We start from the raw sequence: 144,179 nt of genomic DNA, 5'->3' as shown, positions 1-144,179 counted from the left end.
TATGTACATTGTACATGATGTCAATCTTAATAGCCGCAAAGTAAATCACTTATATTTTTATATCAGGATGGATTGTTTAATATAAATGAAAGCAATATTGGAAAACAAAATTATGCTCACATCAGTTTATAGTGCCAGGATGTCCTCTTTTTAATCAAAATTTTGAATCATAAACTAATGTTAGTAGTTTTGATATCTAAGACTGACTCATGAATTTAACAAAATTATTTGTCCGCATCAACCAAAACTGACAATATTTGACAGCATCAACCAAAACTGACCATATTTACACTTTGTTATGTTAATCTTAATATATATATATAGCCGCATACTAAATCATTTATAGTAATACATATTACGATGGATCAGTCAGGGGTACTACTTATTCAAGTAATTTTTATTTACTTGAAGAAGTAAAAAAATATATACACATATAAGTAAACTTGTAGGATACTTATACAAGTGAATTTTATTTACTTACAAGTATAGGTAAAAAAAATTGGCTTAGTTATGTCCCGTAGACTGTATAAGTAAAAAAGTCATCCTTTCTTCTTTTCTTGAATTCTTAAGATTTCTTTGCTCTAATAGAATTTTGAATTGTGTACCCTTTGCAGATGTCTTTACTAATCATTTAATTCTAGGGTAGAACTGTCTAAATCACGTCACTTTCATGGACAATCAAAATCCCATTTGTCTGTTATCTTCATAACAAGATATACAAGATCTTTGCTCAATTAGTTTCTCTGTTAAATTAATGAGATGAAACATTGAACTTTATTAAAAAAAATTGAGCAAACCTGGGATATATCATTAAAGGCATGATTTTACATCTCAAAACTTGAGGATTTTTGTGGGATTGTAAGAAAAATTTACTTGTACAAGTAAATTTTTGAGAAAATTAAGGAGAGATTATTCAAACATTATTTATTTACTTATATGTATTTTTTTTTTACTTCTTCAAGTAAATAAAATTAACTTGTACAAGTAGTACCCCTGTGGATTGTATAATTCAAATGACAGCAAAATCAATGAATTTTGGAACACATTGGCTATAAAAAAATTTCCACATCAATTTAGAGTATTGATCAGCAAGTCCTCTTTTTATTCAAAATATTGAATTGTAAACAAATTTTAGTAGTTTCGATATAAGAGACTGAGTCCATACCTGCCAACTTTTTAAAATGGCCTTGGGGTTTTTACGTGCAAGAGGACTCTTGTGATCCTAAATACCTTCAAGGGGGCCTTTAAATACACTTTAATGTTGATTTTAGGCTTCTTCATACTTTTGACAGCTTGCAGCATTTATAAAACTAACTGTTTTGGTTAAGATTGTGGACAAAATTGCTCTTTCAAAATTTCCATTTGGGAGCTTTCATAGGGTAAATCCCCCGCAAATAATGACAGTTAGTCGTTTTAACAAAATTATTTGACCGCATCCACCAAAACTGAACTTATTTACACTTTATCATGTAAATATATATGGCCTCATTGTAAACCAATAATATTTCTATGTGAGGACGGATGGTATGATAAAAATGACACCAACTTTGAAACACAATACACCTTATCGCTAATCCTGGCTGACCCCGCCTCTTGAACTATACAACAATCACTTTTCCATTGTGGCGTCAGATATTTTGTTTTATGACGTCAAAATATTACGGGAACCTGTGTGATATCCAGTAATGGCAGACAAATAGCGACAAAGTGTATTAAAACCATATCTAAGAATTCTTTGAATTTGCCGCGCCATTATTTCCTCTCTGTATCCATAATAATGAACCTAAAGTGACTTTTTAACATGTTTAAGTCAGTAGTTTCACTTTGTGATGGCTTTTTTTTAAACAAAACTATTTAACGGCATCATCCAACACTCACATGACTGATTTATATACTTTATTTTAAAAATAAAATAAAAAGTACATGTATGGGAAGTTCTCTTCTTGGAATAGTAAACTGTGAATGTAATTTGAAGAAGACAAAGAAAAATGCATGATTTTGTGTGTAGCCGAACGTCCAGGGGCAAATGTTTCATTCATGTTCAGATCGAGTATATTTTTCTGAGTTCCAGACTCACAGATATCATTTATAATCGTTATGGATAAGTCTGGCTAAATTGACGAGATGGTGCAAATGTATATTTGTAAATCCAAGGCAAACAAGGTAAATTACGATTAAAATTCCATGAATTAAATGCAGAGTTATATTTAGGAAGAGACTGTTAAAAACGGGGAACGAAGAAACGTAAAACAATGATGTTTCCGTACATGCAATCTTATAATAATATTTCTCCGATGAGTTGGATAACCTTCTATTCACTTCGATATTTGTACATATAACGTTTGATCAGTAAAAAATATAGAAAATCTGCTATTATATAGCAAAGTAATTGGAAGTGATTTATTTCTTCTAAATTCTAAAGTGCCCTTACTGCAGTGACGTGATTTAGACAGTTCTACCCTAGAACTGATCCTGACAGTTCTACCTAGAACTAATTTAGTCAGTTCTACCTAGAACTGATTCTGACAGTTCTAATTAGAACAGTTTAAGGGTAGAACTGTTCTAGGACAGGTTAGAACAGTTATATGACAGAATATTCTGACAGTTCTAATGAGAGGTTAGAAGTGATCTCCACTGTACGAGTTAAAGGAGATGTGGCATATACATCAATGAGACAACAATCCAACAACATAAAAAAAACAATAGACATCTAGTGAACAACATACAACGTACAAGTAAAAGGAGATGTGGGATATACGTCAATGAGACAACGATACAACAAAACAAATAACCAATAGACATCTCGTGGACAACAAACAACGTACGAGTAAAAGGAGGTGTGGGATATATGTCAATGAGACAACAATCCAACAACAGAAATAACCAATAGACATCTGGTGGACAACACACAACGTACGAGTAAAATGAGGTGTGGGATATACGTCAATGAGACAACAATCCAACAACATAAATAATCAATAGACATCTAGTGGACAACACACAACGTACGACTAAAAGGAGGTGTGGGATATACGTCAATGAGACAACAATCCAACAACAGAAATAATCAATATACATCTAGTGGGAAACACACAACGTACGAGTAAAAGGAGGTGTGGGATATACGTCAATGAGACAACTATCCAACAACACAAACAACCAATAGATGTATTGGACAACACACAACGTACGACTAAAAGGAGGTGTGCGATATACGTCAATGAGACAACAATCCAACAACACAAATAACCAATAGACGTCTAGTGGACAACACAAAAGGTACGAGGAAAAGGAGGCGTGGGATATACGTCAATGAGACAACAATCCAACAACACAAATAACCAATAGACATCTAGTGGACAACACACAACGTACGACTAAAAAGAGGTGTGGGATATACGTCAATGAGACAACGATCCAACAACACAAATAACCAATAGATGTCTAGTGGACAACACACAACGTACGAGTAAAAGGAGATGTAGGATATACGTCAATGAGACAACGATCCAACAACACAAATAACCAATAGATGTCTAGTGGACAACACAAAACGTACGAGTAAAAGGAGGTGTGGGATATACGTCAATGAGACATAGACATCAAGTGGACAACACACAACGTACGAGTAAAAGGAGATGTGGGATATACGTCAAAGAGACAACAATCAAACAATACAAATAACCAATACACATCTAGTGGACAACACAAAACGTACGAGTAAAAGGAGATGTGGGATATATGTCAATGAGACAACAATCCAACAATACAAATAACCAATATACATATGGTGGACAACACAAAACGTACGAGTAAAAGGAGGCGTGGGATATACGTCAATGAGACAACAATTCAACAACACAAATAACCAAAAGACATCAAGTGGACAACACACAACGTACGAGTAAAAGGAGGTGTGAGATAAACGTCAATGAAACAACAATCCAACAACAAAAACAACAAGTAGACATCAAGTGGACAACACACAACGTACGAGTAAAAGGAGATGTGGGATATATGTCAATGAGACAACAATCCAATAACACAAATAACCAATAGACATTTAGTGGACAACAAACAACGTACATGTACGAGTAAAAGGAGGTGTGGGGTATACGTCAATGAGACAACGATCCAACAACACAAATGATCAATAGACATCTAGTGGACAACACACAACGTACGAGTAAAAGGAGATGTCGGATCAACGTCAATGAGACAACAATCCAACAACACAAATAACCGATATACATCTAGTGGACAACATACAACGTAAGAGTAAAAGGAGGTATTGGATATACGTCAATGACAAAACAATCCAACATCACAAATAACCGATATACATCTAGTGGACAACACAAAACGTATGAGTAAAAGGAGGTGTGGGATATACGTCAATGAGACAACAATCCAACAACACAAATAATCAATAGATGTCTAGTGGACAACACACAACGTACGAGTAAAATTTTGATAAACGATTCGCGAAATTTATGATTTAACACAATGAGAGTGTTGATCATAAAAGAAATAGGTTTAACAACTTGTGAGAATTGGATATCGCTTGATATCCCATTCTCGCTCGTTATAAAACCTATAAATATTGAAACGATTATGATAAAATGGTTTTTAAGTTATTTTGTAATAGCCTAATCAGACATTTTGAAAAGAAATTGAATAATTGCAACAACAAAACAACAATAATTCTGCTCGTGAAAGATTGGGTTCCGCTTTTTGGTGTTCGTAAAACAAATATGGTGAATGATCTTGTTCAGCCTATTTTTTTTATTGCAAAAATCTAACAACAACGTTTATTGTTTTCTTTTATGACGAGACATCGTACATTTGCAATTGGCATGGCAAAAGACTGGATTTACATGACTTATTCCGATTCCAATTGTTGGCAAGTAGAACAACGATGTCCAATTCCATTAGATCTGATTATTTTATCGTTAAACTTTAAATGTAAACAAACAGCTATCCGTTTCTTTCTAGTATTAAATGATAATAAGTGCTTCCTACATAAATGGTATCCATATAGCACAGACGTTAACATTGTAGTATTAAATGATACTAAGTGCTTTCTACATAAATGTATCTATATAGCACAGACGTTAACATTGTAGTATTAAATGACAATAAGTGCTTCCTACATAAATGTATCTATATAGCACAGACGTTAACATTGTAGTATTAAATGATAATAAGTGCTTCCTACATAAATGTATCTATATAGCACAGACGTTAACATTGTAGTATTAAATGATAATAAGTGCTTCCTACATAAATGTATCTATATAGCACAGACGTTAACATTGTAGTATTAAATGATAATAAGTGCTTCCTACATAAATGTATCTATATAGCACAGACGTTAACATTGTAGTATTAAATGATAATAAGTGCTTCCTACATAAATGGTATCTATATAGCACAGACGTTAACATTGTAGTATAAAATGATAATAAGTGCTTCCTACATAAATGTTTTTATATAGCACAGACGTTAACATTGTAGTATATAAAATGATAATAAGTGTTTCCTACATAAATGTATCTATATAGCACAGACGTTAACATTGTAGTATAAATGATAGTAAGTGCTTCCTACATAAATGTATCTATATAGCACAGACGTTAACATTGTAGTATTAAATGATAGTAAGTGCTTCCTACATAAATGTATCTATATAGCACAGACGTTAACATTGTAGTATTAAATGATAATAAGTGCTTCCTACATAAATGTATCTATATAGCACAGACGTTAACATTGTAGTATTAAATGATAATAAGTGCTTCCTACATAAATGTATCTATATAGCACAGACGTTAACATTGTAGTATAAATGATAATAAGTGCTTCCTACATGAATGTATCTATATAGCACAGACGTTAACATTGTAGTATTAAATGATAATAAGTGCTTCCTACATAAATGTATCCATATAGCACAGACGTTAACATTGTAGTATAAATGATAATAAGTGCTTCCTACATAAATGTATCTATATAGCACAGACGTAAACATTGTAGTATAAATGATAATAAGTGCTTCCTACATAAATGTATCTATATAGCACAGACGTTACCATTGTAGTATAAATGATAATAAGTGCTTCCTACATAAATGTATCTATATAGCACAGACGTTAACATTGTAGTATAAAAAATGATAATAAGTGTTTCCTACATAAATGTATCTATATAGCACAGACGTTAACATTGTAGTATAAATGATAATAAGTGCTTCCTACATAAATGGTATCTATATAGCACAGACGTTAACATTGTAGTATAAATGATAATAAGTGCTTCCTACATAAATGTATCTATATAGCACAGACGTTAACATTGTAGTATAAATGATAATAAGTGCTTCCTACATAAATGTATCTATATAGCACAGACGTTAACATTGTAGTATAAATGATAATAAGTGCTTCCTACATAAATGTATCTATATAGCACAGACGTTAACATTGTAGTATTAAATGATAATAAGTGCTTCCTACATAAATGTATCTATATAGCACAGACGTTAACATTGTAGCATAAATGATAATAAGTGCTTCCTACATAAATGTATCTATATAGCACAGACGTTAACATTGTAGTATAAATGATAATAAGTGCTTCCTACATAAATGTATCTATATAGCACAGACGTTAACATTGTAGTATAAATGATAATAAGTGTTTCCTACATAAATGTATCTATATAGCATAGACGTTAACATTGTAGTATAAATTATTGTAAGTGCTTCTAACATAAATGGTATCTATATAGCACAGACGTTAACATTGTAGTATTAAATGATAATAAGTGCTTCCTACATAAATGTATCTATATAGCACAGACGTTAACACTGTAGTATTAAATGATAATAAATGCTTCCTACATAAATGCATCTGTATAGCACATACGTTAACACTGTAGTATTAAATGATAATAAGTGCTTCCTACATAAATGTATCCATATAGCAAAGACGTTAACATTGTAGTATAAATGATAATAAGTGCTTCCTAAATAAATGTATCCATATAGCACAGACGTTAACATTGTAGTATAAAATGATAATAAGTGATTCCTACATAAATGTTTCTATATAGCACAGACGTTAACATTGTAGTATAAATGATAATAAGTGCTTCCTACATAAATGTATCCATTTAGCACAGACGTTAACATTGTAGTATAAAATGATAATAAGTGCTTCCTACATAAATGTATCCATATAGCACAGACGTTAACATTGTAGTATAAAATGATAATAAGTGCTTCCTACATAAATGTATCCATATAGCACAGACGTTAACATTGTAGTATTAAATGATAATAAGTGTTTCCTACATAAATGTATCTATATAGCACAAACGTTAACATTGTAGTATAAATGATAATAAGTGCTTCCTACATAAATGTATCTATCTAGCACAGACGTTAACACTGATAACTAGTTAATGTTTTGTTTTGGAGTGAAGGCTTTTGCATTTAATTTGATTTAAAAAAAACATGAAATAGAGAAGGAAAGCTATGTGTAAAGAGTTGAATGCTATTCTTTTTGTAAATTTATTTAGATATAAAAGCGTTGACCGAAGTACATTTTGTGTGAAACGCGGAATCGCGTCATTCTAAAAATGTTCGCACAGTAAACTATGGCAAGCCGTTCTCGTCAAAACTATGTTTAAACCATTTTTCGAGAAATTTACACACTGAGAATTATAAAAAAAACACACTGAGATTTAAAAACTTCAAAACACACACTGAGAATTAAAAATTACACACTGAGATTTCATAACGACGCACTGAGATTACAAAAATGAAAAACACACACTGAGATTACAAAAATGAAAAACACACACTGAGAATTGAAAATTACACACTGAGAATTGAAATTTACACACTGAGAATTGAAAATTACACACTGAGAATTGAAAATAACACACTGAGATTTCAAAAAGACACACTGAGAATAAATAAATTGAAAACACACACTGAGAATTTGAAATTACACACTGAGAATTTAAAATGACACACTGAGATTTGTGCGCACTTTTTATGCGCACATATCTAATTAGCATACTTAATCTGAATCTATCACAAGCTTAAAGCAACTAGGGGACAGAACTCGTTAGTCCTTCGATTTGGTTCCAAATTATTCATAAAAAAAACTTTATAAATACAAGGACAAGAAAAATACCCGCTTATTCTTATTACAAAATATTTATACCAAATGGTGAAAACTTTATATTAAAATTATAAGAAAACTTGGAACAATTTGCACTGAAAAACAAATAATGCAGTGAAGTTTTTACTCAAGTGTCTATAATAGCATATTAACGTAACAAAAATATAAAAGATTAACTTGCGAAATCAGGGTAACAGATGGAAGACTTTTTAAAAGGGACCCATGCTAAAACGGTTTTAAGTCCCGATACACTGGTAGTAATGATATGAATTATAGGCAACAAACTTGTGAATATGAGCGATGTGAAGTCATGAAATTTATTACGAATGTTAATTGGTTGAAGGAATCGCATTTCACTATAATGAAAAGAGTTTTTGAGATCAAGATATTAATCTGTTGAATTATTCATCTCATGAATATTCATTAGTAATTTGCATATTAATCTCAGTGTGTATTTTTGAAATCTCAGTGTGTAATTAACAATTCTCAGTGTGTGTTTTTCAGTTTATTTATTCTCAGTGTGTCTTTTTGAAATCTCAGTGTGTTATTTTCAATTCTCAGTGTGTAATTTTCAATTCTCAGTGTGTGTTTTTCATTTTTGTAATCTCAGTGCGTCTTTATGCAATCTCAGTGTGTAATTTTTAATTCTCAGTGTGTAATTTTTAATTCTCAGTGTGTAATTTTTAATTCTCAGTGTGTGTTTTTAAGTTTTTAAATCTCAGTGTGTTTTTTTGTAATTCTCAGTGTGAAAATTTCTCGAAAAATGGTTTAAACATAGTTTTGACGAGAACGGCTTGCCATAGTAAACGCTTTCACAACCCTATACAATTGCTAAAAAAAGTATTCAATACTTATAATGACATTTTTTTAGCTAAGACTACGATAAAAAACCACATTTTTTTCTTTTATTTACCTAAATGCACTTAATTGTGGAAGCTCGTGTCATCATGAAAGTTACACTTTATTTTGAAATGAAGGTTGATTTCTAAATGACGCGAGATTAATGTTAGCCAATCTAAATAACGTATTAAAATGAAACATACATGTAATGTAATTTTTTATATTTGAACTTTCTGAAGTGGAGTTTCATTGGTAATCATACCACATATCCTTATTTCTTATATTCCAACAAAAAAGTGTAATGCTCATAATATCCCATGTATCATTTTACACTCATAATATCCCATGTATCATTTATGCTCATAATATCCCATGTATCATTTATGCTCATAATATCCCATGTATCATTTATGCTCATAATATCCCATGTATCATTTTACACTCATAATATCCCATGCATCATTTATGCTCATAATATCCCATGTATCATTTATGCTCATAATATCCCATGCATCATTTATGCTCATAATATCCCATGTATCATTTATGCTCATAATATCCCATGTATCATTTATGCTCATAATATCCCATGCATCATTTATGCTCATAATATCCCATGTATCATTTATGCTCATAATATCCCATGTATCATTTATGCTCATAATATCCCATGTATCATTTATGCTCATAATATCCCATGTATCATTTTACACTCAATCTTTGTGAAATGATAAAGATCAATTAAGATTGATGGTGTTAAATGTCAGATAAAGAATAGATGTATATCATTTTATAATATGTTCATATCCTGCCGAAACAAACCTTGTTTCCACTCATATGCTAATATTGTAATTTTATCTTTAAAAGAAATGAAAAAAAGAAAGTACTTCATTGGATTTGAAATGTTTATCTATTACAACAATTTGGTGTACGAAGAAAACAGATTGGAAATCATTTTTTATATGTTTTAAATATCGAATAGGATGAAGAATTTTGTCTTGCATTTTTTTAAGTTGTAATATCTGTGTCCTGTCTGTTTTCATTGGTTAATTCTGAAATTTGTATTTACATAAATTGTCATCCTGCCTTTTTTTCCCCTCAAAACTCCTGGCCTGCCTTTAAAAAAAATCAAATTGCATCCTACTGACTAGTTGTCCGCCTCAGAATGTAATACAATTTGATCAAAAAGATTTCAATGTGCCAAATGAAATGCTTGTTTGCTTATTATTGTAGAAATTACATCTTTATACATTCCGGATTTCAATATGTCGTTACAAATAGATAGATAGAGAATTATAGTGTAACTATCTTGTAGGCTTTAACCATAAAGTTTGACTACGTTATATGCATGGAAATGCAGTACTGTCAGATCTGTTCCTAGCGTCTTTTTGTTGTTAGGATGTACAAGTACCCGGCCACGTCCACTTGTATTTTTGTCTATCTGATGAGTCAAGCCTTTTTCAACTGATTTTTATAGTTAGTTCTTATGTTGTACTGTTATACCACTGTCCCAGGTTAGGGGAGGGTTAGGATCCCGCTAACATGTTTAACCCCGCCACATTATGTTTGTATGTGCCTGTCCCAAGTCAGGATACTGTAATTTAGTGGTGGTCGGTTTATGTGTTACATATTGTTTTTCGTTCATTTTTTATACAAATAAGGCCGTTTGTTTTCTCGTTTGAATTGTTTTACATTGTCATTTCGGGGTCTTTTATAGCTGACTTTACGATATGGGCTATGCTCATTGTTGAAGGCCGTACGGTGACCTATAGTTGTTAATTTCTGTGTCATTTAGGTCTCTTGTGGACAGTTGCCTCATTGGCAATCAAACTACATATTCTTTTTTTTATATGTAATGATAACAGTGTTTAATTGATTTTGTTTATAAAAAAAACCTTGTAATATTCAACGAATAAACCTCGATAAAGACAGCTCCAATGTTACCGGCCATTATCAAATAATTTAGTTTGAATGATTCGTTTCGAGACAAAGGACGGTTTATAAAGCTTGACCTCCTGTATCAGCATCTGTCTATTGTATAAGAGTGTATATATTAGGACTTATATATGTCTCGGTTTTCTGTGTCGATGGGTTGCTGTCTCATTTAAGTATACTCCATATCTCCTTGAACTCAAACCATAATGATACATTAAGACATACAAAAAGGCAATTCCTAGACTTTTCCAGCCTGACAGTAAAATCTTCCGAAAATTGTGTGTCCGTTGAGCGGTGTGGGATGTACAAATATATATGCAGCTACGTCCGGTCGAAACATAGAAGTTAAGTTCGATACCTCGTGGAGGGAGTGTCACGCTCTCAGCAATTAAAAGAACCCCCGCAGCACTTCATTTAGAGAAGCATAGCTGGTCTGTTGCAAGGTCACATTTATGTCCCTATCCAAGTAACATTTACGCCGCTTTACTTCCCAGTGGTAATCAAAATCTGTCACCATTTATCCCGGTCGACCTGGCGAGCATGTAATATTTTTCACAGGCTTTATAAGCAATCAATAAATCCTTTTATTTATATATCATATTGTGCTAATTTAAACATACCCATAAAACAAAACAGTATGCAATATGTTTTACTCTTGTGAATGAACGAATGAATCGTGCAAGAAGATTGTGTTTTCATGTTCTCTTTCTCCCTTACCACTTCTGTACACTCGTTGATCGATTTTTTCATGGATCTTTATTAATACAATCAATGCTTTTGAATAAGATTGCACTGTGTTTTTTTCCGTACACCGGATATTAATGGTGGTGTTCCGTAAATACAGGAAGATGTATTGTAAATTTGATTATCTAAGCGATTAACAAAAATAACCAAATAGAGGTCAGAAGTGTTCTTACGTTTTCAATTTAGACTCAGACAGTTCTTGATATATAATTGTTTGTATCAACATATTTATTTCAGAAAGCTTCGAATATCTTTCTTTCTTTGTACAATCTGAAAGATACAATTACTTTAATTCGTTTAATACTTAAGACACTGTGACATTTTGTAACGTTATCCCATTAAATGTGTATTGTTGTTATAACACTTGTTTTGATAGTAAGGCTCTACATTTATGGTGACTTAAGTAACACCGGTATCACTCAGATAACAATTCTACCTTGACAGGTAAGTTTGTATTTAGCCTATAAAATACTTATTTAGCCTTGAAAATTGAAAGGTCAGTTTATCCCATTCATACAATAGGAGTTGATAAATTTGGCTTCATGCCATTTACCTTGTCCAAAATTAAGGTCACTTTATTTTTATTGTGATATTGTTAAAGTACAAAAGAACCCTATATTCTGACCAATACTTCAATTTTGTGCATCTTGATTTAATTGTTCATAATCTGTTAATGTTTAATTTTTGGGGTTACTTTCGGCTTTTTTTTATTTCTTTACATGGAATTTTTTTTCAGATATATAAAAAAAATATCAGCTTGACTTTATAGAATGAGACTATGCTTGCAGGTTCTCTTGTTTTTTGTTTACACCAAAATCTGAAGGATTATTATTTAGTTGCAAAATATTTTAAATGAGAGCTGAAATTTTTTCTATCTTTAAATGTGCATTGAAGGTAATGTGAACAAGAATGAAGAAAACATCTTGGTCCCAATAAACATCATCAATCAGCATATAACATTCCAATTATTAATTTATTATACTTATATCAGTTCATATAGAATAAACTTTTAGAGATTTTCATTGATTCCTATTAAATTGAAATCTCAAGCCACTGCTTTGCATGTTTAGGTCATGCCCCTACGGAAAATCAATAAATATGACAGTACAATGTACTCTAAGCACAAACACATAAGGTCACTGTAAAATAGACATATAGGGCAGGAGCAAACAGTCCGTTATACCAAACCAGTTTGACTAGATCTCTAGTTTAAAACCAGTTCGACTAGATGTCTAGATTATTCTTGGAATAACAATAGGGTGTCCTATATTTTGACAATGTAAATGACATGAGGATCTGGATGGCTTTTTTTATATCTGTATTCTTTAAATTTTTAGGGCATTTTTCTTTTAATAGCCTTAAAAATAACTCTCATTCTGTAAAATTCTCATGAAATTGATTTTTCTACATAGTCCTTCTGTTACAAGATTATTTATCAATTCTGTACATTGATCATTATATTATCAGTATTGCATTACGGTTACCTAAAGTTACCTTTTATTTTGCAGTTATTCTTTATACTTTGCACCCCATTATTCTCTATTCTTTATTTTGTTGTTCATTTTCTCTATTCTCTATTTTTTGTTCCTATTACATGTATTCTCTATTCTGGAAACTCCTTTCAGACCCTCATAGGTAAACTTCTATAGTATGAATGTGATAAACTGACCTTTCAATTCTCAAGGATAAATAAGTATTTTATAGGCTAAATACAAACTTACCTGTCAAGGTAGAATTGTAATCTGAGTGATACCGGTGTTACTAAAGTCACCATAACTGTATGAAAGTTTATGTAAAATATTGCGATTGAATGGATAGATTTGTAAAAGGTCCAGTTGCAGGATGAATTAATTTCAATTATTGTGAAATTTGAAGAGAAGCATGCACATTCGGAGTACTGTTTATCGAGGTTGAAGCTCAAGGTGTCATGCAGGTCGTGATGATGTGCGACAATTTGTCTTAAGAGCAAACGGTATTTTATGCTATTTTTCGAGACGTCAAAATGTGACATATTGAGTTTTTTTACTCATTATTAATTTGAGCTTAATAACGAGTGCATTGGTCCCTTTTTTAAAATGACATTTGACTTGATTTTATATGAAGATTATTTGTACCAATTTGTATGAACACATCACCGATGGAATTTTTAAAAAATTAGAATGATTGATTGTTGGTTGCTAAACGTCCAGCGTCAATATATTTCATGCATGTTTTAAATTATATAAATATGCAGGTAAATATATATGTCAATAAGTATGCCACAAAAAAATCTCTTCTTTATCTAAAATTATGAAAAGTTAATGAAAATGAATTATTTCCAAAGAATATTGTTGCACAAATGTAGAATATACTTATGTAAATAAAATATTCCAACTGTTTTTACAAAAATCGTTTTGCGTTTATCTTTTGAAACATAACAGTAAGGTATGTCTATCCTAATGATAGAAATATCCGAGAAACCGAAACTTTTAGTAAATGTCTAAAATTTTGACTCTATCACCTCGAAAGTAGCATATTAAGGTATATGTTTTATTACATATTTGAATTCACTAGTTAAAAAAAACCGTGTATGCAAATGTTCGTAAAAAAACCTCCGTGGGATCAAAACGGTATTGTATGCCCTTAAGTTAAGGTACTGCAAATTCAGGCCAAACATCATGAACCAATATCAATAGAAAACAACATATGGACCAGAAATGGTTGTACGAATGAACTGCTAAAAGAAAAAAACACAATTTAAGCAAAATGAACTTATAATGAACATATAATGAACATAATGAAGAGCAAAGATAAAAAAAATGCTAACAAATCTAACCTGAAACCACTAAATCGTCCTAATATGAATGACATATTTGCTACTGTACCTGAGTCAAACATCAATCAATCGACCAAATCATTTCAAGCTGATTGGTGAGTAAATTAATTTCGTTAATGGTCTACATCATATACGTTCGGAGATCTTCGTTGACTTTATAGTGTGTCGTTGATTCGAAAAGAAACACTGGAGTAGTAACACTGGAGTAAAAACACTGGAGTAGAAACTCTTGAGTAGAAATACTGTAGTGGAAACACTGGCAACACTAGTATTCAAGTAGAAACACTGGAGTAGAAAAACTGGAGAAGAAACACTGGAGAAGAACGATTGGAAACTCCGGAGTAGGAACAATGAAATAGAAAAACTGGAGTAGAAACACCGGAGAAAAACTAATGGAGTAGAAACACTGGAGTAGAATCTATCATGTCTATATAAATATCCGTAACTACAATATCAATTTGCCTTTAGCTACATTTCTGATCTGATACACCTTGTTGATATAACTTGTAAATCTGATGTAATCTTACTCCATTCATACTTACTGTTTACCCATATAAGGTAAAGAGGTTGTTTCGATACATAATTATCACAAGGAGCTTTATTTTATTAATTGGTTATTTTCTGACTCAGTTTTATATATGTACAAACAGTAGGCTAAGCATACTTGAACTTAAGTGCGTTTGAATCAACATTCTATTTGATTAGAACTCAAATACGGAGAAATACTTGGCTACTTCGCCTATATCAATGCGACAACGACCCTCGAACACAGTAGCCAAGACCGGCATCTCAAACTCTGCATACGATCTTGTGTTGGTACTCATTACAGCCACTAGATAGGTTTTCTATGCGACGGACAAATGTTGTGAGTTCAATCCTCAATTGTTGTTTGGCATCTCTATTGCTAGAATAGCAAAAGATACACGAGGTCTAATTCGGTATTCTTTAATTTGTAGGGCATTGACTACGGTTACATGGAAATGTAACAATAATAAAAATATTATTGTTACATTGGAGACTAATTGCCGGAATACAAAGTTGGGTGAGGAACCGATTAATTACAAATGTAACAATAATTACTGAGGCTGCGGTTACATTACGCTATTGTTACATGAAAAACAGCAATGTACGCTAGATTGATTAAACTTAAATCTTCTATAGTTATATTGCTTCATTCTTTCATATGTACTAAACAATACTTGTAATTTAATACTGATAAATAATGAAATATTATTATTCAACAAATGGTGTACAACTTAAATAGTTTTACTACGTATTAATGGTGTTGATGTTCTTAAAGATACTACTCAAGATTAGGAGTGTGACTGTCAAAGGCGAAACATATAGTTCAACGGTGTCACTTTTTAAAAGTATTTAACTGCACACCTACTCTTATTACTGTCATTATAGTTTGGACCAATTTTGTTTATGGTGAAAAAAATAAAACTTGGGATGCGTTTTAAACGAAACTGAAACAATATCAAGACATACATTTCATACAGCTTTATAACTTGACGCAAATTGATAATCAAAAGCAAAGTTTGTTAACTGTAACTTAAATACTAAGAAATTCTGTATGTACACGTATCCGTGGAGGACGTAAATTCGTTCATCAAAAATGTGTTGGACTTTAAAAACAACTTACTGGATTTGTAGAAATTGTCATTGTTAATAAAAAAATCACAGTAAATAAATTGTATGTTATAAATGTATGTAATAAATGTCCTCAACTTTTATTATTTAGTACATATTACTAGTCCCATCGTACATTGCTTTTTTTCATGTAACAATAACGCAATGTAACCGTAGCCTCAATAATTATTGTTACATTCGTAATTAAACAGGTCCTTACCCAACTATGCATTCCGGCATTTAGTCTCCAATGTAACAATAATATTTTTATTATAGTTACATTTCCATGTAACCGTAGCCAGTGCCTTTTATTTATTCTGTATATGTATGCCTATTATTCTCGAATCTTTATATTTTAGCACCCATTAATGTTTCTTCTTTAATTGTTAGGCCATAAGTCATTATTTTGTAAACCCAATTGATATACATGTATGTATGCTTTGTTATTTGTAAAATGTTGTGTACAGTTTTATATGTTGCCCTCTAAATGTCTTTAGTAGTTTTTTTTGTCATTGGATTGCGGTCTCACTGATGCAAATATACACTGAATCTGCTTAAATATTGAATATTATTTTTCATCTGTTACTACGAATGATTATTTTTCGTCTCTTTTGTACACAAATTATACTTGCATTTTGTGTTGTGAAATGATCAAGTTCAACCTGTAATATTACACAAGAAGAAATCCTGAATGACTAGTTTTTTTCTTTCAACCTAGTCTTTCTTACTATATTTCATAAACAAATTACACAACTGTCGCTACAAACAGTGCTGTCTTGCTAGATCTACTAAGTGCGTAAAACCATCAAGTTTTATCCCTAACCCCAGTCCAGTTAATGTACGAGCCATAGGAATCAGATGTAAAGACTAACCTTTTTAAGAGATATCAGTAAATACAAATTATATGTCTCTTTCTTAGTGTTATTTCATTAACGCATTTGATATCTCTACCCTTTACCAAATATATCACACTATTACCAAAATGAAAAGAAAATAGGTCCAACCTTGTTTCATAAAACAAATGGTCACGGAAGGGATACCATTGGATTCAACTTTTTTCATTCAACATGTTTAAACAGAACTACCACGGAAGGCATCAATAAAACGTTTGTTAAAATTAGATGTGTCGGAACGACAAAAAATTGCCCCTCGTAGAAAAGGCTTGACTACATTTTTAGGAGTGGAAATTTGAGAATGTAAGTCTGTATAACCGTTATTTTCTCGTAATTTCAGAATGTCAAAATCCCATAAATTTCAGCATAAATCAGTGCAGAAAACTACACGTAAACTCAATCTGAAACTCATCATAGTAGACTCACATATTGTAAATCAGCTTAATATGTAAAGACGTTTAGAACAAAGGTGCTTATAACCATGATCACTATTTGTTACGGAATGACAGAATGATGGATATGGCTTATAACCATGATCAATATTTGTTATGGAATGACAGAATGATGGATAAGGCTTATAACCATGATCACTATTTGTTACGGAATGACAGAACGATGGATAAGGCTTATAACCATGATCACTATTTGTTACGGAATGACAGAATGATGGATATGACTTATAACCATGATCACTATTTGTTACGGAATGATAGAATGATGGATAAGGCTTATAACCATGATCACTATTTGTTACGGAATGACAGAATGATGGATATGGGAAAAAACTTTATGGCCCTGACAATTTGTTTGCGTGCCATACAAAAGTTTCAACTTATCGGATATCATCATCATGCCTGTATTCCTAAATATGAGCTCATCCGTTTTTGGTAGAGTTGTTGTTTGTCAGTCTCAGCCTTTTTATGTAGAATTGTGTATACTGTTCTTTTTTTTTGCCATTGCATTGTATGCTTTTCGTTGACACAATTTTTCAATGCACCCTCTGTATCTTCTGCAACTTTTTCAGTTTAAGAATTATTTGTCTACTTTTGGTAATGTCATTTAGTTCATTATTGTTACACCGGTATATTCAGATTAAAAGGTTTGCAAATAAATATTTGTAATCCTCTTACTTTAATACAATATAATACAAATGTATCCTCAAGCAACTATGGTTTTGTAACAAACATACTTATGTATTATTTATGACATCTAATGTAAAGAATAAAATGTTCAAAATTTTTGATAATTTTAATATATTTATAATAATATACATGATAAATATAACATACAAAGAATCATACACTGAAAACAGTAAAAATAGCTTGTTTAAGAATTGTATGTGTTTAAATTATGGTGAAAATATACAAATTACATTATTAATACAATATGTTCTTATTGATGTTGTCCTATACAAAGGGAGACACTTACTCAAAACAAGTAACTCATTTCTTTTATAATCTGAATCTCTGCAGACAGCTAAACCAAACTTTTAAATATGCATTTTTGCAAAAATAATTGTTTTGTTTAAAGTTAAATCCGACCGTGCTGTACCCTCATAGGATGTCCAGGTTGTTTAACAACCCTTGTAGTTTGATTTGTTGATTATTTATCATGAATAAGATTAAATTGTTTCACTAAAAAACGCCGGGAGCGCCCGGGAAAAGAAAAAGCGCCCGGAGAAGGAAAATTAGCGCCCGGAGAAGGAAAAATAGCGCCCGGAGAAGGAAAAATAGCGCCGGGAGAAAAATTTTTTTTTTTTATAACAATATTTGTTTTCCTTAAAAAATAACTAATCATTGCTCGTTAATTTTGTCCTTAATATAAATGGGGATATGTACGATGTTACATCTGAAGTGTTGTTGTACTTTTACATTTTAGATTTCAAAATTGTATATAAGTAAGTAAATAGATATAAATAAGAGTATATAGAGAATCATGACTGGCCGTGAAGACATTGTCCTCGATCAAAATGTATATTTTGTTACTAAAACTAATCGGTGCCTGAGGTCTAATATTTTCGCAACTGCATGGTGAACACTTTTTTTTATACAGATGCTGAGATAGATTTATTATATCTTTTTATAAAACTAAAACTGTAAAATTTGAGTTGTCTTATATATTTTTCATTTTGATACCGTTTTTGAAAAACATGCCTTTTGATGTCTTACATGTTATAAATCTTCCGCATAAACTGTGATCCATTATTATCAGTCTTTCTAAATAGTATTCATATACTATTGTTAAATTTGAAATATTCATATTGGTTTTGTGCTTAATTACAAATGTCTATTATCTGAATTTGTAAACTACTTGTCTAAAAAAAAATCAATGTCCGTAACTTAAAAAAGTTGTCTCATGCCAATAAAATATCTATATATTTTCCCCGGGCGCTTTTTCTGTTCCCCGGGCGCTATATATTTTCTTCTCCGGGCGCTTTTTCTTTTCCCCGGGCGCTTTTTCTTCACCCGGGCGCTCCCGGGCGCATTTTAGTAGGACCCTTTATTTTATGCAAGGGCTTTTTCTAGCTAACAATAAATCAATTTTGCTTTTTGATGAATTTGATGCAGTAGGCTTTAGTTGTTAAAATTCACATTATTCTACTAGTGTATGGATAGTTTTCTCATTGAATCACACATTATCGCCTTATTTTTCATTCTCAGATCAGTGATTATTACACAAACAGGTCTCTCTATCTTTGGAAATATAGAATTTTACGACTCAGTCCGGCATGCTACAACTGTTTTAACTAAATATGAAATATATGTACACCATATTCCTTCTCTTTAAATATTGAGATCATTACCGAGTCCAAATAAATAATCCATGCTTCAGGAAGAGGAAAATAGATATAGGAATGTGGTATGAGTGCCAATGAGACAACTCTCCATCCAAGTAACAATGTATAAAAGTACACCATTATAGGTCACGGTACGGCCTTCAACACAGAGCCTTGGCTCACACTGAACAGCAAGCTATAAAGGGCCCATAGTGTAAAACCATTAAAACGGGAAAACCAACAGTCTAATCTATATAAATACGAGAAACGAGAAACATGTATGAACTACCTAAACAGACGACAACTACTGTACATCAGATTCCTGACTTAGGACAGGTGCAAACATTTGCAGCGGGATTAAACGTTTTAATGGTATCAAACCTTCTTCCTTTTATGAAACAATAGTATAAAATCACAACATAGAACAATATACTATAAAATATCAATTGGAAGGCTTAACTCAATCAAAAAACTCAAATTAGCACACAATGAACGAATTAATTGGATATGTGATATCTGACTGCAATACATAATTAACAAGTGAAACTGCGAGCTATTGCTCACTGATGATACCCCCGCTGCAACTGGATAATATTAATTGTGTAAAAATATGCAAGTGTTCGGTAAACAGGAAGTTGTCGAGTGATGAATCTGAAAACACATCACAAGGTATAGAATTTGAACATTCTGTCTTGGAGTTATTTCAATATTGCAGAATAGAAAAAACATTGATCTCTTTCATTTATGGAATCTGTGAAAAAATTACAGTACAGAATATACGCAAATATATTTTCCAATATTGACAAGTATATAGAATGGAAGATACAAAATACAAGATACCTTTCAGTGTTTTACTGTGGAAAACAGTCTCAGACGACTTGAGTCTATTCTGTCAATGTGCTATACTATATCGACTACTCTATAATTGAATTTTTCATTGAAAATCTCTGAGATAATTTAACCAAAGTGATCACATAAGCTTCCCGCTAGTATCACGATGTCAAACCAAAAAAATAAAATAATTTGAAAAATAATTTGAAAAATATCTTTTATCAATCCCAAAATAATGTAACGTTTTTCGAAAATAAAAATATCTGGAGTACAAATGCAACTGCGTGATATGTTAAAATGTCTCAAATCTAAAGATTAAAGCTCCGTAACTCAGGAACAAGAGAGTCAAAAGTTTTCAAAATATACTGGCTATCATGCAATTTGATTGGTTACCTTGACAGGGGATGGATGAATAACAAAGATCAGAATGGTAGTTAATGTTGAAATCAGGACTCTCCTGTATAATTGTTGTTCATGCTTCTCAAGAGATAAGGGCTCATATTTCCTACCTCTATTTTATCTCCCTGAGAGGATTGATGACATAATTTATTATGTTCATCATTCGTCGCACACATAATTTCCAGAAACTTCTGTGTTATCTCATGGGACAGTCTTTTTATCTAATGAATCAGTTAACTGCTATTGTATAAATAATCACAATAAACATGCTGTCATCCTATAGTTATAGTAAGTCAACAACTCGTAATCACAATTAGTCCTACCAAGTAAATCTTCTGGCAAACAGTCTCAGACGACTTGAGATCTATATTCTGTTAATGTGCTATACGTTAAAACAAGAGGGTATCAACTACTTTACTAATCATAATTGAATTTTTATTGAAAATCTCTGAGTTAATTTAACAAAAGCGATCCAAAGCTTTACACTAGTATCAAGATCCATACATAAAAGGTCAATGTCAAATGGACCTCACCAGAAACACGTGCACACATAAAAAGCATTCCATATATAAATTATCTATTGCTAATAGTAACGAGAAAGGAAACTAACCACAACTAGAGGCTCTCAAGAGCCTGTGTTGCTCACCTTGGTCTATGTGCATATTAAACAATGGACACAGATAAATTCATGACAAAATTGTGTTTTGGTGATCATGATGTGTACATTCTTCTTGCTACAATTATCTCTATCTATAATGAACTTGGCCCAGTAATTACAGTGGAAAATATATTCTAAAAATTTACAAAAATTTATGAAAATTGTTAAAAAATGACTATAAAGGGCAATAACTCCTTAAGGGGTAAACTGACAATTTTGGTCATGTTGACTTATTTGTAGATTTTACTTTGCTGAACATTATTGCAGTTGACAGTTTATCTCTATCTATTATAATATTCAAGATAATAACCAACCAGGTGCTCCGCAGGGCGCAGTTTTACACGACCCCAGTGGTTGAACCCTGAACAGTTGGGGCAAATTTGGTCACAATATTCAAGTTTGATTCTGTCTGAATTTGGATTGTGATAAAATTTTTGACATAATATAGGTTTTTGTCACAAAATTAATGTGGTCAAAGATCAAACAAATCTATTGCACAATACTGTGCAATTGAAGTTTTCTTCTTGAAACTTTTCAAAATTTCTAAATTTGAAAATTTTTGAAAACTAGAGGCTCTCAAGAGCCTGTGTCGCTCACCTTGGTTTATGTGCATATTATCAATGGATACAGATAAATTCATGACAAAATGGTGTTTTTGTGATGGTGATGTGTTTGTAGATCTTTCTTTACTGAACATTCTTGTTGCTACAATTATCTCTATCTATAATGAACTTGGACCAGTAATTACAGTGGAAAATATTTCCTAAAAATTTACAAAAATTTACAAAAATTTATGAAAATTGTTAACAATTGACTACAAAGGGTAAAAACTCCTTAAGGGGGCAATTGACAATTTTGATCATGTTGACATATTTGTAGATCTTATTTTGCTGAACATTATTGCTGTTTACAGTTTATCTCTATCTATAATAATATTCAAGATAATAACTAAAATTTGCAAAATTTCGTTAAAATTACTAATTCGGGGGCAGCAACCCAACAATAGGTTGTCTGATTTGTCTGAAAATTTCAGGGCAGATAGATCTTGACCTGATAAACAATTTTACCCAGTCAGATTTGCTCTAAATGCTTTGGTTTTAGAGATATAAGACAAAATCTACATTTCCCCTCTATGTTCTATTTTTAGCCATGGCAGCCATCTTGGTTGGTTGGGCGGGTCACGCCACACATTTTTAAAACTGGATACCCCAATAATGATTGTGGCCAAGTTTGGTTAAATTTGGCCCAGGAGTTTCAGAGGAGAAGAATTTTGTAAAAGATTACAAAAAATTTGTCAAAATTGACTATAAAGGGCAATAACTCCTAAAGGGGTCAACTGACCATTTCAGTCATGTTGACTTATTTGTAAATCTTACTTTGCTGAACATTATTGCTGTTTACTGTTTATCTCTATCTATAATAATATTCAAGATAATAACCAAAAACAGCAAAATTTCCTTAAAATTAATTATTCAGGGGCAGCAACCCAACAACGAGTTATCCGATTCATCTGAAAATTTCAGGGCATGTAGATCTTCACCTGTTTAACAATTCATCCCATGTCAGATTTGCTCTAAATGCTTTGGTTTTTGAGTTATAAGCCAAAAACTGCATTTTACCCCTATGTTCTATTTTTAGCCATGGCGGCCATCTTGGATGGTTGGCTGGGTCACCGGACACATTTTTTAAACTAGATACCTAAATGATGATTGTGGCCAAGTTTGGTTTAATTTGACCCAGTAGTTTCAGAGGAGAAGATTTTTGTAAAAGTTAACGACGACGCCGGACGCCAAGTGATGAGAAATGCTCACTTGGCCTTTTAGGCCTGGTGAGCTAAAAAGGAAGCCCTTCAAAAATCGTTAACGCAACCCCCTTTGAGCAATAACCCTTAAACTCAATCCCATGCTTTCCATTGCAGTATTGAACCTTGTAGTACAATTTCAGAGAGATCCATACAGTTACACAAGTTATTGATTTGAAACTAGAACCAGATGCTCCGCAGGGCGTAGCTTTATACAACCGCAGAGGTTGAACCCTGAACGGTTGGGGCAAGTATGGACACAACATTCAAGCTGGATTCAGGTCTAAATTTGGATTGTGATTAAATAGTTGACACAGCATAGGTTTCTGACACAGAATGAATGTGTTCTAATGAACTTAAAATTTTTGTTTTCTCTTAGAGCAATTCACTATGCTGTTGAATATTAATCCTCTCAAAAAAATGTTTGAAGAAATTTTCTTTTTTATTTATGAAATTTCAAATGAGAAAAATTGAACCCAATTTTTTTAATCACATCCCCCTTTCCCTTATTCCAAAACTAATCTCAATTAAAATTTCTAATGGAGTTTGCAACAATAACTACTCATTTAAATACATCATAAAATATTAAGATGTAAAAAAACTGCTTGTTATCACTGAATGGTAAAGATTATTTTAATTTATCAGTTGGTAGTAAAAAGTGAATATACATTGTATATTGTATATAACAAAGATTTAAGTTGATTCTGGACAAAGAAAGATAACTCCAATTAAAAAAAAATCTTGCTATTGCACAATATTTTGCAATTAGATATTTCTTGCTTACTATTCTGGACAAAGAAAGATAACTCTAATTAAAAAAAAATTTGCTATTTCACAATACTGTGCAATTGAAAAGACTTGCTATTGCACAATACTTAATATAATAATTTTAGATCCTGATTTGGACCAACTTGAAAACTGGGCCCATAATAAAAAATCTAAGTACATTTTTGGATTCAGCATATCAAAGAACCCCAAGATTTCAATTTTTGTTAAAATCAGACTAAGTTTAATTTTGGACCCTTTGGACTTTAGTGTAGACCAATTTGAAAACAGGACCAAAAATGAAGAATCTACATACACAGTTAGATTCGGCATATCAAAGAACCCCAATTATTCAATTTTGATGAAATCAAACAAAGTTTAATTTTGGACCCTTTGGGCCCCTTATTCTGTTGGGACCAAAACTCCCAAAATCAATACCAACCTTCCTTTTATGGTCATAAACCTTGTGTTTAAATATCATAGATTTCTATTTACTTATACTAACGTTATGGTGCGAAAACCAAGAAAAATGCTTATTTGGGTCCCTTTTTGGCCCCTAATTCCTAAACTATTGGGACCTAAACTCCCAAAATCAATACCAACCTTCCTTTTGTAGTAATTAACATTGTGTTTAAATTTCATTGATTTCTATTTACTTAAACTAAAGTTATTGTGCGAAAACCATGAATAATGCTTATTTGGGCCCTTTTTTGGTCCCTAATTCCTAAACTGTTGAAACCAAAACTCCCAAAATCAATCCCAACCGTTCTTTTGTGGTCATAAAACCTTGTGTCAAAATTTCATAGATTTCTACTAACTTAAACTAAAGTTATAGTGCGAAAACCAAGAAAATGCTTATTTGGGCCCTTTTTGGCCCCTAATTCCAAAAATGTTGGGACCAAAACTCCCAAAATCAATACCAACCTTCCTTTTGTGGTCATAAACCTTGCGTTAAAATTTCATAGATTTCCATTCACTTTTACTAAAGTTAGAGTGCGAAAACTAAAAGTATTCGGACGACGACGACGACGACGACGACGACGCCAACGTGATAGCAACATACGACGAAATTTTTTTCAAATTTTGCGGTCGTATAAAAATGCTTGTTTTGACCCCTTTTTGGCCCTTAATTCCTAAACTTTGGCCCCATAACCGTAAAATGAATCCAAACCTTCTACTTGTGGTTTTACACATTGCGATATGATTTCAGAGCAATTGAAATACTTCTACACAAGTTATTATCCTGCAACTAGAAATAGAGGCTCTCAAGAGCCTGTGTCGCTCACCTTGGTCTATGTGCATATTAAACAATGGACACAGATAAATTCATGACATAATTGTGTTTTGGTGATGGTGATGTGTTTGTAGATCTTACTTTACTGAACATTCTTGTTGCTACAATTATCTCTATCTATAATGAACAATGATGAACTTGGCCCAGTAATTATAGTGGAAAATATTTTCTAAAAATTTACAAAAATTTATGAAAAATGCTAAAGATTAACTATAAAGGGCAATAAATCCTTAAGGGGTCAATTGACTATTTTGGTCATGTAAACTTATTTGTAGATCTTGTTTTGCTTAACATTATTGCTCTTTACAATTTATCTCTATCTATAATAATATTTAAGATAATAAAAAAAACCGGCAAAATTTCCTTAAAATTTCCAATTCAGGGCAGTAACCTAACAACGGGTTGTCCGATCCATGTGAAAATATCAGGGCAAATAGATCTTGACCTAACAGACAATTTAACTCAATAACCCTGTCAGATTTTCTCTAAATGCTTCGGTTTTTGAGTTATAAGCCAAAAACTGCATTTTACCCCTATGTTCTATTTTTAGTTGTGGCAGTCATTTTGGTTGGATGGCCGGGTGACCGGACACATTTTTTAAAATTATATACCCCAAAGATGATTGTGGCCAAGTTTGGATTAATTAAGCCCAGTAGTTTTTGGGGAGAAGATTTTTGTAAAAGATTACTAAAATTTACGAAAAATGGTTAAAAATTTACTATAAAGGGCAATAACTCCCAAAGGGGTCAACTGACCATTTCGGTCGTGCTGACTTATTTGTAAATCTTACTTCACTGAACATTATTGCTGTTTACAGTTTATCTCTATCTATAATAATATTGAAGATAATAACCAAAAACAGCAAAATTTCCTTAAAATTACCAATTCAGGGGCAGCAACCCAACAACGGGTTGTCCGATTCATCTGAAAATTTCAGGGCAGATAGATCTTGACCTGATAAACAATTTTACCCATATCAGCTTTGCTCTAAATGCTTTGGTTTTTGAATGATAAGCCAAACACTGCATTTTACCCCTATTTTTTGTTGGTTTGGCGGGTCACCGGACACAATTTTTAAACAAGATACCCTAATGATAATTTAGGCCAAGTTAAATTAAATTTGGCCCAGTAGTTTCAGAGGAGAAGATTTTTGTAAAAGAATACTAAAATTTATGAAAAATGGTTAAAAATTGACTATAAAGGGCAATAACTCCTAAAGGGGTCAACTGACCAATTCAGTCATGCAGACTTATTTGTAAATCTTACTCTGCTGAACATTATTGCTGTTTACAGTTTATCTCTATATATAACAATATTCAAGATAATAACCAAAAACCGGAAAATTTCCTTAAAATGACTAATTTAGGGGCAGCAACCCAATAACTGGTTGTCCAATTCATCTGAAAATTTCAGGGCAGATAAATCTTGACCTAATAGATAATTTAATCCCAATCAGATTTGCTCTAAATGCTTTGATTTTAGAGTTATAAGCCAAAATCTACCCCTATGTTCTATATTTAGCCATGGCGGCCATCTTGGTTGGTTGGCAGTGTCACGCCACACAATTTAAAAAAAATATACCCAAATGATGAATGTGGCCAAGTTTGGTTAAATTTGGCCCAGTAGTTTCAGAGGAGAAGATTTTTTAAAAGAATACTTAAATTTTATAAAAATGGTTAAAAATTGACTATAAAGGGCAATAACTCCTAAAGGGGTCAACTGGCCATTTCGGTCATGTTGACTTATTTGTAAATCTTACTTTGCTGAACATAATTGCTGCAAACAGTTTATCTCTATCTATAATAATATTCAAGATAATAACCAACAAGAATCGCACTATCATTTTTCATGTTCAATGGACCGTGAAATTGGGTTATAAATCTAATTTGGCATTAAAATTATAAAGATCATATCATATGGAACATGTGTTCTAAGTTTCAAGTTGATTGGACTTCAACTTCATCAAAAACTACCTTGACCAAAAACTTTAACCTGAAACTCCCACTTTCATTTATTATGTTCAGTGGACCGTGAAATTGGGGTCAAAAGACTAATTTGGCTTTAAAATTAAAAAGATGATATCATAAGCATCAAGTGTACTAAGTTTCAAGTTGATTGGACTTCAGCTTCATCAAAAACTACCTCGACCAAAAACTTTAACCTGAAACTCCTTATTTGGACCGTGAAATTGGGGTCAAAAGTCTAATTTGGCTTTAAAATTAGAAAGATCATATCATAAGCAACAAAGTTTCAAGTTGATAGGACTTCAGCTTCATCAAAAACTACCTTGACCAAAACATTTAACTGAACGGACGGACGGACGCACAGAGGAACGGAGGCACAGACCAGAAAACATAATGCCCCTCTACTATCGTAGGTGGGGCATAAAAACAATAAAATTTCCTTAAAATTACCAATTTAGGGGCAGCAACCCAACAACGGGTTGTCCGATTCATCTGAAAATTTCAGGGCAGATAGATCTTGATCTGATAAACAATTTTACCCCCATGTCAGATTTGCTCTACATGCTTTGGTTTTTGAGTTAAAAGCCAAAAACTGCATTTTACCCCTATGCTCTATTTTTAGCCATGACGGCCATTTTTGTTGGTTTGGCAAAATTTCCTTAAAATTACCAATTTAGGGGCAGCAACCCAACAACTGGATGTCCGATTCATCTGAAAATTTCAGGGCAGATAGATCTTCACCTGATAAACCATTTTACCCCAATGTCAGATTTGCTCTAAATGCTTTGGTTTATGAGTTATAAGCCAAAAACTGCATTTTACCCCTATGTTCTATTTATAGCCATGGCGGCCATCTTGGTTGGTTTGGTGGGTCACCGTACACAATTTTTAAACAAGATACCCCAATGGTGATTGTGGCCAAGTTTGGTTAAATGGGGTTCAGTAGTTTCAGAGGAGAAGATTTTTGTAAAGTTAACAACGACGGACGACGACGGAGGCCAAGTGATGAGAAAAGCTCACTTGGCCCTTTGGGCCAGGTGAGCTAAAATGTATTGTTGGCAAAAACCATGAAAATGAGGTCAAGGTGAGATTAAAACTGCAAGCAGATACGTCCTCCTAACAAATATTCCATACACCAGATGAAGTTTATCTCTTATTATATCTGTGATTCAGACTTGATCACCGATTCATAAACCATATAAAAGCTTGCTGCCAAACGGTGTCATTGTGTATATTACAATAGTAAATAAAAAGAAACGTTCCAATGTCTTTTACACATTTAACTTGTCCAAGCGCAATATTTCCAAACAGTTCCTAAAAGCACTAAAACCTTAAAAAAGTGAAAATGTCCAGGAGATAAAATTATTAGTAAATACCTTAAAGCCCTCTGTTTATGATTGTTTCGGACAAATGCAGACTATAAGTGTATCCCCTGTAGATCGCTGCTGGGTAAAATTAGGATTAAACAAAGTTAAAAAATTCAGACATTACACATATACATATAAGAAATAATGATTCTTGTTTCACCTCTGTTTTACCATTAAATAATTCTCCGGATTAGAAAGCAATTGGATTAATATTCTGTAGTGCCAACATTCAAGATATTTGACATTTCTTTGACTTCTTCTGTGTACGTGGTTGTTTCTGGTCTGATTTTGTCTGATGTTTCTTTGGAATGGCTCCTTCTCCCCTTCCTTCAAAGCGTCTAAGGGTATTTGGATCCACATTCTCAATAATTTCCTGTAAACAATGTGCTCCCCTCCCAACGTTAACTAATGCCTGTACAAGTACCCTTATTGTAGGTTTCACTGATCTGTCTTTTCTCCATTGGAACAAGACTTCCTTGTTCTGAGCTTCTAAGTCTCTTGGAATATTGGCTTGAATATGCTCTAGGGTTGGAATTGCCAGTCCAACCTCAGCACCAAGTTGAAAATATACCTGACCAATTCGTGATGCTAATGCATCCAAAATCTCATCTGTTGGAATACAATCTTGGTATTCCAAAGGAATGTCTGAAATATCAGTATATATAATAGTTACAAAATTATGTCATTAGATAGTATTCCAAAGGAATGTCTGAAATATGAGTATATATAATAATTACAGAATGAGTTCACTAGATAGTATTAGACATGTTCACCATAAGCTGATACCGAAACCGAAACCATAACCAAAAAATAGTAGTGAGGTAAATGGTAAATGTTTATAATATTCAATTAACTCAACTCTTTTACTCTGTTGTATTGTTTGAAATTTGAATACACTAGATGGAGTATTGCTTTAATTCAATTAAAAAAAAAGCAAAGAGTATTTAATACACTAATGCACGTGATATACAATTAAGATGTGGATAAACATTTATGTATGATGTTCATTAATCATGAAGCAAGTTTCGTCGAAGGGAACGAACTGGTCAACATAGAACTTTTAATTTACAAATGCCGAAAACGAATACTTATAAAGTCAAACATTTTATTTAAGAAATAATTCATGGAAGCCATAGATTGTTGGAAATTTACACATGACCTGGTCCGTGATATTCGAATTTTATCCTGAGCGTTAGTACATGTATCAGAAAATGTTCAACTCACAGTACTGTTTTCTTATGTATGACGTCATGTTTTGAAAGGATTTACATGCGTCAAAAACATTAAAAGACTTTCGCGGAATTTTAATTTATTTTTATTTTGTTGATTTCTCCGAGCTCGTGTGCATAACTTCTTTTTATTATGCATCCGAATAAGAATAAAAGTTATTTTGTCTTTTTTTAACTGCAATTTTTAAAACAATAAAATCGGCAGAAGGTTTGCAAATAGGTTCCAATACATGTGGATTTACGTGGGAAGAACAGCCATTATCATGTATATCTCTGAGTCTGCGCTAAGTAAAGATATATGGAGAATTTTATCACGGAGTTGTTTACAAAGCAAAAGAAGCACGTCATATTAGAATTAAGTATAATTGTGTGACTACTATTTATCTGTATCCAAAGAGAAGGATCCAAAAAGTGTGTGTGTTTTCGGCAAAACTATTTTCAACTGTTTGTTAAACCTGTTTAAATTCTTTCTACATTTTCTTTTCTTTTCTCTTCCTGGATGCCCGTTTGATGGTCCCTCTTGATGAGCTAGGTTGATTGTAACGTACTTGGCGATACCATATATCCATCTGAACATTATATTGCAACACCATAAACTGGAAGGCAGCAATAATCTGCGATCAGCGCAAATTGTCAATAAAATATTCGTGCAAGAATAGTTTATTTAGAATTTTCAATAAGACGACTAAAAATGTATATAGGGATATGTTCTCTTTATAAAAATAGTCGAAACGATATTGCAGCTATTGTAGAACTATTGCAGCTCTTTCGCTTTGACGAAACCTGCTTCGTGATTAATGTTCATAATAAATAAATTGTATCAACTTCTTAGATTGTATAAAACTTGCATAAGTGTATCTAATAGTTTTGCTTTTTTGGTATATTCATGTGAATTTATGAATTGAAGCAATTCTCCATCTTGTGTATTCATATTTCAAATAATATAATGAAGTAAAAGGGTTGAGTTAATTACAATTATAAAAAATATCCATTTACCTCACTACTATTTTTGGTTTCGGTATCTGCTTATGGTGAACATGTCTATTCTAAAGTAATGTCTGAAATATCAGTATATATAATAGTTACACAATGATGTCATTAGATAGTATTCCATGTGAATTTCAGGAAGCCAAAAACTTCAGGGACCCCTTACCAGAAAAATTAGTGAATGCAACAACAAAACGTATTTGTTCTGTAAACAGTTTTACACAATTGTGAATATTTTTTCAAGTCAATAGCTAAAAGAACTCCAAATGGAAAAATGTACAATGTATTCATATAAAAGCGGTGATTGATGGTTGTAGTCACTTTTGAAACTTGATTTGCTGAGAATGACACTTACATTTCTCCTTTGATGTTTAGATAAGGAGATATGTAATGACTGCCAATGACACAACTATTCACACTTTAACAAAAACCCATTGACCTATGTAAGGCATATAGAGAATGTGACAGGATAACATGTTAGTGAGCCCTCAACTCTCCCTTGAATAGTGATAACATCACAATATAAGAACTAACTGATAATTCAGTCACAAATCAAATGACAAATGACACATAACTCGAGAGATCAGTACAAAGCACAAAACAAAACCAAAAACTATTTTAAGGGAGCTCGCTTCTCGGTTTCAAAGTAATTAACTTTTCAAAACACTAGTTTATATTGATAGGGGACTAATAAAGGAATCCAAAAAGCAAAAAAAATATATAGGTCACTGTGCTTGTTTTCGATATATTAGCCATTGAAATTTTGGCGGGAAAATATGAATTTTGACTTTCCATAGCTTAATCATTGACAAGTTTAAGTTCTCAAAAACTATTAAAAAATAATTAAAATTTTATAAGACTTTTACAGATGACTTATCATTATACATGTAAAAGATTTACAAAAAGAAAAATGGGGGTCACCAGGCAAATTTTTTCAAGGCATTCAAATGGATAAAACCAGAGGATTCCGAAATTCTGACGAAAAATCCAAAACATGACAAGCCAGCTTCCGTAAACAATAGACACAAAGCATTTATAATCATATAATAGTAACTGTTAGCTTCTTCAAATTTCTGAAATGTTTGAAAAATTGTCTTTTATTGGTTCCATTCTCAAAAAAGAGTCTGACACTGGAAATTTCAGTCATGCTGGTAAAATTTTCAGCATTATTTACTAGATTTTGATGGTCAGTTTTTATTGGTAGAGGCAGTTGGAGCGCATGCTGAGATCCACCAACTGTTGGCATGACAACTTACAATCCTAGTTTAAGTTGATATGGATTGGAGTTAAAAGCAAATACTAGGTATAGGGTTCCAACTCACAACCTCAGTATTGACAGGAAAGTGACACTCCTCAAAGTAGTCAACTGACAATTTTGGAAGTAGTATGACAGCCAAGTATTGTACATATATATCTTTTGTTTGCTTATCATTTTTTACAGTTTATCTTGTTCTATAAAGAATATAGTTTAAGTGATAATAACTTATATCCTCAAGGGCAATATACATATACAGGGTCATTTTATAATTTTGTTAATTTAACATATTTGTAGAAATCATACTGCTGATTATCTTAGGTTTTCACACCTGCTGTCTATCTATTATGATGTTTACCTATTATGTTTGTTTGTTTTGTTTACACATCGTTTTTAATATAATGGAAATTGAAGCTACTGTCATATAAAGGAGGAGCGAGAGATACCAGAGGGACATTCAAACTCATAGATCGAAAATAAACCGACAACAGCATGGCCAAAAAAGAAAAAGACAAATGAAAAATAATAGTACAAACAACACAACATAGTGAGAGGTTAAGCTAGCTTGAATCCAGATTTAAACTACCATTTTATACATAAGAACATGCTTGTACCAAGTCAGGAATATGGCATTTGTTATCCATTCGTTTGATGTGTTTGAGCTTGTTATGAGATTTTAATGAAATATTTAGAAGACCTAAATCATTGATTTTTCTATCTGAAACGCTATAAAATCGCCCCTCATATATTTTCAGGATACCATGTTATCTGTATATATTGTACATAGATTGATTGATTGTTGGTTGCTTAACGTCCAGTGGGAAATATTTCATGCATATTCAGGAGGAGAACAAGTTCACAATAAATACAACAGGTAGGTTGTTGTAATAGAGGCCATCTAGGATGATGGTCGGGGAAATTTGGACTGCCACTGGAAAATGAGGGTATATTGGATAGGGACAGAAATTTTTCCTTGCAACAGGCCACCTACGGACCCCTCAAAGAGTTGTTGCAAGGGTTCTTAACGTGCAAAGAGCGTGGCACTCTCTTTACACGAGGCATCGGATTTAATGTCCCCTTCTGACGGACGTGACTGCGAACTTGATACATCCCGCACAGCCAAACGTACGCCCCACTTCAGCAAGCGTTTTACTGCCGGTCGGGAGAAGACCAAGCGACCATATTTCTATACCCCAGTCACCCTTGGGGTGAATTGTACATAGAAAGTTAGTCTCAAAAGTAATGTGTATCAATATGTTGAACTTTGCTTAGGTTTCAGATTGCTTTTGTTTGTTTTTTGTCATAGTTTTGTCATAGATTTGAACATATACTTACCACTTTCTACAACTTTTATTCTTTTAACCTGCAAATAATAATCATAAATAAGGACATTAAAACAATAATACTGCACATTTATATCAGCAGATAAAGTAATACATTTTTTTCATATTCTGCTTAATAAACAATTGACCTATTAAAGGTATATTACATTTAATATTTCCAAAATAACCTGTTAAATTTGTGAATTGATAGTAAAATACATTCATATGTATATAATATTACTTCTTTATTTGGTCACACATGCAGCAATAAACTGAAGTAGTCCTATCCTTTATGGTATATATAACAGGAATCAACAAGGGTAGATAATTAGCAATAGACTCAAGTAGTCATATCTCTTATGGTATATAGAACTGGAATCAAAAAGGGGAGATAATTAGCAATATACTGAAGTAGTCATATCCTTTATGATATATTGAACTGGAATCAATAAGGGGAGATAATTGGCAATAGACTGAAGCAGTCATATCCTTTATGGTATATAGAACTGGAATCAATAAGGGGAAATAATTGGCAATAGACTGAAGTAGTCATATCCTTTATGATATATAGAACTGGAATCAATAAGGGAGATAATTGGCAATAGACTGAAGCAGTCATATCCTTTATGGTATATAGAACTGGAATCAAAAAGGGGAAATAATTAGCAATAGACTGAAGTAGTTATATCCTTTATGGTATATAGAAATGGAATCAATAAGGGGAGATAATTGGCAATAGACTAAAGGCCTCAGATCACAATTAATTCCCTTTGTTCGTGGTCTAGGAATATAGTTCCCAATTATTATATAGGGTATTTCTTCCCAAGTAATCTGTCTACTATTTTCTTTGAAATGTTTACTATTTAAGTGGTCCTATCAGTTGCATATATATTGAAATAAGTAAAACATGTGGAAAAAAAATATTGTTGAAAGTGAAAGTAGTGATTAGGCCAAACTGAAAGTAGGGTAGAAATTAGCCTTCGTCATTTATTCAAGATTCAAATCCTACCATTGGCATGCTAATAGGGCCCTCAAAAGAAAAAGCACTGATGGATTGTCCTGGGACAAGCATATTTTATTAGAATAATAATGGTCTATAAGCAGTTAAATTTATTTCATGTTTGTGGCGGTGCAAATTTTTTAATTCACTTTGACTTTAACTAAAAAATGCATTGTAGCCAAGGGAAAGAATAATTGTGTTCTGAGGCCTAAAGTAGTCATATCCTTTTTGGTATATTTAACTGGAATCAACAAGGGAGATCATCAGCAATAAACTGAAGAAGTCATATCCTTTATGGTATATAGAACCGGTATCAATAAGGGGAGATAATTAGCAATAGATTGAGGTAGTCATATCTTTTATGGTATATAGAACCGGAATTAATAAGGGAGATCATCAGCAATAGACTGAAGTAGTCATATCCTTTATGGTATATAGAACTGGAATCAATCAGGGGAGACAATTTGCAATAGACTGAAGAAGTCATATTTTATGGTATATAGAACTGGAGTCAATAAGAGAGAAAATTATCAATAGACTGAAGAAGTCATATCCTTAATAGTATATAAAACTGGAATCAATAAGGGGAGATAATTGGCAATAGACTGTAGCAGCCATATCCTTTATGATATATAGAACTGGAATCAATAAGGGGAGATAATTGGCAATAGACTGAAGTAGTCATATCCTTTATGATATATAGAACTGGAATCAATAAGGGGAGATAATTGGCAATAGACTGAAGTAGTCATATCCTTTATGATATATAGAACTGGAATCAAAAAGTGGAAATAATTAGCAATAGACTGAAGTAGTTATATCCTTTATGGTATATAGAACTGGAATCAATAAGGGAGATAATTATCAATAGACTGAAGTAGTCATATCCTTTATGGTACATAGAAATATAGAACCAGAATTAATAAGGGAGATAATTATCAATAAACTGAAGTAGTCATATCCTTAATGATATATAGAACTGGAATCAATAAGGGGAGATAATTGGCAATAGACTGTAGCAGCCATATCCTTTATGATATATAGAACTGGAATCAATAAGGGGAGATAATTGGCAATATACTGAAGTAGTCATATCCTTTATGATATATAGAACTGGAATCAATAAGGGGAGATAATTGGCAATAGACTGAAGTAGTCATATCCTTTATGATATATAGAACTGGAATCAATAAGGGGAGATAATTGGCATTCTAATATGACGTGCTTCTTTTGCTTTGTAAACAACACCGTGATAAAATTCTCGATATATCTATACTTAGCGCAGACTCCAAGATGTACACAAATGGCTGTTTAAATATGCCTCCCACGTAAATCCACATGTATCGTAACCTATGTGTAAACGGTTGTGGATTTCGCTGTGTTAACAATTACAATTGAATAAAACCATATAGAACATTTATTCTGATTCTGACGCACATAACAAAAAGAATTTACACATTAGAGAACGGAAAAATTTACAAAAACAATATAAATTAAAATTCCGCGAAATTCCAGTAATGATTTTGGCGCATTAACGTCATTTCAAAACATGACGTCATACGAATGAAAACGTCAAAGCTGAAGGTTTTTCTATTGCGTTTACCTTCTAAACTCGGATACAATTGCATTAAAATAAAGTATTGAGGTAGGTGTTGCTTGTTTTCTGTTCTATTGCATTATTCGCACATTTACTGATTTCAGCAAGTCAACATGGCGGCTCCTTGGTTACAACATGTCAACAGTGAATTTGACGGTAGCTTACGATAAAAAATGTAAATTTCAAATTGCAAATGTTGGGTTTACTGAAAAGTAAACAAAGTAATCACATTTTTTTTCTAGCGGTTAGTTAAGAAATCATTCATGCATGTTTATTAGATTTGTTTTACATTTATCGAACAGTGGGTAAAATAGAACAGCCACACACACCGTATACCCATCATCACTTCAGTTTTCTAATGATCGTATTTGTCCTATTAGAATCGAAATAATTCATGGAAGCCATAGATTTGTTGTAAATTTACACATGGCCTGGGCCGTGATATTCGTTAATTTTATCCCTCGCTAACGCTCAGGATAAAATTCGAATATCACGGCCCCGGTCATGTGTAAATTTCCAACAAATCTATGGCTTCCATGAATTATTTCTTAAATAGACTAAAGCAGTCATATTCCTTATGGTAAATAGAACTGGAATCAATAAGGGAGATCATCAGCAATAGACTGAAGTAGTTATATCCTTTATGGTATATAGAACTGGAATCAATAAGGGAGATCATCAGCAATTAACTGAAGAAGTCATATCCTTTATGGTATATAAAACCGGAATCAATAAGGGGAGATAATTAGCAATAGATTGAGGTAGTCATATCCTTTATGATATATAGAACCGGAATTAATAAGGGTAGATAATTAGCAATTGACTGAGGTAGTCATATCCTTTATGGTATATATAACTGGAATCATTAAAGGGAAATAATAAGCAATAGACTGAAGTAGTCATATCCTTTATGGTATATAGAACTGGAATTAATGAGGGGAAATAATTAGCAATAGACTGAGGTAGTCATATCTTTTATGGTATATATAACTGGAATCAATAAAGGGAGATAAATAGCAATAGACTGAAGAAGTCATATCCTTAATGGTATATAGAACTGGAATCAATAAGGGGAGATAATTAACAATAGACTGAAGTAGTCATATCCTTTATGGTATATAGAACTTGAATTAATAAGGGAGATAATTATAGAACTGGAATCACTAAGGGGAGATAATTATAGAACTGGAACCAATAAGGGGAGATAATTATCAAAAGACTGAAGTAGTCATATCCTTTATGGTATATAGAACTCGAATTAATAAGGGGAGATAATTAGCAATAGACTGAGGTAGTCATATCCTTAACCCTTAGACTGCTACGCGCGACTATTGTCGTTCCGATAAAGCAGTCTGCTACTGCTACGCGCGACTATAGTCGTTTTCCGTAACTCGTTTGTTTACACAGTTACCATGGAATGGGCGGATTCAATATTCATGAGATTGCGGCAGTTTCGACTTGTATGTATTCTGATTGGTTAAAAGTCTGCGTTCTTTCGAGTGTCTCTTGACTTTAAATCAGGTATAAGCGATAAAACCGAAAGTGAAAATTTTTGATGAAAAAAGTGACAAAATGGCGGATATTATTTGGAGAAATGGCCAACAAGTATTTCAATGATAACAATTTAACAGCGGCGGCCCATAAAAAGGATTTGGACGAGAACAGAAGATATAATAGATGGAAATAGAAATATTCTATCAAAACTGCGAACAGAAGACTTTTAAAGCGAGAACCACCGGGATTCCCAGACCTTGTCCAAAATGGATGACATGAAACATGATTTTCGATGTTTATCATTTCGCCTTTCAAATGTGAATCAATATTGACTGACATCGATAGATCAGAACTTTAAGTTTGTCAAGATTATTTATTGATGAAAGCTATAACAATGAACTTGTCGTATAAATATATTTGTACATGGAAGTAAAAGTTGGCGCAGTGAAAGTCGGAGGAAAATACCGGAAAATATTTGCATCAAAAAGGCTGTTGGTTCAAGAAGAAACTTTTTTTTTTTTTGATAAACACAATGGAACTAGTTCTTTAAAGAGATTTTTGTATATTGGTTCAATTCTGAAGTCATGGATACTTTTACATTGATGGATTCGTTAATAAAACATGAAAAAAAAAGTTTACCTTTGTTTACCTCTATTTGCACCTGTACAGGTAAAAAATTACCAGAGACTCACACAAAAATAAAATAAATAAAAAATACAGAATCTAACAATACTTTTTTAGATAACTTTTATCGATGAATATTCAATATTTACAAAGATACAGCAATTGTAAGTGAACATGTTTATTTCATCAGTGATTAAAATTTTATTCAGCAATACACAAAAGTACAATAGAAATGAATGCAGCAGTCTAAGGGTTTTAATGGTATATTTAACTGGAATCAACAAGGGGAGATAATTAGCAATAGACTGAAGCAGTCATATCCTTTATGATAATATAGAACTGGAATCAATAAGGGGAGATAATTGGCAATAGACTGAAGTTGTCATATCCTTTATGGTATTTAGAAGTGGAATCAATAAGGGGAGATAATTAACAATAGACTGAAGAAGTCATATCCTTAATAGTATATAGAACTGGAATCAATAAGGGAGATAATTAGCAATAGACTGAGGTAGTCATATCCTTTATGATATATAGAACCTGAATTAATAAGGGAAATAATTAGCAATAGACTGAAGAAGTCATATCCTTTATGGTATATAGAACTGGAATCAATAAGGGGAGATAATTAGCAATAGATTGAGGTAGTCATATCCTTTATGATATATAGAACCTGAATTAATAAGGGAAATAATTAGCAATAGACTGAAGAAGTCATATCCTTTATGGTATATAGAACTGGAATCAATAAGGGGAGATAATTAGCAATAGATTGAGGTAGTCATATCCTTTATGATATATAGAACCAGAATTAATAAGGGAGATAATTAGCAATAGACTGAAGTAGTCATATTCTTTATGGTATATAGAACTGGAATCAATAAGAGAGATAATTAACAATGGACTGAGGTAGTCATATCCTTAATGGTATATAGAACTTGAATCAATAAGGGAGATAATTATTTATTTGGTAACACATGCAGCAATAAGGCCTAAAAAAACAAGTGAAACTGCGAGCTACTGCTCACTGATGATACCCCCGCCGCAAGTGGATAATATTAATAGTGTAAAAATATGCAAGTGTTCGGTAAACAGGAAGTTGTCGAGTGATGAATCTGAAAACGCATCACACGGTATAGCTGACTTATATAAATCCTGAAACCAAATTTCAGAAATCCTTGTATTGTAGTTCCTGAGAAAAATGTGACGAAATTTTCAACTTGGCTGTCATGTGTAAAATCATACAAGTGTTCGGTAAACAGGAAGTTGTCTAGTGATGAATCTGAAAACGCATCACACGGTATGGCTGACATATATAAATGTTGATACCAAATTACAGAAAGGGTGGATGTGTAGTTCCTGAGAAAAATGTGACGAAAATTTTCAACTTGGCTATCATGTGTAAAATCATACAAGTGTTCGGTAAACAGGAAGTTGTCAAGTGATCAATCTGAAAACGCATCACACGGTATAGCTGACTTAGATAAACCCTGAAACCAAATTTCAGAAATCCTTGTATTGTAGTTCCTGAGAAAAATGTGACGAAAATTTTCAACTTGGCTATCATGTGTAAAATCATACAAGTGTTCGGTAAACAGGAAGTTGTCAAGTGATGAATCTGAAAACGCATCACACGGTATGGCTGACATATATAAATGTTGATACCAAATTACAGAAAGGGTGGATGTGTAGTTCCTGAGAAAAATGTGACGAAAGTTTCATGGGACGGACTGACGGACGGACGGACAGACAGAGGTAAAACAGTATACCCCCCCTTTTTTAAAGCGGGGGTATAAAAAGATATGTGTTTCCGGTAACATCATTTTGAAAAATAGGGTTGGTAGGTCGGAATTCTTTTTTTTTTTTTTTTTTTTTTTTTTTTGACATCGTAAATGAAATCCGGAAAATTATCATGGTTTTTCCAAGTCTGGATCCGTAATTAGTTTCAAAAACCGGAAGTGTGCCATTTGCAATGTTTTTGAAGCACCTGCTGTGCAAATTTCTTGGATTTTAACCTATTTGGAATACCTTTTGACATTAATAAAATGTTTTACTGGCTTTCTATGCAAGTAGAAGCAAGAGAGAAAAAATATTATATCATCTATCAGAAGCCTGTGTCAAAAACGGGGTCGGTTGATACAATTTTTTTTTTTTTTTTTGAAGATCCAATAAAAAAGTTAGGGTCGGGGCTAAAAAAACAGGGTCGGTCGGGTTACCGGAAACATCGATCTTTTTTTTCTCGGCCTAAACGGAAGTACTCATATCCTTACACAGATAGTGGTTTAATTTGAATACTTTAGCATGGATATCATAATAATGTCTCCACGTTACGGGACTTAATTTGGGAAAAGAAGAACAATTAATCTGCATGTATCTGGCCAATATCATACCAGACCTGCCAACTTTTGAAAATCTCCATGGGGGATTTAGCGCGCGACAAGATTTTTAAGGGTTACAATTTTAGCGACTTTTCTGTGAGCATTGTTTTTTTCTCCTAAAATAGTCTAAGTTCTCTTCTTTTTTCTTTTGGCATACTAATGATGAGCTTGTAGGCCTTTGTTACTTTTATTTGCATGATTCTTGTAAGATTAAATTATAAAATTGACAAAATAACTGAGGAATAGAGAAAATGGCATTAAAAATAAAGGATTCAAAGTAGAGACCTCCCCCTTTCCCCCCTTCAAAGACCTTCTCATCTATGAACCTTGACTCAAAACACCTAAAACTACATTGCTTAAAGTAAGAAGGATGAAGACAGATTTTGATTTATTCTTACTCATGGTCTTTATATCAGTATCAATGAGAAAATGGATTAAATTTGAGTTATCTTTCTTTGTATTCAGAGGTGCTCTTACCTGCGGAGGCTTATACAGTAACACAGTAGAAGTGTATACAAAATGGCGTCGATTTTAGATCAACAGACACACGATGTCTGGTTTCAAAAATTATACAAATTTCAAGATAAACGATGTTTTATTGAGAGTTCTTTACAGTTCTCATCTTTCAATTAATTATGATTTTGCTGTGGAACTACAGCAAATGTTGCAAATTGTGCTTGTATGATAAATTGATTAAAATTGAAAGGATGTTTGACCAAATTTATACAAATTAATTTTGAGGATTGTTACGACCCATTAGGTAATCTGATTACATACAACCATTAATTATGACACCTGTTGTGACTGTTGATTAGCGTAGGGTCATTAACTTGTCATAATATGTCCCCAGGTAAAATGATCGATTTCTTAAAATTGATCAGAAAAACTTCAAAATTGGTAATCATTAATTTTTTCGGGTATATTTGTTGAAAATCGGGATTTTGGCTAATTTTACAATCCCGATATCGGGATTCGGGTTGAGGGGTAGAAATCGGGATGATACCGCGAAAATCGGGATAGTTGGCAGGTCTGTCATACACAAACACAGAATTTGTCTTTTTTTTAAATATCCTCCCTTCCTTAATGTGGATAAATGTGAAGTAGTTGGTTCCTATTTATTCTGCCAGCATCTGTTAGCAAGTTTAACTTTGAATAAACATGAAGGTTCAGTTACTCATAACTTGAACAACCTGAACATGAATGAATGATGTGATGTTCATTGTTTGTTTATTGTTTTTAACACAGCAACCATACTATACTACTACACATATAAAATGCATAACAAAATGCATTACAAAATGCATTACAAAATGCATAACAAAATGCATAACAAAATGCATACAAGAGGACATAAGTTTTGCAGAACAGAAAAGTGTCTATATATATCAAGCATGACAACTTCCAATCCATGCAATGTAAGTAGGAGACATGATAATGAAAAAAATCGACAATTTCCATATACACATCTTTATATGGCTATTTATTTTAGGTATTGTTGACATATAGCTCTTCTATGGTTTCGGTACTTATACATCTTCGGATTTCAAATGTTTGGTTTTGAGGGTTCCTGATGAAGGTAAATACAGAAAAGTGCTTCGGATGTAAGAAATTACAAAACGTGTTGTTTCAATTTTTTTTAAACAGTTTTGATTGTTCAAAGTTTAAAATCTTGAAAAATTTGTTATAAAAACTTACTTGACACAAAACATGAGTTGATATATCCATGTTTGTCAGAGCTTCTGCCAATGCTTTGAAATTGCTCTCAACTTTCATCTCTTTCCATTTTGATAAAATCAAAAACTTTGCTACCTCTATATTTTCTCTATAATTGTATGTGATATCATCCCATTTTTCATACATTCCGAGATATGTCACTAATTGATACATTTGGTTTGATGGACATTTGATTGACAAACGTAATAGTTCAATATCACTTGGTCTTTGTTTTAAAGCATCATCACTTAAACCTGAAAATAAAAATTGCCATGAAAAGATCATTTGCCTTACAATAAGCATAAAGCCTTGATCCAGAGACCACCTTCCAATGATTCCCTTCATACAAATGTGGACACAGTGATATATCTCGACTGTATGTTATTTTGATAGTATAATGGAAATATTCAAATTAAAATGGCATAACTTTAACATGTAATCTATGCAAATGTGGACACAGTGATATATCTTGACTATGTTTTTTTGATAGTATAATGGAAATATTCAAATTAAAATGGCATACATTTAATATGTAATCTATGCAAAGCCAATCAATGTGCCAATGGACAGTGACAGAACTGCATTCCAAATGCCATCGTCTTATCCAAAGTGGTTCCCTTTAACAAGTTGAAACTGACTTAAACACAAACTTAAACATGTAAAATATGCAAAAGTTTCAGTAATATTGGTAACTTTAATGTTATTATTTATATTGTAACTGTGATTTCAAAAAAATTATTAATTTCCATATTCAGTTTTATTAAGTTTAATCTGATCACGGAAAGTAAAATAACAAAAATATCGAAAATCAAAGGAAAGTTCAAAACCAAAAGTCCCTTATCAAATGGCAAAATCAAAAGTTTAAACACATTTGTAGCAAACTTATATAGATATGCAACTTATCTTAACTTTAACTTTTTAACTTATAACCAGATGCTCCGCAGGGCGCAGCTTTATACGACCGCAGAGGTTGAACCCTGAACGGTTGGGGCAAGTATGGACACAACATTCAAGCTGGATTCAGCTCTAAATTTGGATTGTGATTAAATAGTTGACACAGCATAGGTTTCTGACACAGAATGAATGTGGTCTAATGAACTTAAAAAAATTTGTTTGCCTTTGAGCAATTCACTATGCTGTTGAATATTAATCCTCTCAAAAAAATGTTTGAAGAAATTTTCTTTTTATTTATGAAATCTGAAATGAAAAAAATTGACCCCCCAATTTTTTTTTCACATCCCCCTTTCCCTTATTTCAAAACTGATCTCAATTCAAATTTCTAATGAAGTTTGCAACAATAACTACTCATTTAAATACATCATAAAATATTAAAATGTAAAAAAAAGTGCTTGCTATCACTGAATGGTAAAGATTGTTTTAATCTATCAGTTGGTAGTAAAAGTGAATATACATTGTATATTGTATAAAACAATGATTTAAGTTGATTCAACTACTATTCTGGACAAAGAAAGATAACTCCAATTGAAATCCAATTGGAATTTCTTGCTATTGCACAATATTGTGCAATTATATATTTCTTGCTATTGTGCAATACTGTGCAATTGAAAATATTTGCTATTGCACAATACTGTGCAATTGAAGATTTCTTGCTATTGCACAATACTGTGCAATTGAAGATTTCTTGCTATTGCTGAATACTGTGTAATTGAAAATTTCTTGCTATTGCACAATACTTAATATAATAATTTTGGATCCTGATTTGGACCAACTTGAAAACTGGGCCCATAATCAAAAATCTAAGTACATGTTTAGATTCAGCATATCAAAGAGGCCCAAGAATTCAATTTTTGTTAAAATCAAACTTAGTTTAATTTTAACCCTTTGGACTTTAATGTAGACCAATTTTAAAACGGGACCAAAAATTAAGAATCTACATACACAGTTAGATTTGGCATATCAAAGAACCCCAATTATTCAATTTTTGATGAAATCAAACAAAGTTTAATTTTGGACCCCGATTTGGACCAACTTGAAAACTGGGCCAATAATCAAAAATCTAAGTACATTTTTAGATTCAGCATATCAAAGAACCCCAAGGATTCAATTTTTGTTAAAATCAAACTAAGTTTAATTTTGGACCCTTTAAACCTTAATGTAGACCAATTTGAAAACGGGACCAAAAATTAAGAATCTACATACACAGTTAGATTCGGCATATCAAAGAACCCCAATTATTCAATTTTTGAAGAAATCAAACAAAGTTTAATTTTGGACCCTTTGGGCCCTTTATTCCTAAACTGTTGGGACCAAAACTCCCAAAATCAATACCAACCTTCCTTTTATGGTCATAAATCTTGTGTTTAAATTTCATATATTTCTATTTACTAATACTAAAGTTATGGTGCGAAAACCAAGAAAAATGCTTATTTGGGTCCCTTTTTGGCCCCTAATTCCTAAACTGTTGGGACCTAAACTCCCAAAATCAATACCAACCTTCCTTTTGTGGTCATAAACATTGTGTTTAAATTTCATTGATTTCTATATACTTAAACTAAAGTTATTGTGCGAAAACCAAGAATAATGCTTATTTGGGCCCTTTTTTGGCCTCTAATTCCTAAACTGTAGGAACCAAAACTCCCAAAATCAATCCCAACCTTTCTTTTGTGGTCATAAACCTTGTGTCAAAATTTCATAGATTTCTATTGACTTAAACTAAAGTTATAGTGCGAAAACCAAGAAAATGCTTATTTGGGCCCTTTTTGTCCCCTAATTCCTAAAATGTTGGGACCAAAACTCCCAAAATCAATCCCAACCTTCCTTTTGTGATCATTAACCTTGTGTTAAAATTTCATAGATTTCTATTCACTTTTACTAAAGTTAGAGTGCGAAAACTAAAAGTATTCGGACGACGACGACGACGACGCCAACGTGATAGCAATATACGACGAAAATTTTTTCAAATTTTGCGGTCGTATAAAAATAGATTATTATCTAATGAATTTGCAAGTCTTGAACCCCAAACAGGATAATGTAACAAGAGGCTCTCAAGAGCCTGAATCGCTCACCTTAATTCTTTTGGTTAAATCTCTCATCAATGATTATTTTGGCTTTTTATCTAAATGTTTTTTGGATCGTCCTATTTTCTTCAAAAGCCAAAAAAAATAATCATTTTCTCCTATGTTCTATTTTAGCCATAGGAGCTATGTTTCTTGACATACAAGGAAATAAAATATAAAATTTATACTAGATACTCTGAAACTCATTTAGCCTAAGTTTGGCTGAAATTGATATAGCAGTTTCAAAGGAGAAGATTTTTTAAAGTAAGTCAACATGATGAACAAATTGTGAAAAAAGTCTTTAAAGGGCAATAACTCCTTAAGGGGTCAATTGACAATTTTGGTCAAATTGACTTAATTGAAGATCTTACTTTGCTGAACATTATTGCTGTTTACAGTTTATTTCTATCTATAATTATATTCAAGATAATAAACAAAAAACAGCAAAATTTCCTTAAAATTATCAATTCAGGGGCAGCAACCCAACAACAGGTTGTCTGATTCATCTGAAAATTTCAGGGCATATAGATCTTGACCTGATAAACAATATTACCCACGTCAGATTTGCTCTAAATGCTTTGGTTTTTGAGTTATAAGCCAAAAACTGCATTTGACCCCTATGTTCTATTTTTAGCAATGGCGACCATGTTTGTTGATAGATCACAACTTCTGATACAATTTACAAACTAGATACCCTAAGGAACATTCAGTTAAAGTTTGGAAGTATTTGGCCAAGTAGTTTCAGAGGAGAAGATTTTTGTAAAAGATTACTAAGATTTACGAAAAATGGTTAAAAATTGACTATAAAGGGCAATAACTCCTAAAGGGGTCAACTGACCATTTCTGTCATGTTGACTTATTTGTAAATCTTACTTTGCTGAACATTATTCCTGTTTACAGTTTATCTCTATCTATAATAATATTCAAGATAATAACCAAAAACAGCAAAATTTCCTTAAAATTACCAATTCAGGGGCAGCAACCCAACAACAGGTTGTCTGATTCATCTGAAAATTTCAGGGCAGATAGATCTTGACCTGATTAACAATATTACCCATGTCAGATTTGCTCTAAATGCTTTGGTTTTTGAGTTATAAGCCAAAAACTGCATTTGACCCCTATGTTCTATTTTTAGCAATGGCGACCATGTTTGTTGATAGATCAAAACTTCGGATACAATTTATAAATAAGATACCCTAAGGAACATTCAGTTAAAGTTTGAAAGTATTTGGCCCAGTAGGTTCAGAGGAGAAGATTCTTGAAATAGTTTACGACGACAGACGACGGACGCCAAGTGATGGCATAAGCTCACTTGTCCCTTCGGGACAGGTGAGCTAAAAATCTAAATTAACACACAACAACAAAAATTATATGTATAGCAGGCAGAAAAATTATTTATACAGAATAAACAAACACACCTACATTTGTACCACAAAATTCTTCAAACAATTTACCAAAGAAAATAAAAATAAAACTTATCCGTTATTATCTTCAAAATGTCTTATAATGAACAGTAAATTTCTGACTATATTTATACAACTCCTATATTGCTTGTTATTCATCAACACTTTTTCAACAAAATTTTCAAATAAAACTGTCATTCTAATTATCATAAGACATTAACAATATGGCTTAGTGTAATAAAATTTTATGTATATAATTAACCATTTCTGAACAAAGAGAAATAACTCAATCACATTATAAATACCACTTTTGGATATTAAAAAGGGTGATAACTCAACAACGAGAACAGCTAAAATCATTAAAAATTGAACTTGACCTTAATAGTTATCAAAGGTACCAGGATTATAATTAAGTACGCCAGACGCGCATATAGTTGCCGGACACAACATTTAAATTTGATGTTATTGAAGAGACACTGTTTGGCAGCCGCCCGCCCGTCCGCCGTACATCCCCAAATTAATAACTGATTTTACTTCAGAAATCCTGTTTATTACTTTAACAATGACATCATTGACATTTTTAGAACAAATATCAGATTCCTGCACCTTGCACAAGTTATGTAATTTTCTTGACAAGTATAAAATCATTTTGTAACTTGAATATCTTAGCATATATTTCATTTATAAAATTCTGGAAATGATACATTGATAGGTTAAACTAGGCAGCTACCTGAATTTAAAGAACCCTTTTGTTGACTGATTCTTTTCATATGAAATCATTTAATTACAGATATTTTCGATGATTTATATATTATTGTTATCTTAACATGAAATCAAATAGACCTAGTAAAATCATTATCCTACAATTTGATAAAGTGTTGCATATTTTCATCTATATATAGTTTACATGAGGACATTATGCCCTACGAAACTCATCGGAGATCATCCCGATGGTTAATTAGATGGTATCTAGTCTAAAATTTACTTGAAATGTTGATACATTATAAGATTTCAGCATTGCAAATTGTTTCTTTATACGATTGTTTTGTAATTGGGAAAGCAATTTATAACTTCCATTTATAAATTTTGGAATATTTCATTTGGAATTTCCAAGCTGAACTGGGAACTTCTAAGTACAGGAAGTTTGAATATGTTACATGTAATAATACAATACGAGATTTTGAGTCGAATTGGTGAACATTAATCTCACAGCTACATAAATCTTACCTGAACAATTCTGATCACAATGATCTTTCTTCTGTAGAAAAATAAATATATACAGATAATTACATGACACAGTCGTATTATATTTTCATACTTTAAATATACAAAGAGTAAAAGTAAAACCATAAGCTGAAAAAAAGACCTACTTTACCATGGAAAACAAAAAAAAAGCCAAACAGAAATACAGCAATCCACCAAAAACATGACCAGCAAACATCCTTAAGAACATCAAGCAACAAGAAACAACCAGAGCATGAATAGAGCAGCTAAACCATCTATGATTACAACATATAATTCAACAAGAGTGCACACACTGAAATGTCTCGCCTTCTTAACTAATCATTGATATTATGTTGATAGTCCTAAGTATAAAGCTTTATTACAACTGTCACATAAACTTAACATTAACCAAGATAGCTAAACAAAGACCAATGAACCATGAAAATGAGGTCAAGATCAGATGAACCATGCCAGGCAGACATGTACAGCTAACAAAGCTTACACACAACAAATATAGTTGACCTATTACTTATAGTTTAAGAAAAATAGACCAAAACACAAAAACTTAACACTGTGCAATGAACCGTGCAATTGAGGTCATGGTCAAATAAAACCTGCGGGACTGACATATAGATCATAATATATTTCCATACACCAAATATAGTTGACCTTTGGCATATAATATTAGATAAAAAGACCAAAACTTAAAAACTCAACTTTGACCACTGAACCATGAAAATGAGGTCAAGGTCAGATGACATCTGCCCACTAGACATGTACACCTTACAATCATTCCATACAACAAATATAGTAGACCTATTGCATAAAGTATGAGAAAAACAGACCAAAACACAAAAACTTAACTATAACCACTGAACCATGCAAATGAGGTCAAGGCCAGTTGACACCTGCAAGTTTGACATGTACACCTTCCAGTCCTTCCATACACCAAATATACTAGCCCTATTGCTTATAGTATCTGAGATATGGACTTGACCACCAAAACTTAACCTTGTTCACTGATCCATGAAATGAGGTCGAGGTCAAGTGAAAACTGTCTGACAGGCATGAGGACCTTGCAAGGTACGCAAATACCAAATATAGTTATCCTATTACTTATAATAAGAGAGAATTCAACATTACAAAAATTCTGAACTTTTTTTTCAAGTGGTCACTGAACCATGAAAATGAGGTCAAGGACATTGGACATGTGACTGACGGGAACTTCGTAACATGAGGCATCTATATATAAAGTATGAAGCATCCAGGTCTTTCACCTTCTAAAATATAAACCTTTTAAGAAGTTAGCTAACGATGTCGCCGCCAGATCACTATCCCTATGTCGAGCTTTCTGCAACAAAAGTTGCAGGCTCGACAAAAACACAGATTCTCATTTCCTGTTTCGCAGTCCTTACTGTTTGTTTTTAAAACAGCACGAACACAAACAAAGACTCATTCATGTGGTGCCAAATTTTAAAACATATTAATTATAAAACTAACTATTTTTTCCTCTTTTTATAAATGTGTTCACTTCTTTAGAAAATGATTAAAAACTGTTACATGTAATTAGGTCTTTACACTTTCTGCAGAATGTCATTTTAATTTTGTTCTGATATTTTTTCCCGCCAAATTTATTTTTTGTGCTGTTTTTTTTTTTTTTTTTGCAAGATGTCATATATATGTTTGGGATATGATATCAAATATTTTTCATTGTAAGAGTATTCTAATGACCACTTTCTAGGTATGTCTACTCATTTGCAACCGTAAAAGAAACCAACATTTGTTTTTGGTAAATTGCTCGTTATATCTTCAGGATATTTTGAGAAACTTTGACCTAAGTGATACAGGGATTTAATATTAGAGTAATTCCCCCTTCTGTATTTCATATAAGTAAAATAAACTGGCAACTCATAAGAGACAGAAATAGGTATTTCAATAAGCTTAACTTTGACCTTTGCTATTAAAGAAGTAAAACGGAAAAAAAAACTGATTTCCAAGGCATTTAAACCAGAAAATAAAAACCCCTTTTTAGGATAAGTCATCATGAAAGAGGAATAACTCTATTAAGAGACTACTGACAATTTGACAACTTTGTGGATCTTATTCTGCTGATGATTTATTTTTTAAAAGTTCTTATTTATATATCATAGTTTTCAAGATAATCATAAGAGGCAAAAAATGCCAAAAAATGTAAAACATTATCATCAAAATGCATAAAACAAGGCATCCTCAGACTTATAAATGCCATTTTGGCTTATTCGTGATCTTGTCTTGGTGATCAGTTATTCTATTAACATTTAAAGTTTATATCTATCTATTACCCTATTCAAGATATAAAGCAAAAATTGAGAAAAAAAAGGCTATAACTCCAAAAATGATTCGACTTAAGATTTTGGTCATTTATAAGCTTATTTGAAGGTCTTGTCTTGCTGATCATTTTTGCTATCTACTGTTTCTATTTATCTAATATACCTTTTAAGAAATTGGGCTAACATGCAAAACAATTGTTAACAATCGTTATTATAGGTCAATAACACTAATAGGGAGTCAACTGAAGATATCATGTAGACTTAATAGTAGATCTTGTCTTGTTGATATTTTTTTTCTATTTTAAGTTACTGTCTATTTATTATAATTTTCAAGATAAAAGGCAAACATTTTTATAAATGATAAGATTCATCTTTTAAAGCAATAACTCCTATAAGAAGTGTTTTGACAGTTCTAACGCGAAGAACAATAGGTAGAGGTCAACATTCTGAACTTTTTGCTTGTGCCAGATTTTCTCTATGTATAGCGGGTTCTAAATAATAGGCAAAACTTGCATTTACGAGATATGAAAATAGGTAAACTAATGTCACCTTAATTCACATACCTTATCTTGGTTCCAAACCAGCCAGTCTCCGGCTCTGTGTGTTAGTTTATGTTTGTCACAAACCCATTCATTGGTCTGCAAAGCTTCCTCTTCACTGATGAAGCATTTCAACTTGGAGCATGAATAATCAAGATGGAAAGGTAATTGTGGACTGCGTTTGACATTGATTGTGGACTGATAAAAATCTGAAATTCTCACCATTGTTGTAACCAAGCATTCCTTTACTCCAGTGGCAATATCTGGTACTATAAGTCCAGCAGAGGTTTTATGGACTACATATAGAATAATCTTGTTGCCTTCAACACATACTACAATATCATGTGCCTTGTCAAATGATACTACAATGAATCCTGAAAAGATGAGTTTTCTCCCTTCATACTGCTTCAGAGTCCACATGCTCAGACATGCACTGATCAGACGATTGGGCAAAGCTGGTGGTATGACAGTCCCTTTAAAAACAAATGCTAAACATATTGCTCTCTCTGGTGTACATTCTTTGTCCATGAAGCTGGTGGTATTTCGTTCTTTGACCATACAGGGAACAAAGAAGTTATCTACTGGTAACCGACTTCCTGTTGCTGTATCATATCTACGTTGCTCTGCCAGGATGTCTAAATGGATGAGGATGTTGAATATAAACTCTTTGTATGGTATAATTGCCTGGAAGTCCTTTTGTTCCCAAATGTTGTACATGTCTTCTCTGCATATCATCCCACTATCTGACATTCTTCTGAATATTTCCTGCATTTTTCTCATCTTTGGCCAAAATAATTTGTCTGAAAATATAATATACAGAGGTAAAACACTTTCTGAGAAAACATGAATTGTTCTTTTTCCATTTTCATTACTGATTGTTTCAAGTGATACATGGACTTACATATAATACGATTGCCTGCATGCTGTCCACAAAAGTAGTTTAAGCACATGACCTATCAAATTACTAATTTATACAATTTAGGCAGTCAAATTGCATTGACCGTATATTTATTTGTGATCTACAGTTACTGACAATATATCGCCTTGTCTATGTCATTGATAATATGTTTCTGATAAGGGGTATTTATGTCGTCAATTACATAATACAGGTTCACAGAATTTGTATGTCGTCTGCTTCAAATTAAACAGATGATGGTTTTAATCAACATAGTTCATTTGAAGCAGTAGTAAGAGTGCATGGTAGATATACATTTTTCTTGAAATACAATTTATTTTTTGTACTTTGCTCAAAACAGAATATGATGCTAAGCAACCTCTGAAATAAAAAAAAAATCCAGGACTTGACCTGCATGTACACCTGCATTCAGGAAGAAAATGTCTGGACATTTATCATGTTTATAACGTGTACACACTTTTTTCAGTTTAATTTCAGTATTTAGAATTATATATACTATAACATATACCAGTTTCCTACAAATATTAACAATTGTATTTGTTCATTATATAAATATTTATCTTTAAATAAAAATCTACCAAAAGCAATGCCCTCTAATTGTTTTATTCACACTTTTTTTTTTTTTTAAATTACATAAATTCAGCTATAAGTTGAAATTAGTTATGGCTAATGTGCTCCTTTACACTTGAGAAAGATGTTTTAAAATTTGTTTTAAAGCTTTTACATTTAAGTGATAACAAAATTGATTGGTTTACAATAGTTTATCAGGAACTTGTATTTCTCCAACAGAAACGTATAAAGATGTTCAAATTGTTTTATAAGGATTTTTTAATATTTCATATTTGCAATGGCAAATCTGTAATCAGGATATAAAATTGTATGTCAAGCTTGACTGGTTTCATTTTTCTGGGGTACAATTAACGAGATAATTAGCAAATTGTTACTTTTCAATCACAGGAGTGTCTAAATATGTGTTGATAGCTGTATTCGTCCAAATAAGAGAATAAAGGATACAATATTGGTGAAGACAGATCATTTTCTGAATTCCTATAATTTGAAAATAATCAATCGGCACTGATTTTTGAACTTGTCAAGACATGGCTGATGAAGACCTATGCTACGAGTTTAATCAAAGAGCTGAATAGCTCTGAGGGGAAAGACGGCCCTTGTTTCTATTTAATTTTTTTTTTGGAAAAGGGGGGGGGGGTATCTTTTGATAGTCTTCATATAAAGAATGATAAAGGAGAACAGCTAGAACATGCAGAAAGGTTGACAATATTGAAATCAATTGTTGTTTATGTAATTTCATTTCCTTAGTTTAGGATTCAATTTGGACCAATGGAAGAGATCTGCATCTTCTAAATCTAAACATCATTTCATTTCACAACAACTACAATATTTTTTGAAATCTTGATTGTTTACCACTGAACTGCAGGTTAGGGCCATTTTCCATTTTTTGTGACAGTACTCTTGGATTTTTATTTTTTTTCTTAAGAAAGTGTGGACTGAAACATCTATTCAGTTTAAATTTCCATTGATAAAGTTCCCAGTTACAACTCTCATCACAGGGAAACAGGTACTAATAAAAAACAATATGATTGATGTAAACTGTGTGAAGCTTGTTTCCAAATCCTAAATTTGAAATATTTGTAAATTTCATGAATAAATAGGTTGAAACTACAAAATGCAACATTTTTAATTTTTTTTTTTTTTTTTTACCATTACAATGATTATGTTGGTACACAAAAATTTAGTTTTAATGGAAGACTACTAATCCAATGAAATGTCACATTTTAAGTGTTTAAATACATTAACTTTTATTTTATTGGATAATTACTCATCAGTTGAGGTGCTCCTGAATTGGAGGAAGATTCTCAAAACAGAATTTTTACAGAAAAAATCAATAAAATCGTTTCTCTCCCCTATCTCATGTAACCCTTTGTTGAAAGTTGCTGACCTACAAATCAAAGTATTGCATGTTGATGTTTGAATCATCTACAGCAAACAATATTATGTTTAGATTTAGCAAATACCAATTTGTAATTAGTGCACGATCTCTGGGAATGATTTAAATAACCAGTGAAGGATATCCCTGCTTCTGGTGGCATTCCAAGAATGACGTCACTATAAAATACAATGTAGGTTGGATATATTTAGAATATCTCGTCATACTGATTTTTCCGGATTGTAAAAGAAACGTAAATAGTGTAAAGGAGAGCTCAAGATACGATAATTTCGTTAGAAACAGAAGGGAAATGTGTAAAAAAGTGTTTAAAGTCAAACTATTCATTTCTGGGTCTCCTTCTCTTCAATCTAAGTGAGATTTGTTGGGGGGTTTTCCACACTATAAAAACAAAATGAATGATGTGAGGGAATGTCACTCTGGTCAATCCCATAGGGGATTGACGGCTTGAAGCCGTCTTTCCCCAATAAAAACCAGGCAGGATGTACAGATGAGAGCTTACAATGAAATTTACCGTATATTTAGTATTATCAAGGGGCATAACTCATTTCAAAATAATTCATCAGCACTGTTTTTCAAACCTGTCCGAGACATTTAAGTTTAATAAAAAATCTTTAAAAAAATGTACATATGAAAGCGCTAATAAGACAAGAAGGACGGACCGAAGCCGACCCATATTTCTAGATACCCCAGAATGGTTCATGCTAGAGACAATAAATATCAGGACTGACATGGTATAATCTTCTTTTATTTCACTTTTGTTCAAGATTTTAAAAATCAATGATTTTACATGTTTTAGGAGATATCAATTTATATTTGCATTTTTTCCCTGAAATAACAAGGTCTAATCTGATGGGCACCAACAACAGAATTATATTCTGATTCTCCAATATTTTTAAAACGTCTATACTTAATGTATAGTTTGGAAGGGAAAAGAATTGACATAAATACCTCTCTCAAAGGATCTCATAACCCTTATAATAAGTATTGACATAAACACCTGTTACAAAGGACCTCATAAACTCCATATCAAGTATTGACATACATACTTGTCACAAAGGACCTCATAACCTCCATAATAAGTTTTGAAATAAATACCTGTTACAAAGGATCTCATAACCTCCATAATAAGTATTGACATAAATACCTGTCAAAAAGGATCTCATAACCTCCATAATAAGTATTGACATCTAGATACCTGTCACAAAGGATCTCATAACCTGCATACTAAGTAGTGACATAAATACCTGTCACAAAGGATCTCATAACCTCCATAATAAATTCTGACATGCATACCTGCCACAAAGGACCTCATAACCTCCATAATAAGTATTTTTAAAAATACCTGTCACAAAGAATCTTATAACTTCCATAATAAGGATTGACATAAATACCTGCCACAAAGGACCTCATAACCTCCGTAATAATTATTTATATAAAAACCTGTCTCAAAGGACATTATAACCTCCATGAAAAGAATTGACATAAATACCTGTCACAAAGGACCTTATAACCTCCATAGTAAGTATTGATATAAATACCTGTCATAAAGGATCTCATAATCTCCATTATAAGAATTGACATATTTTTGAACCAACGGATCTCATAATCTCCATAATAAGTATTAACATAAATACCTGTCACAAAGGACCTCATAACCTCAACCATGAGAAGGGGGTTGATTATGACATACTCTCTGAGCTGCTGGGTATCAAAGTAGACTATTTTCCCTAGCGAGTGCTGGAAATTAAGGAAGTCATGAAGTTGTTCTAAATCCAGAACTGATACTGTGCCGATTGCATTTAACTCTTCAACTTCATCCAATGACAGGATTTGTTTTCCCGCAGCAACCAACTCAGCTATCTCCAGTTCAAGTGGGACCCAAGCGTTTGGCATCCTCTCCCCCCAACACGGATGGTCGAACGTTAGCTCTGTGATGGCTTTCTTCAGGAATTCAATTTCTTGGTCAGCTTTATCAGTTGCATTGACAAATATTTGTTTGTCAAGGACAAGATGATTTCTTCCTTCATGGTCCTTAAATAATTCCTCTACTTCGCTGTACAATAGGGCACGTCTGGTTTCTACATCATCCTGTCAACAAAATAAATTAGAGTTAAAATGAAGAAATAATCATTGCATGGAATGGCACACCATAATCTTTATCCAAATGCAGTAAGTACATTTTGAGACGCATATACAACTTACAAGGACTACATACATAAACACTAAGCTGTTATTTTTATCATGACCTATATGTTACCATCTTTCTAACGAACACAGACTACTTTGTATTTGGTAACCAAAGCATGACTGTAGCAGCCCCTTCTTATGGTAGACGGTGGGCCCATATACAAATCCGCCACTGGTAAAAATTCAAAGGAGATCACTTACATGAAGTTTAATACCAAATCGAAATATCATGGAAAAATGGAATTATGGCCAAATGTAAAGAAGTCTACCACCTCTTTTGACCTATTACGTTATATACCATTGATAATTATCCAGATCTCTGAAGGAATGCTTTGTATAAAAGACCTATTTAAATGTTTTTTTCACTTACCACTGGTATCTTGTCTAATGGGTGGTAACACACAAGATCCTAGGAATGTATATAGACAAGACCTATTTATATCTTTTTCACTATTCACTGGTACCTTGTTTTAATGGGTGGTAACACACAAGATCTTAGGAATGCCTGTATTCAAGTTCTATTTATATCTTTTTTTCACTTGCCACTGGCCTCTTGTAATTATGGGTGGCAACAAAAAAGATCTAGGGAATGCCTGTATACAAGTTTTATCTTTTTTCACTTGTCACTGGTGTCTTTTAATTACGGGAGGCAACACAAATGATCTTTGGAATGCATGTATACAAGTCCTATTTATATATGTTTCACTTACCACTGGTGCCTTGTCTGAATGGATAGTAACAAATAAGGTCTATGGATTGCCCTTTATAAAAGACCTATGTATATATTTGTCACTTACCACTGGTATCTTGTCCTTATGTGTGGCAACAAACAAGATCTTAGGGATGCCAGCATACACCACTTTACAATAGGTCAGGATTGAGTTTACCCAGTGCAGTAAGAAGACTGAAAGTAGAATAAAACTAAATTACAATATGTGATATAAGTTGTATACCTGTTATATAATAATGTTAATTACTTGTAACATGTGCTCAGTTTTGAAAAAAAGGTGGCAATCAAAATATAGAAGTTCAATAAGAGAATACAAATATCACGTTCCAAAACAAGTGAAACTGCGAGCTACTGGTCCGAGACCACAATTAATTCGTAGTGCATTTCTTTTAGAACATAGATAAAAATTAAAAAAATCCCACCTGTGCTTTCTCAATGAAATTTTTACAGTGTGTTGTAATACTTTTGGGACAAAATATATCAAAATTATAGAAAACTTCATCGGCTCTAACTCAAAATATGGACAATTTTGTGTTTAGGGTGCCTTGAAATCTTTTGACAGCTTCCAAAGTCCTAATTTTTAACCTTTTTCAGCTGGACCAAATCACTACTTTCCTGTAAAATTCTAGACCCAAATTTTTTTACAGTGTAATTTCACCCCCCCTACTTACAATTTGAGGCATTAAACATTGAGAAATAAATTTGGAAGGGGTATAAAAATTAATGGCAAGTAACCCACTGTTAACACTAGGGACTATATTCGTGAACAACGAAAATCAAGGGACGACAATTGTGGTCTCGGACCTAATAGGACAGAAAGAGTTGACAAATCTTAAAAAAACTTGGTATGACCAAAGCTTGATAAATTTTAACACTGCTTGCAAAGTTTCATAACAATAGGATATATATTAAAGACAATATGTTAAATTCTATACTTATCTTTGCGTGTTAAATTTTGACTTTAAAATTGAAAAATTTCAACTATCAACATTTTGGGCTTTAAAAATTAAAATATTGCAAAAAACTATTTTTTAAATGCCTTAATATATCATTTATTATGTACTAAAAGCAATAGAGTACTCATTTGGTTTATCAGACTTAGCATAATTATTCAAAAGTCAAATTTATATCAGCCTGGGCCTAAAAATTGAGGTTTTTCAATGAAAGGGGGCCTTACATGAAGATGTAATATTTTCCAGCAATTTTAAATTTGTGAAGCTTTTTGGTTATGAATAATCCTTACATATGTATTGAATGTACTTTAAATGGAAAGAAAAGTTACCAATAACATATCATATTAGTTTAAAAGGGTCTTAAGCCAAGTAAGACTGGAAAAAAATAAGGGTCAATTTAGGCCGTTCCACATATTTACATTCAAAAATGCATATTGAGGCTATAAGAAATAAAAAAAATGTGTCTTTTTATCATTTCTATACTCATGTGACATGATACAACAAATATGAGCACAAAAAGACTCTTGCAATTAATTTTTCTTGCAGACAGTATGGTCTGATACAAAGATTTTTGCCTTTTTAGTGAAAAACTTGAATGCAATTTTAGTCTCTGAACAGGCTTATATTTAAAACACTTGCTATCCTACAGAAGAAAAGAAAGATATTATGTGAAATGGAACAGGTACAATAGACATTGTAAAGTGCTTTTGATACAAATTTAGTGAGGTCTTTATTGTGGACTTCAAATTTTATGTACCAAGAACCCCACTTTTGACTTCATCCAAACAGGGCGTTAGACAAGGGTCATTTATACAACACATTTTGCACATATTGTCTGAGATAATCTTCTTTTCTGTAGATTCTGAGTTCATAAACAAGTACTTAAAAGAACTAGATAAAAGCATAAAAACACATGTATTGACACATGAAAACCTGTCGGATAGAAAGTCAGGATGCCATGTATGCATCAATACTGAAAAAGCCTTAAAATGCCTATTTTGACCATAAAATGCCAAAATTGGTCATTTTTGCAGAAATTCCATAAAATTAAAGTTTAAATCCTTTAGTTTCATGCTATTTGACAAATTGACACCACCAAATCATTTAGGGAAGTTGCCAAAGTACAGATTCTATATTTACAGACTTCACCTCTTAGGTCCGAGACCACAATTAATTCGTAATGCATTTCTTTTAGAACATAAATAAAAAATTTTAAAATCCCACCTGCGCTTTCTCAATGAAATTTTTACAGTTTGTTGTACTACTTTTGGGACAAATTATATCAAAATTATAGAAAACTTCATCAGCTCTAACTCAAAATATGAACAATTTTGTGTTTAGAGTGTCTTGAAATCTTTTGACAGTTTCCGAAGTCCAAATTTTAACCTTTTTCAGCTGGACCAAATCACTACTTTCCTGTAAAATTCTGGACCCAAATTTTTTTACAGGGTAATTTCACCCCCCTACTTACAATTTGAGGCATTAAACATGGAGAAATAAATTTGGAAGGGGTATAAAAATTAATGGCAAGTAACCCACTGTTAACACTAGGGACTATATTCGTGAACAACGAAAATCAAGGGACGACAATTGTGGTCTCGGACCTAACTGCTCACTGATGATACCCCCGCCGCAAGTGGATAATATCAATAGTGTAAAAATATGCAAGTGTTCAGTAAACAGGAAGTTGTCGAGTGATGAATCTGAAAAAGCATCACACGGTATAGCTGACTTATATAAATCCTGAAACCAAATTTCAGAAATCCTTGTATTGTAGTTCCTGAGAAAAATGTGACGAAAATTTTCAACTTAGCTATCATGTGTAAAATCGTACAAGTGTTAGGTAAACAAGAAGTTGTCAATTGATCAATCTGAAAACGCATCACACGGTATAGCTGACTTAGATAAACCCTGAAACCAAATTTCAGAAATCCTTGTATTGTAGTTCCTGATAAAAATGCGACGAAAAATATTCATGGGACGGACGGACAGACAGAGGTAAAACAGTATACCCCCCCTTTTTTAAAGCGGGGATATAATAAAATGAAAAAGACAAACAGCAGTCAAAAGTAATATCACAAAAAAACAAACACGTCACACAAACACCATCAACAACTGGACTAGTGTTCTCCTACGTGGATGATAAGTTTGTCCTTATTTTGGCATTAATCCGTTTACATTGATATGTCAAATCTAAATAAACAAAGATGATTGTGCATGTGGATGCATATTTTTTACAATCACCATAAAAAGTAACTAGAGGCTCTCAAGAGCCTGTATCGCTCACCTGATTCTACTTGGGTTTTTGAAATCATATGAAAAAATATAAAATTTGGCTAAAAGTGACAACACAACCTCATTGATAAGGAAAGGAACATGTTTAATTTCATTCAAAAGTCCCCCACTGGCGGCCATCTTGGATGGCGGTTCGGCTACAAAGTAACAACACCTGGTCAGCACCTCATAAGGAACATTCATGCAATGTTTAGTTTTATTCCATTCAGTGGTTCTCTAAAAGAAGTCATTTGTATGCATTTCCAATAGGGTCCTATGTTAAACTAAGTCCCCTGCTGGCGGCCATCTTGGATGATGGATCTGCTACAAAGTAACAACACTTGGTCAGCACCTCATAAGGAACATTCATGCAATGTTTAGTTTTATTCCATTCAGTGGTTCTCTAAAAGAAGTCATTTGTATGCATTTCCAATAGGGTCCTATGTTAAACTAAGTCCCTGCTGGCGGCCATCTTGGATAATGGATCGGCTACAAAGTAACAACACTTGGTCAGCACCACATTAGGAACATTCATGCCATGTTTGATTTCATTCCATTCAGTGGTTCTCTAAAAGAAGTCATTTGTATGCATTTCCCATAGGGTCCTATGTTAAACTAAGTCCCCTGCTGGCGTCCATCTTGGATAATGGATCGGCTACAAAGTAACAACACTTGGTCAGCACCACATTAGGAACATTCATGCCATGTTTGATTTCATTCCATTCAGTGGTTCTCTAAAAGAAGTCATTTGTATGCATTTCCCATAGGGTCCTATGTTAAACTAAGTCCCCCGCTGGCGGCCATCTTGGATGATGGATCGGCAACAAAGTAACAACACTTGGTCAGCACCTCATAAGGAACATTCATGCCATGTTTGGTTTCATTCAATTCAGTGGTTCTCTAAAAGAAGTCATTTGTATGCATTTCCCATAGGGTCCTATGTTAAACTAAGTCCCCCGCTGGCGGCCATCTTGGATAATGGATTGGCTACAAAGTAACAACACTTGGTCAGCACTCCATAAGGAACATTCATGCTATGTTTGGTTTCATTCCATTTAGTGGTTCTCTAGAAGAAGTCATTTGTATGGGTCAGGTGAGCTAAAAACATGAAAAAAATAGTCTGCCTCAGAATGTAATATGATATTTTAAAGCAATTTAATGAGTCTTATGTAGACGAAACGCGCGTCTGGCGCAAATATAAAAAATCATCCTGCTATCTATAATGAGTTTATTATAATTATGGACAAACAAGACATAAGTTAAACATATAGATTTCATAATTTTAATTAACATAAATTACCTGCTGGGGTTGGTGTCATGTGCTGTCCTGGAAAACACAGAACATCAGTGACTTCTTCATTCAATCTTTTACTTCCGTCAAAAACTACCAGAAACAATGCTCTGAAAGTCATGAATGTCTGGTGTGTTGTATAATAGACATACTGTCCACCAAAGTCCCAGAAGATGAGTCTGCCAACTTTCATCTTATATTTCCCTCTTTTGAGGACTTTCTCCATTCTCTTTCTTATTTCCTTTTTGGTCATTTTGGTCGTCATTTTCTCCTTCATTTGCTGTCTTTTAGACTCACCAGAGGACATCTGTAGTGACAAAGATTGGGCTGCTTGTGGCTGTATAGAGGGTTTAATTGAGAGGTTCACAGGGAAATCTGTTGACCTGGTGGCTTCAGACTTCAGAGAATGAGTATCATCTTTATTTGGACTATCAACAGGTTTTGCATCCGATTCAGGTTTTTTTGGTGTTTTTGTTTGTTTATTTTCATCTTCTTCTTCAGAGGTCATTAATACTTTATTATAAACAACATCCAAGGCATTATAAGTTGCTGTATAAATAAACAACAAATAACTGATGTTATCTATTATATAACATGTATATATGCAAAATAGATAAACTTTGGTATGAATAGCTAAATTAATACTGACATCCACTTTATTGTAAATTTGGTGGATAGTTGTCTTATTTGCAATCATACCTCATCTCCTTATTGATATATTAAAACGGTATACAATTCAGATTTAACTTTAATAACACGTAGAATCATTACAGGGATGACTTAAGTCTACAATGTTATATGTCAATATTTGAGGTCACGTTGGAACAAAAAAATGTCGCTTGCATTTTGTTTTTTACACTTTTGTTTTTTTAGAAATAACAACTATTATGACCCACATAATAAGACTGACACTTAATCTGGGACAATTATACTTAACCAATCAGTGTAATAATACTCAACATCACGTCGTTAGAACGAGACTTTACCTGCACGATTTATGGATTTATGGATACGCCATATTATTTTGACAGGGACAGCGGAGCCTTGATCTTATAATTTCGGTAATTTGTTTTTTGTTTTTATAGTTATTTGAAATGATAATCCCTAATGTAAACACGATTTCTATAATGATAAAATATATCTCGATCTTTGACAGGTGTTATTAATCACCAAATCCCACCTTAAGTGTAAACAAGAGTGCACACACTGAAATGTCTCGCCTTCTTTACTAATCATTGATTTTATGTTGATAGTCCTAAATATAAAGCTTTATTACAACTGTCAAATAAACTTAGCATTAACCAAGAAATCTAAACATTGACCAATGAACCATGAAAATGAGGTTAAGGTCAGATGAACCATACCAGGCAGACATATACAGGTAACAATTGAGACATGTGACAGAGTTGTCAAGCCACAACTGGAGATTTGTAAATTTTCAGCTGGAGTTTGGGTCTCATAACTGGAGATTTATTATCGACCTTTTATTGACGTACGCAATGTTTTTTTTGTGTGTTTAAACTGCATATCTTCCTTTTTTTTTGGTTAAAGGAAAAATAATTCCATACTTTTTCAACACCTGCATATCCATTTTTACTTGATAAAAATAGAAGATAAGGGGTTTTCAAATATTTATTCATTATGTATAATTCAAGATAAAGTGATCAGCCATCATACATAGTTGGCAAAAAGTATCTCTGATAAAGCTAAATTGTCAACTTTGGTACCACTACTGAACATGCTTGTAACAGAAGGTGTTAAATTGATAGATATGTAGGCTTGCTGGTTGGTAGCTGTCTCCATAAGTTTGGTGAAGTCATTATAGGGCCGTCATAGTCAGCTTTGCATGAAATGTAGTAAGCATGGTCTTGACCCTTGGTACTGGATCTGCACCATTTGAAATCAAATCTCAAGACAGAGTTGAATTGGGCTAGATACTTGGTCTTCTTTTATTTGATGCTGGGATTTGGTGACAAAAAACAGTTTGCATTTTGTCAAATTCTAAAATTTAAGAATAGTCCAAGACAACTATACTTATATAGGTATTCAATTGGCTTGGATAGAAAACTAGCCATAACTATCATATTTAAGTTGATTTCATTTGTCTTTGAGGTTCAGTAAATGTTCCATGTTTTCAACAGCATCACATAGTGAATTACATCGTTGTTTATTCAACTGTACAATTAAGTCAATTTAATCCTTTGTCAGTATTTCACCTTTAATCAACCAGGCTTGTGTCTTAAACTAGCTAGTTGTCACCAGGTAATTGCCTATTATCTTTAATTTATTGCTGTATAAACATTTTAATCCTAAACACCTCAGGCTGATTTTACCTATTTTATGACCTCATGTTATGTTTTGACACACCAGGAAACTTCCGTTTTTCTCGGACTTTTCCCATATCAATTTCGAGTTTCTTGGACTTTTTCTCTATCCCTATCGATTTTGTAAACAAAAATGTGTATTGAAAATTTTACGAGGTTGACATTTTCAAAAGCGGAAGATTTCAAATTTTAACGGGAGCGACGGAAGAGGGTCTGAAAAGCGGGAGATTTTGACTCCCGCCGGAAGAATCACATGTCGTCCATGCAACAAATATATTTGACCTATTGCTTGCTAATAGTTTAAGAAAAACCATCCGAAAGACAAAAACATAACACTGAGCAATGAACCATCAAAATGAGGTCATGGTCAAATAAAACTTGCGCGACTGACATATATATCATAAAATATTTTCATACACCAAATATAGTTGACCTATTGCATATAGTATAAGAAAAACAGACCAAAACACAAAAACTTCGCTATAACCACTGAACCATGAAAATGAGGTCAAGGTCAGATGACACCCCTGCCAGTTGGATATGTACACCTTACAGTCCTTCCATACACCGAATATACTAGACCTATTGCCTATAGTATCTGAGATATGGACTTGACCACCAAAAATTAACCTTGTTCACTGATCCATGGAATGATGACAAGGTCAAGTGAAAACTCTCTAACGAGCATGAGGACCTTGCAAGGTACGCACATACCAAATATAGTTGTCCTATTACTTATAATAAGAGAGAAATTAACATTACAAAAAATCTTAACTTTTTTTTTTCAAGTAGTCACTGAATCATGACGGAAACTTCGTAACATGAGGCATCTATTTACAAAGTATGAAGCATCCAGGTCTTCTACCTTCTAAAATATAAAGCTTTAAAGAATTTAGCTAACGCCACCGCCGCCGCCACATCACTATCCCTATGTCGAACTTTCTGCGACAAATGTTGCTGGCTCGAGAAAAATGACATATAAAGGTTGAATTTATCAGGATGATAGTAGGGTGGGGACGATGTGGAAAAAATAAGATTCATAAAATTTTTTATAACTGTTGATTGAAAAGAGATACGCGAGTTCAGTTTGTTGTAAAATCATGTTTACAGGTTATAGGTTGGATTGGCCTATTTGTATTGTCACTTTTTAAAGTGAAAAGAAAAATATTAATCTCTTTCTCGTTACAACTGGAAACCACATGCAGGGCTCAAATAAATTATACTGTTCCTATAAAACTGCCTTCTCCTTTTTATGTGTGCAATAATTTTATTAAAATCTGTTTTTTTTTATTATAAATAATGGTCTTCAGGTGGTATTTGCATATGACTTCGTGAAAATATGTAAAATAGGTTCCACAATTAGAACTACAAAAGTAGGCTCCATTCACAGCGGTTTTTTTTTGTTGTTGTTGCCATATTGAAATTTTGGTGTAAACACGAAAGTTAAAAAAAGTTCAAAACAATGTGGCTATATTTTCATGAGACCCAGGTATCTTTTGTTATAGGAATTAATTATGAACTGAAATTGCCAACATTGTTTTTATTGCACACTTATTGTTTTTATTAGGATTAATTATGATTTGTTAATCTTCGACCAGAGACATATATACATGTCTCTGCCTTCGACTCATAGCGGTCAAGTAAAGTGCTGGCATTTCGACTATATTTGTTTTATTTTCAACACTAATATATTGACTACTTATTAATAATTTTTCGTAAACAATAAGACAAATATTTATCTTTCAAAACTACTGAAACGATTAAGTTAGAATAAAGACGAAATTAGTTTAATAGTCCCAGTTTTGATCAGCATTAGTTTATCCCCGTGTAAAACCATTTATTTCAAGCAAATCCTTGTTTCAAGTAAATGTATTTCATCTGTTAAAATAAGTTTTATTATTCAATGACATATATTTTCATTGTTTGCATTTAATTATATATATTTTTTATTTCAAATCCACCAATTTTAACGGTATTCGATATGCTGACTAAATTGTTCGCCATAATTTATTGTTCACATGTACCAAAGGCTGATTAACCACGTGACACGATAAGCTGTCAATCAAAACAAAAAATCAATACTCCACTATCGGGACAATGAAATCTCAACAGATCGATCAGTTTTCAGTAGTCGTTAGTATAATAGTCCTAGACTAAATTACATACTTATTAAATAAAGCCCCCCCCCGTTATTAAACTATCACTATTCACCTTCTAACGTTTGTCAAAAATAAAAAAAACATAATCAATTTTAATTGTCAATTAATTTTCTATTAAATTAAGTTGCTAAAAAGGCAACCTCTTTCTCTAAAATGAATAATTCAATAAATTTAGACAAAAAGAATCCATGTAAAGTGCTTTAGTAAGTAATTATAAGGCTTCAAGATGCTAAACAAAAATCCATGACTATAAGAAGAACTATAGTATGTCAAATGATTTGATATTCAGTTTATTAATGTCTATTTTCATTATCTGCCAGGCATGCCAGGTGTAAATTTAGTCTCTAAATATTTACCTACCAAAATGTATGAAAAAAAGAAATTGATTCAAACCCTGTTAGACTGACAAAAATATACAAAATGACAGAACCTTCGTGACCACAAACCCCACTCCCTCATTGTCATTAGGCAAACACTGAACCTTCCTCAGGTATAAATATATGTATGTATTTGTGTATTCTTACCTGGATCAATCATGATCCAACTTCTGGTCTCAATATCAAGGCCACAGCGACCTTCTATGAGCGAAATGCCATCAGTGGGTTGTCTCCCTTCTGGAACATTATCCCCAACTAAAAGCTTGACCAGACTTGATTTTCCAACGGCGAACTGGCCGGTAACCATGCAGCGCATGTCAAATGATTCATAGCTTCCACTGCCAAGCAACTTGTCCAACATTGCAGATCGGACGGAATCTGAAAATATTTTTTTCCAAATGGTCAATTATTGATGTATTTCTGATGATGTTTCAAGAAATCTCTGCTTTCACCTTATAAATAGTGACTAAATAGTATTATTCTTCAGGAATCATGGATATTCTTATTTCCATCCCACATTTAAGTTAAACAGTTGCTAGCTTAAGGGAAATAACTCAAATTTTCTGACAGTTTTGATGAAATGTAAATTTTTTACTTTTTGACTGTCAGATGTAAAGCATACTTACATTCCAATAAGACTTTTGTATCTATATTGTTTCTATCAAAGTATTGCCTAAAATTTCTATAGATATAAGAAGATGTGGTATGAGTGCCAATGAGACAACTCTCAATCAAAGTCAAAATTTAAAAAAAAAATTCAAAAAAAAATGTAAACCAATTTATCAGGTCAAAGTACGGTCTTCAATGCGGAGACTTGGCTAACACCAAACAGCAAGCTATAAAGGGCCCCAAATATTACAAGTGTAAAACCATTCAAACGGGAAAACCAACAGTCAAATTTATATAAACTAGAGGCTCTCAAGAGCCTGTGTCGCTCACCTTGGTCTATGTGCATATTAACAATGGACACAGATAAATTCATGAAAAAATGGTGTTTTGGTGATGGTAATGTGTTTGTAGATCTTTCTTTACTGAACATTCTTGTTGCTACAATTATCTCTATCTATAATGAACTTGGCCCAGTAATTACAGTGGAAAATATTTCCTAAAAAATTTACAAAAATTAACAAAAGTTTATGAAAATTGTTAACAATTGACTATAAAGGGCAATAACTTCTTAAGGGGTCAATTGACAATTTTGGCCATGGTGACTTATTTGTAGATCTTATTTTGCTGAACATTATTGCTGTTCACAGTTTATCTCTATCTATAATAATATTCAAGATAACAAGAAGTAATTGTAACAGGATGCTGTTACGAAGTCTCCCAAACAAAGCTCCCATAACTCGCCATTCATATGTTCATTTGATTTGATTTTTTGTCCCAAGAATATATATGGCTTACGAGTAGGGATCTCCACCATTTACAAGTATTCAAACAGGAGGGGGTGGTGGTGACCCCCCAGGGAAGTTACCTACATTTCATTTGATTTGTTTTATTGTCCCCTACAAGAATATATATGGTTTTAGGGTGGGGATCTGGACCGTTTACAAGATAATAGCACATTCTCAAATTGAACAGGGTGGGGCGACCCCCAGGAACTTCCCTTTAATTTCATTTCATTTGTTTTATTGTCCCCTACAAGAATATATATGGTTTAGGGGTGGGGATGTTGACCGTTCACAAGTTTTCAAACAAGAGGGGGTTTGGTGACCCCCTCCAGACTTCCCTTTTATTTCATTTCATTTGTTTTATTGTCCCCTACAAGAATATATATGGTTTAGGGGTGGGGATCTGGACCGCTTAAAAGATAATAGTACATTCTCAAATTGAATGGGCTGGGGGTGACCCCTAGGAACTTCCATTTAATTTATGTGATTTGTTTTATTGTCCCATACAAGAATATGTATGGTTTAGGGGTGGGGATGTTGACCGTTTACAAGTTTTCAAACAAGAGGGGGTGGGGTGACCCCCCAGGGACTTCCCTTTAACTTCATTTCATTTGTTTTATTGTCCCCTACAAGAATATATATAGTTTAGGGGTGGGGATCTGGACCATTTACAAGATAATAGCACATTATGAAATTGAACGGGGTGGGGATGACCCCCGGGGACCTCCCTTTAATTGCATTTGATTTGTTTTATTGTCCCAATCAGGAATATATGTGGTTTAGGGGTGGGGATCTGGATCGGTTACAAGATATAAGCATATTTTCAAATTGAAGGGGGTGGGGATGAACTCCCAGGGACTCCCCCTATATTTCATGTGATTTGTTTTATTGTCCTATAATCATTTCTGAAGACTGCATGTATCTACCACTTACAGTTTTCAAGTTATATTCATTTGAAATTTTTAGAAAATAAAATCCCATAGGGTTCTATAGTAAAACCCTCCCTTCTTTCTACCCCCCAAAATAGCCCTTAATAGACCCCAATGCACAAACGAAAGATCGATGGCTCACCTAGACATATTAGTCTACCCTTTTACGAAATCCTAAGTCAATCTGACAAGCGGTTTTGGAGAAACGCTGCGGACAAGTTCATTTTTTAAAGTGGCGGAAGAGGAAGAGGAAGAGGAAGAGGAAGAAGAAGAATAATAAAAATAATAAGAACTGACCAAAAATAATAAGAACTGACCAAAAACAATAAGTCTCCAAACTTTGTTTGGGAGACTTAATAACCAAAATCTGCAAAATTTCCATAAAATTACTAATTCGGGGGCAGCAACCCAACAACAGGTTGTCCGAGTTGTCTGAAAATTTCAGGGCAGATAGATCTTGACCTGATAAACAATTTAACCCCATGTCAGATTTGCTCTAAATGCTTTGGTTTCAGAGATATAAGCCAAAAGCTATATTTCACCCCTATGTCCTGTTTTTAGCCATGGCGGCCATTTTGGTTGGTTGGCCGGGTCACGCCACACATTCTTTAAACTAGATACTCCAAAGATAATTGTGGCCAAGTTTGGATTAATTTGGCCAAGTAGTTTCAGAGGAATAGATTTTTGTAATAGATTACTAAGATTTACGAAAAATGGTTAAAAATTGACTATAAAGGGCAATAACTCCTAAAGGGGTCAACTGACCATTTCGGTCATGTTGACTTATTTGTAAACCTTACTTTGCTGAACATTATTGCTGTTAACAGTTTATCTCTTTCTATAATAATATTCAAGATAATAACCAAAATCTGCAAAATTTCCTTCACAATTGCTTATTTCGTGGCAGCAACCCAACAACTGGTTGTCCGATTCATTTGAAAGTTTCAGGGCAGATAGATTTTCACTTGATGAACAATTTTATACATGTCAGATTTGCTCTAAATGCTTTGGTTTCAGAGATATAAGCCAAAATCTACATTTCACCCCTATGTTCTATTTTTAGCCATGGCGGCCATCTTGGTTGGTTGGCCGGGTCACACCACACATTTTTTAAACTAGATACCCCAAAGATAATTGAGGCCAAGTTTGGATTAATTTGGCCCAGTAGTTTCAGAGGAGAAGATTTTTGTAATAGATTACTAAGATTTACGAAAAATGGTTAAAAATGACTATAAAGGGCAATAACTCCTAAAGGGGTCAACTGACCATTTCGGTCATGTTGACTTATTTGTAGACCTTACTTTGCTGAACATTATTGCTGTAAACGGTTTATCTCTATCTATAATAATATTCAAGATAATAGCCCAAAAACGGTATAATTTCCTTAAAATTGCCAATTCCAGGGCAGCAACCCAACAACGGGTTGTCCGATTCGTCTGAAAATTTGAGGGCAGATAGATCTTGACCTGGTAAACAATTTTACTCCTGTCAGATTTGCTCTAAATGCTTTGGTTTTAGAGTTATAAGCCAAACACTACATTTTACCCCTATGTTGTATTTTTAGCCATGGCGGCCATCTTGGTTGGTTGGCTGGGTCACGCAACACATTTTTTAAACTAGATACCCCAATGATGATTGTGGTCAAGTTTGGTTTAATTTGGCCCAGTAGTTTCAGAGAAGATTTTTGTAAAAGCTAACGACGCCGGACGCCGGACGCAAAGTGATGAGAAAAGCTCACTTGGCTCTTCGGGCCAGGTGGGCTAAAAAACGAGAAACGAGAAACACTTAAGAACCACATCAACAAACGACAACTACTGAACAATTGCAGCGGGTTAAACATTTTAATGGTACCAAACCTTCTCCTAATCTGAAACAATAGTGAAACATCACAACATAGAAAAACACACTATAACATATCAATTGAAATGGATTAACTCAATCAAAGGACAAATTAACACGATCCAACATACACTGTACAAATAAATTTGATCTTTGATACAATGCAAATATAAAATCAATAAAATATACTGCTGTGAAATGTTAAACAATCTTTAACCCCGCCGCAATTTTGCGCCTGTCCCAAGTCAGAAGCCTCTGGCCTTTGTTAGTCTTGTATGATTTTAAATTTTAGTTTCTTGTGTATAATTCGGAGTTTAGTATGACGTCCATTATCACTGTACTATTATGCATATTTTAGGGGCCAGCTGAAGGACACCTACGGGTGCGGGAATTCTCGCTACATTGAAGACCCATTGGTTGCCTTCGGCTGTTGTTTTCTCTATGGTCGGGTGGTTGTCGCTTTGACATATTCACCATTTCCTTTCTCAATTTTATTAGAAAAACAACAATCAGCTAGAACAAAAATATGCACCATTTGCATTTGTACACAGGTAAATGAAAATAATTGTGTAGTTAGGTATACATGTACAATTCAAACGGAGAAAGGAAATAATTTTACAAAATAAATAATTTTGATGTTCATAGTACATGTAGTATGAAGAAGTGAAAATTTATAGTAATAAATAATTTTATTGTAATAAAATATTATATAAAATGTCAAAATTTGTAGACTATTCTTTTACAAAACGTCTTTATTTATAATAAAATGCTCCAAGCAGGGCGCAGCTTGATACGACCACAGAGGTCGAACTCTGAACAGTTGAGGCAAGTATGGACACAACATTCACAGTGATTCAAGCTTGATACAGCTCTGAATTTGGATTGTGATTAAATATTTGACACAGCATAGGTTTCTGACACAGAATAAATGTGGTCAAATTGAACTGAAAAAAATTAAATTTACCTATTGTGGTCCAATATCCAAAATCTAAATACATGGTTAGACTCAGCATATCAAAGAATCCCAAGAATTCAATTTTTGATGAAATCAAACAAAGTTTAATTTTGGACCCTTTTGACCTCAATGTGGACCAATTTGATAAAGGGGCCCAAAAATCAAAAATCTAAATACATTGTTAGACTTAGCATATCAAAGAACCCCATAAATTCAACTTTTGTTGAAATCAAACAAAATTTAATTTTGCACCATTTGGACCTCAATGTGTAATAATTTAAAAACGGGGCCCAAAATCCAATAACTTGATACACTGTTAGAGTCAGCATTTCAAAGAACACCAAAAATTCTGGAATAAAACCCTGTTGAAATTGGTCAAGAAATAAGCAATTTATACAAAGTATTAGAAAAGTATTCTTTTTGTCTCCTAATTCCTAAACAAACAGCCATATAAACCCAGAAAATCAATTTCAACCTTCCTACCTTGCTATGGAACCCTGTGGTACAATTTCAGAAAGATCCATACACTTCAACACAAGTTATTGTCTGGAAACTACAAAAATGCTTATTTGGGGCCCTTTTTTGGCCCCTAATTCCTAAAAAGTTGAGACCATAACCCCAAAATCAATCCCAACCTTCCTTTAGTGGTTATAAACCTTGTGTTAAAATTTTATTGATTTCTATTTACTTATACTCAAGTTATTATCCGGATCCATCCGTCTTCGGACGACGTTGAGGACGAAGTGATACTGCAATATACGACCAAAATTTTTTAAATTTTTTTGCGCTCGTATAAAAATCAGCATAATCAAACATCTTTTTCAATATGTAATATTCAGTAAAATCTATATATAAATTGAGAATGGAAATGGGGAATATATCAAAGAGAGAACACCCCGACCAAAGAGCAGATAACAGCTGAAGGTCAACAATCGGTTTTCAACGTGGCGAGAAAATCCTGAAATTCCCGAAAAATATGATATATAAATGTACAATATAATTGCATCCTTTCATAAGTTTTATGGACGCCATCTCAAGTGGGTTGACCATTATGGAATATCAGTTTCACAGATGATAGCAGATATGTTCCTAATGTCGTAACAACAATCCCATCCCCTTTTCCAAAATGTGACCTACCGAATTGAGACGATTACTGGGTTTGTACTAACATGAGCAACACAATGGATGCCACATGTGGAGCAGTCTACTTACCCTTTCGGTTTACCTGAGATCATCACCCCTAGTTTTCTATGTTGTGTCTGTTTGTCTGTTTGTCTTTTTCTTTTTTAGCCATGACATTGTCATTTTGTTTTCGACTTATGATTGGAATCTTTCGCCTCTCTTGTCAACATGTTTCCATTGTAGATAATTAATATCTAATTATTTAAATATTAAGTAGATAATTAATATCTAATTATTTAAATAGTAATTGTATCTCCCTTTCATTACTCCACCTAACATATCCAAGCTTAAATTATAAGTAACCAATAGTTTAGATTTTAATTTAAACACTGCTTTGTAAAACAAATATAAATAAATAGCTGTGCCATGAGTGCATGATACACCCGTTGCTTTTTCAAAGAATGAAGTATCATAATTCCGCAATGTCATATCAGAAATTTAAAAAAAAAAAATAAAGGGAGGTTATTGTAATATATGTAAACCAGTCACCAAAGTTTCATGAACACTGCTCAAATTCACTTTTGAGTTTTGTCCAAAAACCGGAGAAACACCCTTTTTTAATGAATAAATCCACACAACTCGGAAATGTAAAATCTAACATTTATAAAAATCAAAAGGGAGCTCACGCCAAATGATATAAACATGTCACCAAAGTTTCCTGTAAACTGCTCAAAGCATTTTTGAGTTATTGTTCAAAAACTGGAAATCCTTCTTTTTTAATGAATAAAACCCCATAATCGGAAACGTAAAATCTAACATTTATAAAAATAAAATTGAGCTCATGTCAAGATATAAACAGTTCACCAAAGTTTCATGAAAACTGCTCAAAGCGTTTTTAAGTTATTGTTCAACATGTTGACGACGAACAGACGGATGGATGGACAACGGTATACCAGCTGAGACCAAAATTATGAAGGGGAAAAACGAAAACCTAAATTTTTGCCCCAAGGAAGGTTAGGCCAAATAAAATTAATTACTAGATTTTCATCCAAATTTTTGAAAAAAATGGGGCGGGTGGGAGGATTTTATTTTTTAAATTTTATTTCATATGAAACCATTTTGTGACGAGTTCTTCATATATTCAAGTGTAATAATAAGCTTATATCATGTATACACAGGTATGAGGAATCTTACATTATTTTTCAAATCCCAAAATAAATGTCTCTAATTGCGGCTTTAGAAACTAAACAACAAAAACATGTAGAAATGCTCTCTTCAGTTGGACTTTCTACACCAAATGTATTTGGGTTCCTAAACTATGGTTTTTAGTCCCCATAAAATGAAGCAAATGCAACACAATTATTATGAGTACAGAATAAAATGAAAACTTAAACAGTGTTGAAAGTAATAGGGTTGGTACTTGTGCATTTATGCAAGATGAAAATATTATTTTCATGTAAAACTTGATAAAAAAAAGAAGTGTTTAATGACCGTTTTGGGGTATTGGGACATTTTCTGTTAATCAACAAGAAAAGACTATCATGGGTAAATTCTTAGAAATCTAAGGGCTTGTGTAAATAATAGCGTATTTTAGTCGACTTTTTAAACTTAATATACAAGTTCGTGTTTGTGTTTCAATATATTTAATTCAGTCATGTTTTCTGTATCAATGGGTTCCACAAGTTTTGAGCGTAAGATATTTTTCACATTTAAACTTCCTGACACAAAATAGTTGCATAAAAACCCAGTTTTCAAACCACAAAAATTTGTGACGTATCGCGATTTGTGGTCTAGGACACAGCGTTTTTCTCGTAACACGAATATTTCACGTCATTATCGTTATCAGTTTTTACTCTCGGAAGATGATGTTGTCATCATAGTCACTAAGTGCAGCAGAATATGTCGACACTCATTTTGGTTAGATTAACTAGAGGTACAAAACCGAAACTTGAAACAGGAAGTCATAAATTAAACGAAATTTTAACGGTTATCGGTAAAGGAAACGAACAAAATCCGGAAATCGTAAATTTTATAAAATAAAAAAAATCGGGGCGGGACGATTTCAGAGGGGCGGGCGGGGATGAAAATCTATCAATTAATTTTAATTGGCCTTAATCCTCCTTCGCCTAATTTTCATGATTAAACTGGTTTATCCAACACACTTAAAGGCAAAGTGCCCTAGTTTGTTGGAAACAAAACTTAAGAATCATGAAACTACCTCCCAGCATTTGTCTTGCCAACATCATGCAGTGTTTAAAAGAAACTTGAAAACAAAGTCGAGATGTTATCTGACATGTTAGGCCAGTGTATTCTTAAGCAGCAGTTGAAACCAGAACAAATAGAAAGGTTCAAAGTGTTATTAGAAACAAGTGTATAGTATTGGCATTGGAGATGGGAACCATTTTTCTGAAAGAGTTGATTTGAAAAATTCAGAAAAAATTTATTAAATTATGACAAGTGCTTTGGAAGGGTAAGCATATTTTTATTTTTTTACTAAATTGAATTTTCAATTACCTTCTAAGAATAAAGGACCTTTTACTATTTTTGGTGAAAGGTCCATGATCTTCTATTGCCTAAAGTAAATATGAACCCCAGTATCGGGACACCCCTCTAATGAACTGATTTCTATTGAAATGTCTATTGAATGTAACGTTGATCTTCTCATTTGACCTGGTGACCTACAAATATATAGGAATCCTCCCCTCATTATATTTACACATGTTAATCTAATAAAAATGAAATAATGTTAAGAAAATACCTTCCATTTTCGGTCCTGCAGTAACACTTGAGGATTTCTCTGACATAACTGTCTGAAAAAGGAGAAATATGCACTGTGAGGTATTTTTTTACTTTGCATGCTGATTTTTGTCTAATTTAAGTGTTTTCTTTTACATATTATCTCAAAAACAACAATAAAAAGATAAAAATTGTAAACAGCAAAAAAGGCCAAATATACTAGATCTTCAAAAAAGTCTATATAGCCAAAAATTTTATTACACATCTTATAGTAATTATATAACTGAAATAATGATATTTGGCTAATTTTTCAAGTGTTTGTCCATTTAAAATCTCATTATAAACTATAACAGATAGGTAGAAACTGTAAACAAAAATAAAAGACGAATGTGTCCGAGGACACTGGTTCTTTATCATTGTGTATGAGTTTCATAAAATATACAATTTTGCAAGTTAAACAGGTGATAACTCTAGAACAGTTAGTGTCTCACTGCCCCAATTCCAACTCAGTATGCAAGTTTTGGTTCTTAACATTGTATATGAGTTTCATAAAATTTGATAAGGAAAACTTAAGTTAGATTGCAGATTAAATGTAATTATTAAAGTTATAAAGGGGCATAACACTAAGCGGTAAGTTAAGCATTGCCTGGGAGTTTTTGGTTTTTAACATTGGAAATGAGTTTCATAAAAATTTCGACGAGGAAAACTAAAGTTAGAATGGAGAAATGAAAAATAAAGGGCTGCGCTTGAGCGCATGATACGCCTGTTGCTCTTTTAACTTGTCTTTTATGCTTTAAATGAATTTATATGATCAACTAGAAATATATATACAAATCAAAAGGGATGTTACATTAATACATTCACCAAAGTTTCATAAAATCCCCCTTTTTTAATTATAAAAATTCATTACTTAAGAAAACGTAAAATCTAAAATTTATAAAAATGGAAAGGGAGCTTATGTCAATAGATTTAAACAATTTATCAAAGTTGCATAAAATTTTGTGAAAGTGTTAGTTATTGTCCCAAAATTGGAAAATCCCTTTTTTAAGCATAAAAATTCATACACGGAAATGTAAAATCTGAAATTTATATAAATTGAAAGGGAGCTTACATCAACCAAAGTTTCATGGACATTGGTGAAAGCCTTTTTGAGTTATTTTCCGAAGTGTTGAAAATCCCCCTTTTTTTATGAATAAAGCCCAATAAATCCAAAACTTAAAATCTGAAATTTATAAAAATTGAAAGGGAGCTTACATCAATAGATATAAACAATTCACCAAAGTTTCATTGACATTGGTGAAAGCCTTTTTGAGTTATTGTCCGAGTGTTGAAAATCCCCCCTTTTTTATGAATAAAGCCCCATAAATCCAAAACTTAAAATCTGAAATTAAAAAAAACGAAAGGGAGCTTACGTCAATAGATATAAACAATTCACTGAAGTTTCATGGAAACTGGTGAAAGTGTTTTTGAGTTATTGTCCGAAGTGTGGACGACAGACGGACGGACAGACGGACAGACAGACGGACGGATGGACAGACGGAAGGACGGACAACGGTAATCATGATGTGTTTGTAGATCTTACTTTACTGGACATTCTTCTTGCTACAATTATCTCTATCTATAATGAACTTGGCCCAGTAATTACAGTGGAAAATATATTCTAAAAATTTACAAAAATTTACAAAAAGGAGTAGGTTCAGTAAGACCCCTTTTTGGCCCCAAAATATAACAGTTTTACAAAATTGTTAAAATGTAAACTTTTAGTTATCTATTGGACAGTAGAATGCTTCTGCTACATAAATATGGACTGTTTTTGACAACACAATGCATATATATCCGGTACTAGCACCATTAAGTCATGCTAAATTACTGAATTCTTCACAATTCTAGCATTTTAGCTAAATTTTAGACGGTTTTCGTGTAAAACGAAAGTGGCCGCATTCATGTTCATCTTTAATATTGAAATGTAAGTTGTATTTGATGATAATACATAACATATATAAAGGTTGAGAATGAACAAGGATGCGGCCACTTCCATTTTTTCCAAAAACCATCTAAAAGAGGGACGAAAGATACCAAAGGGACAGTCAAACTCATAAATCTTAAACAAACCGACAACGCCATGGCTAAAAATGAAAAAGACAAACAAACAACAGCACACACATCACAACATAGAAAACTAAAGAATAAACAACACAAACCCCACCAAAAAACTAGGGGTGATCTCAATGAAAAGTGACATTTTTCGGCATATTTGGTAGACTTTTCATATTTGAGCTTGAATCGGATCGTTTTTAATGACTAAATCAGTTAAAATCTTTCCCATAAACTAATTAATTGAAATAAAATAGACACTTAAGTATTTAAAATGTGGTCAAAATCTTTCGTCAGATGAACCTGAAATTTGAGGCCAAAATCGGTCCTTATTGGACCTACTCCTTTATGAAAATTGTTAAAAAATGACTAAAAAGGGCAATAACTCCTTAAGGGGTAAGCTGACAATTTGGTCATGTTGACTTATTTGTAGATCTTACTTTGCTGAACATTATTGCTGTTTACAGTTTATCTCTATCTATTATAATATTCAACATGTTCAAGATAATAACCAAAAACTGCAAAATCTCCTTAAAATTACTTATTCTGGGGCAGCAACCCAACAACAGGTTGTCTGTTTTGTCTGAAAATTAAGGGCAGATAGTTCTTCATCTGATAAGCAATTTATATCTGTCAGATTTGCTCTAAATGCTTTGGTTTCAGACATATAAGCCAAAATCTACATTTTACCCCTATGTTCTATTTTTAGCCATGCGACCATCTTGGTTGGTTGGCACGGTTACGCCACACATTTTTAAAACTAGATACCCCAATGATGATTGTGGCCAAGTTTGGATTAGTTTGGCTCAGTAGTTTCAGAGAAGAATTTTGTAAAAGTTAACGAGGACAGTATTAAGTACCCTGCTTGTATGAGTATGTGTCTACTATACACCCAGTAGACAATATTAAGTACCCTGCTAGTATGGGTATCTGTGTCTACTAAACACACAGTAGACAGTGTTAAATACCCTGCTGGTAAGGGTATCTGTGTCTACTATACACCCAGTAGACTGTGTTTGGTACTCTGCTTGTATGGGTATATGTGTCTACTATACACCCAGTAGACAGTGTCAAGTACCCTGCTGGTAAGGGTATTTGTGTCTATTATACACCCAGTAGACAGTGTTAAGTATCCTGCTGGTATGGATATCTGTGTCTACTATACACCCAGTAGACAGTATTAAGTACCCTGCTGGTAAGGGTATCTGTCTACTATACACCCAGTAGACAGTGTTTGGTACTCTGCTGGTATGGGTATATGTGTCTACTATACACCCAGTAGACAGTGTTACGTACCCCTGTTGGTAAGGGTATCTGAGTTGACTATCAAGTAAGTGCAGTTTTAAGTACCCTGCTGGTAAGGGTATCTGTGTCTACTATGCACCAAGTAGACAGTGTTAAGTACCCTGCTGGTAAGGGTATCTGTGTCTACTATATACCCAGTCGACAGTGTTAAGTACCCTGCTGGTATGGGTATCTGTGTCTACTATAAACCCAGTAGACAGTATTAAGTACCCTGCTGGTATGGATATTTGTGTCTACTATACACCCAGTAGACAGTATTAAGTACCCTGCCGGTATGGGTATCTGTGTCTCCTATACACCCAGTCGACAGTATTAAGTACCCTGCTGGTATGGGTATCTGTGTCTACAATACACACAGTAGACAGTGTTCAGTACCCTGCTAATAAGGGTATCTGTGTCTACTATACACCCAGTAGACATTGTTTGGTACTCTGCTGGTATGGGTATCTGTGTCTACTATACAACCATTAGACAGTGTTAAGTACCCCTGTTAAAAAGGGTATCTGAGTTGACTATCCAGTCAGTACAGTTTTAAGTACCCTGCTGGTATGGATATCTGTGTCTACTATACACCCAGTAGACAGTATTAATTACCCTGCTGGTATGGGTATCTGTGTCTCCTATACACCCAGTCGACAGTATTAAGTACCATGCTGGTAAAGGTATCTGTGTCTACTATACACCCGTAGACAGTGTTCAGTACCCTGCTGGTATGGGTATCTGTGTCTACAATACACACAGTAGACAGTGTTCAGTACCCTGCTAATAAGGGTATCTGTGTCTACTATACACCCAGTAGACATTGTTTGGTACTCTGCTGGTATGGATATCTGTGTCTACTATACAACCTTTAGACAGTGTTAAGTACCCCTGTTGGTAAGGGTATCTGAGTTGACTATCCAGTCAGTACAGTTTTAAGTCCATCTGCTGGTATGGGAATCAGGGGTGTGGAAATGCTATGCCCGACTTGCCCGACTCGTACATTTGAACAACCGGACAAGTGATTATTTTTGTCTGGGTTGCCCGTGGACAAGTAAAAAATGATCATAAGACAAAGTTCAAATCCAACAAAAAATATAGAATAAATTCAAAATAAGATGTTTAATTTAAGTAAAAGAAACCAATGGTCAGCGAGTAAAAACACCAATGTTTATGACGATAAATATTACATAATACCGGAAATAGATCGGTTAACAAAATAAATAAAAATAAGTATGCGAACCCGAGTCGCTTAACATTGCATTGGTTTTGTCCATTGATCCGGGATCGTCGATTAGGTTTAATCTTTCATGTACCGGAAGTGTCATTTTATATGATTTTGAATCGAGATTCAGATGAGGTTGATAAATACTTTATAAAACAGCGGACATGAAAGACAAAAAGAGTAATGAGTCGAGTAAAAAACGAAAACGCAAATTGAGGATAATGAGTATTAAAAAAAAAATAATATGGAAGCGAGAATTTAAGAAATCGTGACGATCAGATTGCACCTGGCTATCTAGGATGGAAATTCGGAAAATAAATTATTTTTTTGTCTTTATATTTAAACATCAAAGGTCAACATTATTTTTTGTCAGAGTGGTTAATAAAAGGGATGCTTTAATTGCCCATTAAGACAATTATAAAAAAAAAAACAAGTGTGTCAGTTGAGAGAAACACCAAAAAAATCAATAGTTTATCCATTATTTAATTTTCATTACTTCACTCACTGTCCTCTAAATTAGTATATCATTATATGTACCTACAGGCTACAATTCTTTTTCAAAAACTGCTGCAAAAATGACCCTCACATGTCATTTCATTGGTTGTTTTGCTGTAAGGTTTCCAAAGATGTTAACCTACTTTCCTAAATTTTTACACATTTAAACAAAAGGATTTCATTTGTTTGTGATGCAAAACAGTGCTAAGAATTATGTGTTAACAATGAAATACTTCAATATTTATTGGGACCATCAGGGCAAGTAACTTTTTTTCCGGACAAGTGAAATTTACAGTTTTACTTGCCCAGGGACAAGTGCCCACAGCAAATATTTCCACAGACAGTGTTAAGTACCTCTGCTGGTATGAGTTAACAGGGATGATTCCACTATATACTTTAGGGCCGCTTGGCAGCCCAAAAATCGGCCAGCGGCCCCAAAAAAATATTTGTGAATATAAATTCCCAATTCTTGAAAATAAAATAAAAATCGGTATTTTCGGAAAAGTTTAGGACTTAATTCGTTATAGGTTGAAAAATATAGATATATATAGTTTTAAAATATAAAATATAAAATATAGTTTTTTATGAAGTGTCCTATATTTTGACTTTAGTGGAAGATTTGATTATGTCATAATCCTGGTACTTTTGATAACTATTTACACCACTGGGTCGATGCCACTGCTGGTGGACGTTTCGTCCCCGAGGGTATCACCAGCCCAGTAGTCAGCACTTCGGTGTTGACATGAATATCAATTACATGGTCATTTTTATAAATTTTCTGTTTACAAAACTTAGAATTTTACGAAATACTAAGGATTTTCTTACCCCAGGAGTAGATTACCTTAGACGTATTTGGCACAACTTTTTGGAATTTTGGGTCCTCAATGCTCTTCAACTTTGTATTTGTTTGGCTTTTGAACTTTTTTGATGTGAGCGTCACTGATGAGTCTTATGTAGACGAAACGCGCGTCTGGCGTATAAAAAAATTATAATCCTGGTACTTTTGATAACTATTTACACCACTGGGTCGATGCCACTGCTGGTGGACGTTTCGTCCCCGAGGGTATCACCAGCCCAGTAGTCAGCACTTCGGTGTTGACATGAATATCAATTACATGGTCATTTTTATAAATTTTCTGTTTACAAAACTTAGAATTTTACGAAATACTAAGGATTTTCTTACCCCAGGAGTAGATTACCTTAGACGTATTTGGCACAACTTTTTGGAATTTTGGGTCCTCAATGCTCTTCAACTTTGTATTTGTTTGGCTTTTGAACTTTTTTGATGTGAGCGTCACTGATGAGTCTTATGTAGACGAAACGCGCGTCTGGCGTATAAAAAAATTATAATCCTGGTACTTTTGATAACTATTTACACCACTGGGTCGATGCCACTGCTGGTGGACGTTTCGTCCCCGAGGGTATCACCAGCCCAGTAGTCAGCACTTCGGTGTTGACATGAATATCAATTACATGGTCATTTTTATAAATTTTCTGTTTACAAAACTTAGAATTTTACGAAATACTAAGGATTTTCTTACCCCAGGAGTAGATTACCTTAGACGTATTTGGCACAACTTTTTGGAATTTTGGGTCCTCAATGCTCTTCAACTTTGTATTTGTTTGGCTTTTGAACTTTTTTGATGTGAGCGTCACTGATGAGTCTTATGTAGACGAAACGCGCGTCTGGCGTATAAAAAAATTATAATCCTGGTACTTTTGATAACTATATAGATATCTATGATTATGTCAACATGTAGTAAACAATTTTAGCAGCCGGATTCAATTGATTAAAATGTTATTGGATTATTTGATCTCGTAAAAGTATGCCTAGCAGGTTGATCAAAACAAGTGAAACTGCGAGCTACTGCTCACTGATGATACCCCCGCCGCAAGTGGATAATATTAATAGTGTAAAAATATGCAAGTGTTCGGTAAACAGGAAGTTGTCAAGTGATGAATCTGAAAACGCATCACACGGTATAGCTGACTTATATAAATCCTGAAACCAAATTTCAGAAATCCTTGTATTGTAGTTCCTGAGAAAAATGTGACAAAAAATTTCAACTTGGCTATCAGTGTAAAATCATACAAGTGTTCGGTAAACAGGAAGTTGTCGAGTGATGAATCTGAAAACGCATCACACGGTATAGCTGACTTATATAAATCCTGAAACCAAATTTCAGAAATCCTTGTATTGTAGTTGCTGAGAAAAATGTGACGAAAATTTTCAACTTGGCTATCATGTGTAAAATCATACAAGTGTTCGGTAAACAGGAAGTTGTCAAGTGATGAATCTGAAAACGCATCACACGGTATGGCTAACATATATAAATGTTGATACCAAATTACAGAAAGGGTGGATGTGTAGTTCCTGAGAAAAATGTGACGAAAATTTTCAACTTGGCTATCATGTGTAAAATCATACAAGTGTTCGGTAAACAGGAAGTTGTCAAGTGATGAATCTGAAAACGCATCACACGGTATGGCTAACATATATAAATGTTGATACCAAATTACAGAAAGGGTGGATGTGTAGTTCCTGAGAAAAATGTGACGAAAATTTTCAACTTGGCTATCATGTGTAAAATCATACAAGTGTTCGGTAAACAGGAAGTTGTCAAGTGATGAATCTGAAAACGCATCACATGGTATGGCTAACATATATAAATGTTGATACCAAATTAAAGAAAGGGTGGATGTGTAGTTCCTGAGAAAAATGTGACAAAAGTTTCATGGGACGGACTGACTGACGGACTGATGGACGGACTGACGGACTGACAGACAGAGTTAAAACAGTATGCCCCCTTTTTTAAAGCGGGGGTATAAACATGTTTGTCGAAATTGGTGTGAAAGCAGACCTCGGCTAAGTGCAAATTCAAATTTTGATATAATATTGACGAATCCATTTTAATGGGCGCCGATTTCGTAAAAGCAGGTCGCCCAGAAGAGCTGCAAGGTTATAGAATTTGATGAAAATAAATTATTTTATATTTTGCTCTATTTCATTAAAAGACAAAAGTTTGAGCGTTTTTGAAAAATAATGTTGATGATCAGACTATTCATGAAATACGATATGTCACCATTTAACATGGAACTGTTTCAAAAGTTATGAAAATGATCTTTTCTTCTTCTTTAGAATACCATCAACTTTTTGAGAATTACTTTCCGGCGCATGCATAAATGGTTTTAAGTGAATTTCAAATATTCTTTTATTTATTTATGAAATCTACAATTTTTCCAAATAATTTTAAAGTTCACTGGTCAATTGCTTTACATATCTTATCTATTAAGTATATAAACTTTTGTAATTGTCCCGTCTGAATACGACAATGGACCAATTCAATTTGAAATCCATTTTAATCAAGGTAAACTTATAAAGATGACCTGATGAAAAAATACCAAATGGATGATTTTTTTTCATTGGTTTATATGGCAAGCCGTTTTGCTATTTAATTTAATTTCAAGATTTCTTATACACTTTATAAGATATCTTGTATAGTTTATAAGATATTATATGAAATATCTTACAGATTATATAAGATATCTTATAAAGTTTATGAAATTTACAGTTTTTAAAATAATTTCATAAAATATAAGAGATACTGTATCTAATAATTTATATAACTATACATGTATCTTACATAAAATATCTTATAAACTATATGAGATATCTTATTAACTATATAAGATATTTTATAAACTATATGTATTGTTTATAAGTTATCTCATATGAAAGATATTCATAAGATATCTTAATAACTTTAGGAGATATCTTTAAAAGTATATAAGATATCTTATAAAATATATAGTTTATAAGATATCTTGATAATTTTCTTTATAAGATATCCCATAAACTATATAAGATATCTTATAAACTATTTTATAAACTTGATAATATATATTAAATATATCTTATAAACTATACAAGATATTTAATCTGAAATATATCCATAAGATATCTAATTAATAACTTTAGGAGATATCTTTAAAAGTATATGAGATATCTTATAACATATATAGTTTATAAGACATCTTATATAATTTTCTATATAAGATATCTTGAAGATATCTTAAAAGCTATCTTATAAACTATCTTATCAACTTGATAAGATATCTTAAATATATCTTATAAACTATATAAGATATCTAATCTGAAATACATTCATAAGATATCTTAATAACTTTAGGAGATATCTTATCAAGTATATAAGATATATTATCAGATTATTACATGGCATTTTTCATATCACATGTATTATCAGCCCTAGGTTCAATTTCAGCCCAAGAGCTGCATGGCTCGAGGGCTGATATTTACCGAGGGCTGATAATACATGCGATATGAAAAATGACATGTTATGATCTTTTTATCATATACTTCAACAATGGAGAAAAATAACAGATTCATATATTGACCCTTTTACGTGTTTCCCAAACAGAAAACCAAAGAGTGAAAAGTTCACGAACGCCGGACCCCAAATTTAGTACATTCGATATAAAATCTTTCTAGCATATGCCTCAACAGAGAAAAAAAATATTTTAATATGGACGAATCGACAAAAATATACATTATAAACACTGTTTGGAAAAGTCAACGTTTTTAAAGTAACTTTCTAAATTATGTTTGATACTTTTAAAAATGCATTTATTTACTAATTTGTTTGTTAGTTGTTGTTTTTTTTTTAATTATTTTACACAATATACTTTCCAGTATCCAAGTAATTGTTTTGTGCACTACTTTGTAATGTTTTTCATAGAAAACGTAGCATTTAGGTGTATTTTCCGGAATTTGCCGAGTATCACCGGAATGCCATGCGATAACGTTACGGATAGGCATTGATAACAATCGAAGCATGTGATAAACTTTTCATATCAGCCCGCTGAGCACCAATTCGAAAAAATATGGAATTTACGTTAATTTAATGCTATTATCATACAATAAAAATCATATGTTATTTTGGAATTTACGTTAATTTAATGCTATTATCATACAATAAAAATCATATGTTATTTAGTCTAAGTATATGATAATATAAAATATATAGTTTATTAGATATCTTATATAATTTTCTTTATAAGATATCTTATATAATTTTCTTTATAAGATATCTTATATAATTTTCTTTATAAGATATCTTATATAATTTTCTTTATAAGATATCCCACAAACTATATAAGATCTTATAAACTATATGAGATGTCTTATCAACTATATAAGATATCTTGTAAATGATAAAAGATATCTGGTTAATTATAAAAGATATTTATTAGATATCTCTTATAATATATAAAACTAGATAAATCTTATGTAAATGAAACTATAGAAGATATCTTATATATTAAATGAGATATCTTATATATTACATGAGATATCTTGACATTTTATTAAATAGTAAAACGGCTTGCCATAGATTTATGTTAGCTGGTATATATGTTTATGTATATGTAATATGCCTAGGTTACTTTGAAGTAAGGTGTCAAAATAAAATATAATAGTCTTTCAAAACGTCATAATTATTTGGAATAGTGCATCATGTGCAATTATATTCATGTAATACAACTTCCCTGGTCTCAATCCAATAACTTTCAAGTAATCTGGTGATCATATCTATGAGATCAGAATCATATATATCATAATCAGTAGCCCATCCATAATTATTCAAAATGTTACAACTTCTTAAATCCGTGTTGAGGTTAAACTTAATATACATTTTCCGTTTTTACAGGAAAATGATATGATTTCGTCTTAGATTTTATGCATAAAAGATTCCCAATTGGGATAAAAAATTCCCAATTTGATGTTCAAGGGACCCATTTGAAAACACCTGGAATCATCCCTGGAGTATCTGTGTCTACTATACACCCAGTAGACAGTGTTAAGTACCCCTGCTGGTAAGGGTATCTGTGTTGACTATTCAGCCAGTACAGTTTCAAGTACACCTGCTGGTATGAGTATATGTGTCTACTATACACCCAGCAGACAGTTTTAAGTACCCCTACTGGTAAGGGTATCTGTGTCTATTTTACACCCAGTAGACAGTGTTAAGTACCCTGCTGGTAAGGGTATATGTGTCTACTATACCCCCAGTAGACTGTGTTAAGAATCCCGCTGGTATGGGTATCTGTGTCTACTATACACCTAGTATACAGTGTTAAGTACCTCTGCTGGTAAGGGTATCTGTGTCTATTATACACCCAGTAGACAGCAGTGTTCTCCCCAGGCCGTTTTAGCGTCGCGGTACTGCGACGCTATATTTCTTCCCGTGACGCTATAATAATTACCGCAACGCTATAATTATTACCGCGAGGCTATAATTATTTTCAGGATGTTATTTTTCTCATTCCTAAATTTTGAACTTTCATCTAATTACCACTTATGATCATAAAAAAATATTTCACTTTTAATTGTAATCCCTTCAAGTCGGACAATAGAGGCAGTTTAGAGTAGTTAAATAGGTGTTAATTGCCCTTTGGGTGATAACTGTTTGGATACGAATACCCCAAGCTGTCACTTTGACATGATTAATACCACGTGGTTTGCAATCGGCAAATTTCGATAAGGAGAAAACGTAATCAGAAAATCATAAATAAATCGAAATATATGTTTTCTAAATGAAATTTCAAAGAAACAAACAATTTTTCTCTTTTAAAATGAGGTTGAGTCTTATCTTTTTACGACTTTTAATATATTAGTATTACTTTCTTTCTCTTCCTATTACTTTTTGTAAATCGAGAGTGAAAATTTTGATTTTGGGCTAAATAAGTTTTGTACTTTCTTTAGAAAGTGATCAAAATTGGCTTGTGTATATGTTTCATCCATCTAATGCATTAAAAACGCCATATTCATTCCCAATCTCTTCTACGACATTGTTTATTTTCGTATTTTTCATTGCTTTCAGGGGCCATTTAATATTTTAGTGTAAACTACTGATGGAACCGGACCTGATATGACAAAAAACCGCATTTTACAATAATAACTACATATGAACAAATGGCACAGTAGACAGAAAACAATGATACATAAAGAGAAAACTAAGCATTAACAGACTACTTGTAGATAACTTTGTTAAAAATATATCATTTTGTAAAAAGAAACAACTAGGACCATGAACCAATACGTTTCAAAGACATGATAAAGCATTTTTTCTATTCAATTTTTTTATTAAGAACCCATGTTTTTTCCTACATATTTAGTGCAATTGTATCTATACAGGTTGCACTATAATAAACCATTCATTCATTTAGCTGGGTATAGGTAGGGTAACTGGAACCACACATATATTTTTATTTAGACTAAGAGGGAAAAAATAATTCTGGAACTATAAATGAATATAGAAAACATAAACTGACAATACTGTTATCATGGTTATAGTTTAATTGTATTCTCAGTTATGAATTCAACAATATAAAAACAAAGAATAAGATGGAAAAGAATATTTTATTTACCAAATAAGGGCCTATAGCATACAAACATTATAATACATTTTGTAATAAACAATAATGTATATAACATAAAGAAAATAATGCGTTGCCACAACACGATAAATTACATTGAAAAAAAATACAACTTATTTTTTTACGCCAAATGTGATGCTATCCCAAATTTCTAGGGAGAACACTGGACAGTATTAAGTACCCTGCTGGTATAGGTATCTGTGTCTACTATACACCCAGTAGACAGTGTTAAGTACCCTGCTGGTAAGGGTATCTGTGTCTACTATACACCCAGTAGACAGTATTAAGTACCCTGCTGGTATGGATATCTGTGTCTACTATACACACAGTAGACAGTGTTAAGTACCCTGCATGTAAGGGTATCTGTGTCTACTATACACCCAGTAGACAGTATTAAGTACCCTGCTGGTATGGGTATCTGTGTCTACTATACACACAGTAGACAGTGTTAAGTACCCTGCTGGTAAGGGTATCTGTGTCTACTATACAACCAGTAGACAGTATTAAGTACCCTGCTGGTAAGGGTATCTGTGTCTACTATACAACCAGTAGACAGTATTAAGTACCCTGCTGGTATTGATATCTGTGTCTACTATACACACAGTAGACAGTGTTAAGTACCCTGCATGTAAGGGTATCTGTGTCTACTATACACCCAGTAGACAGTATTAAGTACCCTGCTGGTATGGGTATCTGTGTCTACTATACACACAGTAGACAGTGTTAAGTTCCCTGATGGTAAGGGTATCTGTGTCTACTATACATCCAGTAGACAGTGTTAAGTACCCCTGCTGGGAAGGGTATCTGAGTCTACTATACACCCAGTAGAGAGTGTTAAGTTCCCCTGCTGGTAAGTGTATCTATGTCTTCTATAACCCCGAAGACAGTGTTAAGTATCCTGCTAGTATGGGTATCTATGCATACTATACACCCATTATACAGTGTTAAGTACCCTGCTGGTATGGGTATCTGTGTCTTCTATTCACCCAGTAGACAGTGTTAAGTACACTGCTGGTAAGCGTATCTGTGTCTACTATATACACAGTAGGCAGTGTTTGGTACCACTGCTGGTAAGGGTATCCAAGTGTATCATATACAAGGTTTATAGTGCTTAGTACAACTGCTGCTAAGGGTATCCAAGTATACCATATACCCAGTATACAGTGTTATTTCCATTGCTGGTAAGAGTATCAAAGTGTATCACATACCCGGTAGACAGTGTTTATTACCACTACTGCTAAGTGTATCCAAGTGAACCATCTACCCAATAGTATCCCACTATATCACCTTCACAGTAGACAATGTAAGTACCACTGTTTGCAATTGTACCTAATTAGATCATATACCCAGTAGAGTATTAAGTACCACTGCTATGAAGTGTAGCATATACCAAGAACACAGTGTTGGATACCACTGCTGGTATGGATACTTCTACCTAACAGACATTAAGTATACCATCTACACAGTAAGTGGTTAGTACCACTGCTGGTACTGGTATTGAAGTGTATTACCTACCCAAAAGATGGTGGTTAGTACCACTGCTGGTACTGGTATTGAAGTGTTTCAGCTACCCAAAAGATGATGGTTAGTACCACTGCTGGTAGAAACCCCTTTTATCCAGTAGACAGTGTTTAGTACCACTACCCGTAAGAAACCCCATTTATGCAGTGGACAGTGTTTAGTACCACTACCCGAAAGCAATCCCATATATCCAGTCCACAGTCTTTAGTACCACTACCCGTAAAAAACCCCATTTATCCAGTAAACAGTGTTTAGTACCACTACCCGTAAGAAACCCCCTTTATCCAGTACACAGTGTTTAGTAACACTGCCCGTAAGAAATCCCATTTATCCACTAGACAGTGTTTAGTACCACTGCCCGTAAGAAACCCCATTTATCCAGTACACAGTGTTAAGTACCACTACCCGTAAGAAACCCCATTTATCCAGTAGACAGTGTTTAGTACCACAACCTGTAAGAAACCCCATTTATGCAGTGGACAGTGTTTAGTACCACTACCCGTAAGAAATCCCAAATATCCAGTTCACAGTCTTTAGTACCACTACCCATAAGACAGTGTTTAGTACCACTACCCGTAAGAAACCCCATTCATGCAGTGGACAGTGTTTAGTACCACTACCCGTAAGAAATCCCATATATCCAGTTCACAGTCTTTAGTACCACTACCCGTAAGAAATCCCATTTATCCACTAGACAGTGTTTAGTACCACTGCCCGTAAGAAACCCCATTTATCCAGTACACAGTGTTCAGTACCACTACCCGTAAGAAACCCCATTTATCCAGTAGACAGTGTTTAGTACCACTACCCGTAAGAAACCCCATTTATCCAGTAGACAGTGTTTAGTACCACAACCCGTAAGAAACCCCATTTATGCAGTGGACAGTGTTTAGTACCACTACCCGTAAGAAATCCCATATATCCAGTTCACAGTCTTTAGTACCACTACCAGTAAGACAGTGTTTAGTACCACTACTCGTAAGAAACCCCATTTATGCAGTGGACAGTGTTTAGTACCACTACCTGTAAGAAACCCCCTTTATCCAGTACACAGTGTTTAGTAACACTGCCCGTTAGAAACCCCATTTATCCAGTAGACAGTGTTTAGTACCACTACCCGTAAGAAACCCCCTTTATCCAGTATACAGTGTTTAGTACCACTACCTGTAAGAAACCCCCTTTATCTAGTACACAGTGTTTAGTACTACTACCCGTAAGAAACCCCATTTATCCAGTACACAGTGTTTAGTACTACTACCTGTAAGAAACCCCATTTATCTAGTACACAGTGTTAAGTACTACTACCCGTAAGAAACCCCACTTATCCAGTACACAGTGTTTAGTACCACTACCTGTAAGAAACCCCCTTTATCCAGTACACAGTGTTTAGTAACACTGCCCGTAAGAAACCCCATTTATCCAGTAGACAGTGTTTAGTACCACTATCCGTAAGAAATCCCATATATCCAGTTCAGAGTCTTTAGTACCACTACCCGTAAGAAATCCCATTTATTCAGTAGACAGTGTTTAGTACCACTGCCTGTAAGATACTCCATTTATCCAGTACACAGTGTTTAGTACCACTACCCGTAAGAAACCCCATTTATCCAGGACACAGTGTTTAGTAAAACTGCCCGTAAGAAACCCCATTTATCCAGTACACAGTGTTTAGTACCACTACCTGTAAGAAACCCCATTTATCCAGTAGACAGTGTTTAGTACAAATACCCGTAAGAAACCCCATTTATCCAGTACACAGTGTTTAGTACCACTACCCGTAAGAAACCCCATTTATCCAGTACACAGTGTACCATTACCCGTAAGAAACCCCATTTATTCAGTAGACAGTGTTTAGTGCTACTGCCCGTAAGAAAACCCATTTATCCATTAGACAGTGTTGAGTGTTTTTTACTCAAGCCAAAAAAAAAATTTATTGTAAAGGCAGGCTTCATATCAGTATGCCGTTATTTTGTTTAATTCTCCAGTTTGACTAATTAATTTTAGTTAGGTGCAAGTCCGAAGAATACCTTAAACATTGTAGCAAATCCAAATCAACTGTATGAGTCTATTTTTAATTTGAAAAATATACAGGACTAAAAGTGAAAAAAAAAAATTTGTAAGGGTTCCGCGGAACCCAGTGTCTCGCCTATTTTTGCTGTAAATTGCAGGCTCAACAATAATGAGGAAAAAAATCAATAAAAATATTCCTCTTGTTACTATTTTATGATTGTAAGAAAATCTAAGTCCATTTAAAAGTAAATTACAGAAAAAACGGAGTAATCTTTTTACAAACTTTACTTCTGGATACAATCTAATATGATCATAAATAAGCTTCTGTCCAAGTTTGGTACAAACCCAGTATAGTTTAATTAAGAAAGTTATTAAAATTTTAAAAACTTTAACCACAGAGTGAATGTAATGGTTCCCCGCAGAAAAACTAAGTCCATTTAAAAGTAAAATATGGAAAAAATGGATTTATTTATTTACAAACTTTACTTCTGGATACAATCTTATGATCATAAATAAGCTTCGTCCAAGTTTGGTACAAACCCAGGATAGTTTAAGAAAGTTATTAAAATTTTAAAAACTTTAACCACAGAGTGAATGTAATGATTCCCCGCAGAAAAACTAAGTCCATTTAAAAGTAAAATATGGAAAAAATGGATTTATTTATTTACAAAATTTACTTCTGGATACTATCTTATGATCATAAACAACCTTCTGTCCAAGTTTGGTACAAACCCAGGATAGTTTAAGAAAGTTATTAAAATTCTAAAAACTTTAACCACAGAGTGAATGTAATGGTTCCCCGCAGAAAAAAACTAAGTCCATTTGTAAGTAAAATACGGAAAAAATGGAATTTTATTTTTACAAAATTTACTTCTGGATATTATCTTATGATCATAAACAAGCTTCTGTCCAAGTTTGGTACAAACCCAGGATAGTTTGAGAAAGTTATTAAAATTCAAAAAACTTTAACCACAGAGTGAATGTTTTGTTTCCCCGCAGAAAAAACTAAGTCCAATTATAGTAAAATATGGAAAAAATGGAATTTTATTTTTACAAAATTTACTTCTGGATATTATCTTATGATCATAAACAAGCTTCTGTCAAACTTTGGTAGAAATCCAGTATAGTTTAAGAAAGTTATTAAAATTTCAAAAACTTTAACCACAGAGTGAATATTTGTTGACGCCGCCGACGACGACGGAATGTAGGATCGCTTAGTCTCGCTTTTTCGACTAAAGTCGAAGGCTCGACAAAAAACATTTGCTTTCAGTGTCCTCCTTTTGTATTTATTTGGTGTAATAACTCTTTACACTTTGATATTTTGAAAAAAATTTCGTGAATGCCCTAAGTGACATTGTTGTTTTAAATGTTTATATCCTGACTATGTGGGATTGGTTTGCTCATTGTTGAAGGTTGTACAGTGAACTATAGCTGTTAATTTCTGTGTCATTTGGTCTCTTGTGAAGAGTTGTCTCATTGGCAATCATACCACATCTTTTAATGTTATGTATGGTACATCAATAAATATTGATTTCAGATTATTCTGTTTAAAAGTAAGAATTTATTACATATGTACCTGCAAGTATTCCACTACTTCTTTGCACCTTGGATAAAACTTCAGTTTTGCCGCTGCCAGATCATATGGAGTTTCACCCTGAAACCAGTGAGACATATATATCAATTGATCTCTTTTATAACACTTATCTTACAGTACATTCATGCCAGTAACATCTGAGTGGTATTTTATTTATCATGTGACCCCCTCAGCTCTGATCACCACTTCAAACGAGTAACAACAGAGTGGTAGTTTATTTATTTTGTGAGCCCTCAGCTCCGATTATTACTTCATAAACTTAGTTACATATTTCAATAAGCTGCAACTTAGAGTTGCTGAGAAAAAAAGTGACCAAAATTTCGTATCTGACAGAAAAAGAGGTAAGATATAACTTGTATGCTCCGCGTTAAGCAGGGAATAAAAAGTATTCATGTAAATTAGTGTCTCTGTGTTGATTGCTGCTTAATGTCCAGTGGCAAATATTAAATGCATAATCTTACAATAACACTATTATTCTCAACATTGTATTAGAGTAAGACTGACATGTTAACTCAAACAATCTAGCTCAACTAGCCGCAGTTCACAAGAATAAATGTCATCATACTCTGATTCGGAAATTTTTTCACCAAATTTTGGTCATTTTGTCATTTTGATATAACATAAAAGTTGGTGCACTTTGAAAAAAAAAAAAAAGAATGTCAAAATCACATTACTGCACCAGTATGCTCATACTCATAGCATCGACAGTTAAATTCTAAATATTTAAACACGAGGCTTGAAGCGTTTTAAATTTGAACATTTAACTGTCTTGAGTAGATAAATATTGTATTACACTCGAGACAGTGGTAGAATCTATATGCATCTAGACAGGTCCATAATATCTTAACTCAAATTTGCCAGAAATATCACTTATGTGTTGTACCTTGGTTAACATCTATAACAATACAAACATTGTACCAAACAGATTTTACACATCATCAGTAAAGTAATCCATAAATTAATTGATCACTGGTCATATACTATAAAATATTACCTGGAGTGTTTTAATCAAGGGACTGGCACCTCCTTGTTCTACCAGACATCTTGTGATCTGTAGATATCCCCCTTCAGCAGCCCAATGTAAAGCTGTTTTTCCTTCACTCTATAATATAACCAAATAACATGTAAATATTATGTACAGTACTTTGTTGTCAATATCAATAATATACAACATATCCTAAAACTGACATTAAAACTTGTCTGATAAACTGGACATTGTTGTGTAATAAATATAAACAAAATATATATCACATGAATCAGTGGTCAAAACTGAATAAAATGACCAGTCACACTTGTATTTATATTGTATATAAACAATAAATAAACAAGTTTTGTTGTGAAATGTCAAAACTTCAATTAAACCAGATATCTTAAAAAAATATTTTTTTCAAGAAATGTGTAAAAGAATTATATCAATGGATTCAGAAGAACAAAACAAGCAAAATGAGACCCCACTTTATATGATTCTTACACATATTTGTTCGTTAAAACTGTCTGATTTTAATACAACATGATTTAGTGTAGATTCAGTATAATTGTTCATTTTAATAAAATATTTTTTTAAAGAAACATGAAAAGAGTTATATTTTCTGATTCAGAACAATAATATGAGTAAAATGAGACCCCACTTTATATAATTATTACAAATATTTGTTCATTAAACCTGTCTAATTAACAACATGATTTAGTGTAGATTAATAGTAATGTGATCAGACTAAGTAGATAACATACATCTGTGATGTCGATCTTACATCCTCTATCAATGAGGAGTCTACAGATCTCCAGGTGTCCTCTCCAGGCAGCCTCCATTAATGCTGTCCGTCCATACACCTGGAATAATACAACTGACATCAAAACTTGTCTGATAAACTGGACAATGTTGTGTAATAAATATAAACAAAATATATATCACATGAATCAGTGGTCAAAACTGAATACAATGACCAGTCACACTTGTATTTATATTCTACATAAACAACAAATAAACATGTCTTGTTGTGAAATGTCAAAACTTCCATTAAACCTGATATCTTAAAAAAATTATTTTTTTCAAGAAATGTGTAAAATAATTATATCAATGGATTCAGTAGAATAAAACAAGTAAAATGAGACCCCACTTTATATGATTCTTACAAATATTTGTCGTTAAAACTATCTAATTAACAACAGGTTTCATGTAGATTTAGTATAATCATTCATTTTAATAAAAAAAAATTTTTTTAAAGAAACATGAAAAGGAGTTATATTTTCTGATTCAGAACAATAATACGAGTAAAATGAGACCCCACTTTATATAATTATTACAAATATTTGTTCATTAAACCTGTCTAATTAACAACATGAATTAGTGTAGATTAATAGTAATGTGATCAGACTAAGTAGATAACATACTGTTGTTGTGATGTCGATCTTACATCCTCTATCAATGAGGAGTTTACAGATCTCCAGGTGTCCAAACCTGGCAGCAAACATTAATGCTGTCCATCCTCTACCCTGGAATAATACAACTGACATCAAAACTTGTCTGATAAACTGGACAATGTTGTGTAATAAATATAAACAAAATATATATCACATGAATCAGTGGTCAAAACTGAATACAATGACCAGTCATACTTGTATTTATATTTTATATAAACAATAAATAAACATGTTTTGTTGTGAAATGTCAAAACTTCCATTAAACCTAATATCTTAAAAAAATATTTTTTTCGAGAAATGTGTAAAAGAATTATATCAATGGATTCAGTAGAACAAAACAAGTAAAATGAGACCCCACTTTATATGATTCTTACAAATATTTGTTCATTAAAACTGTCTAATTAACAACAGGAATTAGTGTAGATTCAGTATAATTATTCATTTTTATAAATATTTTTTTTTAAGAAACATGAAAAAGAGTAATATTTTCTGATTCAGAACAATAAAACGAGTAAAATGAGACCCCACTTGATATAATTATTACAAATATTTGTTCTTTAAACCTGTCTAATTAACAACATGATTTAGTGTAGATTAATAGTAATGTGATCAGACTAAGTAGATAACATACTGTTCTGGTGTTGATCTTACATCCTCTATCAATGAGGAGACGACAGATCTCCAGGTGTCCTCCCTCGGCAGCCCTCATTAATGCTGTCTCTCCAAATCCCTGGAATAATACAACTGACATCAAAACTTGTCTGATAAACTGGACAATGTTGTGTAATAAATATAAACAAAATATATATCACATGAATCAGTGGTCAAAACTGAATACAATGACCAGTCACACTTGTATTTATATTGTATATAAACAATAAATAAACATGTTTTGTTGTGAAATGTCAAAACTTCCATTAAACCTGATATCTTAAAAAAATATTTTTATCAAGAAATGTGTAAAATAATTATATCAATGGATTCAGTAAAACAAAACAAGTAAAATGAGACCCCACTTTATATGATTCTTACAAATATTTGTTTATCAAAACTGTCTAATTAACAACAGGAATTAGTGTAGATTCAGTATAATCATTCATTCTAATAAAATATTTTTTTTTAATAAACTTGTAAAAAAGTTATATTTTCTGATTCAGAACAACAATACGAGTAAAATGAGACCCAACTTTATATAATTATTACAAATATTTGTTCATTAATCCTGTATGATTAACAACATGATTTTGTGTAGATTCAAAATAATTCTTTATTAAAATAAATAATTTTTTAAAGAAAAATGAAAAAAAGTTATATTTTCTGATTTAGAACAATAATATGATTAAAAAGGAATTAAGAGAACCCCTTCATGCCTATTTTCCCATTTAAACTATCTGATTAAAAACAGAATTTTGATTAAATGTTGAATCAGTATAATGATATCAGCATCAGTTTCAATACAGACCTATGGTAGTTGAACTTTGCAGGTTTTTTATTAGTGTTTTACTTTTATTACCAATGCTGAATGGTCTAGATATGTGGACTGTGCATAGAAAATATGGTTCAACCCTCAACAGTTTGTGCCTGTACCCAGACCATGTGTTGTTAGTTGTTGAATTTGTTTGTTTATTTACTCTGAGTAGTCGGGTGTTTGTGGTAGGTGTGGTTTGTCTATTTACTCGAAGTAGTCAGGTGTTTGTGGTTGGTGTGGTTTGTCTATTTACTCGAAGTAGTCAGGTGTTTGTGGTTGGTGTGGTTTGTTTATTTACTCGGAGTAGTCGGGTGTTTGTGGTTGGTGTGGTTTGTCTATTTACTCGGAGTAGTCAGGTGTTTGTGGTTGGTGTGGTTTGTCTATTTACTCGGAGTAGTCTGGTATTTGTGGTTGGTGTGGTTTGTCTATTTACTCGAAGTAGTCAGGTGTTTGTGGTTGGTCTGGTTTGTCTATTTACTCGAAGTAGTCAGGTATTTGTGGTTGGTGTGGTTTGTCTATTTACTCAGAGTAGTCAGGTATTTGTGGTTGGTGTGGTTTGTCTATTTACTCGAAGTAGTCAGGTGTTTGTGGTTGGTGTGGTTTGTCTATTTACTCGAAGTAGTCAGGTGTTTGTGGTTGGTGTGGTTTGTTTATTTACTCGGACTAGTCGGGTGTTTGTGGTTGGTGTGGTTTGTCTATTTACTCGGAGTAGTCAGGTGTTTGTGGTTGGTGTGGTTTGTCTATTTACTCGGAGTAGTCAGGTATTTGTGGTTGGTGTGGTTTGTCTATTTACTCGGAGTAGTCAGGTGTTTGTGGTTGGTGTGGTTTGTCTATTTACTCGAAGTAGTCAGGTGTTTGTGGTTGGTGTGGTTTGTCTATTTACTCTGAGTAGTCAGGTGTTTGTGGTTGGTGTGGTTTGTTTATTTACTCTGAGTAGTCAGGTATTTGTGGTTGGTGTGGTTTGTCTATTTACTCGAAGTAGTCAGGTGTTTGTGGTTGGTGTGGTTTGTCTATTTACTCCGAGCAGTCAGGTGTTTGTGGTTAGTCTATTTACTCGAAGTAGTCAGGTATTTGTGGTTGGTGTGGTTTGTCTATTTACTCGAAGTAGTCAGGTATTTGTGGCTGGTGTGGTTTGTCTTTTTACTCGAAGTAGTCAGGTATTTGTGGCTGGTGTGGTTTGTCTATTTACTCGAAGTAGTCAGGTGTTTGTGGTTGGTCTGGTTTGTATATTTACTTGGAGTAGTCAGGTATTTGTGGTTGGTGTGGTTTGTCTATTTACTCGGAGTAGTCAGGTGTTTGTGGTTGGTGTGGTTTGTCTATTTACTCAAAGTAGTCAGGTGTTTGTGGTTGGTGTGGTTTGTTTATTTACTCGGAGTAGTCAGGTGTTTGTGGTTGGTGTGGTTTGTCTATTTACTCGGAGTAGTCAAGTGTTTGTATTTGGTGTGGTTTGTTTATTTACTCAGAGTAGTCAGGTATTTATGGTTGGTGTGGTTTGTCTATTTACTCGGAGTAGTCAGGTATTTGTGGTTGGTGTGGTTTGTCTATTTACTCGGAGCAGTCAGGTATTTGTGGTTGGTGTGGTTTGTCTATTTACTCGGAGCCGTCAGGTGTTTGTGGTTGGTGTGGTTTGTCTATTTACTCGGAGTAGTCTGGTATTTGTGGTTGGTGTGGTTTGTCTATTTACTCGAAGTAGTCAGGTGTTTGTGGTTGGTCTGGTTTGTCTATTTATTCGAAGTAGTCAGGTATTTGTGGTTGGTGTGGTTTGTCTATTTACTTGGAGTAGTCTGGTATTTGTGGTTGGTGTGGTTTGTCTATTTACTCGAAGTAGTCAGGTATTTGTGGTTGGTCTGGTTTGTCTATTTACTTGGAGTAGTCGGGTATTTGTGGTTGGTGTGGTTTGTCTTTTTACTCGAAGTAGTCAGGTATTTGTGGCTGGTGTGGTTTGTCTATTTACTCGAAGTAGTCAGGTGTTTGTGGTTGGTCTGGTTTGTATATTTACTTGGAGTAGTCAGGTATTTGTGGTTGGTGTGGTTTGTCTATTTACTCGGAGTAGTCAGGTGTTTGTGGTTGGTGTGGTTTGTCTATTTACTCAAAGTAGTCAGGTGTTTGTGGTTGGTGTGGTTTGTTTATTTACTCGGAGTAGTCAGGTGTTTGTGGTTGGTGTGGTTTGTCTATTTACTCGGAGTAGTCAAGTGTTTGTATTTGGTGTGGTTTGTTTATTTACTCAGAGTAGTCAGGTATTTATGGTTGGTGTGGTTTGTCTATTTACTCGGAGTAGTCAGGTATTTGTGGTTGGTGTGGTTTGTCTATTTACTCGGAGCAGTCAGGTATTTGTGGTTGGTGTGGTTTGTCTATTTACTCGGAGCCGTCAGGTGTTTGTGGTTGGTGTGGTTTGTCTATTTACTCGGAGTAGTCTGGTATTTGTGGTTGGTGTGGTTTGTCTATTTACTCGAAGTAGTCAGGTGTTTGTGGTTGGTCTGGTTTGTCTATTTATTCGAAGTAGTCAGGTATTTGTGGTTGGTGTGGTTTGTCTATTTACTTGGAGTAGTCTGGTATTTGTGGTTGGTGTGGTTTGTCTATTTACTCGAAGTAGTCAGGTATTTGTGGTTGGTCTGGTTTGTCTATTTACTTGGAGTAGTCGGGTATTTGTGGTTGGTGTGGTTTGTCTTTTTACTCGAAGTAGTCAGGTATTTGTGGCTGGTGTGGTTTGTCTATTTACTCGAAGTAGTCAGGTGTTTGTGGTTGGTCTGGTGTGTATATTTACTTGGAGTAGTCAGGTATTTGTGGTTGGTGTGGTTTGTCTATTTACTCGGAGTAGTCAGGTGTTTGTGGTTGGTGTGGTTTGTCTATTTACTCAAAGTAGTCAGGTGTTTGTGGTTGGTGTGGTTTGTTTATTTACTCGGAGTAGTCAGGTGTTTGTGGTTGGTGTGGTTTGTCTATTTACTCGGAGTAGTCAGGTGTTTGTATTTGGTGTGGTTTGTTTATTTACTCAGAGTAGTCAGGTATTCATGGTTGGTGTGGTTTGTCTATTTACTCGGAGTAGTCAGGTATTTGTGGTTGGTGTGGTTTGTCTATTTACTCGGAGCAGTCAGGTATTTGTGGTTGGTGTGGTTTGTCTATTTACTCGGAGCCGTCAGGTGTTTGTGGTTGGTGTGGTTTGTCTATTTACTCGGAGTAGTCTGGTATTTGTGGTTGGTGTGGTTTGTCTATTTACTCGAAGTAGTCAGGTGTTTGTGGTTGGTCTGGTTTGTCTATTTACTCGAAGTAGTCAGGTATTTGTGGTTGGTGTGGTTTGTCTATTTACTTGGAGTAGTCTGGTATTTGTGGTTGGTGTGGTTTGTCTATTTACTCGAAGTAGTCAGGTATTTGTGGTTGGTCTGGTTTGTCTATTTACTTGGAGTAGTCGGGTATTTGTGGTTGGTGTGGTTTGTCTTTTTACTCGAAGTAGTCAGGTATTTGTGGCTGGTGTGGTTTGTCTATTTACTCGAAGTAGTCAGGTGTTTGTGGTTGGTCTGGTTTGTATATTTACTTGGAGTAGTCAGGTATTTGTGTTTGGTGTGGTTTGTCTATTTACTTGGAGTAGTCAGGTGTTTGTGGTTGGTATGGTTTGTTGTAATATCCTATATTTAGGCATTCCTGATACCCAGTAATGAATTATCAAAATTATGACAATTTCAAGATAGTCAAACTCATATTGAGTGTTGATTTTATTAATGTTGGAAAGTAGTAACTAGTTTACACCGTTGTACTTTGATTACATATATGTTTTACATTCAGTGTTGTTTAGATTACATGTATGTTTCACAATCAGTGTTGTTAAGATTACATGTATGCTTCACATTCCGATTTGTTTAGATTACATGTATGCTTCACATTCAGTGTTGTGCTTTGATTACAGGAATGTTTCACATTCAGTGATGTGCTTTGATTACAGGAATGTTTCACATTCAGTGTTGTGCTTTGATTACAGGAATGTTTCACATTCAGTGTTGTGCTTTGATTACATGTATTACATAGTCATGTGCTTTGATTACAGGAATGTGTCACATTCAGTGTTGTGCTTTGCTTACATGTATTACATAGTCATGTGCTTTGATTACAGGAATGTTTCACATTCAGTGTTGTTCTTTCATTACAGGAATGTTTCACATTCAGTGTTGTTCTTTTGATTACAGGAATGTTTCACATTCAGTGTTGTTCTTTGATTACATGTATTACATAGTGATGTGCTTTGATTACAGAAATGTGTCACATTCAGTGTTGTGCTTTGATTACATGTATTACATAGTGATGTGCTTTGATTACAGGAATGTTTCACATTCAGTGTTGTTCTTTGATTACATGTATTACATAGTGATGTGCTTTGATTACAGGAATGTTTCACATTCAGTGTTGTGCTTTGATTACAGGAATGTTTCACATTCAGTGTTGTGCTTTGATTACAGGAATGTTTCACATTCAGTGTTGTGCTTTGATTACAGGAATGTTTCACATTCAGTGTTGTGCTTTGATTACAGGAATGTTTCACATTCAGTGTTGTGCTTTGATTACAGGAATGTTTCACATTTAGTGTTGTGCTTTGATTACAGGAATGTTTCACATTCAGTGTTGTGCTTTGATTACAGGAATGTTTCACATTCAGTGTTGTGCTTTGATTACAGGAATGTTTCACATTCAGTGATGTGCTTTGATTACAGGAATGTTTCACATTCAGTGTTGTGCTTTGATTACAGGAATGTTTCACATTCAGTGTTGTGCTTTGATTACAGGTATGTTTCCCATTCAGTGATGTGCTTTGATTACAGGAATGTTTCACATTCAGTGTTGTGCTTTGATTACAGGAATGTTTCACATTCAGTGTTGTGCTTTGATAACAGGTATGCTTCACATTTAGTGTTGTGCTTTGATTACAGGAATGTTTCACATTCAGTGTTGTGCTTTGATTACAGGAATGTTTCACATTTAGTGTTGTGCTTTGAATACAGGACCATATTTTACCACTCGCTATTGCTGAGGATAAAATAATCGAATATAAATACCCAACCAATATATACCTTTTTTGTACTTGTAGTTGTGTGTTTGATACGTACAACCTTGTAGTTGTGTGTTTAATGTACAACCTTGAAGTTGTGTGTTTTATATGTACAACCTTGTAGTTGTGTGTTTTATACATACAACCTTGTAGTTGTGTGTTTTATATGTACAACCTTGTAGTTGTGTCTTTTATATGTACAACCTTGTAGTTGTGTGTTTTATACGTACAACCTTGTAGTTGTGTGTTTTATACGTACAACCTTGTAGTACTGTGTTTTATATGTACAACCTTGTAGTTGTGTGTTTTATACGTACAACCTTGTAGTTGTGTGTCTTATATGTACAACCTTGTAGTTGTGTGTTTTATACGTACAACCTTGTAGTACTGTGTTTTATATGTACAACCTTGTAGTTGTGTGTTTTATACGTACAACCTTGTAGTTGTGTGTTTTATACGTACAACCTTGTAGTTGTGTGTTATATACGTACAACCTTGTAGTTGTGTGTTTTATACGTACAACCTTGTAGTTGTGTGTTTTATATGTACAACTTTGTAGTTGTGTGTTTTATATGTACAACTTTGTAGTTGTGTGTTATATACGTACAACCTTGTAGTGTACAACCTTGTAGTTGTGTGTTTTATACGTACAACCTTGTAGTTGTGTGTTTTGTACTCTCTATGTATAACCTTGTAGTTGTGTGTTTTATATGTACAACTTTGTAGTTGTGTGTTTTATATGTACAACTTTGTAGTTGTGTGTTTTATATGTACAACCTTGTAGTTGTGTGTTTTATATATACAACCTTGTAGTTGTGTGTTTTATACTCTCTATGTATAACCTTGTAGTTGTGTGTTTTATATGTACAACTTTGTAGTTGTGTGTTTTATACGTACAACCTTGTAGTTGTGTGTTTTATACCTACAACCTTGTAGTTGTGTGTTTTATCAACCTACCTTGTAATTGTGTGTTTTATATGTACAACCTTGTAGTTGTGTGTTTTATACTCTCTATGTATAACCTTGTAGTTGTGTGTTTTATATGTACAACTTTGTAGCTGTGTGTTACATATGTACAACATTGTAGTTGTGTGTTTTATACGTACAACCTTGTAGTTGTGTGTTTTATACATACAACCTTGTACGTGTGTTTTATACGTACAACCTTGTAGTTGTGTGTTTTATACTCTCTATGTATAACCTTGTAGTTATGTGTTTTATATGTACAACTTTGTAGTTGTGTGTTTTATACGTACAACCTTGTAGTTGTGTCTTTTATACGTACAACCTTGTAGTTGTGTGTTTTATACGTACAACTTTGTAGTTGTGTGTTTTATACGTACAACTTTGTAGTTGTGTGTTTTATACGTACAACCTTGTAGTTGTGTGTTTTATACGTACAACCTTGTAGTTGTGTGTTTTATACTCTCTATGTATAACCTTGTAGTTGTGTGTTTTATACTCTCTATGTATAACCTTGTAGTTGTGGGTTTTATACGTACAACCTTGTAGTTGTGTGTTTTATCAACCTACCTTGTAATTGTGTGTTTTATATGTACAACCTTGTAGTTGTGCGTTTTATACTCTCTACGTATAACCTTGTAGTTGTGTGTTTTATATGTACAACTTTGTAGTTGTGTGTTACATATGTACAACATTGTAGTTGTGTGTTTTATACGTACAACCTTGTACGTGTGTTTTATACGTACAACCTTGTAGTTGTGTGTTTTATACTCTCTATGTATAACCTTGTAGTTATGTGTTTTATATGTACAACATTGTAGTTGTGTGTTTTATACGTACAACCTTGTAGTTGTGTGTTTTATACGTACAACCTTGTAGTTGTGTGTTTTATACGTACAACTTTGTAGTTGTGTGTTTTATACGTACAACCTTGTAGTTGTGTGTTTTATACGTACAACCTTGTAGTTGTGTGTTTTATACGTACAACCTTGTAGTTGTGTGTTTTAAACGTACAACCTTGTAGATGTGTGTTTTATATGTACAACCTTGTAGTTGTGTGTTTTATATGTACAACCTTGTAGTTGTGTGTTTTATATGTACAACTTTGTAGTTGTGTGTTTTATACGTACAACCTTGTAGTTGTGTGTTTTATATGTACAACCTTGTAGTTGTGTGTTCTATACGTACAACCTTGTAGTTGTGTGTTTTATACGTACAACTTTGTAGTTGTGTGTTTTATACGTACAACCTTGTAGTTGTGTGTTTTATACGTTCAACCTTGTAGTTGTGTGTTTTATATGTACAACCTTGTAGTTGTGTATTTTATATTTTATTTGTACAACCTTGTAGTTGTGTTTTTTATATTTTATTTGTACAACCTTGTAGTTGTGTATTTCATATTTTATTTGTACAAGCTGCGTTGTTTTGAAATTACTAATAGTTTTGTACTGTTAATGTTCATACTGTCATGTTTTGAAGTGACTTGTAGTTGTGTGTTTATTCTGTTAATGTACATGTTCATACTGCCATGTTTTGAAGTGACTTATAGTTGTGTGTTTATTCTCTTAATGTTCTTACTGACATGTTTTGAAGTGACTTATAGTTGTGTTAAAGTCATTTAAAGTACGTGTTTTATACTGTTTATGTACAACTGTCAGGTTTTGAAGTAACACGCAATTATATTTCATTCTGTTAGTGTTTTATACTGTTTAAATTTATGTTCATGATGTACAACTGTCAGGTTTTGAAGTAACATACAATTATATTTCATTCTGTTACAATTTGCTGTATTTTGAAGCAACATGTAGTTATGTGATTTATATTGCTCAAGTAAGATCTGTTATGGTCTGAAGTTATCTATAGTTGTATGTTTTTTACTGTACATAATTTATTTGCTCTAGTACTAATTTGGATGAAATTACTGTACCTGATGAGACTATTTTACTTACATCTTGATAATCAATGTCTGCTTTATTCTCTAGGCATATTTTCACATCTCCTATATCTCCATTCCTAGCAGCTGTAGAAAGTTTCTGTAAGTAAAACATTAGATTTTACACTTAATAGATTGTAATGAAAAATGAATGAAATAACTGTTAAATAAAGCAATAATTATTTATTCTTCTGCATGGCAAATAACTATATAAATCTGGGGTATCCTCACCTCTAATAACTATATAAATCCGGGGTATCCTCACCTCAAATAACTATATAAATCCGGGGTATCCTCACCTCAAATAACTATATAAATCGGGGTATCCTCACCTCAAATAACATTCAGGCAGAGAGGATATGTACTGATTATCAGGTTGTCTACATATTTACATTGTTAAGTATCAGCTGTGTATTTTGCATTATAGAAACAAGTGTTTTCTTTGAGTCATCAGCAAACCGGAAAATGACTAGATAAGTCGGGTCAAACTTATCAAAGTCGGTTCATTCATTATGCATTGTTATATTATTGGTGATATGTAGTTGTATTTGTGATTCATTAATACCTTTAGTTGTCCCCTTGGTACTTTCTCATCATTTTCTTACTAATTTTATATCAGATAGTAGAAATACCACCATGCTTACTTAATGATAAAATTATATATGTAGACTGAATAAAAAGAGATGTTGATAATAAAATAAAGAGACAGTAACCTAACAAGAAAGCTAGACAAAGTGATGCCTCCACACTCCACTCTGAAGTAACTGTATTAAAACAAAGTCAATATATGACTTTCCTTGAGATATTAGGGTGTCTGGGAGACACAAATTATCACATACATGTATTTTTGGTAAGAAAATGGAAATAAAAAGTCGCATGACAATTGGACTTAAAAAGTAAATCTTACCTCATTCCAATTTTCCATTATAACCTAAAAATAGAAAATCAAAACTATGTGTAGTTGTCATTGAGTTATAATTGTTAATGCCAGTTGAAAATACATGATCCTTATGGACTTGTGAATTACTGACCTAATATTTTCAGATATGAATATAATCCAAATACATGAAATACTAACATCTAAAAGACTATGTCAACTTTTCTGCACTATTTTGTGTTGCTCACCTGGTGAAAATATCACTAGTTTGCTAACTACGATTTTTATATGCGCATACTCGTTACTCTTTGTGTTGCTGATCATTTTTGCAATTTACATATTTAACCTAATTCCTATAGGTTTTTAGTTAACAGCCAAAACTGCAAACTATTAGGTCAAGGTTAGATAAACAAATCCAGAAATACATGTACACCTTACAATCATTCCATACACCAAATATAGTTGATCTTTTGCTAGTAGTATACAAGAAACAGACCAAATCATCAAAATACTATATTGACCAAAGAACCATGAACATTAGGTAAAGGTCAGATGATCCTTGTCAGACAGATATGTACACCTTACAATCATTCCATGGATCAAATAGAGTTGACCTATTGCATATAGTATTTAAGAAACAAACTAAACAAAGAAAACTTCATAATGACCAATGAACCATGAAAATGAGGTCAAGGTCAGATGATGCCTAGCAGTTGGACATGTACACCTTACAATCATTCCATGCACCAAATGCTTATTTCTGAGATATGGACTTGACCAAAAAACTTAACCTTGTCCACTAATCTGTGAAATGAGGTCAAGGTCAATTGAAAACTGTCCGACAGGCATGAGGACAGAAGTCGCAGGCGAAAACCTGTAAAAATCAATATTTCAGGGGCAATAACTCCAAAACTGGAAAATCTGAGTAAAAAGATCTTGTCATGCTGATCGTATTTTAGTTTACACTTTTAACCTATAGCTAGCTCCTATTTTTTTAAACAACAGGCAAAAAGGGGAAAAAGTATCTTTCAGGGGCAATAACTCCAAAACACAGGTTGACATATTTTTTTCAACATTTTCAGAGTAATAAAATCTTGTCAACTGATCATTTTTGTAATTTACACGTTTAACCTAGCTCCTACATGTTTATCAATAACAGCAAAACACTTCAAAAAATGATTTTTCAGAGACAATAACTCTATAAAACAAGGTGACAGAAGTTCTAACTTTAAAAAAACAAATTCTCGTCTGTTCTAGCCAACTTTCACAAAATTTAAGTTGTTTACTTTAAAAATTTAGATCATGGATGATGGTTAATTGCATTTCTGCAGTAATCAGATATACGCATGTTGCTATCCTTAACATAAAGAAAAACACCAGAGAAGGCCCAAAAATATATAGGTGGTGCTCCTGTCATTGGAGGGAACACAACACAGTTTTGTACACAAATATAGTGACACTAAACACGATAGGAAATCCATTTTAATAGATCTAAACAGTTAGATACAAACCTGAAAATATCGAGCGCCACAGTGGCGCTGACATTTGCAACTCTATGCGCCATTTCTAGTCAAAATGCGCAATTTGTGCATGGCGCACGGCCTTGCCGGTCACAGCAATAACTCAAAATAGGGTTGTCTGATTGGTTTGAAATTTTCGTTGCAGATAAATCTTTACATGCTTATCATTTTTATTTAGGTCACTTTTTGGTCTGGGGTTTTCAGAGAAGATTTCTGAAAAAGTTTACACTGGAAGAAAGACAGACGACCAACGCAAAGGGATGGCCAAAGCTCACATGACCTTTTAGGCCAGCTGAGCTAAAAACTTAACTCAAAAGCTTGTATATCTGATTACTTACCTAAATGAGGTATTCTACAAACAGGGTGTGATTTTTTCCATCAAACACAAGAACATCAATTGCACTTGCGCAGACCTAAAAATTTCAAAAGTTTTATTTACCAGCATTAAGACAATATTAAATTCATTAATTTCAAGCCTCTCTAAACTGTCAACAAATAAGCAAGGAAATGATGGCAATCACATTAAACAATTGATCTGTTTACAATCTGATTATGTGCCTGTCGAGGAACCTGAAGTGTAGTGGTTGTTGTTGGTAGCTGTATCCCCTGTCCATATCGAGGAACCTGTAGTGTAGTTGTTGTTGTTGGTAGCTGTATCCCCTGTCCATATCGAGGAACCTGTTGTGTAGTGGTTGTTGTTGGAAGCTGTATTCCCCCCTCTTCATTGTTGTAATAGGCTGTTGATTTTCTGTTTTGAATTGATCCACATTTTATCACATCAGTGCTTTTTATACATGTTATAGATTTTTATATTATAATATGGTATGGGTTTTGAGCAATTTTGAAGGCTGTTGGGAGACCTGTAGTTGTTTATATATTTGTTCTTAGGACTGGGGATAACTGTTTTACCATCATTCATACGATAACTCTTTAACTAAAGAACATTTGTGAGCACGCTCACATACCCCACGCCCCCACATTGTCACTGGGCAAACAAAATCTCACCCAGTTTCTAAGTTCAAAGACTAATAACTCCTACAAAAGTCAACTAATAAAAATTTCTAGAGGATATGCACATCTACATATTATGTCCTAATTATCTACAAAGTTTCATGAAATTCTGTTGTGTGGCTTCAGAGGAGTTGCTATGACAAGAACAGGACTGAGAGACGGATGAACTGACTGACAGACTGACAGATGAGTAAAAAACAGTATACCCTACAGACCTTTGTTCCATAGGGTATAATTATTATATAATAAAATGATATAATGATCACAGATATATACCCCTGCTTTCTATTAAACAGGATTGACCGTCAAATCCAATTTTTTAAGTGAAAGGCCCGCCCCTCCTTAAGAAAGGTCCTAAAAAAACATCAATGTAAAAGATGGGAGGTTTTGAACTTTTTGTATTTCAAAAACGAAAGGTTTTCTCCAAGAAATGAAAGCTCCCGTACCTTGGATAATTACAAACCCATGAAAAGGTAAGTAACACTATTTCGAAGTTTTGTTATATAGTCAAATTTTATGTTGGTGCACAATACTGCGCAATTGTAGATTTCTTCTTTAAAATTTAAAAAAATTTGAAATTTGAATATTTTTGAAATAAAATATGAATTCCTTAAAAAAATTGGAAAAAAAATCCCCCCACCCCAAAAAAAAAAAGTAACCGTAACCCCCCTTTGGAGCAATTACCCCAAGACTCAAATCCCATCCTTCCCTTTGTAGTACCGAACCTTGTAGTACAATTTCAGAGAGGTCCATACACTTACCAGGGATGGGCACGATTACTGACAAATGTAATCGATTAATAATCGATTACATGAAGGTATTTTATGCAATCGATTAATAATCGATTACTCAGATTTGTGTATGTAATCGATTGCAATTGATTACTTTATCAAAAGTAATTACATTACTTTTCGATTACTGTCAATAACATGCATCAAATTTTTTAAAAAAATAGAGAAAGTTAAACACAATTGTGTTGATCATGATCACATTTGTATAGTGGAAATTTAGAACTTTACCAAAACACAGCATTAAAAGCATTGTTTACAAATTATAAGTTGACAGTTATTATCTAGATGGAATTTCTTACTGAGATGAGGATCAGAATTATTAAAAAAATCTTGAAATTTTTACTTTCAACATGAATGAGAGATGACATCGCATTACATCAATCCCTTATATATACATATGTTTAAGGTTTTTTCAATAATTTTGCTTTGGTACTGACTTAAGTTAGCTTTTTTGTTTATATTCATTAAAAAAAAAGGCAGGTATATTTTAGCATAGTTATTTACAAGGTTGGAAGTTTTCTCTGAAGAAAATATAAAAAAGGAGAATTATTAATTATTTCAGCTAATTTTAAAGATCAAAGTTTATAATTATAATGACAGGCAAGATTTAATCCTTTTGTTTGGATAACCACCCTAATTATAGGTTATAAAATTGTCAATGGAGTACAGTTCATTACCTTGGGCAAAATAATGAAAATCTCCTTCTTAATTAGACATACAGTAATTGAAAAAAAAAAGTTTGTGTCTTATATAGTGATTAGAAGACTTTGATCATCTGATTAGTGAAGACAAGAAGTTTGATAAGATTTCTTTATTCTCTAATAAAATTATAAACAGTATATATTTATAGTTTCAAAGAGGGATACATGAATCTTTTTCTGAAAAGAATTTCAATGCATAGCCATTGCAATTGGTTCATTGTTAGAAGGATTTTGTGTACTTTCTTATTTTTTTTATTATACATGGATATCATAACATTATAAGAAATCAACTGTTTATAAATCTGTTCAACTTAAATCTTTTCGAAAATTATGCTTTTAGGACTTTAAATTCAAATAGGCTCACTACTTAAAGGAAGTGCAGAACTTAACTTTAAAAGACACATTTCTTATTTTAAATCTATTTTCTGATTTCAAATCTATTTTCTTATCTTAATATAAAAGGTGTTGAATTATTGACAATGACATAAATCCATTTGTTTTAAAAGCTATATATATAAAGTAAATTATGGTAGGGGATCTGGTTGATCATAATGCAGTTTGGAGCAATAGATAGAAATATAAAAGTTATATCAGTACTACAAAGTGATGAAAACATACATATTTTCAAGTAAAAAAGGTTATATTTCATCAAACTGTTTTACTAAAGTAATCGAAATGTAATCGAAAGTAATTGATGATTACATCATGATTTTTGCTGTAATCGATTAAATTACGATTACATGTAATCGAAAATGTCTTTGATTACAGATTACTGTCGATTACTGGAAAAAATGTATTCAATTACAATCGATTACGATTACAGATTACGATTACCCCATCCCTGACACTTACACACAAGTTATTGTCTGGAAACTAGAAAAAAAGCTTGTTTTTTGCCCTTTTTTGGCCCCTAATTTCTACAAGTTTGGGCCAATTATCCCCAAACTCAATCCCAGCCTTCCCTTTGTGATATGGAACATTGTGGCACAATGTCAGAGAGGTTCATACACTTACACACAAGTTATTGTCTGGAAACTAATTAAATAGTTGTTTTTGGCCCCTTTTTGGTCCCTAATTCTTAAACTGTTGGCACCATAACCCCTTAAATGAATCCAAACCTTCTACTTGAGGTATTTTACATTGTGGTACCATTTCAGAGCAATCAAAATACTTATACACAAGTTATTATCCTGAAACTAGAAAAATGCTTGTTTTTGATCCCTTTTGGGCCCCTAATTCCTAAACGGTTTAGACCACCATCCCCAAAATCAATTTCAACCTTCCTTTTGAGGTATTGAACCTTCTTAAAAATTTTCATAGAGATCCATTATCTTAAACTAAACTTAATGTCCAGAAACCGATGTGTCTTTGGACGACGACGACATCATACAATTATACGATCCCAAAAACATTGGTGTTCTGGCATTTTGAATGTAAAAACTATCTGTTGATTATCACTGAACAAGGATCAAATATCAAATACCAATAACTGAAACATAAATGTTTCTATTTTCAGATTGAAATAACTATTTTAAATTTGTCTTTCCTTCATATGACAATTTAGATAACATGTTATATTGTCTACTGTTGAAGACCATTTTGACATGTTTTATTGATTGGTTACTGTCTCATTGACATATGGGACCATTTTGACATGTTTCTTTGATTGGTTACTGTCTCATTGACATATGGGACTATTTTGACATGTTTCATTGACATATGGGACCATTTTGATATGTTTTTTTGATTGGTTAGTGTCACATTGACATATGGGACCATTTTGACATGTTTCTTTGATTGGTTACTGTCTCATTGACATATTGGACCATTTTGATATGTTTCATTGATTGGTTACTGTCTCATTGACATATTGGACCATTTTGATATGTTTCATTGATTGGTTACTGTCTCATTGACATATGGGACCATTTTGACATGTTTCATTGACTGGTTAATGTCTCATTGACATATGGGACCATTTTGACATGTTTCATTGATTGGTTACTGTCTCATTGACATATTGGACCATTTTGACATGTTTCTTCGATTGGTTACTGTCTCATTGACATATGGGACCATTTTGACATGTTTCTTTGATTGGTTACTGTCTCGTTGACATATGGGACCATTTTGACGTTTCTTTGACTGGTTACTGTCTCATTGACATATGGAACCATTTTGACTTGTTTCATTGATTGGTTACTGTCTTATTGACATATGGGATCATTTTGACATGTTTCTTTGATTGGTTACTGTCACATTGACATATGGGACCATTTTGACATGTTTCATTGATTGGTTACTGTCTTATTGACATATGGGACCATTTTAACATGTTTCTTTCATTGGTTATTGTCTCATTGACATATGGGACCATTTTGACATGTTTCTTTGATTGGTTACTGTCTTATTGACATATAGGACCATTTTGATATGTTTCTTTGATTGGTTACTGTCTCATTGACAAATGGGACCATTTTAACATGTTTCTTTCATTGGTTATTGTCTCATTGACATATGGGACCATTTTGACATGTTTCATTGATTGGTTACTGTCACATTGACATATGGGACCATTTTGACATCATTCATTGACTGGTTACTGTCACATTGACATATGGGACCATTTTGACATCATTCATTGACTGGTTACTGTCTCATTGACATAATGGACCATTTTGACATGTTTTATTGATTGGTTACTGTCTCATTGACATATAGGACCATTTTGACATGTTTCATTGATTGGTTACTGTCTCATTGACATATGGAACCATTTTGACATGTTTCATTGATTGGTTACTGTCTCATTGACATATGGGACCATTTTGACATGTTTCATTGATTGGTTACTGTCTCAATGACATATGGGACCATTTTGACATGTTTCATTGATTGGTTACTGTCTCATTGACATAAGGGACCATTTTGACATGTTTCATTGATTGGTTACTGTCTCATTGACATATAGGACCATTTTGACATGTTTCATTGATTGGTCACTGTCTCATTGACATAAGGGACCATTTTGACATGTTTCATTGATTGGTTACTGTCTCATTGACATATGGGACCATTTTGATATGTTTCATTGATTGGTTACTGTCTCATTGACATATAGGACTATTTTGACACAAGGTTGGCAAAAAAGCGGTCAATTGACCATGCCAGTGGTAAATACTGGTATTTACCGGGAAATACTGGCAAATACCGGCAAATACTGGTCGATTGAAATTTTGAGTGGTCATTACTATAAAAACCACTCTTTACCTGGTCAATTATAATTACTATTAATACTTAAATAAAAAAAATAAAAAAATATATATATTTGAATTTGAATTTGTTCAAATCATTTTTATTGCTTTCAATTCTATTTCTATTGTAAATTCAAACAGGGATCTATACTGATTAATGTGTACATAATATAGTATTAAAGATAAAAAAAAAAAAAAATCCCTACTTCAAAATTTCTATTCAAGCATGAAGAAAGTTTTGTCCACAAGACAGGAAATAATTTATTGTTTAAGGGAGTCTTCATATATCACTTTTATTAAGATCTTTCAACCTATGTATTGTCAACTTTTATTGGGGGCTGTTGTTTTAGTAATTAAATTTTCACACCTAGAAATGGCAGGTGATAGGTAAAAAGACACATGTAACTTCATTTATCTGTAGCTTTATTTACCTTTAATTTTAATTACCTGTAAAATCATACATTGTCATATATTTTTGAATAAAAAATATATTGATTTATAAATGTTGAAATAATATGTAAATTTTTATATATATCTTAAGTATACAATATCATAATTCATATAATAACTAAATTTTAAATCAGTAGGAATAAGTGTTATAAATGAATAAAACACATATCAAATTCATTAAATTTAATAGCTGACCCTGAGATTACTGTAACATATATAGTAATCTCAGGCTGACCCATGCATAAAAATTAAAGTACATTTGACTTTTTATCAAGTTTTTACTTCAACTAATAGTAAAAACAACCATGAAAATTTCAATCGACCAGTATTTGCCAGTATTGACCACTTGGGGAGTATTGTCCGGGGCGGTAAATACCGGGAAATACCACTGGTAAATACCGGGGGTGGTATTTACTGCCCAACCTTGTTTTGACATGTTTCTTTGATTGGTTACTGTCTGATTGACATATGGGACCATTTTGACATGTTTTATTGATTGGTTACTGTCTCATTGACATATGGGACCATTTTGACATGTTTCATTGATTGGTTACTGTCTCATTGACATATGGGACTATTTTGACATGTTTCATTGACATATGGGACCATTTTGACTTGTTTCTTTGATTGGTTAGTGTCTCATTGACATATCGGACCATTTTGACATGTCTCTTTGATTGGTTAGTGTCTCATTGACACATGGGACCATTTTGACATGTCTCTTTGATTGGTTAGTGTCTCATTGACATATGGGACCATTTTGACATGTCTCTTTGATTGGTTAGTGTCTCATTGACACATGGGACCATTTTGACATGTCTCTTTGATTGGTTAGTGTCTCATTGACACATGGGACCATTTCGACATGTTTCTTTGATTGGTTAGTGTCTCATTGACACATGGGACCATTTCGACATGTTTCATTGATTGGTTACTGTCTCATTGACATATTGGACCATTTTGACATGTTTCTTTGATTGGTTAGTGTCGTTGACATATGGAACCATTTTGACATGTCTCTTTGATTGGTTAGTGTCTCGTTGACATATGGGACCATTTTGACATGTTTCATTAATTGGTTACTGTCTCTGGCCATGACATATTTCACATTTTTTTTGATTTAGCAAAAGTTCAATGCTAAAGTTCAACCAATCTATATTTGTAGGAATATAATTTTATAATTATTCTTTCGGCTTTTTTGTGTCTTGTTTAATGTTACAGTATTTTGAACGAAAAAACTATATGCTGATTATCCTTTTAGAGTTGAGACACTCTTAATACATTTCAAACAAATTTCAGTAGTAAATAGTCCTACATATAGTTCACATATATTAATGTACACTTACCTTAAACAGCAACTAGACTACATAAGGTTCACATTGACTGGACAGTTATATAATTGACTGGACAAGGATCACATTGACTGGACAAGGTTCACATTGACTGGACAAGGATCAAATATATACAAACAATAGATGTTCAATCTGGAAATATAAATGTTTTCATTTCAATTACAAATAATAACATTGTATAATTGTCAATCTGATTGATTGATTGATTAATGTTTAATGCCACTTTCAACACAATTGTGCTATTTTATGGAAGTAAGTGTCTGGAGAGAACCACCAAACTTCAGTAGAAAAACTGACAATCCTAGTCAATTAAGATTGGAGTGGAGTGCTACAGCCTCGTGTAGGAACTGAACTCCTAACCTCAGTGTTGACAGGCTAGTGATACAGTAGGTCCACTACTTAGACCACTCGGTCACCAAGGTCTCAAAATTTTATCAAAAAGATCATCTTTTGTTGAATACCATGTTGACCCGACTCATTGATTGGTTGCTGTCTGTTTTATATATAGACCTCCCAGGGTTCTGACTAAGCATGCTAAGGACTGTTGAGTGCTCCAGCCCCATGTAGGAATTGAACTCCAAACCTCAGTGTTGTGCTATTTCGTGGCAGTCAGTGTCTGGAGAGAACCACCAAACGTCAGTAGAAAAACTGACAATCCTAGTCAATTAAGATTGGAGTGGAGTGCTCCAGACCCATGTAGGAACTGAACTCCCAACCTCAGTGTTGACAGGCTAGTGATACAGCAAGTCGAGTGCTCCAGCTCCATGTAGGAACTGAACTCCCAACCTCAGTGTTGAAAGGCTAGTGATACAGTAGGTCCACTACTTAGACCACTCGGTCACCAAGGCCTCAAAATTTTATCAAAAAGATCATCTTTTGTTGAATACCACATGTTGACCTGTCTCATTGATTGGTTGTTGTCTGTTTTATCATGTTTATATATACAGCTGTAGACCTCCTAGGGTTCTGATTAAGCATGCTAAGGACTGTTGAACTGGAGTCCGGGGAATCTATTGTTGAATACCATTTCGACCTGTATCATTGATTGGTTGCTGTCTGTTTTATATATAGACCTCCTAGGGTTCTGTTTAAGGGTGCTATAAACAGTTTCGTATAAAAAACTAGGGGTTATTCCCAGACTAAAAATAACCATGGAGGGAAACCCCCTGTTTATTGACTTAATTGGTGAAAAAGTATCATGGTTTTTTTTGTATTTGATTGTAAAAATTAGTTAATTAGAATTCAATTTAAACAGGTTGAATAATTTAAATAATTTAAAAAATTATATTAAATATACATGTTTTGAGGGGAGACAACACCATGAACACTGTAAACATTCTGTTTTACTGGCAGTGAAAATTTAAAACTTATTTGCAGCCACTGTAGCTCTTTTCGGAGCAGGTGACCATGATAAATTTCATACAGTTTTGATTATGTAATAGTGCATGTATCATGATTTCAGGTTTTTTATGTTCAAATTATGTTCATTTTTTTCCCTATGTTCTTTGGACAGTGATCTGGAAGGTTTTTTTTCACTATGGGCCCAGGGCCCCTCAAAAATAAATTCAATGGGCCATTTTAAAAAATAATGGGCCATGTTGTCAAATGAGTGGGCCATTTTAATTGACTTCTGTAAAAAAAAAATATCAGTATATTTTGGCAAAGAGGTGTTGATACTTACCTTTATGATTTTAAATACAATCAGGCCTAAATTAAAATATTGTTTGTTTGCCCTTTTCCGACCCTATGTTTTGAAACAGGGTAGGTAGGTAGGTAAAATATTTTATTTTTTTCCCCAAAAAAATAACTTGGGTCGGTATATTTTTTGTCATTGGTAGGCAGGTAGGTATAATATTTTACTTCATACATGTAGATACAAAATCTTCATAATGTCATTTTTGTCTGTTTTGCTTTTGCTAAAAAGTTTCTGGGACTATTTGTATAATAGTCCCAGGAAGTTTTGAAAAAAAATATATCATGTAGAATGTGAAGTTAATTCATATGCACTACTATTTTGTTTTTCAAATATCAAAATATATTTTCAACGTTTATATGCCTGGAACTTTGAAGAGTTTTAACTTGCACTAATATTCTGTACTACGTACCTTGTTCGCTTACCTCTACCTAAAGGTTTTCTGTAAGAGTTAATATTGTCCTGGTAAAATATGCCCAGGCAGACATACATTACTAGTAGAAAAAGTCCCTAGAGTGTTTAAATTTTCGGTTGTGCCTATGTTGCCAATAAAAATGCAACAAGACTTGAAACTCAATTGTCACGTATTTTACATCGCATTTATAAATGATATGTATGGAAAACTTGGGCGATTTTACTGCCAAATATTCTCCACTTTAAAGGCGTTTGTCACCTTTGGTTCATGTCAGATACAGTACAGCCTGTGACTTCCTCTTAGTTATGTCCACCCTCTTGCATGGTCAACATCCAATGGTGAACATTTATTGGGGTATTCAATCTTGAGATGTTGGCCATTTATTGGGGGGTCATAAATCATGGGCAGATTTTTTATCTAATTATGTTACCTGTTAAAATCAATCAGGGTTGAAGTTTTCAGCTGGTATGTTTCATTAAAATTTACCTGTACAGGTAACTTGTGTTTCTTTTAAAATTGACATTTCACCTTTTTTTGAAAATGTAGAATAAAATATTGTTTTACTCTGTTAATTTATTATTATTTTTTTGTCTTTAATGTTATTTAAATTTTTTATTTTTTAATTGTTTTTTTTTTCATTTTTGTTTGTTTTGTTTCTTATTCTTTTAATTTCTTCTTAGTAAGAATCTTGAGTCGAAATGGCAAAAAGTCAAAGCTAAAGTTATTGACTAGCATTTGAAATAAACAGACTTTTAATAATTGTTTTTTAAGTAAAAGGTTTATATAAATATACATGATGTACATTGTATTCAATTGTTTGTTAACATTATTAAATGAGTTATTACTATTAATAATAACTAATAATCATGCAAGTGATATTTTAAATAAAAAAAATGAAAGTAATTAAACAATTTGGTTTCTTTTTTTTTTTTTTTTTTTAAATTGATCAAAGTTTTATTGCACTTTTGCTGTTAACAATTTACTCAATCTACAGCTTCAATTAAGTATCCCTTAAATTAGTCATTGAATATTTAGGGAAAAATATTCAATAAGTATATTTATAAAGTTAGTTGCATTTATTACATACATAATAGTCATAATAGCAGTTCTACATAATATAATTTCATACCGGAATACGGTACGTTTCGTAACCTAAACTGTATATAATTTATTTATTGAAGCTTCACTGAACCGTAAAATTGATGATGATCCTTGATACTGGCAGCATGACTTTTCAGCCGACAGTAGAAATTTTGTTGTTTGCCTACGTCTTGTAATTGTGAAAAGGAGTATTAAATGATTAGGTAAGACCGTTGTTTTTTCCACATATTTATATGAACAACATATTTTTTTAAGTAAATGGTATTTTTTGCGATCAAACCAAAGATCAAGAGAAAAGATCGAAAGTACACGTGGTATAATTAATTATGCATGAATGCAGTATCCAAGCATTGTATTGTGTAAACTAATAACAATATTAATTCAGTGTAGCTATAATAGATATGATAAATAATATATAAATATGATAAAAGAGTAGAATAGCGAATTTCATTTGATGCGTAAATTCCTGACCGGACACATGCATGTCCTGTGCAGTCATGAACTAACTAAGTCACAGCTTGAATTCATTCACAATTATAAAAAATCGAAATATTTGAAAGTTTTAAGTATGATTCTCTGATTTTTTTTCCCTCTAATTTTATTTATATTAATTATGTCCCTGATTTCATTTTGGAATATTTTAAAAATGTCAATGACCTTGTCTTTCTTGTCAGACATGTAATATGCTTTATAAATTGAATAGTAAATTATAGTTAATAAATAGTTCATATCAAAATAATCTTCATCTTCAATTTTATAGCCAGTTACTAAACTTTGAAGACTGAATATATGCTTTTCAATTTTTAATATTGCTAAAAGCTGTTCAACTTTGTGCCAATACTGAATATTATATGAACAGGAAAAAAAGAAGTGTTCATAATCATCATGTTGTTTACAATGGAAGCACAAACTACTCGGTACTATTTTCCATTTATAAAGTAATTCATTACATGCTAATATATAATGCATTATTTTCCATTTAAACATTTTAAATTTGTTGTTTTCAAGGTAGTTAAAAATAAAGTTGAATGTGGATTTAAATTTTGTAGACATTTTTTTATGCAGAATTCTTTCCCATATTAAAATTCCTGTTGGTTTATCATTTGTAAATTGACTTTGTAGGAACGTGTATATTTCTTTATTGGTCGAGTCTGGTGAAATTTCATGTTTTAGTAGGATAGTTAAGTTTACTGATTTCTTTATATTGACATCAGTTTTATAAGAACTTTCTTGTTTTAAAATATTTTGCCAGTGCTTTGGTATAGCAGTTTTAACTATAGAAAATTCTCTAATCCAATCTTGTTTATTCTTAAGATTTTTTAAAACAGTTTTTGATGAGATGTGTCCGTTTTCGTCTATTATATCATTGATGTACAAAATATTACTGTTAATCCAATTTTTAAAAAACAGACATTTTCCATTTTCTTTGACAAGATTATTTCCCCATATAATTTGTTTTCTAACTTCAAGAAAGTTTTTAGGGGTGATAGTTTGACCTCCTTTTACTTCTACCCAAGTTTTAATTAATTGTTTATAGAATTCAGGCAAGGATTTATACTCTATTTTATTAAGCAAATTTACATTTGTTAAATTCATTCTGAATAAAAGAAAATCTTTCCCAAATTTATTAAGATAAAATCTTGGAATAATTTTCCAGTTATCATTATCGTTTTTTATTAGTTTTGAAACCCATTTAATTTGCAAGGATTTTATATAGGAGTCTAAATCAATCATTTTTAATCCTCCATCAGGGTATGGCTTACATAATATAGAGCGTTTAATTCTGTCTTTTTTTCCGCTCCATATAAAACTATATATTAAATTTTTGAACTTTTGTTTTATTTCATGTGTTATTGTCATACATGATGCTGTGTATGTTAGGTTTGGTAAAATTAGGGACTTTACTACAGTAATTTTTCCTAATAATGTTAAGTTGCGTTTGTTCCATCCTTGAATCAATTTTTCACATTTATCTATTTGTTTCTCCGTGTTTAATTTTTGACATTCTTGATAATTGTATCCAAAGTATATTCCTAGACTTTTAATGTGGTCTTGTTTCCAGTTTATATTTTCAAATTTATCTTTTGACTTTTTAAATTTGCCAAGCCATAAGCCTTCTGTTTTGTTTCTATTCAGTTTGAGCCCAGAAAGGCTTCCAAAAGTTTCAATGATATTAAGGGCAATACTTATATCTTTGTGTGTTTTTAAAAACAATTGAGTATCATCTGCCAGTTGACATATTTTTAGTGAGCAAGATTTTCCATCTAATTTGATTTCAAATCCTTTTAATTCTTTATTTTCTCTTAATTTAATTGCCATTATTTCAACACACAATACAAAAATTAACGAGGATAACGGACATCCTTGTCTAATCCCACGAAATGTATTGAAGGGGGCAGACACCCATCCATTATTTAAAATACATCCTTTTATGTCTGTATACATAGTTTCAACCCATTTTATGAATTCTTTTTTAAAACCAAATTTTTTTAAAGATTCAATCATAAAGCACCACTCAAGTGAGTCGAAAGCTTTAGTAAAGTCTAAAAATAAAATTGCACCATCTACTTTAAATTTTTCAGAATAATCAATAATGTCTTGGATTTGTCTTATGTTAAAACCTATGTATCTGTTTTTTATGTAACCTTTTTGATCAGAGTGAATAATTTTTGGTAGTACTGATTTTAGTCGTTGCGCTAAGGCATAAGCTAGTAATTTAACATCATAGTTTAATAATGTAATAGGTCTATAGTTATCAAGGGAGAGGGGATCATTTTTTTTAAACAAGAGAGATATGGCTCCAATTTTTTGGGAGTTTGTTAATTCTCCTTTTTTATAGCAATAGTTGAAAACTTGTACTATGAAATCTTTAATCTGTTCCCAAAATTTTCTATAAAACTCCACGTTCAGTCCGTCCAGCCCTGGGGCCTTGTTTAATTTCATCTTAAATATAGCCTCTGTGCATTCCCTTATAGTAATTTTTCCCTCGCATGTATTACTTTCAGATTCATTTATTATTTTACTTTCTTTGATAGTTTCAAAGTATTGTTTTACCTTTTCTGTGTCAGGTTTAGTTGAAGTGTATAATTTAGTATAATAATTGACTTCCAAATTTAGTATTTTGTTTTGGTCATATGTTACTTGATTATTTTCATCATACAGTTGAGTTATAGTTTTTTTACTTTGTCGTGTTTTTTCTAGACCAAGAAAAAAAGATGTGTTTTTCTCCCCTTCTTCTAGCCATTTTACGCGTGATCTAATTTGATTTCCTTTAATTTTTTCATTATATAAACTTGCTAATTGTTTTTCAATGTTTTCTTTTAGGTTGGCTTTCTTCTTATTTATATAATTATCACAATCAATTTCTTCAGATAAGGTTTTTAATGTATTTTCTAAAATTTCGATAGAATCTTTTTTTATATTCGCCTTTAATTTGCAGTATTGGATGGTATAATCCCTTACCTCAACTTTAAAGTTATCCCATAAAATATCTAGGTTGAGAGATGTTTCTGATTTTATTTTATATTTATCAATCAATTTGGAAATAATTTTTTGATACTGTTCATCATCCAGGATGCTGCTATTTAATTTCCAGTAACCTCGCCCTTTTGAGGTTCTATTTATGTTGATTTTTAATGAAACCGCGTAATGATCCGTGTGTTGTAGAACTATTGGTCTTATGTCGCATGTAATGCAATTTTTATTAACTTCATCACTCACTAAAAAGTAATCAATTCTTGTAGATTCTGATAAGTTTTTCCTTCTCCAGGTAAATTGGGTTTTATTTATGTTTTTGCTTCTCCAGACATCAGTTAGTTTAAGATTCTTGATAAACATTTTAAGGTTATGAACTGGTTTATCAAATTTTGTATTTCCTACTTTTTTCTTTGTGTCAATTTTAGATAATATGTCGTTGAAGTCGCCCCCAATGATTAACTGGCCAATACTGTGATTTACAATTAATTGTTTTACTGATTTAAAAAAGGTGTTTCTTACTTTACAATTATTAGGTGCATATAGGTTCACTAATGTATATATATTGTCATCTATTTCTATATTAACTAAAATGAATCTACCTTCAGAATCCTTATATTGGTCAATAATCTTAAAGTTTAATCTGCTTTTTATCCATATGGCAACCCCTCTTGCATTACTTAACCCGTTACTAAAGATTACTTCACCTTTGAATTCTTGTTTTAGCTTTGGTTCTAAAATTTGAGTGAAATGTGTTTCTTGTAGGAATACTATATCACATTTTTGTTGGTTAGCCCATTCAATAATTCTATTTCTTTTTTCAGGTTTTTGTAACCCGTTGGTATTTACAGTGCAGACATGGATACAGTTTTTGTTTGTCATTTTGTGTTAATATTAGGAAGGTAAGTTAGGTAATTACAGAGTTCTGTTGTGTTTGAAAGTACATTTAACTTGTAAATCAGCAATAATTTAGATTTTATGATTTTATCTTTATCCTTGCTTTGTGGATTTTTCTTTTTATATGATATCTTTATCAATATTAAATTCGTTCTATATTTACATCTATGTACAATTACATGTACATGTATAATACTCATGATTATAAATGTGTAAACATAACACAACATTTCAATTATTGACCTCAGTATATAGGTCATGATTTGGGTCAACAATGTGACTTCAGATACAGACTTCTCTGTGTCCAAAAAAAATATTTTGGACTCATTAAGTTTGTAAACATACATAAAAATACAATCAATAGCAAAATATATATAGAGATAGTTAAAAGAAAAAAAACATAGCTTTAAGCTAAACACAAAATAAACAACTATTTTTTTTAATATTTTTAAATATAACATAAAAATATATACTGGACTTCTATTTACATAATATTTACAGAGCCAATGTTGCATAGTATTATTGGCCACTTGATAAGCTAACTTAAAAACTAGTTTATTTGTTTTAAAAGCTTGTATTGTATGACTTATCAAAGTTTTCATGTGAATTATAGTAATTGAATTTTGTTTTGATTTTTGTAGGTGTGCTTTATCCTGTTGAAGTTTGTTGAATGAAATCGCAGATAATAATCTAATATCAACTTGAATCAAACATATTGATGGATTTATAACAATTACGCTGGAACGTTTCTGAAGAGTTATCTGATAACAAGAAAGTGACGTAAAAGTACTTGTGTAGTTATGCAACACGTGAAATAAAAATACACAAAAAATTATATGAAAAGGATCTAAAGATTTCGAGATTTTGTGCATGCTGCTTACTATTTGGTGTGAGAATATGTACATAATTCCCAAAGGAATGTACATTTCTTTAAAGGTAGTAAACTTGTGGCTGTTGTGATGTGTACTGACAATTAAGTGAAATAAAATAAAAAGACTTATAGCTAAATGTTCAGCTGATTTTTGAAATGTGGATAAGTGATACATGTGTACTAATAATAAAATATTAATTTATACATCATTATATTCATTTTGTTGTGATTTGAATTCTTATACAAACACAGGTAAAATAATTACATGTATGTATATAATTAGGAAACAGTTGTTTTGGACCTCTTGGCAGTAGAGTCACTCTCTTTGTCGTGAAGCTTCTCAGTTGGTGTCACTGGAGACTTCAGAAAGGAAATACTGACAGGTTGCTTTGATGGAGTTTGAGATTTTTTGGTTGATTCTTTTGTGCCTTGATTGTTACTAGACATGAATAAGGTTATTTCAGCTTGACTTAGTTCACTAGTTTTTTTACTGCTCTTTTTTTTCTTTTTGATTTTCTTCCGTTTTTGTGGATCAGCTACTGGATTGATAATAGATTGCGACTGTCCGTTGTCATCTTCATATCCAGTAGTTGATACACCTTCACAATCTGCAGCTGATGCACCTTCCAGTCTGGTAGCCGTTGTGCTTGCGCATACTTCATCATTATTGGTTTTGACTGATATTTGTGTTGCGTCAGTGCCAGATTCAGATTCAGAAGTCTCGTCATCTGCATCACTTGTTTCATGGCTTTCTTTTGTGTTTTCTTTATCTGATTGCTCTTGTGCATCTGAATAAACATCTTTGGTACATGCATTTCGTTTGTGTCCTTCTTCTCCGCATGACCTACACACCCAATCATTTGTACAATCTCTTGTTTGATGACCTTCCTGCAAACATTTTGAGCATTTCATATTTTGAGGGTTGTTTTTAGGCTGATCGCGATAGATGATGGTGGCTCTATATTTGCCAATGAAAATGGATCTTGGGATGTGCTCTGTTAGCGGTCCTTCACAAATGATGATCCTATCTCCTGTTAGGCAGTTTGTCACTTTGTTGTTGTATCTTAGCCGTTCACGCATACTACTCAAAATTAAGCACCCATGTTTTTCCATCTCTCTAATTATTTGTCCGTCGTCTGCTGAAAGCGGTACATCTTTAACTCTTATCCGTATATCAGTGACGTTTTCGTGTACAGTTACACGAGGATTTCTGGAGTAAATCCAGATTGATTTACCACGAAGTTTGAGGCATTTGGATATGAGAATATCTCTCTCAGCTTCGTCATCGAGGTAAATTCTCCATAAGCCTCGGATTCTTTGAAGACCAGTAATTGTTCTTTCTGGTACTACTTCACCGACAGCTTTATACATTTCAGGGTGAGTCAGGTATAATTTTTTTAGAGTCTCTCCATCCGAATTTGACCCAAAGACATCTGTTTCCTGTATAAATACAGGTTTAACACTAACCATGTCTGAGGGCTCAATTGTTTTAGGGTCTGTTTTTGTTTTTTCTGCGTAGGACGCCATTTTGGGTTCACTTTGTTCATTGGATTTTGCCATAACTTTTCTGAAATCACCTCTTCTAAAATTGTTTTTGCGATTTTAAGTCACTTATAGGTTAGCTTTACATACTAGCAAGCATCTATAATACTGTGAAGTAATTGTCAATGAGAAAACAAAGTTAATTACGATTTTTTTCTTCAGTGGTTTACACACCCGTTACCTTAGTCAAGGGCCGTAATCCGTCCTATGTTTGGTTTCTTAACAAAATAAGATGATCAATATCAATCCTTTTACAATAGATTTTGATAACATCTAATATTCAGGAAAACTACAAGTACCATTATATGATTTAGGAAAAAACTAATTTTGTTTATTTAAATTTTCTTCAAATCTCAAAACAAGAGTTGTGCACAAACAATCACTGAAAAGACTTATTTTCCAAATGTCCACCTAGTTATCATCAAATTTTGACAAATGTTCATTAAAAATGCTAATCATAATGAAAAATGTTCTTATATATATCTGAATCAAGTGAATCTTACGAAAAGAAATTATTTATAGAAATTGTCTTGAAACTTATTAAGTATGTTATCTTCAGTTTGGTTAATTTCTTTTAAAATTTGTCTCCAGAAAAAATAAAGTGCACTTCTAAAGATGGTGACACTTTAATGGTTTATTAATTAAATCATTTTTTTTCCCAGTGTATTATATTGTCCATAGTGCTGGACTGGCATGATACATATTCTTGGTATACATTTACAAAGAATATTTCAATCAACCTAGGCCTTTTAGATAATTGCAGGGACTTGAATGAATTAAGACTTTTAAAGTCCTTAATAAAAAATGAATTTAAAGAAAAATCTAAAAATAATAACTTATGATAAAAACTGTAAACTTGATTGTGTCAATTGAGGTAGAGAATTTTTGGTCATAATTTAGAAATAGAAAATAGTGGACAATATAAAATTCCTAGAAAGGATAGAATGTGTAAACTGTGCCTCTTGTAGGTCAATGAAGAACACCTATTCCTTGATTGTAAAATTAACAAAACAACTTTGAGATATAAATCTATTTGAAAATTATTTACCTTCTCATTAAAATGTCTCTAACCCAAGAACAAAAAGTAAAAGAAATGCTTAACCTCTAAAACATGGATCATGTTTAAAATATCAGATGACAATAAAAATATTATCAAGTTTTGCTGTACTGAATATTTCTAATACTTATAAATATTTTATTCAATAAAGAAATAATGAATTGCCTAAATTTTATTTAGCGTAAGTCCTAAAGACAATCTTAATCATATGTTAAGATCAGTCTATCTACAATAATAAACCATTTTGATTTTAGAAATTTAATTTAATAAACACCTTGTCAATAGAAAAAGGCAGGCATTGTAAATGTTTACAGTATATTTGAAAATGAGATTCATTTATTCTTCACTATCAAAAAATAGACTTAATATAAAAAATAACTTAAACTGATCAAAAATTATTTAAAAGGTATAATATCAAAACTAATAGTCAGGAGACAATTATTTTTAATTAAGCTGTTTGTTTAACTAGTTTTATTGTTTCATTTTATTTTTGAATTTCTTGTCATTATCACAGTTATTAAATTTGACAAACACATACATGTATATTTTACCTGAGACACCTGACCTGTAAGTTATATAATTTTAACACTTCAATGCATTCAAGATTTCCCTTTATCCTTGACTAGTTTTTGAGTAATACCTTGTGTATTAAAATAGCAACAGGGGGTATGATGATGAACATATAGGGCCACCATGGTGAACATATTTTTTATGGCCACCATTAATAAGATAAAGTCACAGGTAGTACTGTATAATGAATATAGCAATACTGGTCGAAGGCATCGTTAACATAATCATCCTGATCTACGGATCACAAAAAGGCCAAGGACGTATGTTAGTTATACGTCCTTGCAAAAGGCCATCCCTACCACAGGCACTTGTTTCTATCCATAGGAAGGTCGACTATCCATATAAATAGAATATGGATAGTCGACCTTCCTATGGATAGAAACAAGTGCCTGTGATCCCTACATAGAATACAACGTCCGTTTACAAAATAGTTTGTACACACGTTGATAGTTTTGTAAATGAACCCTGCTCTTCAAGTTTAAAGATACAGAGTAACGTACATCATATCACGATTTCAAAGCGTTCAACATAGATTTCAAACAAATGCTTTGAAACTCTGAATGCAAGTGTTCATGTCAAACGCTCACGTGATACCAAACGGACTAGACGTTATACGATAAAGGTAAAACCCGAGGATTCAGGTAAAAAAAGTTTTGAGCGGGGAAATACAAATATAAGATTTTTGGTAGGAACGAAAAAATAAAATAAAATAAAATCTTGCTGATAAATACAAATAAAAGATTTTCAGGCGGAACGAATTTATAGGGTCGGTCGGTAAAGGGCAAACAAACAATATTTTAATTTAAGCCTCATGGATATTGTTCCTGTGATTTTATAATTGCAATTTCAATGAATATACAATAACTTCTTCCAACCCCAACAATATTTTAGTCAACCTTTATTTACAATGTTTAAACTGGTACTGTTGCCTTGTTCATGTTCATGGGGTTTTTTTGTACATTAAATTTGGGTCTTCGTCGATACCATACTTATTCTAGACGTTCCGTATCAGAGGACATTTCAGGCATTTCCTCTGCACTTCTTGTATTATTATAACTTCATCACTGTGACAAGAATAACAGTATAGAGTACCATTAATTCATAGAACATAACAACAAATCGCTGAAGTCATGTTTACAAAATGTGAAAACGAGCCAAAGACCAAAAAATGACAAGGACAGTTAGGCGTCTTTTAAGGAGACAAAAACTATATTCCTAAAAAGTCTTGGGGTTCTTCAATCGAAATAATAGCAAGCTAAACTAAATGAGATTATTATTAGAGTTAAATCTCGTCTGTACATTGTACTAGCCAAATTTCACAAATTTAAAGTTGTTTACAAACAAATATATCATGAATGATGGCTAATTACGTTTTTCGGGTTATCAGTTAGACCGCAAGGTTCTATTATTACAATAGGAAAACACAGAGACGTTAAATCGCATGGTTCTATTATGATAGGGAAACACCAATCAAAGAGCTGATAGCTCTGAAGTGGAAGAAGGTGAATAAAAGTTAACTTGAATTACCATAAAAGCAGCCCCACTTACCCAGGCTGCTTTGTTCCATTATCGTTAAAATGTATTTTTTTTCTTCAAACAAGAAAAGGTCATAAGTACATGGATTTCCCATCCGTACAATCATTTTCTATGTTCAGTTGACTATGAAAATTAGGTAAAATCTTTAATTTGGCAGTAATTAAGAAGATCATATCAAGAGGAACACATGTGTACTAAGTTTCAAGTTGATTGAATTTCAACTTCATCAAAAACTACCTCGACCATAAACTTTATAACCAGAAGCAGGACGGACGGACAGACTAGAAAACATATTGCCCATAAATGGAGCATAAAAATAGTAAGACTTGTTACATACCTGCCAACTTTTGAAAGTTCCCATATGGGTTTTTACTGCACAACAATTTTAAAGGTTACAATTTTTAGCGACGTATTTTGCAAGATCTGGATTGTCTAGAAAAAGTGTCATATTTGTATGATGAACTTACATGCCTTTTCCTTAAGTCTGTTTGCATGATTCTAGTTATATATTAAATCGGTAGAAAAAATATACATGAAGCTAGCAGACCAGGGTTTATTTTCCAGATTAAGAATATTAGATGCTTGTTGAAATTTCCAATTTTGAATTATGCACAAAGATGGACCTTTAACAGGTTGGGAACAACACTCCAAATGAGGGTAACCTAACTGGAAGATCATCACAACCAACTGTAAAAAATGAACACAAAATAGAATTTTTCAATAAAATGCTGAAAATAGGCTTTAAAGTATTAAAATGCATTGCAAAAAACAAATATTTCATTAAATAAATTTAAGTAGAATATTCCTATGATATTCCTTTTCATATTGGATACAAATTTTATTGAGTCTACTGCAGACACTTTGAAGTCAAAGTGTTTCAACTGAGGTACTACACAGGCGTCAAAAGGCGTCATTATGAAGTAAAGGGGGTGGCGTCAAAAAGTGTCATTATGGAGGAAAGGGTTAAGTACTGAATGGTCAAAACATCATGTTTTTTTATCGACATAAATTTTGTCATAAATGTAACCAAATGATGTAGAAATTGTGTTTTTTCTTCAAATTTCCATCAAATTGTAATGTTTATAGTTCCATTATTGCCTCTCTATTTGAATAAAATAAAATAATAAGAAGAATCTGTTTCTTGTTTTGTTTTGTTTTGTTTTTAACAAATGATTGTTCACTGCTAGCAAATGAATCATTATATTTATATATCTTATCTGTATATATTTTTGTTCATGTCTTCATCTCCTTATCATTTGTAAATGTATAGACAAATAAGAAAGAAATAAGCTCCACATGTGTATTTGCAACATCGTAAATTTATTAAAAAAAAACATTCTGTTGTAAACAAAATTTAATCCTTGAAAGGAGGTCTAGATTGCTAAAATAATTTATAAATTTTAATTTTTTTATTTGTCCAAAATCATTTAAATTCATTTAATCAACATCCTTTTATGATTATTTGATTAAAATATTAATCATTTATAGTCTTTTAACTATTTACATTTTTAAAAGCAAAATAACTGAAAACAGGATAAAACAAAGGGAAGTAACAAAAAAGTATTTCAATATTCCCAATACACATGTTTTGATAACACAACGGCAGTTAGCCGGAGGTAAACATCGTTGATTACCAGTATGTTTGACACCCAAGCTGTCAAGTGAAGCCATATAATTATACATCTTCTTTGATGTTCAGGTAAAATTTAACACAGGTGTCAATTACACCCGTACAGTAGTAAGAAATGATCAAATATGGGGTCTGAAAAATTTCATACACGGGAGTTTTTTCTCCTAAACGGGAGGTTCACATGTATGTTACGAAGGGCATCTAATTCACATGACAAAGGAAAACCATGAATAAAGACAACACTTTATATATCCTTTTTATTTATATAAAAACAAAATCTTCTTGTCTGCAGGATTGCAAATTCGTAACTTCAAGGGCGAACTTGTAAACAGGGCGAGTTGTCCCGATACCAAATTCACGCATGCGTCATACAAATATCTACAGTTAAAACATCCTGTTACAAGTAAACAAAATAACGTTCATGTGGATGAGATGAAATCTAATAATTTACATAAATAAAAGGGTCATATTTACGATAGTGATTGTTTTACAATCACAATTTACAAATTAAATGATTCAGATGCCTAATCATGTGTAAAAATCGGTGTCAGGAATCTAAGTTGTTTTGAAATTGTAATACACGAAATGAATGCGGCATACGGAGACTCAATGCCAATGGTCAGCCCCTTAAGTCTTCAGAAGACTTGACGTCTTCTTCCACTAAAAACGTCCCAAAAATATATAGGTGCTCCTATTATTGGAGGAACATTACAGTTGTGTACACACACATGGCGGCACGGAACACGATCGGAAATTCATTTGACGATATCTAAACATTTCGAAACGAAGTGAAAAATATCGTACGCCACGTGCACGTGGGCACTTATATTTGGCACTGTATGCGCCATTTCTGGTCAATATGCGCTATAGGCGCAAGGCGCACGTCCTTCCCGATCACTGAATTTGGATGGATTTTTTTTAATATATTAAAAGTACACTTTATCTTTATGTCATTATAAACTAGAGAACATTCTGATTCCAGTGATATCTAGTTTTATACAAGTATCTTTATTAATCAGTCCACCACTAAGGGTCACTTATGCATGGTCCCTCAAAATATGACGTCATAGAAAAAAACTGTTGATTGCACCCTTAAAGGGACAAATATATAATAATATAGTGATGTTTTAGCATAGAAATGTGTTAGCGAATGGAGTAAAATAATTCTGAAAAATATTGTACGGCATGTATACATTAATTTAAAAGCATCAGTTTGGTATATTAAATGCAAATATTACAGATTTGTACATAGCAACCAAACATAAGAAAACCAGACTCAGTACGAATATTGAAGTTTGTTCATCTTTTCAGGCCTCAACAATAACGCTTGTCCGATTGTCCGGTTCCAGAGGAAAAAAAGGTCGGACAAGTAAAAGCTATACCAAGCTTGTCCGATGGGACAAGTAAATCTATTCTGCAGAAAATAAATTTAATCCAACTTTGATGAACAAAGAAATTATAAACAACAAACAAGAAAACAAGTATTTATTTGACATGTGTCTGTATTCTGTTTATTCAAATGCAAAACTTTTTTCTTCAACATGTTTACTAGCAATCGATCATTTTATACTGGTTCCTTGTCAGGTACTTTTTTACAGGTAAAAAGTATACTATTCTCAGAAACCAGTCTTACGGATCCGACTCAGTGATACGCTTTGTAGATTACGTAACTTTACAAGACAGATCAGCTGGAAAGGATTCAGTTCCAAGTTTAATAGACAGTTTGGCACCGTAGGAGACATATTTAGTAGACATGATTAATAGACAGTTTGGCAATGCAGGACCCAGACAAATCAGTACCTGCTTTTTCTACCTTATTCTGTTCCTTATAATAAATTCCATACCGGATCATACCGGTAAATTTTTTAACAAACATATTTTTTAAATAAAAACGAAGAAATTATTTACCATAAATTCACAAAATCCTATCTGTTTATAAGTAGGAAACAAAAACCACCAATACTTGCAATACGACCTATAGTTGTTAATTTCTGTGTCCTTTGGTCTCTTGCAGAGAGTTGTCTTATTGGCAATCATACCTCATCTTCTTTTTTAATTGATTGCATTTGAATAAACTTTTTTCGACAAAAAAAACAGGATACAAATCCAATAAGTGTACAATGACAGGCCTATCATATGGTGCCTTATGTGCATAGTCTGATGAGACTTTGGCATTGATGAAAACTAACTAGAGGCTCTAAAGAGCCTGTGTCGCTCACCTTGGTCTTGTGCATATTATGTGCCAGTCTTTGTAAGAATCAGGCAATTTAGGTAAAAATCAAAACATAATCAGAAAAACCCACTGAGCTAATCATGATATTTAATACTAATCATCATCCTGAGTTAAAAATAATTAGTCTTTCGTTTGTGTGTGTCTGGTTATATCAAATAACTTGGTTAGAAAATTGGTTAGAATGATAGCAAATTACAGAGTTATCTCCCCTTTTTCATTAATTTCTAGTGCATTTCAACCAAATTGTATCTTCTATTACCAGAACGGAAAACAGAAATGAATGTTATTTTTGTGCATAACTACATTTTATGAACTGAAATCAATGTCAAATTGGGTGGTTTTTTTTGGTCATGTTTTCACCACTGCCTGATTCTTAGGCAGACTGGCACTTAAACAATGGACACAGATAAATTCATGACATAATTGTGTTTTGGTGATGGTGGTGTGTTTGTAGATCTTACTTTACTGAACATTCTTGTTGCTACAATTATCTCTATCTATAATGAACTTGGCCCAGTAATTACGGTGGAAAATATTTTCTAAAAATTTACAAAAATTTATGAAAAATGTTAAAAATTAACTATAAAGGGCAATAACTCCTTAAGGGGTCAATTGACTATTTTGGTCATGTAAACTTATTTGTAGATCTTATTTTGCTGAACGTTATTGCTGTATACAGTTTATCTCTATCTATAATAATATTCAAGATAATAACAAAAAACAGCAAAATTTCCTTAAAATTACCAATCCAGGACAGTAACCTAACAACGGGTTGTCCGATCCATGTGAAAATATCAGGGCAGATAGATCTTGACCTGATAAACAATTAAACCCTGTCAGATTTTCTCTTAATGCTTCGGTTTTTGAGTTATAAACTGCATTTTACTCCTATGTTCTATTATTAGCCGTGGCAGCCATTTTGGTTGGATGGCCGGGTGACCGGACACATTTTTTAAACTAGATACCCCAAAGATGATTGTGGCCAAGTTTGGAATAATTTTGCCCAGTAGTTTCAGAGGAGAAGATTTTTGTAAAAGATTATTAAAATTTACGAAAAATGGTTAAAAATAGACTATAAAGGGCAATAACTCCTAAAGGGGTCGGTCCACTGACCATTTCGGTCGTGCTGACTTATTTGTAAATCTTACTTTGCTGAACATTATTGCTGTTTACAGTTTATCTCTATCTATAATAATATTCAAGATATTAACCAAAAACAGCAAAATTTCCTTAAAATTACCAATTCAGGGGCAGCAACCCAACAACAGGTTGTCCGATTCATCTGAAAATTTCAGGACAGATATATCTTTACCATATGAACTCTTTAACCACATGTCAGATTTGCTCTAAATGCTTTGGTTTTTGAGTTATAAGCCAAAAACTGCATTTTACCCCTATGTTCTATTTTTAGCCATGGTGGCCATATTGGTTGGTTGGCCAGGTCACGCCACACATTTTCTAAACTAGATATCCCAAAGATGATTGTGGCCAAGTTTAGATAAATTTGGCCCATTAGTTTCAGAGGAGAAGATTTTTGTAAAAGATTACTAAGATTTAGGAAAAATGGTTAAAAATTGACTATAAAGGTCAATTTTGGTCATGTTGACTTATTTGTAAATCTTACTTTGCTGAACATTATTGCTGTTTACAGTTTATCTACAGCTATCTACATGTATAATAATATTCAAGATAATAACCAAACTAGAGGCTCTAAAGAGCCTGTGTCGCTCACCTTGGTCTATGTGACTATTAAACAAAGGAAGCAGATGGATTCATGACAAAATTGTATTTTGGTGATGGTGATGTGTTTGTACATCTTACTTTACTGAACATCCTTGCAGCTTACAATTATCTCTATCTATAATGAACTTGGCCCAGTAGTTTCAGTGGAAAATGTTAGTAAAAATTTACAAATTTTATAAAAATTGTTGAAAATTGACTATAAAGGACAATAACTCCTTAGGGGGTCAATTGACCATTTCGGTCATGTTGACTTATTTGTAAATCTTACTTTGCTGAACATTATTGCTGTTTACAGTTTATTTCTATCTATAATAATTTTCAAGATAATAACAAAACAGTAAAATTTCCTTAAAATTACCAATTCAGGGGCAGGAACCCAACAATGGGTTGTCCGATTTATCTGAAAATTTCAGGGCAGATAGATCTTGACCTGATAAACAATTTATCCCCCTGTCAGATTTGCTCTAAAGGCTTTGGTTTTTGAGTTATAAGCCAAAAACTGCATTTTACCCCTATCTTCTATTTTTAGCCATGGCGGCCATCTTGGTTGGATGGCCGGGTCATCGGACACATTTTTTAAACTAGATACCCAAAAGATGATTGTGGATAAGTTTGGATTAATTTGGCCCAGTAGTTTCAGAGGAGAAGATTTTTGTAAAAGATTACTAAGATTTACGAAAAATGGTTAAAAATTGACTATAAAGGGCAATAACTCCTAAAGGGGTCAACTGACCATTTCCGTCATGTAGACTTATTTGTTAATCTTACTTTGCTTAACATTATTGCTGTTTACAGTTTATCTCTATCTATAATAATGTTCAAGATAATAACCAAGAACAGCAAAATTTCCTTAAAATTACCAATTCAGGGGCAGCAACCCAACATCAGGTTGTCCGATTCATCTGAAAATTTCAGGGCAGATAGATCTTGACCCTATAAACAATGTTACCCCCATGTCAGATTTGCTCTAAATGCTTTAGTTTTTGAGTTATAAGCCAAAAACTGCATTTTACCCCTATGTTCTATTTTTAGCCGTGGTGGCCATCTTGGTTGGTTGGCCGGGTCACCGGACACATTTTTTAAACTAGATACCCCAATGATGATTGTGGCCAAGTTTGGTTTAATTTGGCCCAGTAGTTTCAGAGGAGAAGATTTTTCTAAAAGATAACTAAGATTTACGAAAAATGGTTAAAAATTGACTATAAAGGGCAATAACTCCTAAAGGGGTCAACTGACCATTTGGGTCAGGTTGACTTATTTGTAAATCTTACTTTGCTGAACATTATTGCTGTTTACAGTTTATCTCTATCTATAATAATATTCAAGATAATAACCAAAAACAGTAAAATTTCCTTAAAATTACCAATTCAGGGGCAGCAACCCAACAACGGGTTGTCCGATTCATCTGAAAATTTCAGGGCAGATAGATCTTGACCTGATAAACAATATTACCCCATGTCAGATTTGCTCTAAATGCTTTGGTTTTTGAGTTATAAGCCAAAAACTGCATTTTACCCCTATGTTCTATTTTTAGCCATGGCGGCCATCTTGGTTGGTTGACCGGGTCACCAGACACATTTTTTAAACTAGATACCCCAATGATGATTGTGGCCAAGTTTGGTTAAATTTGGCCCAGTAGTTTCAGAGGAGAAGATTTTTGTAAAAGTTAACGACGCCAGACGACGACGGACGACAGACGACGGACGACAGACGACGGACGACAGACGACGGACGACGGACGCCGGACGCCAAGTGCTGAGAAAAGCTCACTTGGCCCTTTGGGCCAGGTGAGCTAAAAAAGTATAATTTCCTTAAAATTACCAATTCAGGGGCAGCAACCCAACAACCAGTTGTCCGATTCATCTGAAAATTGTAGGGCAGAAAGATCTTGACCTGATAAACAATTATACTCCATGTCAGATTTGCTCTAAATGCTTTGGTTTTTGAGTTATGAGCCAAAAACTGCATTTTACCCTATGTTCTATTTTTAGCCATGGTGGCCATCTTGGTTGGTTGGCCGGGTCACGCCACACATTTTTTAAACTAGATACCCCAATGATGATTGTGGCCAAGTTTGGTTTAATTTGGCCCAGTAGTTTCTGTGGAGAAGATTTTTGTAAAAGTTAATGACGCCGGACGACAGACGAAGCCGGACGCCAAGTGATGGGAAAAGCTTACTTGGCCCTTCGGGCCAGGTGAGCTAAAAACTAAGTCCTGTGACATGACTAGATTCAGTTGTACTCATATTTTTGAAAAGTATTTCAAAAGATAAATATCAAATTCTGTTCTATTGTTTTAATTCATTTTGATCCTTTAATCAATTGAAAATGTTAAAAGTTTATTATCAAGATTTTTTTTTTGGACAAGTAACAATTTCATTCGGACAAGTAAGTTTTGGTATGTACTTGTCCTACTGGACAAGTTGAAAAAAAAGTTATTGTAGAGGCCTGCTTTTTGCGACGTCATGATATTTTTATTCAATCTCTCATATATTTTGAACCACAAGTTGCTCATGAAAAGTGTAGATTTTTTTCTACTTTGGCCTTAACTACTGATCAGTTGGTACTTTTTATAGTCAATTTTATTTTATCTGCCAATGACATCCAGGGATCTCCATGGATGAAAATTGAACGATGGAGGAACTTTCACCATTACAAACCGTGTCTACGCTGTACAGTGTAGCGCGATCGGAAGTATTTCATCCCTCCATACAAGGAATGGTGAACATGCTAATTCATAATGATTGCTTTCATTATAGAATTAGAAGTATCAATATTTTCATTGATTGCCGTTTTAAACCATTCAAATGCCAAGTCTTCATGGTCCCCCCTTAGTTGAGAATGACCAAAAGCTGTCATGAAGGTCCCCATGTAGATTTCTTGTATTTTTGATAATTGTTATGGGGTCTCAAAATCATATGATGTGGAGCTTATTTTTCATGGACACTGTCAAATTTAGAACCCATTACCGGTATGGCTGATTTGCAATTACATGCATTTGATTATAAATGATAAAAAAAATGGCGTCGGGCTACAAAAAACGATGAAGTTTGAACGATGGCGGAAGACAATTTAACGATGGCGCAAGACAATTTAACGATGGCACGAGTCATTTGACGATGGCGCAAGACATTTGAACGATGGCGGGGCGCCATCGTTAAACAGGTCATGGAGATCCCTGACATCAATGATATTTTCTTTTGCAACCTTAAACTGTAGATTTAAAGTTATCAAATATACAGAAAGCTCTGTTAATTTCTTAATGTGCCCATGTCAAGGGCCTGTGACTTTATTATTTTTTATTGATTTAGGTCCTTCATATTTGTTTTTAGTAAATTGTATTGTTACTACATGTACTAATTAAGTCGTTAGATTTCTTGTTAGAATTGTTCACCATTTTTCATATCGGGACTTTTTATAGCTTACTATATGGTATGAGATTTTCTTATTGTTGACGACTGTATGGTGACCTATAATTGTTTATATATCTTCCTCCTTTGAACTCTTTTGGATAGCTCTGGTTCATTCGCAAAAAATACCAAATCTCTTTAAGCCCGACTTGTTTCCCGAAATCTCTCGTTTATGTTGATGTACTGAATGCTCATTTACTACGTGACACGATAAGTTGTCAATCAATCAAAACAAAAATTCAATAATCCCCTATCAGGGCAATGAAATCTCAACAGATCGATCAGTTTCCAGTCCCGTTAGTATACATGTAAAAGTCCCAGTTCAAACTAAAGAGTACATCACACTGATGGATCCAGATATTTTCATAAGGGGGGACCCACTGACTGACCTGAAAGAGGGCCCTCTCCAATCATGCGTCAGTGATTCCCAATACAATCAACCAAATTTTTCCCACAAATGGGGGGGGGGGGGGGCCTACCTGGATCCGCCTATGCCATCATTAAGGGGAGACACTCATAAAGATCAGCTGTTTGAAATAACTACATATCACAGGCACTGTCTTGTTACCTCGGGGGGTTTACTATCCACACTCGTACGAAAGTGCCCCGCCGAAGTGGATAGAAACCCCCATTTGACAGAAACAAGTGGCGAAGTGCCTGTGCTACATATATGACAACCTGAGATTTGCTTACAGGCACTTGTTTCTATCCATTGGAAGGTCGACTATCTATATAAATAGAAGCTTCTATTTATATGGATAGTCGACCTTCCAATGGAAAGAAACAAGTGCCTGTGGATTTGCTGTGCGGCACTGTGACCAATATTTTCAAAATGCACGTCTTATTTTAACAATATAATAACATACTTCCTTGTGTAGTCACAAAACCTTGAATACATCTTGGTGTGTGTTTGAACAAAACCGTCTGGTATTGTCATTTCTTCAATGATCTTCAATCGTAACTGGAAAAATATTTTGACATGAAGCGGGAAACTAATGCACATACATTGTAATATACAAATCGTTTCAGGAATTGTTTCCGGAAATTTTTATCACAAGCAAGGGGGACGCAGATGGCGTACGCAATCCTTTGATAAAAACATTTTTCATGTTTCTCACGATTTATATGATATTTATAACACAAAATCGTTAAAAAATGTCTCTTCGCACCTAAGTCTTTATTGAATGCTCTATAGTCTAATATGTTAAACAGCTGATCTTCAAATTAACTAGGATGAAAAATTTGGTCCTGCATTTTTTTTAGCTGTAATCTCTGTCCTGCCTTTTTATTTTTCACTCTGTTCGGTCCTGCCTTTTTTTTTTTTAGTTTATCCTGACTTTTTTTTACCTAAATTGTCGTCAGAAGTTACGGAATTCGAAACTATAGGTCACCGTACGGCCTTCAATGATAAGCAAAACCTACACCACACAGCAAGCTATAAAAGGCCCAGAATTGACTAATGCAAAACTGTTATAACGAGAAAACGAACGTTGGGCCTGATGATGTAGTATGTTCAAAACAACTTAATAAACGAAAAACAAATATGATATACAACTGCAAAATAATAAGTATTTTGGTTTTAATTTATTGATAACAAAATCAATATTTATACCGATTTAAATATATATATTTTCCGTTTTCTGGAATTATGCCCCTTTTTTTCAAAAATCATGGATCCGCCCTTCAGTCTTGTATATTGACCATTCCATACGGTCTTATATGTTAAACAGCTGATCCTTGAAAAATCAAATTTAATACTGCATAGAAACGTTTTGTCCGAAGATATTGTGGGGGTGAGTAACTCAAACAGACATAATAGGTTAATAACTTTGCATCATGAACAAAAGATAAACCAAATGTTTTGTCTTTACCCATAAATGACATTTGAACGATTCTTATAATAAGAAACCGTTCTACTCAAGTGAAAAATCGAGCGCTTGAATCTATTATGATGTTATTCGTTGCAATTTAAGAAATAGCTTGCAAAACTTGGCTATGTAGCACTTTAAAATGCTATTACGTAACACTCTGTCGGCAGTTTTCATAAACAACAAAATTCTACAAAGGGTAAGGTACAGTAAATGAGCTACGTCACAGATTTTGGTTACATTTTGCATACAATTTTGGCTGGTTGAACTATAACTGAAAGTGGAAAACGTAATGCATTTGTCTGTTTAATTTTCTGAAATATTACTAAAGTGATCCTTTCAAAAAAAAACTACACATGGTTTTTATAGAAACCACATTAAATAGCGAAAACGTTCTTCAATTTGTATAAAATCAATCAAATCGCCAATCACCAATATATATAGATTTTTTATAAATTTGTATATTGATGAAACATATATTTCCGTTTTAATGATGTCAAACAATAACACAGTTCAAAGTTTAAGTTTAAAGTTTCAATATCTATTTCCGCCTTTCTACATTTGTCCATGATAAGAGGTTTTCCGCTTTTCCGGGAATTAGCTCTTTTCTCATGAACTCACTTGACAATCATGTCAATATACCAAGTTTTGACAGGGTTTAGAATTTTCTGAACTATACGCTTAAACTTTCCCGATAGGAGAGATTTCATCAAAATAATTTATTCTTTTCCTGTTTGTATATATTGATGTAAAACACTAATATATACTAATAAGTAATTAACAATTGTCTTTATGAAATCCTCAATGTTTTAATTTTTATTTTGTCTTAGTTTTTGGAACATTTATTTCAAAATTGGAATATCTAACATCATGATTGTCGTCAATCAAATCTTCCAGTCGTCCTTTCATTGTAATTGTGTTTTAAAAAAAAATCATTATCATATTTATTTCATTTAGATTATAAATCCGTTTTATGCATATCCTTCCTATGTTTAGTCTTTCTTTTGAAACGTTTGAAAATAGTGCATTTTAAACTTCCGATTTTCTCACGGTTTGAAAAGTCTTTTTAAATATCTTTCTTGAAAGTTGAAGAAAATCTGAACATAGTGAGGGAAAATTATCATACATTTAACAATGCTTACCTTTCTGAGCAGCACGTTAGAACAACGCCTCGTTGCCTTAAAAGGCATCAGTTCGATTAGTAATGAACACAGGAAGAGAAAATATGTAGTGAAAACGAGACAATAATAAAAGCACTGACGTACTGTGAACTCGGAAGACCTAAAATATCTTGGATTGATTTCTTGGCCTGCGCTTGCCACACTTCAAGCACAAAGGATTGTACGTGCATTTATATGTCTATTTAGGAGAGGAGGGGTTCGATATAGGTTTTCATTGTTTTAAATTATGATTCTTTTAATTTTAAGAAGTGTTACAGGGCTAGTCAGATCATACAAATCATTAAATAAAACGTAAACATTTGTATTTAGTTATCAGAAAAACAATTGTGTTGTTACTTATTATAAGAATTGATAAGATTTCATATGGAAATGAAATTCAAAACTCTATGACACGACGAATTGATACATACCAGTCGTTTAAACTCATTCTCTATTCAAGGAACCTCTGCACAAATAAACCCGTGCTTAAAATCAAGTCATGTTTATATTAAAAAAGAAAAGAAAAACTTATTCGAAATAGACCCAACCGCACAATCAGAAGAACTTTTTAATTGGTTCTTTTTATTTCATTCTTTATATACGTAAACAGCCAGTATAAATATAAATTAAGGTTTGCATGCGATAAATGTATTCCCAAAGCACCATATCAAATCAAATTTACACAAAACTCCTATAGCCTGATGGTCTCATGCTACATTAAGACGGAAATGATAACATAATATAGAAAGTTTAGTTTTTCTTATCATTTTTACTATATACCGAAACGTTTTCTTGTGAACGTATGACCAGTAGCGTCCACTCGGAGAACGAGTAAAACATTGAAGAGTTTAATTTCCCAGTGTTTAAGGAATGTGTAACCTCTAGATTACACTGTCATTCATTCTCGAAACCCTGTTTTCATTTCTAACTCTCACATTCTGTACTTAGTGTCTTTTTTGTTGTTAGGGATGAGGGATTGATAATTAAAATGTACCAATGATGACGTCTTATGGGGGGAAGTATTAACACTTTTTTCAACAGATATCGGAGTTGTTCATTTATTTATTCTTTGGTTGTTTATTTGATTATTTGTGTTAGAAAAGTACAGCTGCTTCAATCTGATTGTTTTTTGTTGTTGTTATAGCATCGACTAGTGTAGAGTGTGAAACGTGTTACATCTTCATCAGAGAAGAACACAATAAATAAATTTCCAACTATATTTACATCATTTCAAAAATAATCATTAAAATGAAAAGCTTCACACATATGTACGGTTGTTTTTGTTGTCAATGAATATCTTATCTATTCTTTGTAAATTAACTGCAACGCTGAATGCCCCAAGCCTCTTTTTATTTATTTTAATAATAAGTATCCTAACAATTTAAAAGTTTGTTTTAGATTATTTGGTTTTATTGGACTTCTTGATTATATTTTTGAAAAAAAATAGACGGGTAATTTGTTATATAACATATATTGTAAGCCTTATATTCAAAACATATAGTAGTTGCGCCGCCATTATTTTTCAAATCGTTATAGACTGCGTTGGTTTTAAAGAAGGTGATAAATTCTGCAAAGCTATTCTAAATTCATTATGAGGCCATCTCATAAGAGAACCAACAAATTAAGTTGCTTCAGACAGTGATTCAAACTACGGTTAGATTACATGTATGTATACTCAGTCCAATATTTGTACTAGTACTAGTACAATATAAATATGGAGTTTACCATGCAAATAAGTTTACTTAAGGGTATCTTAATACCAGCTTCGAAGTTCAAGCTAAATTACATTGATGTCGTTTTTGTGGATTGATTAAAATAAACACTTTAAATGGAATTAGAATAAGGCTTGAGCATGTTCATATATTTCCGTTTTAATGATGAAAACTAATAACATAGATCAAAGTTTAATTTTTTAAAAATTCAATTTTTATTTCCGTCCGTTCATTCGCCCATGATACAATGTTTCCGCTTCTCATGGAACTTGCTCTTTTCTCATAAATCGATGTTAAACAAATATTGATAAATAAAAGTTACTATACCATGTTTCCATATGGTTAAGAATTTCTGTTCTTGAAATTTACACTTTTTTGTTTGATTTAAGCATACCTTAATATGACAGACTTCACCAACAATTATTCATTATTTTCCTATGTGTATACATTGATGTATAAAACATTGATTATATACTGATACGTAATGTATAATTGTCTTTATAAATTTTTTTCTTGAAAGTTGATAAAAATCTAAACATGAGGGAAAATGGTCATATACCTGATAATATTTACCTTTCTGAGTAGAACGTTTGGACAACTCCTTGCTGCCTTAAATGGCCATATACCTGTTAATATTTACCTTTCTGAGTAGAACGTTTGGACAACCCCTTGCTGCCTTAAATGACCATATACTTGATAATATTTACCTTTCTGAGTAGAACGTTTGGACAACCCCTTGCTGCCTTAAATGGCCATATACCTGATAATATTTACCTTTCTGAGTAGAACGTTTAGACAACCCCTTGCTGCCTTAAATGGCCATAGTTCTATTACTAATAAACAACAATATAATCACTGACGTACTGGTGACTCGGAAGATATCAAATATCCTGATAGATTTCTTCGTCTGCGCTAGAAGCTCTTCATGCACAAAATATTTCACGTGCATTTATTTGTATATTTAGAAGAGGAGGGGCCATAACAGGATTTCACTGTTAAAAATTGTAAATTTGTAATTTTAAGATATGGTGAGAACGTAAAATCCGTTAATAAAATCGTTAACATTTGTTTCAAGCTGCTTGAAAAGCAATCTTGTCAGTGGCGGATTCAGAGGGGGGCGTAGACGGCGTACGCCCCCTCTTTGCTCGGACTTTTTTTTTGGGGGGGGGGTAAAATGATTAATCAGACTAGACTTCGTGAACTTTGCCATTTCCCGGGTACTCTTTATTTTTTTTTTTTTTAATTATAAAGATTTTTTCGCTGGAATCTACTGATTATTAAAGTCATGTGTCTGTGATTCGCTATGGTGGAGTTTACCAGTGCATCGAAAAAACCGTTGCTCAGTCATTTTAATATTCAAATTTGCTTTTGCTGAGGATGACAATCATGACACCTTCAAAGCGACACAGGATAGAGCTAGAACGTATTGACTTCTATTTCATTATTCCACCAAACAGAAAGTAATACACTCTATATATAGACTGTTACACTCTCATGACAAAAAAGTTCCGCATCAATATTAAACACCTACGAAAACATGTTTAACCCCAAACGCCCCAGCCTATTTTAAAATAACATGATAGCTGAATAATGATCCCCAGTTAGTATAAGCTCTATATACATTTAAAGTCTAATGTACGAACAATTTGATTTCAGGAGACAGTCTTAAATATTGGAGAGAAAAAAATTGACTCTGATTTTTGCCTTAAACAAAAATTCTGGTCGTATCTGGATTGAAAACAATAATCTTGTTCACATTTTTGCTATTTAGAAACGAAAATATTCCCAACAGAATTATTAAGCATTCAATGAACATGAATATAAACGGGCATATTTTAATTTGTGGCAAGAGCTTGCATGTCTGGCCGGCATATCTGTTTCTGAACTGATATATTGAATACTTTTTTCAAGACCAGACTGCAACCTGCCTGCTGGGTGTGGCCTTTATGTCTCAATTTGTCAGCCGTCAATCATAACTCTGTTGTCATTTCAGACTCATTATTAGCCTTTAGTAGATTTGAAAACCCTCACTTCCCTTAGTTTTGTTGGGTGAAATATATCAACCAAACATTTGGATAAAAATTGCTTGTTTGTCTTTTTTAACTCGTGACTGTCGTATTTTAAATTTAATTATATAGCCCGGCGTATATCTTGTTTACAACATGAAATTTGTGAGGTTATGATAATTTTATTACTTGCAACAAACCGGCGAGAATTTTCCATGTCTATTTTTTTTACTGATAAGTCCCATGCACATCAAATTTATCAGAACATAGCTTTGGGTCCATAGCTACTATTATCATTTAATGATAGACAATAATTGGCAGAATACAGCATCGAAAAATATCCAACGTTTACACTTTACAGCAACTTCCAAATATACATGCCCCACGCCAGGAACCGTTTAAAAAGTGCATATTACAAGTTTATATTTGATTAAAAACTTCGCCCCCTTTCCAAAATCATTGATCCGCCCCTGCATATGTATAATGAAAAGACTTATTGTCTTTATTCTCGTAATCTAATCTATCACAAATCTACACGAGATGTAATAAAGATAGTAGTTATCAGTGCTATATATATATATACTGTTGCATTCACAGTAGACTGTCGTGTATGTTTTAATACCTATTTGATAATATACAAATGTCTCCATGTTTAACAATTGAA

The 144,179-nt window shown here is 32.9% G+C and overlaps 1 protein-coding gene and 1 long non-coding RNA gene across 2 annotated transcripts; one reads left to right on the top strand and one right to left on the bottom strand.

The window, feature by feature from the left end:
- Positions 1 to 27,894: 27,894 nt before the first annotated feature.
- LOC143054826 (uncharacterized) lies at positions 27,895 to 94,647 on the bottom strand. Its single transcript, XM_076227877.1, has 13 exons — positions 94,557 to 94,647; positions 93,820 to 93,927; positions 92,808 to 92,885; positions 75,170 to 75,221; positions 66,323 to 66,553; positions 61,325 to 61,864; positions 56,865 to 56,971; positions 55,515 to 55,968; positions 51,023 to 51,798; positions 48,154 to 48,184; positions 42,489 to 42,760; positions 33,714 to 33,741; positions 27,895 to 29,552 (listed from the first exon to the last, which is right to left on the bottom strand). The coding sequence occupies exons 1-13, from the start codon at positions 94,632 to 94,634 to the stop codon at positions 29,137 to 29,139; spliced, it is 3,171 nt and encodes a 1,056-aa protein (XP_076083992.1). The 5' UTR covers positions 94,635 to 94,647; the 3' UTR covers positions 27,895 to 29,136.
- Positions 94,648 to 117,635: 22,988 nt separating this feature from the next.
- LOC143053640 (uncharacterized) lies at positions 117,636 to 123,258 on the top strand. Its single transcript, XR_012971444.1, has 3 exons — positions 117,636 to 118,010; positions 122,106 to 122,183; positions 122,820 to 123,258. It is a non-coding gene; the product is annotated as an uncharacterized LOC143053640 (long non-coding RNA).
- Positions 123,259 to 144,179: the final 20,921 nt, after the last annotated feature.

The sequence above is a fragment of the Mytilus galloprovincialis genome, chromosome 12 (genome assembly GCF_965363235.1).
Source record: "Mytilus galloprovincialis chromosome 12, xbMytGall1.hap1.1, whole genome shotgun sequence".
Lineage (NCBI taxonomy): Eukaryota > Metazoa > Mollusca > Bivalvia > Mytilida > Mytilidae > Mytilus > Mytilus galloprovincialis.
The sequence above is the reverse complement of the archived record's forward strand: the minus strand, read 5'-3'. Positions and strand labels throughout refer to the sequence as shown.

Coding starts and splice junctions, on each gene's coding strand:
- LOC143054826 (XM_076227877.1), bottom strand. CDS start 94,634: ATGGAGGCTGCCTGGAGAGGACACCTGGAGATCTGTAGACTCCTCATT. Junction 92,886..93,819: donor CCTTGATTAAAACACTCCAG/GTAATATTTTAT, acceptor CACTGGTTTCAG/GGTGAAACTCCATATGATCT. Junction 61,865..66,322: donor TTGGATCATGATTGATCCAG/GTAAGAATACAC, acceptor TTATTTATACAG/CAACTTATAATGCCTTGGAT.